The sequence below is a fragment of the Brassica napus genome, chromosome C9 (genome assembly GCF_020379485.1).
Source record: "Brassica napus cultivar Da-Ae chromosome C9, Da-Ae, whole genome shotgun sequence".
Lineage (NCBI taxonomy): Eukaryota > Viridiplantae > Streptophyta > Magnoliopsida > Brassicales > Brassicaceae > Brassica > Brassica napus.
In genome coordinates, this window is record NC_063452.1 from 19,904,349 (window position 1) to 20,017,770 (window position 113,422).

The following is a 113,422-nucleotide window of genomic DNA, read 5'->3' on the forward strand; positions in this document are numbered from 1 at the left end:
AATGAAGAGTTGTTCTGGATGGAGCAGAGCCGCCTGATTTGGCTAAGATCAGGGGATAAAAACACCAAGTTTTTTCACGCTGTTACCAAAAACAGGAGAGCCCAGAGCAGGATCAAAAGCCTCATAGATGAGGAAGGTAATGAGTGGTTCTCAGAGGAAGATCTTGGGAGAGTGGCTGAGAATTATTTTAAAAAGCTCTTTGCGTCGGAAAGTGTGGGGTTTGAATTAGAGGAGTGGTCAGAGATTCCAACCATGCTGTCCCCTAGCCAAAATCTGATGGCCCCAATAACGAAGGAAGAAGTTAGGAAAGCGGTGTTTGAGATAAATCCAACTAAATGTCCAGGACCAGATGGGATGAATGGATTCTTCTTCCAGCAGTTTTGGGAAACCAACGGCGACGATATTACAGCCACGATACAGAGATTCTTTGAGTCTGGTGATCTGGAGGAGGGGCTGAATAACACGAACATCTGTCTGATCCCAAAGTCCTTGACGGCCAAGAGTATGAGTGAATACAGACCAATCAGCCTCTGCAATGTGGCGTATAAGATAGTCTCCAAGCTTTTGGCAAAGAGAATGAAGAAAGTCCTACCAAGTGTGATCTCTGAAACACAGGCAGCTTTCGTGGAGGGGAGGCTGATCTCAGATAATATTCTGGTTGCACATGAGCTGCTGCACGCCCTTAGTTCAGACAATAAGTGCTCGTCGGAATTCATCGCCATCAAAACAGATATATCCAAAGCATATGACCGAGTAGAATGGTCATTCCTGGACAAGGCGATGCAAGGACTGGGCTTCTCAGATGCATGGAGGAAACTCATTATGAGCTGTGTCTCATCAGTTAGGTACCAAGTTCTGATCAACGGGGAGGCCTACGGAAGGATCATACCAACGAGGGGGTTAAGGCAGGGGGACCCTTTGTCTCCTTACCTATTTGTCATCTGTACAGAAATCCTTGTTCAGATGTTAAAGCTAGCAGAGAAAAAGAAAAGCCTGTCTGGTCTCAGGGTAGCAAGAAGAGCCCTTCCTGTTTCATACTTATTGTTTGCCGATGATAGTATGCTATACTGCAAAGGTACAGATGAGAATGAGCTGAATACGGTAGTGAATATCCTCCATCAGTATAGCTTGGCGTCAGGGCAAAGGATCAACTACGACAAATCGAGTGTGAGCTTTGGAAAAAACATACCAGCAAGTAAAAGGGAGGAGATCAAAAGGCGGCTTGGTATTGAGAAAACAGGAGGGAGCGGGCTTTATCTGGGCTTGCCGGAATCATTTGGAGGCTCTAAAGTATCCATACTTAGCTACTTGAAGGAGAATTTGAATAAGAAGGTTCATGGTTGGCAAACAAAGTTCCTTTCTCCAGCCGGTAAAGAAGTCCTCCTTAAAGCAGTTGCGATGGCTCTCCCTACATACACTATGGCTTGTTTCCTGCTTCCTAAATCAATATGCCAGCAGATAATGTCCATTCTATCAGATTTTTGGTGGAGGAATAGTCATGAATCGAGAGGTATGCATTGGAAAAGTTGGGAGAGTCTATGTAAACCAAAGAGTGGTGGCGGTTTGGGATTTAAAGACTTGGAGGCTTTTAATATAGCCCTTCTCGGGAAGCAGTTATGGAGGTTGTTAACCAACAAGAACTCTCTGGTGTCAAGAATCTTTAGAAGTAGATACTTCAAAAATTCTGATCCCCTGAGTGCCCCACTCGGTTCTAGACCCTCTTATGCTTGGAGGAGTATACACGCAGCACAAGGTCTGGTTAAACAAGGAGCAAGAATGATGATAGGTAACGGGAGAGATACCAAGGTTTGGCAGGACAGGTGGCTTGGGAGCAAACCAGCCTCACCGGCCCTATCTATGCGTATGTGCAGTGAAGGTGATAAACTGCGAGTCTCGGAGGAACTAATGGTAAGCGACCTAAGGTGTGATAGTGGTCGAGATTGGAATCATGTCTTGTTGGATAAGATGTTTGCACCAGAGACTCGAGAACAGATCAAGAAAATTCACCCAGCAGGAAGAAGTGGCACCGATACTTATTCTTGGGAGTATAGCAAGTCAGGTCACTACACGGTGAAATCAGCTTATTGGGTTCAGGTTAATGTGCTGGATGCCAAGGAGAAGGACTCTATAGTGCTACAACCCAGTCTGGATGGCATTTACCAACAAGTATGGAGTATCGAAACAAGCCCCAAAATTCGTCATTTCCTGTGGAGGTGTCTCAGTAACGCATTACCAGTTGCTGATAATATGGTGCATCGCCATATAGCGAAAGACAAGAGATGTAGTAGGTGTGGAGAGGAAGCAGAAACAGTGAACCACCTACTCTTTTTGTGTCCGTATGCACGTCTAGTTTGGGCTATGGCAAATGTACACATCCCACCAGCAGGAAGATGGTCTGACTCCTTCTTCTCTAACCTTTATTGGGTCTTAAATCTGAAAAAAGAGTACCCAAAGGAGGAGATAGAGGAGGACCTCATCCCCTGGCTGCTATGGAGATTGTGGAAAAACCGGAATGAGTTCCTCTTTAGGAGTCGAGAGTATACAGCGCCTGCTACTGTGGTGAAAGCACGTGAGGACGCGACAGCGTGGAGGAGCAGAGAAGAGGTTAAACCAGTGGAGGCCAAAACACCCACTTTGGAAGCACCAACCAAGAGATGGACTCCACCTCAGGCTACAAGGCTCAAGTGTAATACTGACGGCTCATGGAAGCAAGAGACTGGGGAGGGAGGAGTTGGTTGGGTACTGAGAGATAGTATGGGGAATCTGATGTGGGCGGGGGCTAAGAGAATCACTGGAATGGGGTCTGAACTAGAAGTAGAGGCGGAAGCTCTGCGTTGGGCCGCTCAGGTTCTGACTGGATTTGGCTATCGGAATGTCACCTTTGAAACTGATTCTCAGGTTCTCTCGAAGATGTTGAGTGGAGAGGAAGCAACCTGGCCGAGAGTGAGACCGTTCATTCAAGAGATAGGTGCATCCGTTTCAGGAATGAATGAGGCGGAGGTGGTTTACTACCCAAGAAGTGGTAACAAAGTTGCAGATAGAATAGCGAAGGAGACTGCTACGTTTACGTCCTTTGTCCCTAAGCTGTATTCTATTGTGCCTAGTTGGTTGTTTGCTTGTATGGAGGTTGATAAGTCAGTTGTAGAACATTGAATTGGCTAATGAGAAGTAGTTGTTGAGTAAAAAAAAAAATTAAAAAAATTGTAATAAAAAGACAAATCTACAGTTATTCTTTTTTTTTTTTAATATTCAAACTTAATAAACTACACCAATCCAGCAAAGATAATAAACTTTTCCGGAGCCAACATCCAGCATAGTACACATTAGTATCTTGATTCAAGGAATAGAAACATAAAGAGAAATAAGAAACCTAAGGCAAGAAATAAACACATACCACAAAAAACTTCGAGAGCTGAGAAATATTATCACAAAAGTGAAGCAAAAATGTAAGGGAAGCCGGGTTGAACGAGAAGGTGGTGAAGTTTAGATTATTAGGTGATAGAAAAGCTCCAAGAGAAGTTCCTCAAAAGGAACAATGAGTACCAGTAACTCAAGAACAAGCTTCAACTAGGGGAAGCCATGAGAACAAGGATTTACACCCGAGCAGTCGACGAAGAATTCGGTTGACAATCAAACTATTCAAAGACTGAACGCGATTACCAAAAAATCCGGAAAAACCTGTCGGTTAAAAACTAAGGAACAACACAACTTCACAACACAGATGCTTCACACTGAATAATAGACAAGAACAACAAAGGTCAAGCGAACCCTCATCAGTCATCAGAGACTAAACCTGACGAGCGAGAATACGCCACAATGGACATATGACAGAACCAAAGACCACAGCAGGGAGACCCTAACCAAAGTACTAATTAAGTCACCACCCAAAACTGCCTCAAGACCATCATACTCCATAAAGCTAACGAGATCTTGTTGACAATCCAAAGACCACAGCAGGGAGATCATTCTTACTAAATTTGACATTTTATAAAATACTTTCACATATCGAACATATTTTTTTAGTTAAAAAAATCAAAATTCAAATTTCTTTGTTTTAGGTGATATTCTAGAGTAATAAAAAAAATCGCTTTAAACTCTGCAATTCACTAAAATAATCTAAAACCCCGTTAAAATCAAATCATTTCGAATTTTAGATTGAATATACCCAAGTTACATTCAGATATATTATAGAAGTTTCTGTTTTAGTTTGGGTTTATTCAAATTATTAAATTATGTGAAAAAAAAAACTGAAAACCTTTTGCATCCATAAAACATTTATGTAGTTTTAAATCGGGTTTAAGTAACCTGATACATTCATTTATTTTGTAAATATACTCATTTAACGTAAAATGTTGGATTTGTAATTGTCAGTGACCGAGATCATTGACCAAGAACAAAGATTTGGTTATAAAAGCCTCTTACAAACCAATCACAACTCTTAACGATAACACATTAGGGTAGGCGTTCACATACCCATTTGAGGTTCGGTTCGGGTCAATTTTGGTTTTTGGGTTCAAAGATTTCAGTTCTATTAGGTATTTTTAAATTTCGGTTCAGGTTCGGTTCAGATATTTGCGGATTCGGTTCGGGTACGGATAACCCATTTAAATTATTTTAAAATTTTTAAAATTCATATATACTTTAAATTTCTCAAAATCTATAAACAAAATAATATATCTCCTAAACTATATTTGAGAAGTGATTTGTATATGTGTCATCACTATATTAACTTTCACAAAAAAATGATGACATAGCTTAAAAGAAATATGACATGGCATAAATCTAATTGTGACGTGTAAAATTTACTATATTTAGATTTATGTTTTTGGTAAGATTTCTTAAATATAATAATGATGATTTTCTATATACAGATTTGTATTTTTGGAAAAGTTTCATAATATAGTAATAAATAATAAATTTTGTATCAAAAATATTTTTTCTCAGTAAATATTCATTTGGGTAAGATTTTATGATACCTAATAACTTTTCTATATCTATTAAAATAATATGTTTTTATATATAAATAATAATTACGAATATTAAAATTTTACATCAATTTATGAATCATATTTTTATTATTAAAATAAGTGTAGTTTAAAATATATTTTATCAAAGTATATAAGTTATTTTTATTTAATGTATATATTATTAGAAATAATTTATATATTTAAAAATAGACATATTTAAAAATGGTAATTAAATAAAGAATAATATATTGAAATAACTTTATAAATTTCAATTATTTTTATCAAAATTTAAATAATGCAAAATTAAAAGGTCAAAGTAAACTTGAATAAATCAAACTAAAAACAATTACATTATGGTTTTATTTTTAAACTAAGAAAAGTAAAATAGAAAAATAGAAAATTTCATTTATATATAATATTTTTAAATATTTTATATTTGCGCATGACGCAGGAAAACTCCTAGTTACATATAAATTTGAATAACATATGTCAAATTGCCTAAAATTAACGTATAAATTGGTTTGGTTTGAATATTGGAATTGAGAATCAATATATATTTTAAGTATTGTTAGTGTTTTGAGTATACTTTAGCTATTTTAGACATGTACTTTTGACTATTTGTGTATATTTATAAGTATTTTGGATAACTTAAAAATATTTTATATATTTTGTTGTTCTTAATATATATTAAATCTAAAAATAATTAAGATATATAGGTATATAAATCAATTTCGGATATAATCAGGTATCAAAAATACTTCGGTTCGGATTAGATTCAGTTTCGGTTTTCTAAATACCAAAATTTTGAACCCATTCGGATATTTAAAAAATTTCGATTCGGGTTCGATACTACTTTTTCGGATCAGGTTCGGTTTGGTTTTTCGGATCCGAATTTTTTGCACAGCCCTAACTCATTAAACAAAACAAAACCTATACTAATAAAAGAGACTTTTTGAGGCTCCATGGAGCGTCCACATCAGCGAAAAAAACTTCTTCCGAAAAATGACACGTGACATTATTACTAAAAATAAAAAAATATATACAACATAAGAAAAAATAAATCTATACTAATAAAATAGACATTTTGAGGCTCTATGAGACGTCCACATCAGCGAAATTTTTTTATCACAGAAGATGACACGTGGCAATATTATAAAAAAATAATAATTAAAAGTAAATATACATATAAGGAAAAATAAATAAAAAGTAAATCTACAATATAAAAATATTAAAACTACATTAAACATCTCTCTGAAAAATATATAATAAAATAAATAATAAGTAAATATACAATATGAAAAACATATATATTACATTAAATATCTATCGTAATATTACAATTTTGACATAAAATCAAAACAATTAGAATAAGTAATTATAAAACATAATAATAAATAAATAATAAGTGAATATAAATATGAGATGGGAAATTGCCACAAATATAAGTAGTTAAATCATATCACCGAAAATATTGACATAATGTATAGTTTTACATTTTAGTATCTCATAAATATATGACCTGATAAATATATTGGCCTAATGGCCTGAGAATATTACTCTCAAAAACCAAAGTTCACGTCACAATCCAACTTCTATTCCTCGCTGAGTAAATATTATTTGTAAAATATTTGGTCAAAATATTTTTAACCAGTCCGATTAAAAGAAATCAACTTTTAACTTCTCCATAATGTAATATTACAAATTTAGAAAAACCAAATATGTATACAATAAATAATAACTAAAAATACAATATAAAAAAGATAATATTATATTAAACATATATCTGAAATAATAAATAGTTATGCATTTTAATTATTTTGTAAATATATAATATAAAAAATAGAAATATTACATTAAAAATATATCTGAAATAATATATAGTCCTACATTTTAATTATTTCAAATATTTTTAAGAAATGGTAACATTACAATATTAGTAATTATTACTTAAATATATATCTGAAATAATGTATAGTTTTATATTTTAATAATATTGTATTAAACATATATCTGAAATAATGAATAGTTATACATTTTAATTATTTCTTAAATATATAATATAAAAATAGAAATATTACATTAAACATATATCTGAAATAATGTATAGTTTTACATTTTAATTATTTCAAATATTTTTTAAGAAATGGTAACATTGCAATATTAGTAAATATTACATTAAACATATATCTGAAATAATGTAGGGTTTTATATTTTAATTATTTCCAAATATTACATCTATCTGAAAAAACAAAAAAATTAGAATAAGTAAATATAAAATTTAAGAAAATAATACTAAGTAAAAATACAATATAAGAAATGGAAATATTACATCAAACATCTATTTGAAAAATGTGTAGTTTTACATTTTTATTATATCCAAATATTTATCTCGCTCTCAGACACATCGATATAAAACCCATTATCCTACCAACATCAACCTCACACCCATAAAAAAAAGACTCCAAAGAAGACTCCAGCAGAAAAAAAACAATGGTTCCACTATCGACCCTTGCCGTCCCAAAAATGTTCGACGACATATGTCGATGTGTGCTATTACTTCTATGAACTAAATCAGATCAACAAGGCAATATTTGGAGAAGACCAACAGATCTCACGAGGAAATTCCTAAATTCATATATGATGAGTACAAAGCTTTGTAGGTGATTTGAAAATAAGCACTATATGATCACTTATGCATTTCCCTCTTTGTTGATATACTTAATAACAATGATTTGTACAATAAATAAAGAAAACTTGGAAGGTACTGGCTTTGCTCACCCAGCTCAACTCTTCTACGGGGGATGCACCCTCTCAGCTAAAAACAGCAGATACCTCCAATGGTGCAACTTTAAGGACCGAAAAAGATGAGGTACAACCTAAATAACATTAATAAATATATTTGCACACATTGTTTAAAATGAGTTTTCCATTTAGCAAACTCTAATAATCTAATAATCATTAGTCACACTTGAATGATTCATGGTTCCAATGGGTCTTATATGTGAATATAATTGCAATAACATTTGCATTGTCTTGAAGATTCTGTTGTAATTGAGTCTGATCTAATGTACATTTGAACTGATAAAAGAACTTGATTGTTGCAGCTACTTCTCAATCTTCAGTCTGATGATTCTTCTCAGCTATCACAAGTAAAAACAAGAAACAAAAATGTAGGAGATAATATGTTTAAAAAAAGTTGAAATCCTAAATGCTTTTTTTTTTGTCATCTTCTCTAGATTGAAACATAAAGAAAGGAAAAGGTCTGCAGGGTTAATGCAGGAGATGACGAGTCCCGCATAAAATGACGCTTTAGAAGTTATAGAAACCAACAAAAGTGAAAATGCCAAAGTTTCAGGATGAGTATAATGAAAGTTGTTGTAGAATGGTGGAGAAGTGGTGGTACGGTCATGGTGAGCGATGATGGCAGAGTTGAGTCGCGAGTGGGGGGAGGGGGGGGGGGGGGGGTCACGACTTGGCTGTGATGGTTGTATGATTTAAAGAAAACACAGATCAGAGCAGTGGAGAGAACGAAACATAGTAAATAAGAGAAGGAAGAAATTATTTTCGAGATGAGTTTTTGCCATTTTGGTATTTGCCAAGCAGCAAAGGTCATATCGAAGGTGTATATTTACGGAGGACATGTCAAAAAGGCAGAATAAATGTCGTAGGTATTATCAGAGATAAGACGAAGCCATAATCATCATTGCTTCCTAGACCTGCTAACATGAACACAAAAAATATGTGTGTGAAGGCAAATTTGGAAGAGTACGCAAGTAAGGAAAATCAGGTTATGATAAGAGCACAATGCATAGAATCTACATCAGTTGATATTTTATAATTCTATTGTACGTAAACTCCATCCGAAAATATGTTTTAAACAAGTATTAAACGGACAAGCTAAAAGGTCAAAATTTACAAGAAAAAGATTAATGTTTTCATTAAATTGAGTGAATCTCAGTAGATGGAAGCATACAACATATGGATTTGTGGGACTCATTGTCGTCCCAAGATCAAACAATCTCTAATAACTCAACCTTAAATAAATTACCCCGGACCATTAGCATAACGGGCACCAATCTTTCGTCTAGAAAATAAAATACTAATTCAATTAAATTAGGTGCTTTAAGAGATTGTACGAACTTGAGGAGAACCTACAGTTGTGGCTAATGAGATTAATTTAAACATGTTTTTTTTACTTCACATACAACTAGAATTAAAAATTTCTAGCAAACAGAAGATTACACTATTTCTCTTCAACTTCGACATTTCCCCCGAAAATGCCAGTAGCAAACATGACACTTCTCATTCTTCAACGACACTTGGTTATAGTGATGGGCATGAGGTACAAACCTAAGAAAACGGAACCGACCAAACCAAAATTATCGGTTCTCTGTTTTCATTAATCGGTTTGTGGTTCGGTTGGCAAGCAAAGACCAATTGGTTAGAACATATCAACCAACTAAACTGAATACACATAAATACACCAAAAAAATAAAATAAAAACTGAATAAACAAAAGTTTACTCACCTGGTTTTTTCCGAATAAACAGATATATAGATCAATTTCAGTTTAAATATATATTTTCAAAGGAAAAAGAAATGAAAAAAAATATCAAAATTAATTTTATTTTTAGTTAAGAATAAATTAAATATTTAAAATATATTATTTTTTATTTATTTGCATATCTCTGTCGGTAGGGCGGGTTGATCACTAGTCTATGCTAATAAAAGAGACATTTTGAGGCTCCATAGAGCGTCCACATCAGCGAAAAAAACTTCTTCCGAAAGATGACACGTGGCATTATTCCTAAAAAACAAAAAATATATATATATACAACATAAGGAAAAATAAATATTAAGTAAATATACAATATAAGAAAAAGAAATATTACATTAAACAATAATATGTAAATATACAATATAAGAAAAAAATAATTAATAAGTAAATATACAACATAAGAAATAGAAGTATTACATTAAACATCTATCTGAAAAATATATAGTAAATTAAATAATAACTAAATACACAATATAATAAATAGAAATATTATATTAAACATTTATCGTAACATTAGAATAATTAAATTAAAAAATAATAATAAGTAAATATAGTATATAAGAAATAAAAATATTAAATTAAATATTTATTGTAATATTATCATTTATATAAAAACAAGAAATTTAGAATAAATAAATATACAAAATAAGAAAAGATAAAAAAGTAAGTAAATATAAAATAGAAAAACTAAATTAAACATATATCTGAAAATTTATAGTTAAATAAATAATAAGTAAATATATAATATAAAAAATAGAAGTATTACATTAAACATCTATCATAATATAACAATTTGATATAAAAGCGAAAAAAATAGATAAGTAAATATAAAATTAAAAAAAAGTAAATATAAAATATAAAAAATGGAAAACCTACATTAAACATCTATCTGAAAAATGTATAGTTTTACATTTTTGTTATTTCCAAATATTTTAATAAGTAAATATACAATATAAGAAAAACAAGCATACAATATAAGAAATAGAAACATTACATTAAATATCTACCATAATATTATCATTTGATATAAAAGCAAGAAAATTAGAATAAATAAATATACAATATAATAAAAAAAATAAACAATAGGTAAAATACAATTAAGAAACAAAAAAAACTAAATTAAACATCTTTCTGAAAAAGGTATAGTAAAATAAATAATAAGTATATATACAATATAAGAAATATAAATATTATATTAACCATCTATCGTAATATTAGAATAACTAAATATACAATATAAGAAAATATACACAATAAGTAAATATACAATATAAGAACTGAAAAAACTAAATTTGACATCTATCTGAAAAATATACAATAAAAATATTACCTTAAAATATATCATAATATTAGAATAAAAATATATAATAAGTAGTATGCAATATAAGAGATATAAAAACTACATAAACTTCTGAAAAACGTAGAGTAAAATAAATAATAAGTAAATATGCAATATAAGAAATATAAATATTACATTAAAAATCTATAAATAATATTTACCATTTGATATAAGGGAGAACAAAAAAATAGAATAAGTAAATATACAATATAAGAAATGAAAAAACTATATTAACATCTATATGAAAAATGTATTGTTTTACATTTTTATTATTTACAAATATTATATACATTATAGGAAGAAATAAATATTAAATAAATCTAAAATATAGGAAAATATAAAAAATAAATAAATATAATATATAAGAAATAAAAATATTACACTAAATATAAATCATAATATTATCATACATATATATACAATATCATCTATACTATACTAAAAGGGGAATATAAGCTCTTCTTAGAATGTCCACGTAGGCACAAAAAATCGTCCAATCAGAGAGTCCGAAGTTGCCACGTCATCTCATTTATTTTTTCGTAAAAAATGAAAAAACTATACAAAGGAAAAGATCGAACTCGGGTTAGTACGACATAAATATAGGACAGATACCACTAAGCCATTGAAACTTTCTTGGACACATATACAAGAATCACTAAATATGTAATCACAAACTCTTATGTAAATTTACAATAATATGGATTCAACTTTCAAGACTCCAATACTTTGTTTTATAAAAAAAAAATAAGTAAGTGACTAAGCTAATATATTCTTTGAAAGTTTGAGAGCATTGACAAATATGAAAAAGCATAGATTTTTGTTTTCGTGACAAAGTTAAGAATTTTGTAAAAATAAGTTTAACATATAAATTTTCGTGAAAAATATGAAAAAGCATAGATTTTTGTACAATTTTTACAAAACAACTCAAAAAATAGTTCTCAAATGTCTTAATAAAATATTATTTAAGGGTGCAATAATTAAATATATCAATTCAATAAATTTTGTAATTTATAGAAAAAACAATAACACAACAAATTTTGAAACATTTGTTTAACCTATCGATTTTTTTTCATGAGAATCCAACTAAACAAGATAAAAAAACAATTAGATTTATTTAATTACCATTTTATTCAATTTTGAATAATTTCAAATTGTAATAATGTACCTTTTTGAAGTTACAAAAAAATAATGTTCTTTAGTATGACATAAATATAGACCAGATACCATTAAGCTATTGAAACTTTCTTGCACATATATACGAGAATCACTAAATATGTAATCACAAATTCTTATGTACATTTACAGTAATATGGATTCAACTTTCAAAAGACTCCAATACTTTGTTTTGTAAAAAAAATAAAGTAAGTGACTAAGCTAATATATTCTTTGAAAGTGTGAGAACATTGACAAATATGAAAAATCATAGATTTTTGTTTTCGTGACAAAGTTAAGAATTTTGTAAAAGTAAGTTTAACATATAAATTTCCGTGACAAATATGAAAAAGCATAGATTTTTGTACAATTTTGACAAAACAACTCAAAACATAGTTCTCTAATGTCTTAATAAAATATTATTTAAGGGTGCAATAATTAAATATATCAATTCAATAATTTTTTTAATTTATAGACAAAACAATAACACAACAAATTTTGAAACATTTGTTTAACCTATCAATTTGTTTTCATGAGAATCCAACTAAACAAGATAAAAAAATTAGATTTATTTAATTACCATTTTATTCAATTTTGAATAATTTCAAATTGTAGTAATGTATCTTTGTGAAGTTACAAAAAAATAATGTTCTTTCTTTATTACACTAGCATTATATATAGATTCTATATACACAAATAAAAATAATATAACAACATAAGCTTGCTTTCCCCGATTCATATGAAAACTTTTTAAGTTATCCACCAAAGTAAATTAATTAAATCAATCAAATTGTTAGAATACAACAAATTAATACATAATTTTATTTTAAATTAAATTATTTAAAAAGTGTATTTTCAATTTTCATTAAAAACAAAATAATAAATAAGTAAAACTGATTTGATGGTAATTTTTATAACACACATATATATATATTATGTGAAAGAAATATAAGCTTAATATGAAAAAAAAAATCTTAAATACAAAAAACTCTAAAATTAACAAAAAAAAACTATTAAAAATTAAACTATGATATCAATTGAAAGCTTTTTAGAAAATATTAATAAAATATTTAAGCGATAAATAGATAAATTTGATTTTTTTTTCCAGCCAAAAATTTATTATTAATTAGCATCAGTTATTTCAAGATGTTTAAGAAATGATGGACTTAAATGATATATGAACTATGAGTAGTATTACTTTGTAAAGGTGACTTAGATAACACATCTGCACATCATTTTCAGTCATTTTTGATGCATAATTCAATTTCTTCAGAGCAATTATTCTACAAAGAGATCGTATGAGATATTGTTTTGATATTTTGATTTGTTTCTTGACTGTTAAGAAGATTGATAACTGTAAAAATGTATCCTTCGAATATTATATGTCTATAACCGAATCCCCAACATGAGAAAACTTTGTTTAAAAAAAAAAAAATTTCAATTTTCTTATATTATATAATAAATATATATTATTTACTGATAATAAAAATATATTTATTCATCTATCACAAATATGTGAATCAAGTACAACAATCATACAACATAATGATTTTCACAAAGAAATTTTAAAAAATATATTTATGTTAGGTAGTCTTATTTTATAGTCTTTAAATAATGTAATACAATATTATACATTATTTTTTTAGAATTGAGAAATACATATATATCAGTTAGACAAATTAAGCGATAATTAGACAAATTTGATTTTTTTTTGCCAGCCAAAAGTTTATTATTAAGTAGCATCAGTTATTTCAAGATGTTTAAGAAATGATGAACTTAAATGATATATGAACTATGAATAGTAGTACTTTGTAAAGCTGACTTAGATAACACATCTTCACATCATTTTCAGTCCTTTTTGATGCATAATTCAATTTCTTCAGAGCAGTTATTCCACAAAGAGATCGTATGAGATATTGTTTTGATATTTTGATTTGTTTCTTGACTGTTAAGAAGATTGATAACTGTAAAAATGTCTCATTCGAATATAATATGTCTATAACCGAGTCCCCAACATGAGACAAGTTTGTTTTAAAAGTAAATACTTTTATTTTTTTTATATTATATAATAAATATATATTATTTGCTGATAATAAAAATATAGTTATTCATCCATCACAAATAACTATGCAAATATGTGAATCAAGTACAACAATCAAACAACATAATGATTTCCACAGAGAAAATTTAAAAAATATATTTATGTTATATAGTCTTATTTTGTATTCTTTAAATAATGTAATACAATATTATACTTTATTTTTTTAGAATTGAGAACTACATATAATATCTTATCAGCGCGTAGCGCGGTTAAAAAATCTAGTAAATATAATAATTACATTAAACATCTATAACTAATATTATCATTTGATATAAAAGCTCAAAAATTGAATAAGTAAATACACAATATAAGAAATAAAAAAACTACATTAAATATATATCTGTAAAATGTATTGTTTACATTTTTATTATTTAAAAATATTTTCATAAGTAAATATATATACAATATAGGAAGAAATAAATAATAAGTAAATATACAATTTAAGAAATAGAAATGTTACATATTATAAAAAGTAAATATAAAATATAAGAAAATTAAATAATAAGTGAATATAATATATAAGAAATAAAAATATTACATTAAATATATATCATAATATTATCATTGATATAAAAGCAAGAAATTTAGAATAAGTAAATATACAAAATAATAAAAGATAAGCAAAAAGTAAATATACAATATAAAAATGGAAAAACTAAATTAAACATAATCTTAAAAATATATAGTTAAATTAAAAAATGTATAGTTAAATAAATAATAAGAAAATATATAATATAAGAAATATAAATATTATATTAAATATTTATCGTAATATTGTCATTTGATATAAAAGCCAGAAAATTAGAATAAATAAATATACAATATAGAAAAATTCTCTAGGATAACCTTTTTTAATTTTTGTCACAAAAATAGCTCTCAATGTGGAAAATGACGAAAAGGTATTATTAAAGAGTAAAAATACATTTATACCCTATGGTTAACTAATATAGACTTAGAGTTTAGAGTTAAGGGGTGAGGTTTTGAGGATAGGATTTCAAATTTAAAAATATAAAAAAATTAAAAATTAAAATTTTCAAATAAAAAGGCTATTTTGGTCATTTTTTTCTTATTGAATGCTATTTTTTTGACAAAACTTAAAAAATCTATTTGAGAGAATTGTCCTACAATATAAAAATAATAATTAATAAGTAAATATACAATATAAGAATTAGGAAAATATATCAAATATTTATTTAAAAAATATATAGTTTTCTGGTTTTTTCTAAGAAAATATGTATTCACACAAAGTATAAAAAAATTATAAAGTAAAAGTATACATTTACAATTGTATATTTAATTGTAAATATACATATATTTGTATGAAGTGAGAGCAAAGCGTATTTTCGACTCAAAAGAGTTTAGTGTTTATGATTTGCTTCATTTTCAACCCAATATTTTCAAATATTCGAATTTTTCGGATTGAATAAAGAATCAGATAAAAATTAATGGATAGATGCCCAACCCTAGATAAAGTAAGGTTTTGGGTCCACTTATCATGTTTTGGTTGGCACATATATAAGTCAACGGATCTAAGTCAAAAAAGATATTTGTAAAGACAGAAAAACAATAACGTATGAAAACAGTTAAGGAGACGATAAATTGAAAGCTTAAGTTCTTAGTTTAGTAAGATAGACGATAGTTGTTTTGAACCAAACAGAAAAAAAGAGAGTAAAACCTCGGTAGACGACGATGCCCACGTGTCTGCTCCTCACCGTCTGGTTCCTTTTGTGTATCCCCGGTTCACTTCACATGGTTGCAGCTCAAAATAAAATCGGAGCCACTACTCATCCCGACGACAGTTTTTCCCTGTCGTTGAACACATTTAAATAATTAATAACAAGTTATTTGGTTTGAATAAACTGATAGTTAATTGTAACAACAGAGAAAGCTTTGAACTCCATCTTCACGGCTTGGAAGATCCGGGCGTCAAGGGAATGGAACACGAGCGGTGAATTGTGCTCTGGGGTAGCCATCGATGACAACATCTTCATCGACGACAAAGCCTACAACCCTTTTATTAAATGCGACTGCACATTCAACAACTCCACAATCTGCCGCATCACGGCCCTGTACAGTACATTAACCCACTGAATCTTTACCATGCTGTTGTTTTTACTTCCACAGCAAGGTTTATGCGTTAGATGTTGTAGGACCTATACCTCCACAGCTCTGGACTTTGATATACCTCACCAATCTGTATAGACTATACTTCTTTGTTTTTATTTTCTTATCATCATCAAAAAGAGTCTGTAAATGCATTCACTGTACCTCAAAATCACACGCCTCTTTCTTTCAGGAACCTAGCTCAAAATTATCTAACGGGCTCCATTTCTCCTGCAATTGGAAATTTGACTCGAATGGAATGGCTGTAAGGCTGTTGACTGAATGAAACGTTCCTCTTCCTTTCCAAACGTTCCTCTTCCTTTCCCAAGGAAATTGGTTTGCTTACAAACTTGAAATTGCTGTAAGCTGCTTCTCCCTCATTTAAAAAAAAATAAAATGTCATAAATAATGTCAGATTTTGATGTTTCCTTATTATTATTATACATGTCTTGTATATTTTTTCTGCATGCAGCGGTATTGGTCTAAATAACTTTTCCGGTCCTATACCAGCTGAGATTGGGACTTGTACAAAACTACTGAAGATGTGAGAATGTAAAAGTACTTTGTGTTCAGTTATGCTGTCTTTTTTTAGTTCAGATATGAAAACTTGATTACAAATCATTTAGTGTTGTACTTATTTCTTACATTTTTATTGCAGATACTTATCCAATTCAGGACTTAGAGGGGAAATACCTTCAACATTTGCTAATCTTGTAGAACTGGAAGACGTGTAAGAATTTGATTTCATCGAATTCACATATAAAAAATGTTTTTAAACCCGGCCCGGATATTGAACTGGACAACTTTATGAATCACCGGTTTATTGGGTCTGCAGGCGAACCGTAGGTTAAATTGATTTTTTGTCATATAATAGCTATTGAAAAATATAATAGATATTTTATGATTTTTTGTAAAATGTAGAAAATACTTAATTATAGTTTCTTCCTAATTTGATACAAAATTATTAAATATTCTATTTTTTTAATATTTTGTGTGTCAAATGAAAATGAAATATTATGACATCTAATAAAAAAATGTCAAGACTTAAAATCCATAAGTATTTACATTTCTAGTGTAAATAATAAAATTAAACTTTAAATTCAAACTAAACCAAAAGTAAAACATCAAATGGTAATAGATTATGGATAAAAAAAATAAACTGATAACAAATAACATCAATTAATTTTGGTTATCTGTATCATCGTTCACTTCATTTTCTTCAGATGGCATAGTGATATCTTTTTCAAAATCTAAAAATCACAAATAGAATAGTTTAACTGGTATTATATAATATACCATCAAGATTGTGTGGGTTTTTCACTTCATCATCTTTGAGATATTTTCAGCAAAAGCATTCCTAATTCATTATAATCAAGCTCGCTAGGTTATAAAACAAAACAAATTCTAATAACATCACTAAAAGAATCTAAAAAAAAAGTAAAAGTTACATACAGTTTAACCAGTGATTCAACCGATAGTCGGGTTCCAAGTTTTAATGGTGTTTTACGGATTTTATTGGATTTTTTAAATAATGATCTTTTCATATAATCTAAATCGAATTATACATCAGGTCACTGGATTTACTGGTTCGACTGCAAGTCCTGTCAGATTTCAAAACACTGCATATAATTAAGTTTAACGCTATTTTTACATTTTTGTAATCTATTTATATTATTTTACATTATTTATTTCGTTTTACTGTGGCTTAGTTTTCCCTTAATGTTTGTACCAGATCAATGAATGATCTGGACGTTACTGGTCAGATACCAGAACTTATAGGAAATTGGACCAAGCTAACTATCTTGTAAGAGTGAATTCATTTCTACAGAGATTATCTTATATTCTTATATACTTGTTACGTTGCTCTTATTTTTAATCTTCGTGGAAAATTATTCATGGCAATTGGGCTACCATGTTTGCTGCAGGAAAATTCAAGGAACTGGTTGGAGGGGTCCGATACCGTCGTCATTTTCCAACTTAACTTCTTTAACAGAATTCTGTATGTGTTGCCTTTGTGTCAGAAATCATTCTTGTTTACTATATCTCTTTCTTTCCCTATCTCCACATAATCTTACTCTAAATGTAGAGTGCTTGGCGACATATCCAACGGAGGCTCTTCTCTCGAAATCATCAAAGACATGAAATCTCTAAGTATATTGTAAGGCAGCAATTCTAATCCAATTCATGAATTGTTTCATTCTCGTTAAGTGTATATTTAACATTGATGATATGTTTCCTAGAGTATTGAGGAACAACAATCTCACTGGGACAATACCCTCTAATTTCGGGGAATACTCAAATCTGCTAGAACTGTAAGTAGAACATACGCCCCCGTGTGTCGGAGTCTCTTTTGCTAAACGAGTTAGATATGATTTGTGAAAGTCACCTTGAGAACACTAAAATGATTTTTTTTGGTAAAAAAATGTTAATTATACCAAATTGATCTTAACATTGCTATAATATTATTTCTCAGTTTTCACCATTCATTGAACTTAATGTGTCCCCGTGCAATTCGTGTCTGTTTGCCAGTGATTTAAGCTTCAACAAATTACATGGACCAATTCCAGCTTCACTTTTCAGCCTAGATCTACTTAGTCACTTGTAATTTTTTTACTTCTTTCGAGTCTTTGTTGTCTACATGGACCAGTTCGTTAGTACCAGTGATAACTGCGCAATCTGTGTTGTCTTCATACTAGGTTTTTGGGAAACAACACGTTGAATGGTTCTTTGCCCACTCAAAAGAGCCATAATTTGAGAAATATGTGGGTAACAAAGTCCTTTACAGTCGATCATCTTTAAAATCAATAAAGTCATGATTAATGAACTATTTCCCTCTTAGAAGAGCTTCCACAGGGTAGACTCAAGTTTTGTAGATAATCAGGAAACTGTTTTGGAATATATATAAATATAACTTATTCTGTAATCATTCTCCTTTTATTTTTTCAGAGATGTTTCCTACAATGATTTATCTGGTAGTCTTCCTTCATGGGTCAGCTTACCAAACTTAGACCTGTAAGTAATCAAAATACACTATATCTCTATTTATATTCACGTGTTTTTCAATCTTAAAAATATTTCATGTTCATGTTCATGTTCCTTTTCTTTTTGACTTAATTAAAAGAAACCAAAATTTACAATTGATAGATGAAATTTAACAATTGAAAACATATATCTGAAAAATATAGCAACTGTTTTATTAAAAATAAAATATTTTTTAATTGTAATTCCGCATAATTGCGATTAGAACCTAAGATGCTTTTGAAAAAAACTTTGGAGTTTATACTCAGAATTGCTATCACATATCCAAGCAATGAATATATTTGATATCCCAAAATAAAACCTAATTTTTTATTCACAAATTTAAGTTCCAAAATTAAATCTTAGCGAATATAATAAAACTCAAATTAAAATAACACTTTAACACACTATTTCTCATCTAAATTTAAAGTACCTGAACTAAAAGTAAAAAATAATTCGGGTACGGCATGAGTGAGAGTCTAATATAATTATTTTTATATTTAAACAGAACTTAGATTTCTAAATTGACTAACAATAAATCTCAGAAATTTTTAAAAGAAACTTGTTGAACTTTCCAATTGGTGACACTTCGATGAATTAAAAAAATAGAAAAATAAATGACCAAATTTTCATTTAAGGAAATAAATAACTATTAAAAAAAGAATGGCCGTGAATAATTTTTCAGAAAGAATTCAATTTGTTCCTCATTAAAATTTAAAAGAAATAATTTTTTTCATTAACTCATTTAAACATAATGAGGAAATGATGAGGAAAAGAGAAGAATTCAGTGGAACCTACGTGTAATAAAATTGACCAAAAAATTAGCAAGATTGGTATAAAATTAGAGTAACAAATAATTTATAACAAGATTGTCACCAGTTGGAGCCTTTGTTCCAAGTCTGTGTCTCTAACTCTCTCATATTTGTTCCTCTGGTTCTCTCTCTTTATCTCTCTTTTATTGGACACAATTTCCTTTCTCACTTTGTTTAGTTCATTTGTCTAGAGAGAAAACAAAGAACATATTGACTTTAATTGTCTAATTAAATCGATAAGTTAGATCACTCGGATAGTTTACACAACACTACTTGCATGAACTTATAGTAAATTTCTCTACCAACTCCACTCACACACTCACACACTCACACTTATATATTTAGCTACTCCCACTTGGGGAATCTCCAACCCTAGTCCATTTTTAACTCTAAATTTTATTTTAAAGTAAAATCTTTTCCAAATCCACTTCATATTTAACTCTATAAAATGGAGTAATGGCTAAGGTTACTTCATTTATGGACTAATCTTACTCATTATTTCATTTTGGAATTGAACTTTTTTATTTATGAAATGATCATTTTAATCTTGAATATTTTTATTTCATACTTATATAATATTTAAAATAATAAAATAACATGAAAATAAATATAATACTCCACAAAATATTATTTAATAGTCTTACACAAAAAATTCATAAACTAATAAAAATCAAAACTAAACATAAATAATTTTAATATAATATAATATAATATAATACAAATAAGTGATTTAATAATTCTGTAAACTTTTTTTGAGAACGGTAAAGTATATTTTGTTCACACAAAATAGATGAGTTTGTTTATCTTGTGAGTCAACATTTTGATTGATAAAATTGTACTTGTTAAGCTTAATATATGCACAAACATTTGGATCAAGTACGTAATTTAAATTTAAATTTCAAAACAAAACTTTGTTTTCTTCTTTATGTTCCTTTAATGCATAATTTTGTTGTTGAATTAAGAAAATTGCATATGATGAAAATTGCACCAATTAAAGTTGGAAGAAAAACTCTAACTGTATTTTAATTGTTAAATTTTTATAAGTTAAGGGTACTACTAACAATTATTAAATAAATAAAAATAGAATTATTTATGAATATTTTTTAGAGTAAAAAATAGAATAATACATTAGAGTAAAACTCAACTCCATTTTAGAGTTACACCATTTTGAAGTCAAAATTAGAGTAATACATTGGAGATGCTCTTAGACCTTACTCTTAGATGGATGACTTAAAAGCCAGGGTAAACAACGAGCTTCAACCACTAAAAACTCATAATAATTGGTTTACCCTTCTCATTGTTTTGTTTCAAATGTAACACATCAAATTTTAGGTTTCCATTTTATCCAGCTACAAAATTGACTAAAATAATATTTAGTTTTCATAAAAAAAAAACAGAACACTAGAACTTGATTATAACATAACAATATAAATGCAAACAAAATCTAAAATCTGGTCCACGAGCACAGGGTGATTATACTAGTAATTATATAAAAGAGAAGCAACTGAGTTTAGATAATAAACTCCCGCTCACCGCAACTCTAAAACCTAAAATCTGCTGCAAAATAATTTATGTTTTGACCAAAAAAGAAAATAAATAAATAAATTTATGTCTCTAATTTTCTGTTTTAAAGGGTATTTATAGACAAATACTCTCTCCGTTTCATTATAAGTGTCGTTTTGGGTTTATGCACACGGATTAAGAAAACAATTAATTTTATACATTTCCAATGGAAAAACACAATTACATATACACCTAATTATATTTCAACAATAGAATAATAAATTGATGCATAAAATTAATAAATTTTGCATTGAAAATTGAAAACGACACTTATTTTGTAACGAAAAATTTTCTCTAAAACGACACTCAATATGAAACGGAGGAAGTAGTCACTTTTGGGAAAATGGCAAACCAAACAGGAAAAAGAAAAAGAAAACTTCAGCATTTGTCGTGTTCATCGAATCGATCGATCCATTCTTGCGCGACAGAATTCTTTTTCTTCAGCTCTCAGGATTGATCGATCGATCAGACGATCACAATGTTCTTATGGACTGGATCGATTGTTCTGTTTATGTGTTTGATAGGGTCCCAAAGACTTGAGAGAACAAGAACACAAGTTTACTGCAATTTTCTTTTCATATCATCCAAATAAAACTACATCAATATATAATAGCAAACACCTAAAGTAACTACCCAATCTCCCAACTATTTCACACGTTAGACAATTCCACTAAACAAGAGCACTTCCACTAATACACGTGTATTCTTAAACCAAATTATTGGTTTACTTTGGTTAAGATCTTATCAGTGTTGGTTTCAGATTGATCGATCCATGCTTCATGGTTGACCACTCACTTCTTTGTACCAGATCGATCGATCAATCTCCTCATGTTCTGCACTTCTTCTTATTCTTCAAACCATTACTAAAATCTCCTGAAATCCCTGTAAAACTTCACCAGTCTTCTGTTAGGAAATACGCGGTCAAATTTTGCGGAAAAACCAGAATTTGCGGGCGCAGGAAAAGAGCACACACACAAAATTGTTAACGGAGTTCGGCCAATGTTGCCTACTTCTCCGGACCTGCTACAGATATTTTATTATCAACCAGAGAAATTTTACAAGCTCACAACTCACACCCCGATCCCAAATACACTCAGAAATTACTCATAATTTCTGAAAGAAGAAGAATTTTTTTTTCTTCTTCTTCTTCTTCTTCTCTTCTCTCGTTCTCTCTCTGTTTTCTTGTTTTGGGATGCATTTCCTCTTCACTTTGCATTGAGTATTTTTAGAAGAGGCTTGGACATGTGAAAGCCATAATTGTTGACAAAATCACCTCCTTCACCGTCCAACTTCACCGTCATTGCCGTCATCACCGGCCAACACAAAAAAAACGTGTTCTTTGACTAACAAGCTCCCACTTGAAGACTGATTTCAATCTGTATTCACACCTTGATCAATGTAGTAGGTCTCCCCAGCTTGTTACTCCAACAAGCCAACTGAGGTTGCACACAACCTCAACTTATCATACGGCACGACCTTCGTCAACATGTCTGCCGGATTCTTACTTCCTGGGATCTTCTCAAGCACCAACATTTCATATTCTAACGCTGATCTGATGAAATGATATCGACGATGTATGTGCTTCGTCCAAGCATGGTAAACCGGATTCTTTGCCAAATCAATGGCACTTTTACTGTCACAGTACAACACACCTTTCCCTTGGTCATGGCCTAGCTCTTCTAGAAAAGACTGTAGCCATATCATCTCTTTTGTTGCCTCCGTTACCGCAACATACTCAGCTTCACAGCTTGATAGAGATACAATTTTCTGCAACTTTGAAACCCAACAAATTGCAGTACCGCCAAAGGTGTAGACATACCCGGTTATGCTCTTTGTTCTGTCAACGTCACCTCCATTGTCAGCATCAACATATCCCTGCAATCCCGTCTTAGACTTCATGAAACATAGCGATAAGCTTGGATTTCCTTTCAGGTATATGAAAATCCACTTAACGGCTTCCCAATGTTCCTTTCCTGGATTGCTCATAAATCTGCTGACGACTCCCACTGCATGTGCAATGTCTGGCCTTGTACATATCATCGCGTACATTAGGCTGCCAATAGCAGAAGCATATGGAACTTTATCCATATATGCCATATCTTCTTCCGTCTTTGGAGAATGTTCTCTGGATAACCGAAAATGACTTGCCATGGGAGTACTAACTGGCTTCGCGTCATCCATGTTAAACCTCTTGAGGACTTTCTTCACATACTCCTCTTGTGATAGCTTAAGACCTTCCTTGCTTCTACCGATTCTCATCCCTAGAATCTGTCTTGCTTCTCCAAGGTCTTTCATCGCAAACTCTTCTGAGAGTTTCTTCTTCAAGCTATTGATCTCGTGCAAGTCTGCTCCTACTATCAGCATGTCATCGACATATAGGAGCAATATCAAGTAGGACTCTTCAAGCGTCTTGAAGTAACAACAGTGGTCAGCATCACACCTCAAGAAACCGACACCTTTAATAAAGCTATCGAACCGTTTATACCACTGTCTTGGAGCTTGTTTTAAGCCGTACAAACTCCTTTTCAGCTTGCAAACAATGCTTTCCTTCCCTTTGATATCAAAGCCTTCGGGTTGCTTCATATAAATTTCCTCATCCAAATCACCGTGAAGAAATGCCGTCTTTACATCCATTTGTTGAAGATGCAGATCTTCTTGTGCTACCAGCCCAAGAACCGTTCTGATGGTCACCATCTTGACTACAGGAGAGAAGATTTCAGTGTAGTCAACGCCTTCTTTTTGTTGGAATCCCTTCACAACAAGTCTCGCTTTATAGCGCTTACTCCCATCAGGTTCTTCTTTTATTCGGTAGACCCACTTGTTATGCAATGCCTTTTTCTCCTTAGGCAAATCTGCTAACTCCCACGTGTGATTGGATAACAACGAGTCCATCTTGTCGTTCATTGCAAGCTCCCACTTGATCGACTCATCAACTTGCATAGCTTCCTCATAACATTCAGGCTCGCCTCTATCTGTGAGCAGAATGTAGTTGAGTGATGGAGAAAATCTTACTGGCTTTCTGATGATTCTGCTTGACCGCCGTAACTCCGTGACTGGTGTATATGGGACCACTTCAGAATCATCACTTTCTTCAGACTCACCACTCTCATCTTGAGAGATTTCTTCTTCTGCTGTTGCAGTATCCTGTGGCAACTCCAGTGTCAGGATATCTTCTAAGTCAACAGCTCCAGGCTCTTTCCTCTCCGAGCCTTCTCTTAGCTTATCCTTGTACAATGCTTCTTCGTTGAACACAACATTCTTGCTGCGGATGATCTTCCGATTTTCATCATCCCAAAACCGGTAACCAAACTCCGTGTTACCATAACCAATGAAATAACACTTCTTAGACTTCGAGTCAAGTTTACTTCTTGCAACATCATCAATATTAACATAAGTTAAGCATCTAAACACCTTTAGATAAGAAATGTTTACTTTCTTTCCGCTCCAAACTTCTTCAGGGATCTTAAATCCCAACGGTACAGACATTTCTCTGTTTATTAAGAAGGCTGCGGTATTGATTGCATCTGCCCAAAACGTCTTTGACAATCCACATTGCAAACTCATGCTCCTTGCACGCTCATTCAAGGTTCGGTTCATCCTTTCCGCTATTCCATTTTGTTGAGGCGTTCCAGGAATAGTCTTCTCCATCTTGATCCCATTATCAGCGCAATATCTCTTGAACTCGACGCTAATGTACTCACCACCATTATCAGACCTTAGACACTTCAGCTTGAGATTCGTCTCAATCTCAACCATGGCTTTCCATATTTTGAAAACCGAAAACACTTCATGCTTGTTCTTCATGAAGTAAACCCACACTTTTCTTGTGGAGTCGTCGATAAAGGTCACATAGTAGTATGAACCTCCCAGCGATGCAACAGGAGCGGGTCCCTACACGTCAGTGTGAACCAGCTCTAACTTCTCAGATTTTGGCTCTCTTCCTCCTTTAGAGAAACTAACCCGTTTCTGTTTTCCAAGGATGCAGCTTTCACACATCTGATGATCCACCGTCTTCAGATCCGGAAGAGCGCCATTTTCCACCATGAGTTTCATCCCTTTCTCACTCATGTGCCCCAACCTACAATGCCACAACTTGGTCTGTTTGGCATTCTCGACAACAGCAACAGTGTCTTGATAACTCGTCGTCATATAAAGAGTGCCTCTTTTATGACCTCTAGCCACCACCATGGAACCTTTCTTGACTCTCCAGGCTCCACCACCAAAATTAACATCGTGCCCCATATCATCAAGTTGACCTACTGAAATCAGATTTCGCATCAACTTTGGCACATGTTTGACCTTCGTAATCTTCCACACACGTCTGTCTGACATCTTCAGGTTGATATCTCCAATACCAACTATGTCCAAAGGTAATCCATCCGCAAGATATACCTTTTCGTAATTTTCCGCAACATAATTTTCCATGATGTTATGGTGCGGTGTTGTGTGGAACGACGCTCCTGAGTCAAGCACCCATGAATCAACTGGGCTATCGGCATAGGAGATTAACGCTTTGGTGGTATTTGCAGTTGCATCACGAGCTTCAATTTTCCTCGGGGAATCAACAGACACTACCAATGCATCAACGATTTCACGTGTCACTACATTGGCTCCGCCTCTAGTGTTGTCTTCTTTCTTCGGTGGTTCTCGGAGATTCTTCTTAATGTGACCTGTCTTTCCACAATTCCAGCACTCTGCAGGCTGTCTGAATTTGGACTAACCCCGTCCATTCCTTGACTTCGATCTGCCATTACTCCGGTTATTTCTATCTAGGTTTCTCCCTCTGTTTTCCACATTGAAAGCAGAGCTCGTTGATGCCTCCCCAGAGTCTATCCTTCGAACTTCCTCAACAAGGATATGATCTCTAACATCATTGAATTTGAGCTTTTGAGTACCCACAGAATTACTAACTGCTGCCCTCATTGTCTCCCAACTATTTGGCAGAGATGCCAACAGAATCAGTGCTCGCACTTCATCGTCAAACTCGATTTCAACTGATGACAATTGGTTGACAATCGTGTTGAACTCGTTCACATGTGCGGCAACCAGGCCACCTTTTTCCATCTTCAAATGAAAGAGTTTCTTCATGAGAAACACCTTATTGTTTGCCGAAGGTTTCTCATACACATCAGAGAGAACTTTCATGAGCCCTTCTGTGGTCTTCTCCTTCGCAACATTGTGAGCAACGTTTTTTCACAGTGTTAACCTTATAACACCCAGAACTTGTCTGTCAAGGAGCTCCCACTCATCCTGATCCATCTTCTCAGGCTTCTTGCTCAGCGGTTGATGAAGCTTCTTTCCGTATAGATAATCTTCAATTTGCATTCTCCAAAATGCATAATCTGTACCGTCAAATTTCTCGATACTGTGCGCCGAACCGTCTTCGCCTCCCATCGTTTCTGGAACCACCGTGTATTAGAACACCTTCGTCGACAAACCGATGTTACCGACAAAATTCACTATTCACGAATTACTGTTTACGTGAATAGTAACCCCGCAAAAAAATTTGACCGATCACTGTAACTCAGACTCTGATACCAGTTGTTAGGAAATACGCGGTCAAATTTTGCGGAAAAACCAGAATTTGCGGGAGCAGGAATGGAGCACACACACAAAATTGTTAACGGAGTTCGGCCAATGTTGCCTACGTCTCCGGACCTGCTACAGATCTTTTATTATCAACCAGGGAAATTTTACAAGCTCACAACTCACACCCCGATCCCAAATACACTCAGAAATTATAAGAAAATTGTTTGTGAATTTTCTTTTTTCTTCTTCTCTTCTCTTCTCTCGTTCTCTCTTTGTTTTCTTGTTTTGGGATGCATTTCCTCTTCACCTTGCATTGAGTATTTATAGAAGAGGCTTGGACATGTGAAAGCCATAATTGTTGACAAAATCACCTCCTTCACCGTCCAACTTCACCGTCATTGTCGTCATCACCGGCCAACACAAAAAAAACGTGTTCTTTGACTAACATCTTCCAAATCGTCCAAACACCTATAGTCCCTGGAAACATAGATAGAAGACTCTGAAAGCCTAAAACAATTAAAAACCATATAAATACGTAGTAACAACCAAGATATATCAGTAGATATCAATTGCATTTTTTTTCTCTCTCTTAGATCGAACGGTCCCTAGATCGAATAAAAGGGGACAAAGAAAGTGAACAGAGAGCAATGCTTGTGTTAACAACTTAACATGAAACACAAGAAAAAGGAGAAAACAGAGAGTGAAAGAGACAAAGAAGAGCTGGACGTGAGAGAGTCCAAATCGAGAAGTTTAACAAAAGTTTTTATAACTTGTTCCATTTAGTTCTAATTTTGACATAGTATTTGTGCAGCAATCTTGTTGCTAACAACTTCACCTTGAATGGTCTTGACAAGAGGTGACTTTATTAAATTTGTTCATGTTGATCTTAAATTCAAATTTCAGTCTTACATTTTAGATCTGTTTTCAATTTGTTAAAAGGGTTTTAGCAAGACTGAAGTGTCTGCAGAAGAATTTTCCCTGCAACCGAGGCAAAGGAATCTGTAAGTGTGACAAAGAGATATCGTTATTTTCGGCTATGCTTGTATTTACTGTTGGAAAACAAAATATTTGCTTAAGGTTTTCTCTATTTTCTGGTGTCTAGATTCTGAATTTTTGATCAACTGCGGAGGACCACAAAAACGGTCCTTCAGCGGAGCAGTATTTGAGAGGGACGACGTGGATCATGGATCAACTTCATTTTACGTGAGTGATGTTGAGAGATGGGCAGTCAGTAGCGTAGGAATTTATAACGGGGGTAGCAATATTGTACGGATTAACAACACTTTGGATTCAGAGCTTTTTCAGTCAGCAAGACATTCTTCATCTTCCCTTAGGTATTATGGGTTGGGGCTCGAAAATGGAGGCTACACCGTAACACTTCAGTTTGCTGAAATAGTCAACAATGGCTTTTACTCTTGGAAAGGTTTAGGAACAAGACGTTTTGACATTTATGTTCAGGTCTGCACTACAGCTCTGGAAATTAACTTGTTGGTGTAATAATCCTCTTCCTGAATTCTGAGACGTAGCTCCGTTTTTATAGGGAAGACTTGTTGAAAAGGATTTTGATATACGCAGAACATCTGGTGACACTACTCTCCGATCAGTTTACAGGGAATATAAAACAAATGTATCAGAAAATTATCTTTAAATTCATCTTTTCTGGGCTGGGAAAGGATCACTTTATTTTCCTATTATAGGTAATTATGGACCACTTATATCGGCCGTCAGTGCAAAACCAGGTATCACAACAACTGACATGTTCTTTTTTCTATCTCCTCCCTGGTGCAGTGGTGCCTAAGTGTTACATGTTGTCATTGTTCAGATTTTACACCAACTGTGGACAACAAGCCACCGTCAAAGCAGAACACTAGAACTGGTACTGTTTCGGGTGTTATTGTTGGCCTAGGATACTGGCAAGCTCTTTTTTTTTCTATCTCCTCCCTGGTGCCTAAGTGTTACATGTTGTCTTTGTTCAGACTTTACACCAACTGTGGACAACAGGCCACCATCAAAGCAAAATAATAGGACTGGTACTGTTACGGGTGTTATTGTTGGCCTCGGACTTTTAGGCCTCTTTGCTGGTGCGGTTATCTTTATCATCCGAAAAAGAAGTAAGGGTTACACAGATGATGAAGGTAGTGATAACAACACAAGAAAGCCTTTGAGCTTGAATATCATCTTTCAAATGGGTTCATATTTTTATTGTTGCAGAGCTTCTAAATATGGACGTAAAGCCTTACACTTTTACGTACTCTGAGCTTAAAAGCGCCACTCAAGATTTTGATCCTGCAAACAAGCTTGGAGAGGGAGGCTTTGGGTCTATTTATAAGGTCAGACTCAAACCAACAAAATGGATAACATATACATACAGGGGCGATCCTACATTATGGGGTCCATAAATTAACAATTTAGTAATGCTTTTTGTAATTATTTTTTTACAAATATGAAAACTTTTTCTATGTAATTTTTTTTTTTAAATTTGGGGTCATATGTCAATGCTTCATTTGGCTATACCCAGAACCATGGTCGGCTCTGGATCATGCTAAGTGAAACAATCACAACAGGTTTCCAAAGTTTTTGAAAAAAATTACATACAATAAGCTTCCAAAAAAAAATTTTAGACCCCCAGATTTGTAAAAACAAAAATTTTACATAAATACAGCCACAGGTCTCGAAAGCATGCCCTGCCCAGAACCACCTAGGTGTTTTGGTGATGGTTTTAACACATGCAACAGGGAACCCTGAATGATGGAAGAGAAATCGCGGTGAAAGTGTTGTCTGTTGGATCCCGACAAGGGAAGGGACAATTTGTTGCAGAAATCATAGCAATTTCTGCCGTTATGCACCGCAACCTAGTAAAACTTTACGGGTGCTGCTTTGAAAAACATCATCGTTTGCTGGTATATGAGTATCTACCAAATGGAAGCCTCGATTACGCACTATTTGGTAATGAACATAAACATAAATATGAATTTATTTATTTATTTTAATCTTTGTTTCTACAAGGCTCAGTTATTCATTATTTGGATGCTGCAGGAGGTGATAAGACTTTACATCTTGATTGGTCAACACGTTTTGAGATATGCATGGGAGTAGCCAGAGGTTTAGCCTATCTCCACGAGGAGGCGAGTGTTCGCATAGTACACAGGGATGTGAAGGCCGGCAACATTTTGCTTGACTCTAATTTGCTCCCAAAAGTTTCTGATTTTGGGCTTGCAAATCTATACGATGACAAGAAAACCCACATAAGTACCCGAGTGGCAGGGACCATGTAAGCATTCCAAAACCCTCAACTTTTTCTTCCTTGCAAGTTGCAACATTATTATATACATTATGGAATTATTTTTAGCGAACATGTCGTTTTGTACGAATGCAAGTGGATATCTTGCGCCAGAGTATGCCATGCGTGGGCACCTAACAGAGAAAACAGATGTGTATGCCTTTGGTATTGTGGCTCTTGAGCTGGTGAGTGGAAGGAAAAACTCTGATGTGAACCTAGGGAATGAGAAAAAATATCTTCTTGAATGGGTACGTCCTTGCTTGTTAGTCAAAAGTATATTGGAAATGTTATTATACAAAAGACAACGCGAATCAACTTAAAGAAATAAAAAACTCAAGAGCAAAAAACAAACTGAGACGAATATCAGTTTAGGGTTTGCATTATGTGAATTAATAAATTTACAATACCTAAAAACCCCACCGGCCCAACAAATGCTGGTTTTTTTTACTGGTACACAGACATTTAAGACACTTTTAGGATTAACACTATCAATTATGGTGTATACAGACATGGAATCTACACGAGAATAGCCGTGAAGTTGAACTAGTTGATCATAAGCTGAGTGAATTCAATACGGAAGAAGTGAAACGCATAATAGGCATTGCTCTGCTGTGTACATATTCATCTCATTCCTTGAGACCATCGATGTCAAGAGTGGTGGCTATGCTTACAGGAGATGTTGAGGTCAGTGATGTAACCTCCAAGCTAGGTTACCTAACCGACATGAGATTTGATGAGACCTCAAACTCCTCTTTCAGCGCCTTTCAAACTATAGACACGGGCGCTTCTACGTCCTACTCCACAGGCTTTGTGGCACCCAAAGACAGCGACCATAAACCAATGCTTGGAGTCAAGATCAATGCGGGAAGATGACACTATATATATCCTCTATATATCATAGCTATATTATATATACCTCTGTGTATGTGACTATATAAGGATCACTGTTTTCTGCTATGGTTGAAGAAACATACTTCAGTTTGATTCAATAACGTTTAAAGCACTTTATAATGACTTTGTCCACTGGAGAAACTGAATAATGTAAGTAATTATATCTATAGATCAAATAACTGAGTTTGTCCACCGGTGAAACTTAATAATGTAAGTTTATATCTATAGATCGAATAACTGATCTCTTTTAAGTTACTTCCAATTTCCAAAGATCATGTACATCATCATGCGGCAGTCATGGGCATATTATCCGAAACCCGAAAACCGAACCGGAACAGAACCAAAAAAACCGGAACCGAAACCGGACCGAAAATTACAAAAACCGAACAGTTCCTATATTTCTAAATCCGAAAAACCAAAACCGAACCGGAACCGAACCGAGAACCGAACGGGTACCCGAATATTTTGAATATATTGAATTTTTTATTATTTTAAATTTTAATACATATAAAATATAATTTATAAATAAAAAATATCTAAAAGAAAATCCGATCTACCCGAATAACCTGGATATATTTTCGGTTTTTTTTCGGGTTTGGCTCGGGTTTTTGGGGTTTTTTCGGTTTTTGGGTTTTAAACCCGAACCAAACCCGAATTATTTGTAAAACGGTTTCATTTCGAGTTTTATAAAAAAATAGAAACTCGACCCGAACCCGACATTATCCGAACCGAACCGATCCGAAAAATATCCGGTTCCTAAACGGTTCCTAAACATCTCAATCCGAATAACCCGAAAACCGAATAAACCGAATCGACCCGAACCGAAAACCCGAATGCCCAGCACTATTCATGCGTTTGATCAATTTTGTAGTTTGCTACACTATCAGTACAAAATATGAAAATTCTAATGTATAATAACACGACAAGATGATTTATAAGACAAATTGTCACAGCTCTCTCAATCCCCCAAAAAATAAATGGAGAAAATAAAGAAGAGAGGATTTGGTGTCTCAGCAAGTTTCACAGCTCCTATATTAACGTTAACACTATGCCTGCCATGATCCTTACATAACATCTTAACAGGATTTCAACGCAATACATATTCAGTTATAAAACTGGTTCAAGCTGAAGTAGTTCTCATTAAACTGGCCTACCGCGTTTCTACGTAGATCGGTTGGGCCTTCAACCGCTGGTGGGTCCGGCTGCCAATAGTCGGACACCGTACTGAGTTGAGTCACGGACCGGGGAGCCATGGGTTGGAGGTTGGTTGTGGGGTGGTGATCAAGGGAAAACCGTGTTGGCTGGTCAGAGGGAACCCATGATGTTGAATTTGACAGAAGAGAGAGAGCACCATCAAGATCTTGAGAAGCACCCATGCTTGAAGAGATTGTCACCTTTTCTAAAATATCCAACATAAAACAAACATCATCAAAATCATGAACAAATATACTTGAGCCAAAGATCAATATAGAAACGAAGAGAAAGAAATGAACAAACCTTTACTGAGCAACTCAGCTCTAGTCTTTGCAGATTGCTGTATTAACCCTCTAGATGGTATAGGTTTTGGATTTGGCCATAGAAATTTTTCCTCACTCCTTGTATGGATAAGAGCAAATCTGTTCCATACAAAATCCATTTGTTGTTTCCCTTCTGCATGCACAAAATTATTATTATTATTATTTTATTTTTACTTTCATGCACAAAATTATTGTGAACTTCAAACTACTAAATGCTACCAAATTCAGATTTCATCTAAGAATTAAAGAGAAATGATTGTTGTATAATACCATATGTCCTCTCAGGATTTGGCTTGCGACGTCTTGCATTGTGATCTGAGAGACGCCTGCGACAGCTACGTTTCTTCTCATCAAACTCAGAGAGACAGTGGAACCTTTCGAAACAAAAAAACAACATAAAAGGTCATATGTTGTCTTTAATGCTTTAGCTAACTGATTAAAACCCCACTTTACCTGCTACATTGTTGGCAGAACCGACGTTCTACGCCACTCACAACGACTTTAGGGAACTTTGAATGGTTCTCACAGATCCTGTGTTTGCGATGATAGTCTTTAGCTGACGAGAGATCGAGGTTACATCCTTCAACTTGGCAACGAGGAATTTGTACCTTCTGAGTAACAGATTTCGTTCTCTTCACCGGAGAAGCAGAAGATGACACAAGACTCGCAGGAAGTGCCGAGCCTCTGGCGCCGTTCTCCACTTCCCAAAAGTCTTCAAAGTATGTTCTCTTACCAAGCTTTAAACCAAGAACTGGATCACCAGAGCCAAAGGAAAGTTCAAGACTCGGAGATGTATTGATTCCTTTCGCAAACTCTTCACTGCTCCCCAACTCTTCTGATGTGAAGTTGAGTGTTCTCGCTTCAGGTGATGAGGAGCTAATGGAAGTTGACTTTGAGCTTTTAGAGAAAGCATGAGCTAGACCTGAACTACTACCATAAGCAGCTGTAGGAAAGCTACAATCAAACTCATCGGTTTCCCAATCCATTGGTCGTAGCTTTCTTGGAATTTCAGCTGATGATGTACCAAAAGATATTAAATTTTCCCATTCACACTCCATTCAGACACTGGCCACCAAGATCTGAAAGAATTACAAATTCTCATTAGAAACTAACTAGCAAATGCACGAAAAGTCGTTTACAAATAGCATATATAGTAATAATTAGCATTTCAAAACTTGGAACTTTTGGTTACAAGAATAGTCAACCTTAACTCTTGCTTGTCAAAGCTAGTTTATCAAAGAGCATAATATTTGGTCTACTTTATTTAACTCTGTTACAAACTAAACCATGACAACTCGAGCCCAGCCTAAAAGCAGAGCAAGAAGAAAAAAAATAAAAAAGGATAAAATAGATTTTCCTAAGAATGATTTTCCCATTAAAATGTGAATTATGAGCTGTCTTATGTAAGGTTTCCAAGGTTCTTTATTACAAAAGTCTCGGATGTTTTTAGCTTATGTTCTCTGAATTGCTCAATATCTTTCATCCTCTCCTCGAGAAATAAATGAGAGATTTGTCGTCTGATCAATAAGTAAACGAAAAATACTAAACACAGATCTTTAAGAAGCTTTCCCACTCTCTAGCTCTTCCACGACATAACCATAGTCTTCTAACAGCAAATCAACTTGTAAAGTCAAAGAGAAATAAAACACACATAAAACTTCAACCTGCAAAAAAGTACTCTTTACCTAGGAGAAATTCAACAGATCACATAAACACTAACATACCTTGAACACGCACACTTATGGATCTCTTTGGAAGCAGAATTATTATTTTCTGTATTTTTTATTTTGGGTGCGTAAGAGTTTTTCTATCACAAGGTCATCCACATCTATAACAACAACAACAACAAAAGATACCCTCATCACAAAAACTTTTTGCTCACCAATAATTCACATTCATTGAGTTTGTGGGGGCACAATCCTTCACGATGTAGGACCCTCCTTTACCATTTCATTATCAAATGCCTTTCACAGATGCGGATTAACTACTCAAAAGCTGTCAAAATCACCCTTTTAAAATTACATTCCTTAACATTTGTCTACTACTTAGAGCATCCACAATGGGAACTCTTAAGGGAATACTTAGAGGGTGTGGAGTCCATTTCCTTAGAGTTTGTGAAAAAAGAATCTTTAAAATCCTTTGATAAGAATTGATCCTTACCCTGTTTACGGGTCCTATTGACTAAGTGCCGGCCCGTGAATGATCTTTTTTTTTTTTTTTAAATCTAAAAAATCCAAGATTAATCCAAAATGTCTTTGTGCTAAGGATTCCAATGAGTCTCACCGTTGCGGATGGTCTTACAACCTTAACAAGGTTTTTTGATTCTTAAGATCTATACGGCTAATTGAAAAGAGTAAAAATTCTTGTTTAACCTTGCAGAGAAAGTGAGTTTTGAGGTTTTTATATTCAACAATAGATGCAAAACAATGGTAATCTTTTTTACTCAACCATCCCTCTCTTTTATGATGCTATAAGTAGAAAAAAAAATAATGGAAAATAAAAAATGAAGAGTGAGATAAAGTTGATGTCTCACCATTTATAGTAAAGAAGTTTTTCTCCAATATCATCACAACTTTTTGTTTTAATATTTGTTTTAAGCTAAGTAAATAACAAATCTCTACTTTAAGCTATGAGAACAAGAAATTAATCTAACTAAAAGATGGGTTACCTGCTGATTAGAGAATTAGGGAAGGATCTCGTCGTCAATAGAGTAAAACTTCCATTTTTTGCTTGACAAAACAACGAGCATAGAGGGAAGAAGCAGAGAAAGAGAGAGAAAGAGTGAGAGAGAGATAAAAAGAGAGAGAGAGAGAGAGAGAGAGAGAGAGAGCATGTGGTGTGTGCCAAGTTGGGAGATGGGAAGGAGTCGAACTGCTTTCATCACCTTCAACTTTTTTGGACGATTCCTTCATTGTCGAGGAAAAAGCAAAATTTTATTAATAAAAAAACCTTTATGTTATATATTAAAAAGCAATTTGATAGTTAAATAAGCATGTGGACTTTGTAGACATCAAAGAGCGTCGAAATCAAGAACAGCCCATGATTCCCCTCCTCAAAACTGATTTTCTTAATCTTATATTAAAATGCAAATGATTCGATACACCCTTTTAAGGCTAAGTTCTTGGGTTAGTAAATTGATATATACTAATTTTATCATAGGAAAGGAAAAGTTGGTTAGAGTTATCATTGTACTGGAAGACAAGCCACTCATCAGGTATGGCTCAATTATATTATAATCCCGTTGTATTTTTTGTTTATTTAAAATTGTCTCATTTAGTTGGTTAAATAAATCTGTTTAAAAAAAGTTGGTTAAATATTTAAATTAACAGATTTGCTTCCAACCATAGCATCGTAAATTAAGAAGGTCTATTCAATCTAGAGTTTGAAGCTATTTATTTTTATTGAGTTTTTAGATGAATTAGAGATTTTAATATAATTTTTGTTAAACCACTTTGAAATTTCATCTAGCATCATGAAATAAAAATTTTTATTTTAACTAAGAAAATTCATCCAAATATTCTAGAATTGCTAAAAATTTCTAAAACTCACAAATTAACATACTATCAAAATAACATTAATTTTTAGAGTATCGTATAAAATATTAAACTTAATAACACTGAATTTTAAATGAGTTAAAAAATCATATTTAAATAACTGTGGATTTATCATTTTATACAGGTTAATCTCTTAGTTGAATATACCTTCTAAATTGATATTGATTTTGCAAATTTAACCATAAAAAAAAACTATATTTAGAAGTTGGATGGTTAATCTGAAAATTTGCTTGATCATTTCAAAGTATAATATACTAGGGTCAGGATTTGTTGTTTAAATTTATTTTCAAAAACAATTTGTAACTGTGAAATTGTAAAAAAATTATTTTATACTATAGTAACATTTTTGTAAACTAATAATGTTGAAACTGTGATAATATATTGATTTTTAAAATAATTAATTTGTAATAATTATTTTAATTATTTTTTATTTAAAAGGAAGAAAAAATTATGTACGGTACTATATATTAGTTTAACTTTATATATTTAATTAAATTATTTGATATCTAAAATGTGTGTTGGATTTGATGATTGAATGTAATTGTCTTTTATCTGTAATTAAATGAAAATGTCTTATTGAAATAAAAAAAAACAAATTAAAGATGAATTTATTTTTCTTTTTAAATGAATTGTTTATGTTTATTTAAAAGGTATATATATAGTAGTTATTTTTTCATTAAGATCATATATTTATTTAAAAATTCTAAATTTTATTATTATTATTTTATCGAATTAAGTTATATTTCACATATGTTCAATTCAAGACGAGCATAATTTATTAATTTTCGTGTTTATTCATTTACCAAATATTAATTTATAGATTTTACTATATATATATATATATATATTATTTACTGTTTATTATTTGTGTCGATATAATGAATCTCCACGTTATCAGTTAAATATTTTTATTACCAAACATTATCGGCTAAAGCAAAAACTTCACTGATTGTACCATCTAGGTTGTTAAGAAAATACATTTCAAACCGAAGCAAACATATAATCGAGTACGAAACCAAAACATATTGTTTCATTTTAACTGGTTCGGTTTGGGTATTGGTATTGATGTCAAGGCTATGTGTGAAAGAAATTCTGTTAAAAGAATTAAACCAAAAATGTATTTATTCATTTCAAATAAAAACAAATCGAACAAACTGATTCAACCACAAACTCCCAAATACTTTAAAGAAAATAAAATCTGAATTCCTTTTAGCGTATGAGCATCCGCATTACTATTGTTCAAGAAGTTGCTGAGCATAATATTCATACTCAAGAAGTTCTCTCACACGTAAAACCAGTTTGTTGTTTGTGATGTTTTTACCTTTTTGTCTCAGAAAGTATGATATGTGCACGGCTGAATGCTCCATAGACTTGTTCCTTGGTGCGTACTCATAAAGTTTAATCAGTCTGATATCCACTAAGCTACGTACACTTTTCTTTCTTTCTCACTACTTGTTTCCTAAAACCTTGGCCTTTATTTCTTACAGATTCATTATCTATCCTTCACTTTTGGTGATGCATCTTCTCAAAATGCATGTAAAAGAATCCTTCAGATATTTCCCAGCATATTGATCATGCTCTGCAGAGTTCTGTTTGTGAGATGGACAAAACAACCTTGGGTTCCAGACGGAAGCTTTCTAGTCTTTTATGAAGTTCGATGGCAAGCCCATCAAACACACAAAGGCTAGCATCTGCATCACTGTGAAGAGGAGTTGACGTTAGGTGGACAGTTATGCAGAGTTACTTTTGCAAACTCTTCTTCAAGTTTTCAGTTATACATAGGACGGTACGGTGTATTTGGGATTTGTGGAAAGGGATCTAAGCGGAGTCTCTGGTTTCAGCATATCTCTCGTGAGGGTATATAACAATTCTATTATCTTTGAGACTGATTATCCACTTGCGTCACGTTGAATTAGGGACATATAGATAGAAAGTAGAAACACACCTGTTTAAAAACAGAAGTGAACTCGTAAACAAAGCTTATTCGAAATAAATTGTTTTTGAGAAAATAAGTTTAATGTGAAGCAATTGACACAGCACTGAAGTCTTTAAAAATGGTGAAATCCCTCCATAGACACTCACCAGTCACTGTGTTATAAGAAATAGAAGAAGAACTCTACCAAGATTATGCACGCTATGCATATCTAACAAAACACATCCAATAAAAAACAAAAAAAACATCCAAAATCCTCGCATAGACACTCACCAATATCTGAACCGTCGGCCACCGCTTGAAAAGCCAACGACGGTGAATCACTGAAATAGAGAAGCTCCACAGCTTATGCAGGTGGAAGCTTAATCAACGCCTTGAAACCACCGACATTCTCGGGAATTGGCTTTGTTAGTTGCTTAGTTATTAGTTGCTGAAACTCGTCGTTACCGCCGCCGAGCTGAAGCGACTCAAGCCATTTTTCTTCCCGGAATGGCCTAACCCCACCGGATCTAAATCTGAATGCTCCGGTAAGATCCATCAACATAACAATTCCAAACAACACCACTGAAAATTTAAAATCTCAGAAAAACTCTCGAATGAGAGAGAGAGAAATTTACAAAAACTTTTGGAAGCCTAAGAATTATTCTCAAGAGATAGGTCTGATTCTTTTATAGGTGGAGTTTGGAAGAGGGATAAGACTATCCGATGGAACTCTTAATGCATGTTAGGAGATGAATCGAGAACGAAACGTCACCGGAGTAACCGACATAGACGCAACCATCGGTCATGAAGACGATGCCTAACGGGCCAACCTTCTAACATATGAAGCTCAAATAGAAATATCTCTTGCTTGTGAGCCCACCTGAAACAACAACGAAAGCGTAAAAAAAAAATAGGGAGAGGGCAAGTGTCGGTTTGTCAGTCATCGACTTTCCACGTGGCAAAGCAGGAATGTTTAATGCACCAAAAAAATATAGGTTATGTCAGAAATTTATTAGAGTGTAGGTTATTTAATGCACCAAAAAATGAATGTTTAAACTCTTGAAATAAATCTAGTTGAGCAAATATTTATAACCGACGGAAATTGTTGTTAGGGAACTTGTGAACTAATCAAACTTGATAGATTGCGTGATTAGGATTCTAAATTCAATGGAAGTTAGTATTTAGAATTCTATATCATAGGGTTTCGTACTGCGGAAGTAGACTAAACTATTTGTGTTGTTTGAGTTCAAAAACGGCTTTAAATCATATTCCTTGTCTAATGTTCATTTCTTGATTGATGTTTTACCGAGAATTCCCAATGCCTAGCGTTTTAATGTATAAATTTAATTAAATTCGTTTACTTTCTGTCTTTTACATTTGTCTCAATTGAAACCATAAAACAAACTCTTTCCGTTCTAGCTTGATTCTTCTCTCATAGATTTATAGTGTAACATTGGTCTTTGAGGAATTTGATCTCTAAAGCCTTAAAAATTATTAGCAACACTTACTCTTATTTAAAAAAAAAAAAATCAAATTTAGGGTATGACGGGTTTTCCCGCTACCACCCGCAAACGCAGCTTTTGCGGTTGGTAGCGTTTTGCAACAATCGCTCAAACCGCTCCAAATCGCTTTAAACCTCATAAATTCAAAAGCTGGTTCCAACTAGCGTTTGCGGTTGCAGACGATTGCGGGAGGATAAAATTTTTTTTTCTAAAACAATATAAATACAAAAATAAAAATATTCAATAAAAAATTTAAATTTGAATTATAAAAATACTAAAATATATCTATTATATTTTAATTAATATTATAAAAATTTAAAATGAAAATATTTTCTATAATTTTTAAAAAATTTAAACTATAACTTTCTAAATATAACTTTCATATTTATTATAATATTATTATTTTTGATAATTTTATAGTGATATAAATTGTAAATATTGTTAATTTATTATTTAACCGCTGTTACGTTTGGTAGTTAACCAGTTATAAGTATTCCACAAACGCACCAATTTTTAACAGCAGAACCAGTCGTACAAATCTTTTAAAACCGCTAGAAATCGCAACCACCCGCATCCACGAACTTCCGCAGCCACAACCGCTGCGGTTGAACCAGTCAGAACCTAACTCCACCACGCCGGTCAAGGCATGTTGCAAAGTTGATTTCATCGGCTTATCTAACTGATAACCGAGGAAAACGGTTCACGTTAACCGTCTCCAATCAAACCAAAAAGGTCATCATCGTTCCCGACAAAATACACATTTGCAACCTCAAATGATCTCTTTGAACCCCTCCCATCATATCACCACCATTCGAAGCTAATGGATTCCTACAAAACCCTAGAAATCGTTCGCAAGAACACCGACTCCTCCGTCTTCCACCTCGTCCTCAATAGGCCGTCGCAGCTCAACGCCTTATCTCTCGACTTCTTCGACGAATTCCCCAAAGCCCTATCGTCCCTCGACCAAAACCCACACGTCTCCGTCATCATCCTCTCCGGCGCCGGAAAACACTTCTGCTCCGGGATCGACCTCGCTTCCCTCTCCTCGATCGCCGACCAATCGTCCTCAGGCCGCGACAGAGGGCGCTCGAGCGAGGGTCTACGCCGCAGGATCAAATCGATGCAGGCGGCGATAACCGCCGTGGAAGAGTGCCGGAAGCCTGTGATAGCAGCTGTGCACGGCGCGTGTATCGGAGGGGGAGTTGATCTCGTCACGGCGTGTGACGTTAGATACTGCTCCGAGGACGCTTTCTTCTCGATCAAGGAGGTTGATCTAGCGATCGTCGCGGATCTCGGGACTCTCCAGCGGTTGCCGAGGATCGTCGGGCACGCGAAGGCTATGGAGTTGGCGTTGACGGCGAGACGATTCTCGGGATGTGAAGCGAAGGAACTTGGTCTCGTTTCTCAGGTTTTTGGATCTAAGTCGGAGCTTGATAAAGGCGTCACGATGATCGCTGAAAGTAATCTCACGTTTTTTTTATATTTTTGATTTTAGAATGAGAATTATTTAAGTTATAATTTTTTTTTTTTGTTCAGGAATAGCAGCGAAGTCTCCTTTAGCTGTGACAGGGACAAAGGCTGTGCTGTTGAGAAGCAGAGAGATGAGTGTAGAACAAGGTCTTGACTACGTAGCAACTTGGAACTCGGGTATGCTTATATCAGACGATCTCAACGAAGCTGTCTCTGCTCAGATGATGAAAAGACAACCTCGTTTCTCTAAACTGTGACGAGAGTCTCTGTTGCTTTCTTCTTGCTGCCTGGTAACAAAGCAATAAGGTCCTTTATTGGAAGAAGTTTTTTTTTTTAAACTATTTGTTATATAGTTTCTACAGCAGCTTGAATAATTTGATGACTTTAGTTTGGGCTTTGATTTGAGTCACTTGTCTCGATCGTTCAAATTTCCTGTAAGCTAAGATCCTTTGTATCAATGATTATGCCTACTGAACAGTTTGATTCACATTGAGTGAGGTTGATCTTTGATTAGATTTTGATCCAAGCTATATCTTACATTATGTTATGTCATTTAAGTAGATCTCATATCATTTAAGTAGAAATATTTATTATCTTACATGCTTTTTTTTTTTTTGGGTAAAACCTTCCATGCTATTTTGTATAAAATAAGCATCTGTATGTAACCAAACTCCGTATGCAAAGCCCGCCACGAGAGTCTTCGTTTGTTCCGATTAGAGGTGTCAACCGGACGGGCTGACTAGCCCATTCCAATTCATTTTGGGCGGGCTATGGACGTGTCCAATTAATAAATGGTCCAACTGGACAAAAGACCAATTGGTATATGGTCTAATTGGGCGAAAACCAAATGGACAATGTGTCCATGGGCTTCCTAAAACATGTTTTTATGAGTTTAACAAAAAAAAACATAACTTTACAATTTAACCCAAAACAATAGTTTTATCGTTAAAATAAAAAATTCACGATTTTGACGGAAAACATAATTTCACAATTTTGATGGAAAAATGTATTTCATTAATTTGGCGGGAAAATGCAATTTCTCGGTTTTGGCGGGAAAACGCAATTTTTCGGTTTTCGCATGAAAACGCAATTTCTCGGTTTTAGCGGGAAAACACAATTTCTTGATTTTGGCGGGAAAACACAATTTTTCGGTTTTGGCGGGAAAACGCAATTTTTCGGTTTTGGCGGAAAAACAAAATTTTTCGGTTTCGGCGGGAAAACACAATTTCTCGGTTTCGACGGAAAAACGTAATTTCTCGGTTTTGGCGGAAAAAAACAATTTCTCGGTTTCAGCGGGAAAACACAATTTCTCGGTTTTGGCGGGAAAACGCAATTTGTCGGTTTTGGCGGGAAAACACAATTTTTCGGTTTTGGCGGGAAAACGCAATTTCTCGATTTTGGCGGGAAAACAAAATTTCTCGGTTTCGGCGGAAAAACGTAATTTCTCGGTTTCGACGGAAAAACGTAATTTTCGGTTTTGGCGGGAAAACGCAATTTCTCGGTTTTGGCGGGAAAACACAATTTTTCGGTTTCGGTGGGAAAACGCAATTTCTCGGTTTAGGCGGAAAAACGCAATTTCTCGGTGTTGACGGGAAAACGCAATTTCTCGGTTTTGGCGGGAAAACACAATTTCTCGATTTCGGCGGGAAAACGTAATTTTTCGGTTTTGGCGGAAAAACGCAATTTCTCGGTTTTGGCGGGAAAAAGCAATTTTCGGTGTTGGCGGGAAAATACAATTTCTCGGTTTCGGCGGGACAGCGTAATTTTTCGGTTTAGGCGGGAAAGCGCAATTTCTCGGTTTTGGCGGGAAAACACAATTTCTCGGTTTCGGTGGGAAAGCGTAATTTCTCGGTTTTGGCGGGAAAACGCAATTTCTCGGTTTTGGCGTGAAAACGCAATTTCTGGTTTTGGCGGGAAAACGCAATTTCTCGGTTTCGACGGAAAAATGAAATTTCTCGATTTTGAAAGGAAAACATAGTTTTAGAGTTTTGACAAGAAAAAAATACTTTTATAATTTTGGAAAGTAAACATAATTTCAAAATTTTAGAAATAAGATCTAAACTAATAATTAAAAAATAATTATAAATTTTATTGGGTGTCCATGGGCATGCTCATTTGGACATGGTCTCTATTGGTCTTGGACATTTGTTTGGACCATTGTCCAATATGGACCACCCATTAGTACTCAAAACTGAAATGGTCCAACTAGTCATGCCCATTTGGACCATGGACGGACCATTTGACAGCTATAGTTCCGATGCCAACGGATAACACCTTTGGTATGATGAGTTTCCATCAGAAAAAAAACTAGTTTGCCAACTGTCCCAAAGAACATCTTATTTTGATCCGGAAAGACTAAAGCAAAAAACAACAGTTTACCGATACATACAAACATATATTTAATACAAATATCATAAATGCTTGAAGTTTACAAGATCCGATTGAACTATTTCACCACTAAATCCGATGTTAAGAAACTGGGAGTCCAACTTAAAGAAAGATGGATAAAGGGGTGGTGAATCGGTCCGAGAAAAAGAGCATGTTGAGGAAGTGTAAGACGGTAATGAAGACCGAGAAGCTGCCAAAACACCATCATTGGTCGGAATGTTTTTTATTGCCGGAGCCACCACATCTTCAAGAAGCCCTTGTTGCTGCTGGCCCTGAATAAGTGGGGGAAAAAATCCATCTTCCAGGTTTGCGGGTGTGCTTCCATCGGCTGCATAGGGCATACAATTTTGGTAGTCTGGTTTGACTAGTTTGGTTTGTTTGTTTTTTTCTTGGGTTTGAGATTTTGGATTGATTTCAAAATGGGCTCTATATTGAGCATCAATATGTATTTTGGGTTTTTTATTGGATCTATGTGTGCTATTGGATAAGAAGAAAGGATAGGTGAAGTGCAAATGGAAACCCTCGTAGGTGATGATATATGTGTTAGGGTCATCAATTGATCTCTCCACTTGTTTCTTTGCATTGCATATTGAGTTTGTGCACTTGAAATAACTCCTACACATAAATCAGACATAGTAGTAACATTAGGCTTGTGACCAAAAGCTTAAGTATATGCTATAGTATATACAAATACAATATGCTTTGGCTGAACCATAGAAGTTTGAAATATATAGGATTCTGAAGCAGATCATGTATATATTATATGTACCTTGGATTGGGACTATTTTTGATGGATTTCTGACCATACTTTCTCCATTTGTACCCATCATCACTCATTCCATTAGAGTTGTTCTTCACCTTTAATGTATACCTATCCACCTTGCTCAAAGTACTCCTTCCCAATATTGGGACCCTTAATATTGATAAACAAGAGTCGTGAGTAAATTTTATTGAAGGCTGATATTTCAAAAAAAGAAAAGTAATAGGAGTTCTTGAAGTTGAAAAAGTTCTATATCTATTTACGTTGATTCGGAGATCTGTCGGACTGAGTGGGTTAGGGGTTCAACCATGGCTAGAGCGTTGGTAATATCTTGGAGTCTTGGACTGGAGTCATACTTTGATGAGACTAACTTGTTGATGATGGAATTTTCCTTTGGCATGAGCCTAAGATGTTCTTGAGGCAGAAATAAGAGATGCGGCTCATTAACAATAAACTCGTCAAGGGCGTGGCTTCCATACATTGTCTTCCACTCAGAGACTTCTTCTTCTGCCATATGAGTGTGGGACAAGAAAACACATACAAGCAGCGGAGCAGGTGTAGGGGATAAAGAGGAAGAAAAGGAGAGATTCTTGTTATTTAAAGATAAAGGTGTGCTGAATTTATATTCAAACTTTATTAACATTTGACGGGTCTACTTAGGCCTGAGACTTATTATCCGAAATCTGGATTCCATCCGACATCCGCTCCGGAAAAAAAGATATCTGGGATGCTCGGATTCAAATCCGTATAGTAAAATCTTGGATCCGTCCAAACCGAATCCGGATATCTTAATTTTTAGGTCCGGATATCTAGACCCGTATTTTTAAAACACATTAAATTTTTAAATTGATATTAATATTTGATATATTAATATTCATACATGAATTAATCTTATAATATTATATTTTAGTTTTACAATATTATAGACATATATAAATGTATTTATAAATCTTGTATAAATATTTAATTTTGGTATTATATTAAAAAAATATTATTTTTACGGATCCGGATCCGGATATCCGCGGATAATAGAATATCGAGACGGATATCTAAAATTCAGATATCCAAAAACCACGAATCCGAATCCGAATCCGGATATTAAATCTACGGATCCAGATCTAGGTGCCCTAAATTTTTCGTATATCCGGATCCGTCTTAGACTCGTAGGCCTAGGTCTACTTGATACTAATTTTACATATATAATACTAAAATGAATCGTCTATATGATCTGTGTTTAGTAATTTATTTGTAATAAAATTTTGAGTTAAAATGTTAAATGATCAATTTAATTGGGGTTTCTCTTATACTAACTAATAAATAAGATTTGGATCCATGCTGTGTGGGTTTAAATAAAATAAAAGTTTAGATGATGAAATAATTAAAGCCACCATGATCATAACTGGTTTAAAAGGAAACAGAGCGAAGCCTGAAAAATAGAGCTGTATTTGCTACGGAACAATTGATCCAAAATCTCTAATCATAAGAACCACAATAGCAAGAATGCTGTAAGTCTGTACACCATATTTAGATAAATATGTTTATATGCAATATATTTTAACTGCGGACGTAAATTGTCTGTCGTTTAAGTGTAAGAATGAAGTTGTTTTCAGATGACATACATGATAAATTGTCTTAATGATGTAATTGTGTCACCCTTTGACAAAAAAAACTTTACAAAAAAAAAAAGATGTAGTTGTGTCACCAGAGTTGAAATCAATGTTGTGTTAATATTTATTTTGAACAACAATAAGATTTAAACTAGGGTAGGTGACAGGATATTATGGGTGTTATATATATATATGTATATATTTGGTAGTAACATGAATTATAGAGTTTATATTTGGTTTATTACAGAAAAAAACATTAACATAAACTACAAGATAAATATTACTCTTTCAGTTTCATAAAAAAATATCTGAAACTTTTCACACAGATAAAAAATGATAAAAATATATTTATGTTTTTATTAATTATATCTATATAGCCAATAATATTTGAAATAAATAAATTTATTTATAAGCTCAATGCAGTTTGCAGTTAATACCAAGTTGAAAGTAACCGTAAAACGCATTGAAATTCTAATATAACATTCTTTATAATTAAAACTAGACTTTGATCCGCGCAATCGCGCGGATATTTGTTTTCATTTTTACATACGTAAAAAAATTATATATTGTTAATGATAAATATTTTTAACATTAACCATATTTTCAAATGTTTATAGAAATCTATTTTGGTTAAGATTTGATTAAAGAAATCTATAATTTAAATTAGACAAAGACAAATATACTTAAATATATGTTCAATAAATATTTCAATGACATTTTATTGTAAATAAATGGTAAAACTAAGAGGTAATCTAATTTTGTACTCCTCTTTTAATAAATTAGATACTTAAATATATGTTCAATAAAGATTTCAATGGCATGTAATTGTAAATAAATAGTAAAACTAAGGAATAATCTAATTTTGTACTTGTTATTGTAAATAAGTAGTAAAACTAAGGGGTAATCTAATTTTGTATTTTATTTTTAATAGATTAGATGTTAAAATAATTAAGACTCTGAAACAAGAAGAATATATTTTATTTTAAAATTTATTTTGAAAGATGAGGCAATAATGCGTTTTTGTCATTTTTAATTTTGCGACGACCTATACACTACCATTAAATGGGTCATCTTATCACTAGTTTTTTTTTTTAGTAGTTGTCCACACATTTTATGAATAAACCGTCATGGCTAAATTCGTAACCTTGTATCTTAGGTCCCATACATTAATAAATCGAGTTTTTTTTTGTCGCTGTGTGGCTTTGACTTTGCGATGTAAATACAAAAAAACTTTGTGTGACTATAGGTAGCCGACACAGACAGGTTCGGTTGACTTAGTGGTTTAGGTTTTGTCGTCTCTGCTATTTGATGAATTGGTTTTGGATTTATGCTTCTCAAATCATTCAACAAAGTCAACCATGTATGTTAACGTGTATATGTACAGAGCCTATATTATTTTGTAGTCCTAAATTAATTTGGGAGCCCATTTATATCACAGACGCGTAATAAGAGAGGTTTTAAATTCCATAAAAAAGTTCTGAGGCATTTTTCCAAGTTTATAACTAAATTAAAATTTGTAACTAAATCACGGTTATATAAGAGAAGGTTAGTCAAAACATTATAAAAATCAATCCGCACCGTAAGCAGAGTGAAGTAGTTGATTAGAATATTTATTTTACGATGTACTAAGAAATTTGTCGTATAGCTGTTTCTAAAGATATGCAGTCAAATATCTATTTGGATTCAATTGATATATTCAGATTTCGGATTTTTAAAGTTAGAAGTTTAAATATGATTCATATATTTGGTTTGAATTTGGTTTGCATTTGGTTGGAATCATTACGGATTCGGTTTGGATTCAAGTTCAAGTACCTATTTTAATTATGTAATTTTTTTTAATAAAAATCTAAATATATTTAAGTACTAAAAATCCAAAAATAAAATAATAAAAAACATCAAATTTTGAATAATGTAAGATTAAATAATTAAATTTAAATAAAAAATTAGTTCAATTTAAATATTTTGATGGAGAAAAAAATAGACATTTTAAGTATTTTGAATTTGTTTTTGGTATTTTAGATATTTATTTGTGGCTACTTTGATATTTTTAGATATTTTTAGATATTTTTATATTTTTGAATATATAATAGATATACAATTAAATACTTAATATATAATTGTGATTTAGATATTTTCTGCATCCAAAAAAATTCAGTTTGGAACAGTTTCGTTTTCGTTTGGATATTCAGATATTAAAAATTTAGATTCATATGAGTATTTAATCCGTTTTAGTTTTTATTTAGATTACTTTCAAATCAAGTTCAGTTCAGTTATTCAGATTCATATATTTTACCTAGACTTACTTTCTTCTACTAATATAAAGCAAATAAAATAAATGTAAAATAAATAATTTGGGCTAAATTTACATATATAATTATTGGACCATACTTTTAAGAATACCAGTAACAATGGTTGGGTGTCGTGTCATTATTGGCCATGTTGCAAAATTGACTTAGTCTATAACCAATAACGTGTACTTTCTTATTAAAAATCTTGGTAAATATAATAAAAACACGATACAATTGAGTGAAAGGGGTTAGAGTTGCGTCGAAAGTAATGTGATCCATCACTCGGCACTTGAATTCTATTTTTCAATCAATTTCGTGAATTTTATTTTTCTTTTAAAGCTTTTCTGACTTCTGATTTTTTCTAACTATTTGATTATGTTTTTAATTCTTGGTATGACATGAAACCTCTCTAAAGAAAATTAATAATTGGCCAAACTAAAATCCGACTTTGTGTGTGGTGTTTTTCACCTCAGTTTTCTTAGCTCATAACCAATCACAATTATTTGTTACCTTCGTGTATAGAAGCCTTAACCATGGCAACTTTGGCAAGGTACGGAAGTTTTAATTTCTGAAAACATTCTTATTCTAATATTTTAGTTGATGCAAATTTTAATGATTTTATAATTTATTTCTTTCAACAATGATATTATTCAGTAGTTGCACGGAGAGAACTTCAAATTACTAATAAAAAGGTTAATAATACAAGAACTAAAAATGAACGGATTAAAAATTTAGGATGAGCAAAATAAAAGTCCAAGCTACTTCATTTCATAAGTCATGACTACAATTGACGATTCTAAGAACATTTATAAATTTTAATTAGAGAGATTTTTGCTCATGTAGATCATGTTCTAATTTGGATTCTCAATTCGTCTTAGTTTGTAACAAAAATGACAATTGTTAGAGATGAGTTTCACCCCATTCCAAATTTGGTCCGAAAGTTCAAATGCATGATAAGAGGATGATCAGCCCAAGAAGAATGAAAAGAGCATTCCGAACGAAAAAAAAAGAGAAACTAAAAGTTGGCCCTTTAAGTACTAATGGCACAGATCACAGATGAATGTGTCTGAACATTATGTCCACGTTAAATTAAACTTTATTAATCAGTGTGAACACATTAAATTATGCACTGGAATTAAGAAAATTAATGTATGAATACATTAATTTTTAAATGATTGCAAAAATATCACATCAGTATTCTAATTTTAAATGATTGTGAAATTGTCTTGAGTCAATTAATGTGTGAACACAACTATAACAAATATTTTTTTTACAAATATTTATCTTTTAATATATAGAAGATAAGCAAAATAAAAAAAATCCAAACCACCGCATTTCATGAGTACAATTGACAATTCTTGGAACATATATAAATTTTAATTGATGACAAAAAAAAAAAATATAAATTTTAATTAGACAGATTTTTGCTCATGTAGATCATGTTCTAATTTGGATACTCAATTCGTCTTTTAGTTTGTAAGGAAAATGACAATTGTTAGAGATGAGTTTCACACCATTCCAAATTCGGTCCAAAAGTTCAAATGCATGATAAGAGGATGATCGGCCAAAGAATGAACGAAAAGAGCATTCAGAACGAAAAGAGCATTCCGATCTAGTACATGATCTAAATCACCCAAAGAAAAGTCTTTTAGTATTATTTTTCAACCACTGATAAAGAGTTTTGAGATAAGTTGGCAAACGGCCTTCAAGTAAATTTTAGATTTATATGGACGATAAGCCATTTCCCTTGATATTTGGAATGCATTAACGAGTTTTATTCTTTTCACTACCGTTTTTCTTAGGCTGATATCTAGAGAGATAGCCTCATGTGCACCTTATTAGCAATCGAATATACACACTATACACCAACTACGCTACAAACTTTTAATTAAAACCGCCTAATTAACTAGTCTATTCACATCCAATAACATTAGAACTATACAGAAAATATTAGGATGGTCCTTTCGCAAGAATGACACGCACACATTGAAAAATATAGTAAAAAATAGTCTACGTACAAGTGGAATAAATAAATTAAAAACTTTATTGTTGAACAAATTAAGTAGTCTTTGGTACGAGATTTGTTAAGAAAGCGATCCCACCATTAGAAGAAATACTCACCTTTTTACTCTCCTCTCCGAACATAATTTGACACTTTCTTCCATTGTCTTCTTCATCATCTTCCTCATTCCTAACCTCGATATTGGCGATGGCTTCAGAGATCTCCAGGACCATATCAACGATCACTCCCTCCACGCCCAGGAGATTTTGTAAGTATACCACTTCTACGACATTGCTGAAATTATTAATGATAATTCCTTTCAGAATAAAACAGAGGAGTCAAGAGATATAAGACCCATAATATGAAAACGAAAAAGATGTTTATATCTCTGTACTTAAGCTGGCCGTAGGATATAAGTGAAAGTTTTGAGTCCTTGACTCGAGTGATTGCGCTTGGGGTTCTTAATATGGCCTTAGCCTCAGAAACAATCCCTTGCAAGCCGCCTTCTTTGCAAATCTTGATGGCTTCGTCCAGTGAGTTCTTTCTAACATCCGCATAGATTTCACATCCTCCATTTGTTAAGAAGAATACCTAAACATATATATGCATTAGCTACATAACAAAACCAAGTACACCCATTAGTATCTCATTTTATGTTATTTTGTTAGGTAAAAATAAATGAAAGAAAATTATCAGAAATTATTTTATTTACACCCATTTAACTGATTGATGGCATGATGGTATGGATAGAGAAATGAAAATTAAAGAACCAATCTTACTGGATAGCTCATTTGCATATTCCTAATTAGTCGAGCGGCATCAGGATGGAAGCTCGAGAAGATTATGGGCCGGTTCTCTGCATGCTCATCCACAACCTGTTCAATAACAGATTTATCACAGGAAATTAAAACAGTTGGCATTACTGAAGCAACACACTAAGACAAATATCAGATGAGTAAAAGAATATGTTAGTTTTTTACCTTCAAGATGTTTTCAAGAGTTTGACATAGCTCTTCTTCTCCATACACAATATTATCATCGAATTTGAGCTCGATATTGAATCCTTGAGAACGTTTAACTTTTACAAAAGCATCTTTAAGGGTGCACAAAGGATCATCCTTATAGCCACTTTCCACTGAAAGATTCTTCCATCTTTTGTCTTTCTGAACATAGGATTTACATTTGCACCATCCTTTTGTGGTCCATAAGAGATAAATTCATGTAAGGCCATTTCCGTTACTCTTTTCTCAATGATGACTCCCTGAAAATTTTGATGCCAACATTGCTGATTTATCTTTGCTTATCAGAACAAAAACATTTTTTTACCAGCAACAAGATTATTTGTATGAAAAAAGAGAGTAAAACCTAACCTGTTCTTGCGTGAAAATGAAGTTATCATGGAAAATTACAGGACAGCCATCTCTTGTCACCTACAAAATAGTTACATTCCCTATATAGGATGTCATGGTTTCAAACGCAGGTTCATGCAATTTGCATTTATTCTTTAGAAACGTTCTTTACAAAATTTAAAATATTATTGCAAATACTACTTATTGCAAATGGAGTTTCTTCTTTCATTTGTGTATGGCGTTTGTGCTTAGCGTTTTTTTTTTGAAAATAAATGAAAATTTGTGCTTAGCGTTTACATTTACGATTTTAAAAAGCAATGTATTTTAACACTAAAACTTGTGGTTTGAATTTACCTGTGATTTGTTGTTATTTTCTTGAAAAAAAACAAATTATGAAGATATTCTAGGCAAAAACCCAAACCTGGACATCAAACTCAACGAACTCAATGGGAAAATCTGCAGCAACATTGAAAGAAAGAATAGAATTTTCTTTGATTGATTTCATTTTCTCGTCTGGAGATTGAAGCATGTTCATCCCAAATCCTCTATGACCCATTACGACAAATTTAGGGAAAACAAATGCCTCATGCTTCTTATCATCTTCAACACCTAAAACCAAATATAAGAAATTTGAAATAAAAAAATTGAATTTCCAAGAATTCTTTTTATTATTACCTGTTGACAACTTGGCAGAAGATACCCGACAATGCCATAGTCTCTAGAGCAATGTTTAATTTCTTTAAAGTCTCAAAACTTAAAGTTTATAAATGGAAGAAGCAGAAGGAATCTCCATACTGACAAGATAAGAATATTCCATTCGATACAAAAGAAGGGTCTAAAGATCGAATGGAATAGTCCATTCGCAGAATGTTCAAGCTTTTCTTGCGTCCAGAAGAAGTTTTGTTGATTTACGAGGTGAATTCTGTTCTCTCTGATTATTTTGATATCTTTTGTTGAGTCCTTTTCTGGACGATTCTATCTGGTTCGCGGTTTATAGGACAAGATGGAGACGGTTTAATTTAGACAAGTGGATAGATAGATTATAGATACATGTTAATTTTAGGTAGATTCTTTTTCTTTTTTGGTGTAATGACTTTAAATTAAACAGTTTTTTCTTCTTCTAATCTACCCAATAAAGATAGAAGTGCAAAAGCGAGAATTTCTGCATCCGTACATTATTCTGAAGGAATTTGATCTAAGAAAAGAAATTAAATTATTTAACCCTCCCTTCGTATTTTAAATGACGTTTTGAATAAAGATTCAAATTTTAAAAAATAAAAAATAAATATTAAAAATTTCAAAATAAAAAAAAATGTTATTTTGATTAATTTTATTTTTTTAAAACTATTTTTGTAACAAAAACTTAAAAATAGTTATTTAAAAAAATTGCTCAATAAAACATCACTTTATCTTTATGTACCAGTATCCCTTATTGTTGCAAGTTTTTGTCTTTGTTTCTATATAACTATAATGATAAATTATAAATATTATCATAACTAAAACCATATATTTATCAAATACATTTTTTAGTCAAATGACGTTCGTTTTATTCCTTGAATTAGGAAACCACGCAATAAAAACAAAGTGGCCAAGAGAAATGTCACAGTTTGACCCACTCATTCATCATCGTAAAGTAGGCCAGGCCATAGAAATGTCAGAGCTTCTCACTTCCTCTTCCCATTCCCTAAGGTGAGTAGCTCAAAGTTCTGGAGCGCGGTGTCACGAGCAGTCCTCGATGGCACAGCTCGAGAAAATGAAGAAGACGATGGTCTAGTGGTCGGGTCAGGAACATGCTGAGTCCTTTGAGCGGTTGAGGAACGCCCATTGTTTGGAACAACTCTGCTCGAGCGGTTCTCTGTGAAGTCAGCTGAAGAAGTAGCTCGAACGACGCTGGAGACAATGGCGGCTTTTCTTGAAGAACTTGCGTGTCTTGTTGAAGAGATTGGTCTTTCAACAACTCTCTCGTAGTTTTGCTAACCAAGAACGAAGTTTATTTGTTTTAAAGTATATTTCAAGAGTATTGATAAGAAGATTTTGATAAATTTTTAAAGATGACTCACTGGTGTTATTGTGTCCTTTGATGATGCTAATGCATTCTCTGAGGTTCTCGGTCTAGATCTATCAGCTTGAACCGCACCGCTTCCTGAGCCGTTTCTTCTAGCATATGCCTCTAAAGCACCCGAGAACCTCTCACGGCTGTCTTGTCCAGCTGTAATACATTAAAACAAAAATTTGGTTTCTTCAATATTCCAATCAAAACTGGAATTGAATCAATAGACTCTTCTCATATGATCTAACAACAAAGCTTAAGGGATTACCTGAAGGTTTTTCTGGTCTCTCGGCAGATGGCACTGGGGGATTCAGAGCTGGTCTAAGGCTTGACTGTTTAAACACAGAGACAATCGTGAGGGTTTGTTTGATAATATGCTCTAGAGGAATTGAAAATGATGGAATAACTCCAAATATGTATGTTACTTACTCTTGGTTTGGAGCTGGAGCTAGAGCTTGAACCGAACTGTGGATACTTCAAGATTGTCCAATCAAATACATAGTCAAACTGATAACCTGCAAATATATAACATTTTTAATAAAATCTTTTGTTTTGTGTTTTATGTGAAAATATTCAAGCATAAGTTTTCCCAAACCTTCTCGGATGAACAGATCTCTGAAAAGCCTCTTTAGGTATGGATAATCTGGTTTGTCTTCAAACCGTAATGATCGTACATAGAGAAAGTATGATGTGAACTCAGATGGAAATGATTTACAGAGAACCTGTCAGTGGTATATAAATTGTTATCTATTAATAAATAAATGACACTTCAGCTAACTTCAATGGTAAACGGAGTAGAAACTAGTTACCTCTACGGGTGTAAGCCTTTTCTTTTCGCTGATCTTGTCATACTTCTGCTTTTTTGTACCCGCGCGAAGGCCTTGCCAAGGCAGACTACCAAGAGAAAACTGAGGGTAAGGTGAAATGGAACCAAATAAAAAGCAAATGGGAAGCAGATTTATTTATATACCTTCCACGAAGAAAATACATAAGAACATAGCCAAGGGATTCCAAATCATCCCTCCTACTTTGCTCTGCGGCAAGACATCTCAGTTTTAGATTGACAAATATGATGGAAGCATAGAAGAGTAAAAGAGCAAAACAACACTCACCAATACCAAGATGAGTGTTAACACTTGCATATCGAGCTGTTCCAGTAAGATTCTTGTTTTCTCTACCAAAATAAAAGTATCTCTCAATATTCCTTCTATTCGAACATTTCTAAATGTAAACTCTTTCAACAAGATAAAGGTTAATATGAACCTGTAGGGAATGTGCCTATGAGTTTGGAGATCTCTGTACTTTTTTGCAAGCCCGTAGTCAATGATGTACACCTACACAAGACGAAAGAGTAACATATCAGAGAATGGATACAAACATATAAGATTGTATACAATAACTGCTCTCAGTCTCACCTGGTTTGCTTTGCGTCCAAGACCCATCAGAAAGTTATCTGGCTTAATATCACGATGAAGAAATCCCCGGACATGCATATACTCAACTCGGTTCAACTAAACAAATTATACAAATAAGTAAAGCAGTGTAATAGCTCCCACAAAAATGAATAAGAGGATATTTATTCATACCATCTGATCTGCGAGCATAAGAACTGTCTTTAGATTAAACCTCCGACTGCAATAATTAAACAAATCCTCCAGGCTAGGGCCCAGAAGATCAATCACCATGCAGTTGTATTCACCCTCGACCCCGTACCATTTCAAATGAGGAATACCAGCTTCAGCGAAAACAAGTGTAAATATAATGAAAGAGTGAATATCAAGTAAAGAAAGAAAGAAACTCACTTCCTCCTTGAAGAAGCATATAGAGCTTTGACTCATAATGAAGTTGAGGATGCCTGGCACGCGCAGGTTCCTGCACAAACACACAAATCCTTAATCATGCGAACAAAGTAAAGGAAGATAGTCAAACGTTGTTGTGACTTACAAGCTTCACGGCAACTTCGTCTCCAGTTTGCACATTCTTACCTGATTAATAAAAAGAAAACTTTGAGATTGAGATTACCACAAAGAAGAATATTCTCAATATACCTATAAAAATTTCACCGAATGATCCACTTCCGAGTTTACGTCCCAACTTATACTTGCCACCAACCACACGATCCATAGTTTCAAATCAAAAAGCCGCCTTCTTTATTCGATCTATCCCACCCTAATTCGCCTCTAATCAGACCCGATAAGCTAATCCAGAGAAAACCCAAGTTGACCCAGATCTTCAATCGTGTTCCCTCCCTAGCTCGACAGAATCTATAACCACCACTCAGATCGAATCAAGTAGCCCTAATCGCTGAATTGATCAAAGTAATCCATTTGCTTGCGAATTATCACAAAGTAATCTAATTGATTGAGCTACGTTTCTGCTGACTAAAATTTTTACCAATTGACCACAATCGTAATCGAGAAAACTCTGTTTCTGACAAAAGTTTCAGATCAGGTAGAGGAGGAGAAAAGGATAATGGAAGGGAAGAGAACTGAAAAAGGGGTCTTCGGATTCGATTGAGTATCTTTTTTGAAAAAAATGGGACGGTAACGAATTAGAGACGAAATCAAACTTTAGAAGAAAAACGAGAGACGGCCTTGAGAGAGAGAGAGAGAGAGATTGTCTTTCCTTATCCCTAATTTGTTTGCTTGTTTTCTTTCACTGAAAACTTGCTTTTATTCTTCTTTTGTGGGTTAATTGTTATTTAATTAGAATGTGGCGTCACCATTTAAAATTAAAACCATTTACATTACCGTATGAGATCTTTATATATTTATATTAAACATTAGTGGTTGGTTTTGAATGTTCTGTATTCTATAAATGTGCCCGGTACAATCACAATCACTATTATTATGAATGTTTTATTTTCAACTTAAGGAAAATATATTTTCCATATAGTTCTCTATTATTTGCCTTCTTTTTCACAATCACTAAGTCATAAAATGTATATAAATAATAATAATAATCATATATTACTTCATTGTGTTTCTTGAATTCTCCACGAATTGAAACTTGAAAGCCCTTGTCTAGAAAAAAAAATTCCAATAATTATTTATAAAAATATACAGTTGTGCACCTGAACAGTGTCAAACATGTAATGACATGCATTTTCTACAAAGACAGCTACGATTTCGGTTTAAATATTAAGACTTAAAAAATCTAATCTAAAGGTTCAAAAAAAAAAAAAAAATCTAATCTACATTAAAGAGACTATATTCTAAAATATCATTTGGAAAATATATATCACTAGTATTATCGCGTATGCACGCCTTCATTGTTTATGTCTACGCTAAATTTTATTTTAAAGTTAAAAGTTTGATATTTATATTTTATAAGAATGTAATATGACCACATATGAATGTAAAATATTGATGTTTTTCTAAGAGAAAAAAACAATATATATATATATATAATTATAAAAACAAATTGAAAGAAAACGTATATTTTGATTAACTACAATTAAATATCAACCTTGATTTTGTAGATAGTTGACATTAGTATTTTTGTAGTCTTTCTCTTCTGTTTCTATCTACACTTTTACTTTTGTTTTCTTTTGCAGTACAGTATCTCTTACATTTTTCATCTTAATTTTAATGCTATATTCACTCCGACATATTCATTTAAAAAAGAATCTACAAATTTGGTAGAAAATTGCATCAAATAACTTCTAAGAAACTTTAAACCACTCTATGCATATAGGCTATGCGCCAATGCGCCATAGCAAGACAAGTGATCTGTTATATTATATATTATTGAATTTTGAATAAAAACACTTGTGTATATTTTGGTAACAACGAACATCTTGTTGAATCTCTCCCCTTTCTATTTTCGTTTGTTAATATAATGTTAATAAAATTATTCACCCCACGTCAAATCATTTACTCTCATCTTGTTCGAAGAGAAATTCTATAGGACACAATTTTAGTTTATCTTTGTAAAAATAGCTTTTAATAAAGAAAATAACCAAAATAAATTTTATTAAAAAGTAAAAAAATTATTTTTATCCTAAAGTTAATTAATCTAAACTTAAAGTTTAGAATTAAGGGGTGGAGTTTTGGAGATATAGTTTCAAATTATAAAAAAAAATAAAAAAAAAATATTAAAAATTTCAAAAAATAAAAAAACTATTTTGGTCATTTTTTTCATCGATGACTATTTTGCGACAAAAACTTAATTGAGAGAATTGCCGTTGAATGATATTTACATTTTTAGGAATTTTTTTTTGGGCAAATCTCCAAAATAGGACATTTCTAAGTTTATATCACAAAAATAGCACTCAAAAACTAAAATGACCAAAATAGCACATTTCTAAGTTTATCTTTTGAAAATTTTATTTTTTTTATTTTTCAAAATTTGAAATCTTATCCCCAAAACCTCATTTCTCAACTCTAAACCCTAAACCCTAAACTCTAAACCCTAAACCCTAAACTCCAAACCCTAAACCCTAAACTCTAAACCTTAAACCCTAAACTCTAAACCTTAAACCCTAAACCCTAAACCCTAAACCCTAAACCCTAAAATCTAAACCCTAAACCCTAAACCCTAAATCCTAAACCCCACCTTTTAACTCTAAACCCTAAGTTTGTGACTTTTGATAAAACATTAAGTGCTATTTTTGTGACTTTTGACTTTGAGTGCTAGTTTGTAAACATAAACTTGATTTTGTGCTATTTTTGTCTTTTTCTCTTTTTTTTTACCATAATTTTTATATAAATGATTTTTTTAAAGTGAATATTAAGCATGGATTAAGGCCTCTCAGCCCGACGCATACAAAAATTGCCTAAAAGCTAAGACTCTGGTTAAAGTATGGGCTTGGTCATGTAAACGTTGGCCCATTAAAGAAGTTTATACGATAAACGTAATCTCCACGTTCAAGATATTCGATTTCATAAGCTGACGTGGCTAACACACCATGGATCTGAAGCTTCATCATGACTAATAAATAAACCTCAGCCCATCTTCACGCCTTCAAGCTCTTCTCTCTGCTAGACTGAGAAAATCAACGAGTTCTTTCTCCAGCGATATTTTTCCCAATCGATCAGATGGCGAAGGATCCAGTTCGTGTTCTCGTCACCGGAGCTGCAGGTAACTTCACATTTCTCCGATCTAGTATCAGATCTTTGGTTAGCGAACGCAAAAGTTATTGTTTCGTATCGTCCGATCGATGAATCATAGTGTAGTTCTAGGTCTTGAGATCTATTGGATCTAAGTATGTATTTGTTAGATCTAAAAAGGATCGTATTCAAGTGTGTGTTTGAACAAATCTGCAGGACAAATCGGATACGCTCTAGTCCCTATGATTGCGAGAGGAATCATGCTTGGTGCAGACCAGCCTGTGATCCTCCACATGCTTGATATACCTCCCGCCGCTGAAGCTTTGAACGGTGTCAAAATGGAGTTGATCGACGCTGCTTTCCCTCTTCTCAAAGGTGTGGTGGCTACGACTGACGCTGTTGAAGGCTGTACTGGCGTAAACGTTGCAGTTATGGTTGGTGGTTTCCCGAGGAAAGAAGGAATGGAGAGGAAGGATGTCATGTCCAAGAACGTTTCCATTTACAAGTCTCAAGCCGCTGCCTTGGAGAAGCACGCCGCACCAAACTGCAAGGTGATGATTGATATTTGATGATGAGTCTTTTTTCGAATCAGCCATCACATCATGAGATTGTTACTGTGAATGATAATATAGTTTATGTTTTTTTTTTTTTGTAGGTCTTGGTTGTTGCAAACCCTGCAAACACCAACGCGTTGATCCTTAAGGAGTTTGCACCGTCCATCCCTGAGAAGAACATCACTTGCTTGACGAGGCTTGACCACAACAGGGCGTTGGGACAGGTCTCTGAAAGGCTAAGCGTGCCGGTGTCTGATGTCAAGAACGTGATTATCTGGGGAAACCACTCGTCGAGCCAGTACCCAGATGTCAACCACGCTAGCGTCAAGACTTCTTCTGGGGAGAAGCCAGTGCGCGAGCTTGTCAAGGACGACGAGTGGTAAAAAAAATCTTTAAATCCCCTTTTAGTGTCTCAATCTAATTGTTTATATATACGATCCTTGAAATTGTTTAATGTATGTAGGTTGAATGGAGAGTTCATCACTACCGTTCAACAACGTGGAGCTGCTATTATCAAGGCCAGGAAGCTGTCTAGTGCACTCTCTGCAGCTAGCTCAGCTTGTGACCATATCCGTGATTGGGTCCTTGGAACCCCCGAGGTTCTTTTCAATTTCGAACCAGTTGATTGTTTGTGTTCTAAAAAAACTATAATAACTAAATATATTGTTTGTTTAATTTGTCAGGGCACATTTGTTTCAATGGGAGTATACTCAGACGGATCATACAACGTTCCAGCTGGACTTATCTACTCTTTCCCCGTAACCTGCCGTAATGGAGAGTGGTCTATTGTCCAAGGTATACATATTTTTTCTCTTACCAAAGTAAAAACAAAATGTTTTAAAAGAGTTAGTGATTGCTGATGTGTGTTGTTTGATGTTGTTCAAAGGTTTACCGATCGATGAAGCATCGAGGAAGAAGATGGATTTGACAGCAGAGGAGTTGAAGGAAGAGAAGGACCTTGCTTACTCTTGCCTCTCTTAGACCGGCTTTTATCTGTGAAAAGATGATAAAGGAGCTTTGTTTCGAATAAGGATGCTTGTTGTTAAACCTCATGAGATTAAGAGGGGTACTTGTTTTTCCATTGTTGTGTTTCGCTGATTTACTGACCTTATAAACCAGCAATTTGAATCTTTGATCTCTTTCAGTCTCGTCTTTAGTTTTCCACTTTTTCCTTGCGTAATGGGAAAGAACTCCAAAACTGTGAACATATGGGCCAAAGTGTGCGGTCAAACTGTCCAAACTACACCACACGGTTTAATTTTTCTCCAATTTTTATCAAATAATTTAAAGAAATACTAGATTACAAAAACGCAGATTTGTTTTTGCAATTGAATAAACTATTTTGAATGAATTTTTATACGAGATATTGTATAGGTTTGGACAAATATATTACCTGGAAAAAACGAAACTAAAATTGAACAGAATTTATAAATAACTGAGAACCAAATAGATACCTAAATATGTAAAATATAAATTATACACTTATAGATATTAATTATATTTAATTTTTAAATAACCGAATATCTTAAAAATACTATTTATAAAATGAATTACTCGAAAACGTGAATTATCCGGAAAACTGAATTACTTAAATATTTTTTTATTCAAATTATTAAAAATCATCTAAACTATCAAATATTTTTATCCGAACAATCCGAATTACCCGATATTTAAACTGAAAACCTCAAATTATCTGATATTTTTATCTATAAGAAGGCCAAAACTTCATAATTGTACAAAATGTATATTCTAATATTTTATAGTATAAAACACATGATCCACTTTATATATACGTAAATTATAAAGAGCATTTCTCATATTTTTCATGTACTATAAAGTTTTACTAAATAAAGTATAGAAGTGGTATAAAGTATATAATATTAACGCATACAAAAAGAGGTGGACCTATTAAATAAAAGTTGACCAAATTATTATTGTTCGAAAAATATATAGTAACATATTGTTAGTCTAAATTTATGGTAAGAACAAAGTATTATAATATAATGAAAGAGTGCAACAATTTTGTATAAGTAGATTTTTCAGAATGTTTCTTTTTTAATAGTAAAGATGTGCTTAATCATTTGATAAAACATTAGTATGTTAAATTATTTGATCTGGAAAATTATTGGTTTGTTTTGTCAAAAAATTATAGGTGAAAAATTTATTGATCTAATGTTTGTTTTTAGTTAAACAATATCTCTAGAATTTTTATTGGTTTATATATAGGGCTTTTTGTTGATAAAAAAATAGGTTCTTTCAAAAATGACTTAAAATTTGTGATCAAACTCAACATTGAGATTTTATGAATTCTTGCTTGAGAAATTGCCTAAAGTGAATTGCAAAAATTATTGCATTCATAATACAATTTTTCATATTTACTTTAACCACTTTTACCTTCATTTTTAAAAAAGAAAAAACATTTATAACCCTATGATTAACTAATCAAGACTTGAGATTTAAAGTTGAGAGCTGAGGTATGATTTTTGGAATGAAGAATTTATGATTCTAATAAATATATAAATAAATATTTTTTTAACATTGGTTAATTTTGCTATTACAAATTATGAGAAACATTACATAGGCGATACTACAACCGACAATTTTACCTGCCTTGTAAGGATTTCCGTATGACTGCATCACCCTGAGCCACCCTATGAGATCCATTCCTGACGGTACTCCTTGCGCCATGCCGAAAATCAAGATTTTTCTCTAATACTCCGCATAATTCGCCTTTTCCAGGAACTGAAACTCAAACTTCCTGGTGTATAACTCTTAATGAACCCTTTGATCAAACCACTGGACCAATGGGCTTCCACATAAATACATACTTTAAAAAAAATATTTTTTTAAAAAAATAGATTCAAAAATAATTTCGAATTTCAAAAAGAAAAATTCAAAAATAAAATTACAAAAAAATTTGAATTTGAAAAATTATAATTCGAAAACTTAAAAAAAATTATTTATTTATATAATTATATATATATATATATATATATATGTAGCAAGGGTATAAGAGTTTTTTGACTCTTAATGAAGAAGATATTTTTGAAAATTTCTTTTTAGTGGTAGTAAACATGAATAATGGTACCAATAATTTGGTAAACATGAAAATTACCACATTCCTAATACTACTTTTCATTTTTATCTGAACCATTTTTATCTTCACTTTTAAAGAGGTAAAAATGCACTTATAACCCTATGGTTAACTAATTTAGACTTAGGTTTAGAGTTGACGGTTGGAGTAGCGTTTTAGAACGTGGAGTTTAGGATTCTAATAAATATATAAATAAATACTTAAATTTTTGAATTTCAAAAAGAAAATTTGAAAATTAAAATTTTTTTAAAAAAATTTTGCAAAAAGTTCGGATTTGAAAATGTATTATTCGAAAACTATATATAAAACAAGGGTATAAGAGTTTTTAGTTCTTAATTCAAAATTTTTATTTTTATTTATTTTTATTTATTTAATAATTATTTATTATATATATATATATAAAATAAGAATATAAGAGTCGTTTGCTTCTTAACGAAGAAGATATTTGTGAAAAATACTTTTATTGATGGTAATCATGAAAGTACATGAATAATGGTACCAACAATATGGTAATCATGAATTTTTTTGTTCCTACTTTCCCTTATTCACCTTAAAAGTTTAACCAATTAAAAAAATACTATTTTTTTCTAATTATGTTAATTTTATTCAAACATTTTCATTTTGATTATTTATTCATGACAATGTTAGTATCTTCAATATCACCAACAGCCATTAAAACCAAAACCAAGCATTAAATCTACTAAAACTCAGTTTATATATTTTCTTATATCATTTCTTACGTGCAAAAATTATTTATCTTGAATATCCTCTTTTATTACTAAAAAAATTAGAAAAATATTTATCAGAGTATCTTAACAGATTTGTAAACTAACATAATAGTGTAAGCAGAAAAATGTTTTTTGGAATGTTTATTAAGATGTGTATTTATAAGAATTATTAATTATGTAATATTGCAAGAATCAAAATTTTAAAATGTATTTTGTTTATGAATCATGTACTAATACATGGAATAATTTTTTGAACCTTCAAATTTTTTATATATGGACCACACAAAATATACTCCCTCCGTTCGGATATAAGTGACGTTCTACAACATTGCACACCAATTAAGAAAGCTAATGTAATATATATTTTAACCTTATTCATTAGTGTTTAATGTTTAATTTATTTCATATCATTATTACTAGAGACCATTATTCAGTCAAAATGATGTTGATTCCAATTTTTCTTAGTCGTGACATAACAGTTTCACATACAAAAGCCTTAAATGCTTAATTAATTTTTTTAGTCAAATACGTATATGTGGCGTTGAACTGAAAATGAAGAAATGCAAGAACAAAGAAGATTTCAGTGCTAAAATTCTCCAAAAAAATTTAAGCATGGAGCCAAAACTAAAATTTTTAAACTGATAATGGAGCCAAACCAAAAAAATTGCTTATGCTATATATTTACAGAAACAATCGACTGAATCACAATCACTCATCACTACAAGAAAACAGCGGTATTCTGACGGACATTCCGACGGAAAATGAAATCCTCGGAATATACCGAGGAATTTCCGAGGAAATTCCGAGGAAACACAAAATTGGGGTTCCTCGGAATTTCCTCGGAATATACCGACGGAATTCCGAGGAAACCTCAGTCCGTCGGAATATTCCGAGGAAATTCCGAGGAACAATGTGTACCTCGGAAAAAACCGATGAATTCCGAGGAAATATTATAGCCGTTGGAGAGCCGTTGGGGGATTTTACAAAATTCCGAGGAAATTCCGACGAACTAGCCTTTTCCGTCGGAATTCCGTCGGAATTTCCTCGGTATGTCGGCAGGATTTAATCTATATAAACAAACACTCCTCTTCCTCTTCATTCACTCCATATCTTCATCCTCCCTCTTACTCTATTTACACACGAATTTGATTCATAAAAAATATGTCTTCTTCAAATTATTTTCGTTCTTGGATCGATCGACCTCATTTGGATCCGAACACGAGATTGCTTACGGAAGAATACCAACGAGGTATAACCGAATTCATGGGGTTAGTTCACCGACAACCGGAAGCAAAAACAGGTAAGTTAAGATGTCCTTGCTCTAATTGTAAAAATAGAAAGGTTATTAAAGAGTGGGATGTTTGGACTCATCTATATTTGAGTGGGTTTACACGAAGTTACAAAATTTGGTATCATCATGGGGAAACTGATTATGAACATGGTAGTACTAGCGAACCTCAGCCAGCGGTTAGATTAGAAGAACCAATTAGAACGGATGTAGATTATGGTGTAGGTACTGAGCAGATGGTAAATGATCATTTTAGAGGGGAAGATTTACCCAATGCAGAAGCTAGGAGATTTTATGATATGTTGGATGCTGGAAAGCAACCATTGTACGAAGGTTGCAGAGATGGTCATTCAGCTTTATCATCTGCTACAAGATTGATGGGCATTAAAACAGATTATAATTTGGCTGAAGACTGTGTGGATGCGATTGCTGATTTTGTAAAAAGTATTCTACCCGAGGATAATGTAGCTCCTGGTTCATACTACGAGGTTCAGAAACTCGTAGCTGGTCTTGGTTTATCGTATCAGGTAATAGATGTATGCAGCGACAACTGCATGATTTATTGGAGGGCGGATGAACAGCGGGTTACATGCAAATTTTGTGGAAAGCCTCGTTATAAAGATACGAGTGGAAGAGTTCCAGTGCCATATAAAAGGATGTGGTATTTACCTTTGACGGAAAGGTTGCAGAGGTTGTATCTGTCTGAACGCACAGCGCAACCAATGAGATGGCATGCGGAGCACTCAACAGATGGTGAGATCAGACATCCTTCAGATGCAAAAGCGTGGAAGCATTTCCAATCAAAGTATCCCGACTTTGCGTATGAGAGAAGAAATGTCTACCTTGGATTATGTACTGATGGTTTTAGTCCGTTTGGCAAGAGTGGAAGACAATATTCTCTATGGCCCGTCATTCTTACACCATACAACCTCCCCCAAACTTGTGCTTGCGACGAGAGTTTTTGTTTCTCTCGATTCTCGTTCCCGGACCAGAGCATCCTAAGAGATCACTTGATGTGTTTCTTCAGCCACTAATATATGAGTTGCAACAACTATGGGCTCAAGGTGCTGAAACATACGATGTTTCGTGTAAAGAAAACTTTCAAATGCGGGCAGTACTAATGTGGACAATAAGTGATTTTCCAGCATATGGTATGTTGTCTGGATGGACAACGCATGGAAGGCTATCATGTCCATATTGTCAAGATAACACTGATGCTTTCCAACTAAAACACGGAAGGAAAACGTGTTGGTTTGACTGTCACAGGAGATTCCTACCACCTGATCATCCATATCGTAGGAGTAGGAATTTGTTTACGAAGAACAAGAGGGTGTTTGACAGTCCACCTCCGGAAATTTGTGGGAAAGATTTGAAGATACAACTAAGAGATTTTGGTGCAGAAAGGACGCCAGAAGTCGGTGGACATGAGCGTTTTCCGGTAGATGCTGTTGGAGAACTACATAACTGGCACAAAAAAAGTATTTTCTGGGATCTGCCATACTGGGAGGATCATCTGCTAAGGCATAATTTAGATGTCATGCATATTGAGAAGAACTTTTTTGACAATCTCATGAACACGATCCTTAATGTTCAAGGTAAAACAAAGGATAATTTGAAGTCAAGACTGGATTTAGTCGATATATGTGCTCGTTCAGAACTTCATGTTGATGAAAATGGTAGGGCTCCTTTTCCCATATACCGACTTGATGCAGGGGGAAAAGATGCGTTCTTTGATTGGATTTCAAACGATGTGGAATTTCCAGACGGTTACGCATCAAATTTGCGTAACTGTATCGACAGAAAGGAAGGAAAGTTTACTGGCTTGAAAAGCCACGATTGCCATGTAATGATGCAGCGCCTCCTTCCGTTCGCCTTCAAGGAACTATTACCACGAAATGTTCATGAAGCAATTGCAGGGATAAGTGGTTTCTTCCGCGATTTATGCACGAGATCAGTGACTCTTGAAGGTATTGAAAATTTGAAGACTAACATAGCCGTGATTCAGTGCAACCTTGAGAAGATATTTCCTCCCTCATTTTTTGATGTTATGGAGCATCTTGTTATTCACCTGGCAAGAGAATTGGAACTTGGTGGTCCTGTGCAGTATAGATGGATGTATCTGTATGAGCGGTATATGTTCCATTTGAAGAAGATGGTGAAAAATTTAAGTAGGGTGGAAGGTTCTATAGTCGCACAGATGATCAATGAAGAAACTTCAAACTTTGCCGAGTACTACTTTCCAGCAGAAGTTCAGACCAAAAACAGAAGACCTGCTCGGCATGATGATAGAGGCGAACGGGCAGCATATCATGTTACGGTTCCAGACATTTTCACAGATGTTGGACGACTTAGCGGAAAACCAAAGGACCGTCGACTTACTGAGCAGGAGCGCAGTCATTTGCAAACATATTTGCTCACCAACTGCGAAGACGTTCTTCAATATGAGAGGTAAATAAATGAGCTTACAAATTTTTATTTTAACAAGTTGAAATTTAAATCTTAATTAATTACATTATTGTCATCATATACAGGATTTTCATGGCAGAAAAGCGGTTCGAGTATAGATACGCCACAGAGGACGAACTAGAAGAAATGAAGCAGAGAGAATTTAGTGGATGGATGTTTACTTATGTGAGTGCTTTAAACAAATTAAAATATATTTTATCACATATTTATACTAATTCACATTTATTGATATAATATATATATATGTGCTATTAATAGGTGTCTGCTGGTTTGGCCAGAGGTGAAACATTTGACGATTGGATACGTGAGATGGTCGTTGGACCAAACTTTGTTGTGAAGTCATATCCGAGATTTTGTACTCGAGGATATGCATTCACAACTCAGAAGAGGAGACGTTCGAGTACGACTTATGATGCTGGCGTTTGTTCTGCATCAGGAGATGATGTATACTACGGACACATACATGAGATTTTGGAAATTAAGTATTTGGGCATGGTTGGATTGCGTTGTACTGTTTTCTATTGTGATTGGCACGACAACACCCCAGATCGAGGTGTGAGAACAGATGCATTTGGTGTTACATCAGTAAATTCGAGGCGAAAGCTGCAATATTATGATCCTTTCATTCTTGCTTCTCAGGCCGATCAGGTAATTAAATGTTAATTATTCAGAATGATTCATCATCATGTATTAATTTATAATTTTTCTAAATGTTACAGGTTTGTTATATCAAGTACCCCCGGGTAAGGAACAGAGATGATCCATGGGTTACTGTTACAAGACTCAACCCGAGAGGCCGAGTTCAGGGAAGTTCTGAGCTGGAAGACCCACTACAACCAAGCACATCCGGCAACTTAAGTGCAGCAGAAGATTTAGCTGGAGTTGGCCTTGTAGTCGATTTAACCGACTTTGGAGAGGAAGCCGTCGTTCACCTAGAGGATGAACCAGTGATTGGAGAGTTTCACGAAGATCCAGATTCAGATTCATCTGGTGATGATGACTCGGAAACAGACTACCATTGAACTTATTTATTTTTATTTTTAAAGAAATACCGAGGAAATTCCGAGGAACACTTGATATAACCTCTTTCCTCGGATAATAGTTATTTGGTTTATCTAGCAAGGCAAAGCTGAATACGAATTAAAAACTACTCAGAACACAACCAAATAAAACGAAGAAACCATGTAAAAGAAATACGAACTCATAATTAAGAAACCCAAAAAAAAACTCAGTTCAAAATTAACAGAAAATAAGACCATAAAACGTTAGAATAGAAAAGAAAATAAAATAGCCGGTGATAGCTCCTACTCCTCGTCTCCTGCTCCAGATGTTCCTGCATCGTTGGGTCTCTTGGACCTCTTTCTTACCCTGTGTGTACCACTCGAACCCGAACCAGAGGTGGATGGAGAGTTGTCCCGATGAACTACATCATCCTTTTGGCAACGACACGGCCTGATACGTGAAATGGCAGCCCAGATCTTGTGTAGCATGTCGTTGTTTGTCTTTATGCTCTGATCTCTCCAATGTTGTTGCTGGCGCGAAGTGGCGTTCGGTGGAAGCTCTTGCAGCTTGTACTGGCTGGAGTCTGATGGGAGTAGCTGATGGGGTTGTGAATCATCTGGAATGGCTTGTGCAGCCTCATCTTCTCCTTCTTCATCAACCACGCCCTTGCCTTTGGTCTGATATTTTGGCGTGAAGAAGGATGGCTTGTCTACTAGTGCGGTAGCAGGGGGTAGGAACTCAACTGCAGCCTCTGAAAGTAGAGAAGTGAGACCGATCTGAGGTAGGTGGCAGTAGAGTGTTTTCTTCGCTCGGTCCTGGAATACGTAGACGTAAGGACCATCCCGATGGATCCTCGAGTGGGGACCAGCTATGAACTCCTTACTTACTAGAGAAATGACATCCAGGTAGTTCCAAGCAATGTTGTTCGATCTGTCCAGTGCTACCTCCTGGTTCTTGCAGTCTACACCCACATGTCTAAGGATCCGAGTAATCACTGCACCAAATCCACATGCATTGCTCTTTTTTTTGGTTACTTTCCCCTTGTATCCTGCTAAGTTTGCGGCCAGCACCGCTCCCATGTTGAAGGCAGTAGCAGGTGGGAATGTAGAGTTTCCAAATGCCGGTAGCAAATGCCTCACACCTTGGTACAGGAGGCACAACTCCCATTGCGTGACTGATGCGGCTGTGGTTGTCCCGTATAGCAATGAGCCAATGAGGCGTGTGGCATATCTCAGTACTGGGCTCCGGATAAGTGACTCCTTTGCCTGAGAAGATCTATAAACCCCTGTGCCAATCGTTTCCCAGAAGTTCAACAGCTCTGAAGTCCAATAAAGACCAGATGTCCTCTCCCCTGCACTCAATCCAAATAGTCTGCAGAGGTCTGTGAAAGATACCTCATAGTATACTTTCTGCACTACGAATGCCAGAAAACCTTCCTGATGGCTATCATCGGGACGGGTGACGTATGCGGATGCTATGAACTGGCGTACCAACTCCGGATAAGTGGGTTCGTTGAGGTTGCATAGTTGGCCTAGACCCATGTTCTGGAACAGTCCTTCAATGTCTGCTTGGATTCCCAATATTGTCATCGTCTCAGGACATGCTAGTTGTGTAGCCGGAACGGCTACCTTCTTCATGTTGTTGTAGTGGGTGGTATCAGACTTATCCCACTTCTTTGGCCTTTGCTTCTCTCGCTGAGACGAACCCTCTTCTTGTGTGTTCTTCTTTGCTGACATTTTCGTGCGCTTCATTCTCTACAAAATAGAATCATTGCTCTCAACATGGTTATAATCAATTAAGAACTCAAAGCAACATGAAAATGAAAAGCGAAATCGAGTTGTGATAAAAAAAAAACCAAATTGAAAAAAATTCTCAATCCCTAAATCATCTCAAATCCTGTTCCAAACTCGTTGATCACAGACAATTGTGTTCTATTCCATGTTTAAACATCTGTTTCATGCATATTTGATCAAGGAATCAACACGGAAATAAGAAATTCACAAAACCCAAAAAATTGCTCAAGAACACGATTTCAGAATGTGGAGATTCGCGGAGTATACCTGTCTTAGGGTGAAGACGAGTGTAGGAATCAGGTAGAGCTCGAAAAATCAAGTGGAATGGAGCCCAAAATTGTTCAAATCGGATGATTATAGAGAGAGAAAGGGGGGGGGGGCGAATTATAGGGGAAATCGGAGGGGATGAGAGTTCTAAGGTTTAGATCCAGAAAAGGTCGGGTTTTGCCTTATAATTCTGTTTTCCGAACACACATCGATCGATGCGTTTTTGTTCTATAACGCATCGATCGATCACAATCTTACGGCCCGGTCCATCTTTGTAATCGATCGATTTGTTTTTGTTCAGAAACGCATCGATCGATGCGTTTTTAAAAAAACATACAAGATTTTCCGAGGACATTCCGAGGAAAAATTGAGATTCTCGATCGATCGATGGGATACTCTCATCGATCGATCACAATCTTACGGCCCGGTCCATCTTTGTAATCGATCGATTTGTTTTTGTTCAGAAACGCATCGATCGATGCGTTTTTAAAAAAACATACAAGATTTTCCGAGGACATTCCGAGGAACAATTGAGATTCTCGATCGATCGATGGGATACTCTCATCGATCGATCACAATCTTACGGCCCGGTCCATCTTTGTAATCGATCGATTTGTTTTTGTTCAAAAACGCATCGATCGATGCGTTTTTAAAAAAACATACAAGATTTTCCGAGGAAATTCCGAGGAACAATTGAGATTCTCGATCGATCGATGGGATACTCTCATCGATCGATCACAATCTTACGGCCCGGTCCATCTTTGTAATCGATCGATTTGTTTTTGTTCAAAAACGCATCGATCGATGCGTTTATTTAAAAAAAATTACGTTTTGAAACCCCAAACACTAGTTCCTCGGAATTTCCTCGGAATATTCCGAGGATATTCCGAGGAAGAAGAGGGTTTCCTCGGAGTTCCCTCGGAATAATCCGAGGAAATTCCGAGGAAATAGGGTTTTTAAACTGAAAACAACGTTTTGCCGTTTGAATAACACCTATATAACCCTTATTAAGTGTCTTACGTTCATTATGAAGACAAAAATTTGTTCCTTACCGTATAATTAACACTTTTCCGATTGTATGAACGAAATCTCGCAACATAAGACAAACACTTATACCTTTTAATGAACGGTAAAGGGAATACTTTCAATTAGTTTTGAAATTTTTTATTTCATGGTTTATGCTCATCTATACAAAGAATCCTCAATGGTATGCATTACAATTGTATAAGAAATGAAATACGGCAAAAAAAATTGATGTTTTGAAACCCCAAACACTAGTTCCTCGGTATTTCCTCGGAATATTCCGAGGAAATTCCGACGGATATTTTACTATCCGTCGAAATTTCCTCGGAATATTTTCATTTTACCGGGCAAATATTTCGCGAAAATTGAAATTAGAATTCCGACGGAATTCCGACGGATAATATCCGTCGGACCCTAGGTTTTATAACCCCGAGTCACTTCTTCTTCCCCATTTCTTTCTTCTTCCTCTGCGCAAATCCTCTCTTCTCTCCGGCGATTTCCCCCTGAAATCCGACGATATCTCCGGCGATCTCCCTCTTCTCTTACACAAATCATGTAAGGACCCTATCCCACTCTCTTAGGTTCTATTTGTTAGGTTTTTGTGTGGTTTTGATAGATTTTTTTTAGGGTGATTGGTTAGGATTGTGATTTGGTTGTATAATAGGTTTAGAATTGTGATTTGGTTGAATGATTTGTTTTGTTGAATTGATTTAGAATTTTTGTATAATTTTTTTTTTCTATTTATAAAATCGATTTTTGTATATAAAATCGATTTTTGTATTTTACAAAACGATTTTTCTATATAAATTCGATTTTTTGGACTTTACAAAAAAAAATTTCTATATAAATTCAATTTTTTGGATTTTACAAAACATTTTAAATATCTATAAAACTTTTTTTGTGATTAAAAACTATTATTTGGGATTTAAAAATATTTTTAATATATATATATTATTAAAACTATTTTTTTGTAATTATTAAACTATTTTTATTTATTGCAACTATTTTTTGTTTATTAGAACTATTTTTATATATTTATTAATAATTTTAAATATATATATAAATCTTTTTTTGTGATTAAATTATTTGGGAATTTTTTTAAAAAAAAATTAATTTATATATTTCTGTATTTATTAAATATATTTTTTAAATTTACAGGTCTCATGATGATCAGACCCGGCCTCGACAGCGTCGTGGTCGTGGTGGTACGGGGAGCCAGTCTCGGGATTCCAGCCATTTTCAGGATTCCCCTTCGCCCCACAGCTCCAACCATACATCTCCCTCTGCTGCACCCGCTCCTGCTCCTCTCGCTCCCGCTGCTGCATCCGCTCCTGTTCATCCGGGTCCTCCGGGAGTGATGCGTGTTGCGGAGTTGGTTCAACAGCCCGGTCGTGACCATCTTCCGTATCTCACTCCGTATCCACATGGACGGGGTCAAACATGGTAATTAAACATTTTTTTTTCTTTAAATTTGGATTCATTATTAACCGTTTGTTCTTTTACTAAGGTTCAACCGATCCGGGAACGGGATCAGCGCATGGATCAACCGTATGATGTACTCGGCCCTCGACAGTGGACATCCGACTTTCACTCACTTCCCAACCGACAAGCAGGTTCTGTGGTTTCGTCAGTTTGCGGTAAGTATTCTAATTTTTTATTTATATTTTTAATCTTTAATATAAATTTTCTACTAATTGTGTTTTTTTCCAGCAAGAGTTCAACTGGAATTCCGATGAGACGCTCTTTATCTATCACCACTTCGTCCATAAAGTAATGGACAACTATGGGAAGCAGATCCACGAGTGGAAGAAGAAGTGGGAAATCAATAAGGTTCGATTTAATTTATTAAACCATTTTTTAATTTATTAAACTATTTTTTAATTTATTAAATTTTTCTTTTTTTTTTATTAAAAGGTCCCAAAGTCGATGAACGACACGGTCTGGAAGGAGTTGTGTGCGCATTGGGATAAGGAAGAGACGAAAGAAACTTCTTCCACCAACTCCATCAACCGCAAGAGCGACCGTAAAGGGAAGGGCATCTACAAGCATAACTTGGGTGCTCAATCTATTGCCACTCTCGGAGATCGCATGGTAAGTTCAACCGCTTTTTCTTCAATTATTTGAGTTTCAGAATTTAAATTTATTGTGCATTTCTTCTAATTTCTAATGTTTCTTTAATTTATGTTTTTTTTCAAGGCGGAAGAAAATGATGGCGAGCCGGTTGATGATCTCGCCCTAATGAGGAGGGCGTATACCAACAAGAAGACCGGCCAGATTGATGACGGTCTTGTGAGGGACGTGGTCGACCTGGTCCAAACTCAGGTGGTAGACGAAGTGTCTCAGCTTCAAACCGAGGATGACGCTTCGACGGCTTCGACCAACTTGTCCCGGTTTCGAATCAACGAAATCGTTGAATCCGTAAGTTCTTTGTTTTTAAAAGTTCAATTCATTTATTTCTTGGTTTAAATTTCTAAATTTGGTTTTTTCTATTCAGTCGGTTCCAAAGAAGAAGGGACGTTTGGTCGGTTTGGGTCGTCGCACCCGGTCGGTTCTCCCTTCTTCTGCACCACCGCCCTTCGTTGAACCAGAAGTACTTACGGCCCAGTTGAAGGACAAAGATGATCGTATATCTTTGTTAGAGACCCAGATGGCGGCTCAACAGGCGGGCTATGAGGCACAGAGGAGGCTGAACCAGCAAATGATGGAGATGATGCAGAGGATGTACCCGAACGAGGTGTTCCCGGACGTGCCAGACCCGTAGTTTTTTTTTTTTCCACAAACTCGGAATGTTTTATTTTTATTTGTGAAACTTTGAATATTAATTAATATGATTTCAATTTTACTTTTAATTTCATATTTTCGAATTTAAATTTCAGAAATTTTATCTTTTTAAAAAAATTAATATTTTTTACATTCCGAGGAAATTAATTATAATTTTCACTTGATCGATCGATGCGTTTTTTAAAAAACGTTCGGGCTATACCGAGGGGTAGGTTCCTCGGAATATACCGAGGGAGATATTCCTCGGAATATACCGAGGGAGATGTTCCTCGGAATATACCGAGGGACATGTTCCTCGGAATATTCCGAGGAAAGGTGTCCCTCGGTATATTCCGAACGTGTTTTTATAAACGGATCGATCGATGGGTATATGTCCAAAAACACATCGATCGATGTATATCCCGACGAAGTACTCCTTCGGTATATTCCGAGGAGATTTCCGACAAACTGGTGCTCCTCGGAATTTCCTCGGAAATGTGTTTCCTTGGAATTCCGTCGGATATTTCCGACGGAATTCCGAGGAAAGAAGAAATTCCGAGGAATTATTTCCGACGACTTGTTTCGTCGGTATGTCGTCGGAATAACGTTATTCCGACGAAATTCCGACGATTTTTTCCCTCAGTATCCATGTTGTTTTCTTGTAGTGCATGGATTCTAACTTTGATTTGAATCTTCCCTATATAGCCAATGAAAATGAGTTTTTATTTGATCTAAATCAAACACCAACAGTTGAAGAAATAGATACACTCGATAACGAAGAAGAAGAAGAAGAAGATGATGATGATGATAATGATGCACTCGTTAACAGTCACGTCTATGCAAGCGATCTTTTTACTGAAACAGATCAAGGTATGAGTTTATGTTGATTTGTTCTAAAAATTACGTATAGTCATGTTTACGACAATTACAAGTATACAAGTCAACAAAAGTTGCTGGTTTTGTTTGTTTCTGTAATATAGATGCGTTTTCTAAAATAGATTATGTTTGCTTTTTTAAATAAAAACTGTATACAATCAAATTATCGAATTGTGGTTTGTTTCTAATAGAATTTCCACGAATAAACTTATGTGTATATGTGTTGTTAGTATATTTCAGATTTTCAGTTTTAATAAATTATTTTAATTGTCAATATGCAGAGATATATAATGACATAGAGATTTCAAGTGGCAACAAGAAAAATCTCTCGAACACAGAAAGATGGGCAATCTATAATGCTTTGTTGGAGAGAAGCCATGATGGGAATCTGAAAAAAATACTACTCGAGAAGTGTCTGAATTGTTTCTGGTATCTATCCGAACCGTGCAACGGATTTGGCAACAAGCAAAAGAAACTTCAAGTGGTGAAGCAGTTAACGTCTGCCACAAAAAATCAGGAAATTGTGGTCGCAAGAAAATTCCTCTCAACTTGAATCAAGTTAAGAGTATTCCATTTCACAAGAGAACATCACTTCGATCGCTCTCAAAGAGTTTGGGTATTGCTACTTCAACGTTGCATAAACGTGTCAAGGAAGGTATGCTTCGTCATCACACTAATGCTATCAAACCAAGTTTAAAGGATGGGAATATAAGAGATAGGTTGAAGTTTTGTTTCTCCATGCTAGAAAAAGACTCTTTGATTCATGAACCAAAATTCGTCAATATGTACAACATCGTACATATTGACGAAAAATGGTTCTACATGACAAAGAAAATGGAGAAGTATTATTTAGTTCCTGATGAAGAGGTACCGCATCGTACATGTCAAAGTAAGAACTACATTGAGAAGGTGATGTTCTTGGCGGCGATGGCTCGACCGAGATTTGACGAGGAAGGAAATGAGACATTTTCTGGCAAAATAGGAGTGTTTCCTTTTGTTTCCATGCAACCAGCTAAGAGGCGAAGCAAAAACCGAGACGCTGGAACCCTAGAGCTAAAAGCATCAACTTCTGTGAAACGAGAAGACATAAGAGCATGTTTGATTGAAAAGGTCATTCCAGTAATTCATGAAAGATGGCCAGTTGAAGATCGGGGGAAGACTATTTTCATCCAACAAGACAACGCAAGGACACATGTCCAGTGTGGTGATAAAGAGTTTAAAGAGGCTGCCTGAAAAAATGGGTTTGATATACGTTTGATGTGTCAACAAGCAAATTCACCGGATTTAAACATTTTAGATCTCGGATATATCAGTGCAATCTAATCATTACAGCACGAGACATGTCCCAGAACCGTAGCAGATCTTGTTCATGTCGTGGAAGAATCATTCGAAGAATACGCTGCTGAAAAGGTTAATTATATTTTTTTGACCCTTCAATCGTGCATGAAAGAGATCATGAAAACTGGAGGAGACAACAAATATAAAATCCCGCACATGAAGAAAGCTACACTTGATAGAGAGAATCGTCTTCCTCTTCAAATAAGTTGTGATGTCTCCTTGGTTCAAAGCGTAATGGCTACATTAGCATCTTCATAATTTTAGTTTTAAGATTGTTGAACTCATCGTTAGAACTTATTTATTTTTCAGATTTCTTATTTCTCATTTTGTTTTGTTTTTATGAGTTTACTATCTTGAAGTAATTTTTATTTTAAAATTATTGAGTGTTATATTGTGTCTATATGATCAAATAGATCTTAAGGTCATGTGATCTAAACAATTTTAAAAAAATTGAATGAAACAAAGAAAATAAGAAAAATAGAAACGTGAAACTATATTTCACATCTTTATTATGATAAAATAACTTGCAATACAAGAAGACATTATTTGATCTTAAAAAGAATGTGGAAGATAAATCTTCAACATTTCAAGTAAGGCTTCTTCAATTGCTTTGTCAGCGTGAAGCTCTCCTTCATCATAAAAGAACAATTTATTCAAATCAAAATCACGATTGACACGAAAACAAACTCTATCAACTGGTAAATCATTTTTTTCTTTGCTCTCCTCGTTCTCCATTTTAAATTGATAAGTTATACAGATTGAAAGAGACAAAGGAGAAGATGTTGTAATATATAGTGGGTGGTATAGTTAATTTTAGTCTATCACTATTACTTTTTCATTGCTTGGAAATATAAGTATATTTCTCGTAATACACTACAAAAAAATCAGCAGTTTGAACTTTTGACTAGAATTTGATATTAATAATTGTAAGGGTAGAAATAGTCTTTTGTTGTCAGTTTATGCATAGAAATTCGTAAGCGTCGTATATTCTGACACAAAAAAAAAGTTGTAGAACGTCACTTATATCCGAACGGAGAGAGTATTAGATTATTCTTAATCTGTAATTCTGTTAATATGAATAATGTATATAATTTTAAAAAATAATATAATCTTTTTATAAAAGAATATTTATTTTATACATGAAATCATAATTTCTATTTTAATATACAGTATAAGATAATAAGAAAAAAAACAATCAAGCATTCATATGATATATCTCGATAATATCCTCTGTTCTATTGTTTTTTTTAGTTTTTTCATAAGACTAATGATTACTATTAATAGCCGTATTTACTATTGCCATTATAGAAATCTGATTGACCTAGAAAACATAATGGAATATAACGAGACTTATTCTTGGGTTCACCCCCTAGGGTCAACCAGTAGGATTGTGTTATTTAATATTTGATATTTTTTTTAAAAAAAAACAAAATATTGTCAAATTATATTATCTTTCTAAATTAAAAAGTAAAAAGAAATAAATAAAAAATAATAGTAATTACAAAAAAAAATATTTTTAACGTTGTCAGCAAAACATTAAACCCTAAATCCTAATCCCTAAACCCTAAACCCTTGGGTAAACCCTAAACTCTTGGGTAAACCCTAAACTCTAGGATAAATTTTAAACTCTAGGATAAATCTTAAACTCTAAATCAAAATCACTAAACACTAAAACACTCAAGGGTTTAGGGTTTAGAGTTTAGTGTTTTTATTTAGAGTTTATGATTTATCCAAGGGTTTAGGGTTTACCCAAAGGTTTAGAGTTTACCCAAGGGTTTAGGTTTACCCAAGAGTTTAGGGTTTAGGATTTAGGGTTTAGGGATTAGGATTTAGGGTTTAGTGTTTTGCTGACGACGTTAAAAAGATTTTTTTAATTCTTTTTTCTGTAGCTGCTATTTTTTTTTTACTTTTTTATTTAAAAAACATAATATAAATTGATAATATTTTATTTCTTTTTTTAAAAAATATCGAATTTGAAATAATGAAATCTTATTGGCTGGTGAACCTTTAGATTCACCCTACGGGGTGAACCCAAGAATAAGTCATATGAGTTTATTCTTGGGTTCACCCCCTAGGGTGAACCTCTAGGTTCACCAACCAATAGGATTGTGTTATTTAATATTTGATATCTTTTAAAAAAAGAAACAAAATATTGTCAAATTATATTATCTTTTTTAAATTAAAAAGTAAAAAAAAATAAATAAAAAATAGTAGTAATTAGAAAAAAAAATATTTTTAACGTCGTCAGCAAAACATTAAACCCTAAATCCTAATCCCTAAACCCTAAATCCTAAACCCTAAACCCTAAATCCTAAACCTTAAACCCTTGGGTAAACCCTAAACTCTTGGGTAAACCCTAAACTCTAGGATAAATCTTAAACACTAAATCAAAATCACTAAACACTAAAACGCTCAAGGATTTAGGGTTTAGGATTTAGGGTTTAGAGTTTAGTGTTTTTATTTAGAGTTTAGGATTTATCCAAGGGTTTAGGGTTTACCCAAAGGTTTAGAGTTTACTCAAGGGTTTAGGTTTACCAAAGAGTTTAGGGTTTACGATTTAGGGTTTACGGATTAAGATTTAGGGTTTAGTGTTTTGCTGACGACGTTAAAAAGATTTTTTTAATTCTTTTTTCTGTAGCTGCTATTTTTTTTTTACTTTTTTATTTTTAAAACATAATATAAATTGTTGATATATTTTTTTTTTTTTTTAAAAATATCGTATTTGAAATAATGAAATCCTATTGGATTGTGAACCTTTAGATTCACCTTATGGGGTGAACCCAAGAATAAACTCATATAACGAAAACATAATAGCTGAGACTGAGAGAGTAATAAAAAGTGTCATCTTTTAAATAATATAAATCTGATAATAAAAGTAGGATAATTCGGAAACAAACGAAAAAAATATTTAAATCTAATAAAAACAAAAAGAAATATCAATCAAGTAAAAAAACCAAAAGAAATCTAAACAATAATCTTCTCCTAAATTTTCTCCGGTTCAGCTTCGCCGGAAAGCTCCTCAAGCGATTTTCCATTAGGCTCCGGAACAAGAAACGAGAACAACAAGCCAACAAAACTGATTCCTGCCATGATCAGTAAGGTTGTCTTCATCCCCACAGCCTTCACCAAAGCAGCAAAACCAAAAGAACCAACCATCGCACCGGCTTTACCCGAAGCCGCAGAGATACCATGACAAGTCGCCCTTAGCCTCGCTGGAAAAATCTCAGCCGGGACAATGAAAGTAGTTGCGTTAGGTCCAAAATTGCAGAAGAAAAACGTGAGAGAGTAGAGAACAACGAAACCGATTCGGTTATGTGGTAAGGTCCAATGGTGGTACGGTATGGCTAGACCAATCAAGCTAGCCGTCATAAAAGAGAATCCAAGGACCTGAATCTTGAACCGTCCCATCCAGTCGATTAAAGCTACGGTGAACCAGTAACCAGGAACGGTGCCGCAAAGAGCAATTAGGGTTTGTGCCTTAGCGATCTGGTACAGCTCTTGGATTGCGTTCATGGTTTTCGCCGAGGGTAACCAACCAATGGTGGTGAAGATGTCTTTCTGGAAGAGGTTTTGGCTGTAGAAAGCAATGTCAAGGAGGAACCATGTGGTGGCTGTTCCGAGCAGGTGGAGCCCGTGGCGGCGGAGGAATTTCTTGGAGAACAAGCCAAACTCGTCTGAAGAAACCCTAGCTTGGTCATTCTTCGCAAAACCGGCTTCAATGTCTACATCGAGAACCTTAGACATATCTGAAGTCGCTTTCTCCGGGTCCTTAGCGACTAGAGAAGTGTAGCGAGCTGTTTCAGGCATCTTCGCACGCCAGTAGTAAGTTAATAGAGCCGGTACAGCGCCTAACATGAGAATGATCCTCCACACGTAATCTGCCTGCGGGACGGTTGAGGCAGCCGGGTCGACCATATAGGCTGGAGACGGAAACTGATGGTCGAAGATAGCAGAGACGAGTAACGACACACATCCCGCGGCCAAGATCCCAAATCCTTGCATAGCGAAAACAGCTGCTATGAACGCGCCACGTGTACTTTTGTTGGCGTATTCGGACATGATCGTAGCCGAGAGAGGATAGTCACCACCGATGCCAAACCCGAGCCAGAAGCGGAAGAAGCAGAGCGTTACCATGACGGTTTTTGGTTCGCTGCCAAGGGAAAAACCAGAGCAAATAGAGCATACGGTCATGATCACAAGAGTCAAGCCGTAGACTCTCTTACGGCCGAGCTTGTCACCGAGACACCCGAAGAAAATCTGTCCGATAAATGTTCCGGCAAAGGCCACACCGCTCACGGCAGCAGAGATGCCATCAGGGAGGCTTCCCGGAGAGGAGGAGCCAGGGTTATGATAGTAGATACGGCCAAGGAGCTTCGTAACGAGAGATATCACAAAGAGATCGTATGAGTCCGTAAAGAAACCCATACCGGAGATTATAACCGTCGTGACGTGGTACCATGTAACCTTTTTAACGTCAAGTGCTTCCAAGATGCTATGTTCTTGCTTCGCCATGTCGATTTTTTTTTAATCTTTTCTCCGCAATCTGAAAACAACACAAGTGAAGAAAAAATTGTTACAAATATAGGATTTTGACCAGTAGGAACTGATTTTTTAGTAAACAAACAATCTATCAACGAACTATACCCAAAAAAAAATAGCGATCTGAAATATTGCGACAAAAGAGATTAAAACACAGAAAGATCATGACATGACTTCTACGTGTTGAAACATCTGATAATAGTTGCAAACAAATATTATTTGGAAATAATAGTATAAATAGGGACGGAGTGATTACCAACGAGGAATTGAGAAGCTGAAGAGTCTTGATTAATGTTTGTTAGGTTTAGGGCGTTATATATATATATATATATTGAGATGAGAATACAATAGCATATTCTATTTGTATACGAATAGAATTAGTCACAAGCATAATAAAGGTTTTATTTTATTTTTGTTACAAAATATATATATATGATAAATATGGAAAGATATTTGTTGATATCCGATGGTAAAATTGTAACTGAGAATTATTCCTTTCAATGTCCCTCCATACGGAATAAACTCCAGTTTAACTACATATAAAAACCAAAGATATAGATCAATCTTCTTTTTTTTATAACAACTATTTTATTAATATATAAAGTAACATTACACATAAAATAATAAAAATACAACCAAATACAAATTTAAAATAAAATAATTGCGATATATAGAATTAAAATCTGAAGAAGCTTTGTTCCAGATCCGAACCTTCTTAATGCAATCTTCATGTCTGAATATCGACCATGCGATGAAACTCCAAACTTTAATTCTTTGTTGTATAATATTAGCCAAATTCTACCTTGGATCTATAGATGTCAATCGATATTGAATCCAATATAATGATTCTATCGAAAGAAATAAAAGTTGGAACGACCAATTTTCAACGATTCTAAGAAGTTTTATTTTTACAAATCAAAAATCATTATAAATAAGTTATTATCTAATTAGTTTTTTTTGTCGACATTATCTAATTAGTTATAATTAATATAATAAAAAATAGGTTACAAAGAAAATAAAAACGTGTTTAGAACAGAAATTTGTGTTCATCAATGTAGATTGTTCTAAGAATATGTTATCCTCCTTTGTAAAACAATATTACCAAAAAAACATGTGGTTCATATTCAATATGTGTATCTGTTGTTCTAATCTCTTTATTTTAGAATATTTATGACAGTTTTGATTTACTGGTGATGTTATTTCATATTCGGATGATGCTTTGCAATGTTATTTCAAAACTCTAAAAAGAGCAATAATAAAAGGTTGGTGGTGATTGGGTGATGTCAATCACGATGCTTAGTGTTAACAAGAGGATGCATAAGGATAGTTATTTGTTTTGTTTGGCATTCGTTTTAAACATTATAATTGGTTTTGTTTTACTTTTATTTTTACTTTCTTTAAAGTAGTTCTAAAAGTAGTGTTGGATTTCTTCGAGTATTATAAATCTCTGAATATATTTGGTAAATTGCCTAAAATATCACATTTCTATAAACATCTCCAAAAAGACAATATATTTTGAAATTTCTAAAATTCCATATTTGAAATTTAAAGATGTTGTTCTCCAAAAACAAAACTTCAAACTTAACTTCAAAACTATTTATATGTATACTATTATCCGTATATTTGTCACAATTAATTTAAATTCATAAAACATTTACAAGCAAATATATCAAAATATTAAAACAATATTAATTAGCAAAATGTTATACTGAAATATAAAATTTTAGTAAGAAATAACATAATTAATATTAACATTTATGTGAAATACCACAATATTCCATAAATTATTTCCGAGATGCATATATGATCATCTAGTGCATTTCGAAATAAAAAATAACTCTCTTTATTTTTAATTTGTAGATTACGAGCTAAAGGTTATTGAAATCGGCTAATATTAATACTTGTAAATATATTAGATCTGAAAAAGAAAATAAAAAGAAAAATAAAATATTGCTAAAAGACTTAATTTATACTGATGATATTAATAATCATGAATACAGTCGATCTGAACAAAAAATAATCGTACGAAAAGACTAAAAAAAAACAACAACAACCATTTTCGGTTACACTAAATTTGTTTGGACAATATTTTAGAGATTTTGGAGGTTCCGGATCAAGTTTAACAGACTGTTAGTGTGGTTGTAAAATGTAAATTTGTGTAATAGTTATATATTCATGTAGTTTTTTAAAGAAAAATTGCCACAAATACTACATTTATAGTACTATTTTTCATGTTTACACTAACCACCTTTACCCTCACTTTTAATGAAAGGTAAAAGACATTTATACCCCTAGAGTTAACTAATCTAGACTTAAGGTTAAAAGTTGAGGCGTGGGGTATAGTTTTTGGAATGTGAAATTTATCATTATAATAAATATATAAATAAATACTTAAAAATACAAAAAAAAAATTAGAAAAATAGTTCCAAACATAAGTTTCGATTTTCAAAAAGATTTTTTGAAAAAACAAATTCTACCAAAATAAAAAAAGTTTGAATTTGAAAAAGTATTATTCGAAAACCTAAAAAAATATTATTTTATTATTATTATTTTATTTATTTTTTAAATAATTATTTATTTTATATATAGAGAGAACAAGAGTATAAAGTGGCTTTTGAAAATGCTCTAATACAACTTTTCATGTTTACTTTAACCACTTTTACCCTTATTTTTAAAGAGGGAAAAAATACACTTATAATCTTAGGGTTAACTAATATAAAGTTAGGGTTTACAGTTGAGGGGTGGGGGATATGGTTTTGAAATGTGGAGTTTAGAATTCTAAAAAATATATAAATAAATACTTAAAATGTTTCTAAAAAACTTTTAAAAATTGTTTTAAAAAGAAATTTTGAAAAACAATTCAAATTTTTTATATAAAAAGTTCAAATTTGAAAATGTATAACTAAAAAACTATAAAAACAAATTATTTTTAATTTTTTTAAATAATTATTTATTTTATATATATAGAGCAAGAGTATACAAGTTTTTTTTTGCCTCTTAATGAATAATTGCGCCAACAATGTAGTAAACATAAAAATTCTCCAATATATTTTTCGAGAAAAAAATAAAAAATGAACTCTAAATAAAAAAAATGCTCAGTGGTTTTGATAATTATAAATATCAAAACTAAACTAAATTTAAAATAAAATAAAAGTACTAATTTAATATTTTCCATATTTATTTACAAAATGTAAAGTTTAAATAAAGATGTTCAGTTTAAACTGTTTATAAACATAAACAATTAGTTATCATGATAATTTTTAAACTAATAATTTATGTATCAATATATAGATGTAAGATGATTATGCATGCATTACGGAGCGAAAAACCTAGTGATATATATTATACTCCCTGCGTTCCTAAACGATCCATGTTTTAGAATTTTCACACTTTTTAATAAAATATATTAAATTTAGCTATAAATGCATAGTTTTTTGCAATTTTATATTTTATATATTTTTAATCCAATAAGATTTTAAGAAATGCAATTAATGTTCTTGAACTTCACAATTTCTCATTATTAGTTGACAAAAATTGCATTGAAAATATAAAATATGTATCTTTTTGAAACAAAAGTTTTCTTTAGAATATAGATTTTTTAGGAATAGAGAGAGTACTAGAGTTTATTGAAAAGTGAACTAAAAATAAGAAATGATTCAAAAGATCCACTAATCAAATATGGAATAAGGCCGAGTAAATCCTACGTTGCATGGAAACTTCATCGTACGTCCGCTTCTCGCTTCGGAACCGTAATCGGAATCGGAACCTTGTGGATGCTTAAGGAATCTCACTTCTAAAACGCTTTTAAAATATTCTCTTTAAAAACACGTTGGAAGCTTACGATTCTGTTTTGGAATCATGCTTCCATACTTTAAAAAAAAAACACAATGTCTTCTATCAATAAAAATATAAAATTATATTTTTTAATTTATATAAAATCCAAATGTTTATAGTATTGAATAGAGAGAATATAAATCTACAAATATTAAAATTAATACTATAAATTATCTTTATACATTGAGGTTTTTATTAAAGATAGATCATATATTCAAATATATCATGTTAATTAATTATAAAGTATTAAACATAATTGATATAATAATTTATTTTAAATTTAATATATGTATATTTTTACAGTTTTAATATGAAATCATTTCAAAATTATTATAAATTAATAAATGCTTTGTTTTTTTTTGACAGCAAAGCATTTACAGACTTATATTGACTCTATAAACCAATAAATGCTTTGTTTTAAATTTAAATCATATAATTTTTAGTTCTAGATTTTTTTAAATTTTTTTAATATGTGTATATATATGGATACGCTTCCAACACATACCCGCTTTCTAATGTTTTAAAAAATCTCACTTATGCACTTCCGTAAGGTTCCACTTCCATACGTTTCCGTTTCTATGTAGCCGCTTCCGTTTGCACGTGACAGAGGTAAATTTAATATAGCCCTTGCCTTTGGAGACTAGAAGCTCGGGATCAATTATAAAAAAAAATCTAAAAAAAACTCAATTAAATCGAAGATATGCATAACCCCACTTATTCTACACCTCTCAAGTCATGTAATGGATAACATTATACATTCTTCTTATAAAATCATTAAATGTTAGGATTGGCAAACAAATATAATAAGAAACAATACAAAAGCAAACATCACACTTCAGACAAAATATGAAAAATAGAAATACAATATAGTTTCATGGTGATCATTTCTCTGCCTCAGTCTCACCGGAGAGTTCTTCGAGGGATTTTCCTTTGGGCTCAGGGACAAGGAAGGTGAAGAGCATACCGACAAAGTTGATGACACCAAGCATGATCAGTGAGTTCTTGACTCCAATGCCCGGTGGATATCCTGCGTCCGTCTTGGTCTTGTCTTGTGGCTGAGCTGCGTATAGGAACCCAAAAGCTCCCACGATGGCTCCAGCCTTACCTGTTGCAGCTGATATTCCATGGCACGTTGACCTTAGCCTAGCCGGGAAGATCTCAGCCGGCACAATGAAGGTGGTTGCATTTGGTCCAAAATTGGCGAAGAAGAACGTTAGAGAGTACATAACCACGAATCCGATACGGTTGTCTGGTTTGATCCAATGGTCGTAAGGGAAGGCGATGGCAAACATAAAGACGGTCATCATGAAGAATCCCATCAGTTGGATAGCAAATCTTCCCATGATATCAATAAACGCAACCGTGAACCAGTAACCAGGGACAGTACTGCAGAGCGCGATGAGAGTTTGAGCCCTTGCAATCTTGAAAACCTCATGGATGGCGTTCATGGTGGATGCCTTTGGGATCCATCCAATAGCTGAGAAGATATCCTTTTGGAATAAGTTTTGGCTGTAAAAGGCAATGTCAAGCAAAAACCAAGTGGAGGTACATCCTAGGAGGGGAAGACCATGGCGTTTAAGGAATTCCTTGGAGAACAAGCCATAGTTAAGTCTAGGGTCCTTAAGGATATCTTCCTCCCTCTCCTCCATTTCAAGCTCCACTTGTAAGACCTTGGACATATCTTGTGTGGCCTGTTTGAGGTTTTTGGCCACCAAAGCGGTGTAACGAGCAGTTTCGGGCATCTTCATACGCCAGTAGTAAGTCAAGGCTGCGGGTAGAGCACCAAACATGACAATGATTCGCCAAATGTAATCAGCTTGTGGAGGCGTTGAGAGAGCCCTGTTAACTGCATAGGTCGGTGATGGAAACTTTTTGTCGAATATGGAAGATACTGCTAAACCCACAAAACCTCCGGCCAAGATACCGATGCCTTGCATAGCAAACACAGCAGCTATGAAAGCACCACGGGTCTTCTTGTTTGCGTATTCAGACATGATGGTGGCAGAAAGAGGGTAGTCACCTCCGATACCAAATCCTAGCCAAAACCTTAACAAAATTGTTTATATGTTAATATGTATATATTTTTTGAAAAAATATAGAGATGTAAGGTTTAATCTAAATATAATCATAAAAAGGAATTTCTTCTATGAAAGTATAGTAAATCATCCGTACATATATGATGAGAATTGTACCTGAAGAAGCAGAGGGTGGTCATGACACCCTTGGCTTTGTTTCCGAAGGAGAGACCCGAAGCGACAGAGCACAAAATCATCATTATTAAAGTGACACCGTACACTTTTTTCCTTCCGAGCTTGTCACCAAGCCATCCGAAGAAGAGCTGACCAGCAAGGGTTCCACAAAGAGCCACACCATTGACAGCGGCCGCGACATGAGGAGGAAGTGAGCCAGGCTTCTCTGACAACGGATTGAAGTAGTAGATGCGGCCAAGGAGCTTGGTCACCAAGGAAACGCAGAACAGATCGTATGCATCGGTAAAGAAGCCCATCCCAGCGATGACAATTGCCGTGAAATGGTAAAGTTGCGTCTTCGCAACATCGAGCGCCTTGAGCACTCCTAGTTGTTCTTCAGCCATTGCCTTGAGTTCTATGACCAAACAAGGTAAATAATCCAATATTTCATTTAATCATTTTCTATACGAGGAAAAAAACTAAAAGTCATTTAATTTTTTTAAAGAATATGGTACGTTCTACTTTATACGAAAAAAACATTTGAAGAAAAAGGCTAACATACTAACTTGATAAGGTATAAAATAAATTTGACCGAGGCAAGTAATATTCACCTTAATCAGCTTTGAATGAGATTAAGAACTTATGTGGAGAGTTAGAGGGAAGAATGGGAGAGAAGATATGTGATGATAAGAAATGAACAATTATTGTGGCAATTTATAGAGAAGATGAGAAAGAAATGCAAGCAACGTGATCGCCTGCATCTTCTTGTTTATTTAATTTGCATGTCATCCATTTGAGTTTTAGAAAGCATATTGGTTAGCCGCAAAACAATAGCTGTTGTGTATAACTCATGATTCTATAAACAAGACCCGTTTAATATCAGTATATCTTTTAATAATCAATTATCAACATTAGTTTATTATAAAATCATGATAATTTTTTTATATAAAAATCTTGTATAAACTTTACTGTGTGTTTCCTTGTAAGAATATTATTCATATTTGTTATTTAAACTAGTTTAGCTTAAAATCTCAAACAATAAATATTTGAAGCAAACTTTTACTTTGATTTCGTTATTGCGGAACGGCCCCAACTCCTTTTGAAAAACGCAAAATGATAAAATCGCAGGTACATTGATGATCCAAGTGAATTTAAGATGAAAATTAGTATTTGGGAAAGCTTATAAATAGTATTTAGAAAAAAAGCTTATAAATAGTTTTCTGTATAGTGGGACATGAGAGAACATTATTACTATTTATGCAAAATATATATAGCTACAATTATTTTCATATCGCTATAATAAATAAAACTGCATGCAAATGCTGTTTTAAAAACTACATATATAAAAAGCTAGTTTCTACTACTACTTTGGAAATAGTTAGATCTGCATATTAAACTCAGAAAAGAGGTCCGCAGCACAATTCCTCTTTTCTTTATGTCTTCTCAATTAAAATGTACTTCCTCCGTTTTAATTTAAATATCGTTCTAGAGGAAAATTTTCGTTTCAAAACAAGTGTCGTTTTATGATTTTAATGCAACATTTATTAATAAAGTTCTTTTGTTTATTTTTTCATTGGTTGAAATATGGTTAGGTGTATGAGTAATGATGTTTTTATTTTGAAAATGTACAAAATGAAATGTTTTCTTAATCTGTGCAGAAGTCTAAACGACAAATAAAGTGAAACGGAGGGAGTATGTAATTTGTAAATATCGGTTGGTTAAATGATATACGGATTCACAAGTTATGTTCATATAAAATGCTATTTTGAGCTGAACAAACATATCAAATTTGTGTGACTTTAACATTAATTAAAATTAACATAAACTTCAAATTTCGATAAACTTGTCAACTTTTATTAATTACTCTTACACATATATTGAAAGATTGAGCTTAACATTTTACCAAAAAAAAAATATATATATATTGAAAGATTGTGAATCTATTCACCTGATCCTCCCTAGTAAGTGTAACAAATTTTAACAGCTGTTAAAAGAATTTGTCTTAGTTCAAAGTCTAGATAAAAAATGATAATATCGCAGCATATATCTATTTAAGTGACCAATTTTGCAAGAGTATAACTGTATTTTTGAACATTAACTAGGAATTATACTTAGAAGTTAGAACCGTCTTAGTTATTATCTGGAGACAGAATGATTTGGAGTCACAGGAGAATAACAAGATATGCATCCCATTTAAGTTGCCAAAATTATAAGTAATTTAGACACGATTTTAGTTTGTAGTTTGTCCCGTTGGAAATTACATACATAAATTTAAATGGCACTATTTGTAACCAGTAGTGACCAGTTACTATATATATATATATATATATATATATATATATATTTTTGATTCCCACTTTGAAATTCTTGCGTTATGTAATATATAATGAATTTTAATTCAAATAAGGAGTGGTAAAAGTTATTAATTATCGTTTTGTTTGAAATTTGGATTATTAGCTATTCTAATGCCAATATAAGTCGAGTAGTTACAAATTTCTTCATCTTTTTTTTGGATGGAATCGTTCAACTCTAACAGTTGACATTTGAGGAGTGACAATCTGGATACATATAGACATGAAGATTAATTATCATTTAGCAAAAGTCAAAACCATTATTAAAACAAAGCATATTCGAAAACATAGGATATTCGGAAGAAGAGATGTATTTTCAATTTAATGTATAAAGTTCATGTCTTTGTGAACTTAGTTGCTATCATATATCCATAGTAAATATTTGAATATCAATCGATCCAACTCAGACCAGTTATATATCTGTGTGTGTATGATATCGTTTACTTTATTAGTTTCTCTTTGTAAACTTATTTTGGAGACTTTTATGTGGAGACTTTGTTCAGTTCTATTACAAATGGTTTTATATGTTAAGTTGTTATGCAAGAGGTAGACATGTATCAACGAAATATAAACATATCGTGTTGCAAAAGTAAGCAATCAACTCCATAAAAATGCCAACCAAGTATTGATTGATCTTTCACAAAAAACAAACGCAGAGGTGAACAATTACAAAATACAAACATCACATCACCCATCGGAAAAAACAGTAAATTGCACAAGAAGATTTAAATAAGCGGAAACAACAAAAATAATTGACAATATGACAGCTTAATCATTTCTCAACTTCAGCCTCACCGGAGAGCTCTTCAAGGGACTTTCCCTTGGGTTCAGGGACAAGGAAGGTGAAGAGCATACCGACAAAGTTAATGACACCAAGCATGATCAGAGAGTTCTTGACTCCGATGCCCGGTGGATATCCTGCATCTGTCTTGGTCTTGTCTTGTGGTTGAGCTGCGTATAGGAAACCAAAAGCTCCCACGATGGCTCCGGCCTTGCCTGTTGCGGCTGATATTCCGTGGCATGTGGACCTTAGCCTGGCTGGGAAGATTTCAGCCGGTACGATGAAGGTGGTTGCGTTTGGACCAAAGTTAGCAAAGAAAAAGGTAAGTGAGTACATAACCACGAAACCGATACGATTGTCCGGTTTGATCCAGTGGTTGTAAGGGAAGGCAATCGCAAACATAAAGACGGTCATCATGAAGAAACCCATTAGCTGAATCGCAAACCTTCCCATAATATCAATAAATGCAACCGTGAACCAATAGCCGGGGACGGTACTGCAAAGTGCAATGAGTGTTTGTGCCCTAGCAATCATGAAAACCTCGTGGATTCCGTTCATGGTTGCTGCCTTTGGGATCCATCCAATAGCTGAAAAGATATCTTTTTGAAACAAGTTTTGGCTGTAAAATGCAATGTCAAGCAAGAACCATGTGGAGGTACATCCAAGGAGGGGAAGACCATGACGTTTGGCAAACTCTTTGGAGAACAAGCCATAGTTAAGTCTAGGGTCTTTAACGATATCCTCTGCTCTTTCCTCCATCTCAAGCTCCACTTGTAAGACCTTGGACATGTCTTGTGTGGCCTGTTTGATGTTCTTTGCAACCAAAGCGGTGTAACGAGCAGTTTCAGGCATCTTCATACGCCAGTAGTAAGTCAAAGCTGCAGGTAGAGCGCCAAACATGACGATGATTCTCCAAATATAGTCAGCTTGTGGAGGCGTTGAGAGAGCCCTGTTGACTGCATAGGTCGGAGCTGGAAACTTTTTGTCGAAAATGGAAGAGACAGCAAGTGCCACGAAACCTCCGGCTAAGATACCAACACCTTGCATAGCAAACACGGCAGCGATGAAAGCACCACGAGTCTTCTTGTTAGCGTATTCAGACATAATGGTAGCAGAAAGAGGGTAATCACCTCCAATACCGAATCCCAGCCAAAACCTAAATTAATAAAAGAATTTAAATATGTTAATATATATATTCTGACTAGACACATCTAGTCCAAACCAGTAATTTTTAAAACATGCGTATTCACTATGAGATTATTATTAAAACATGTTTAAGTATATAATTATAATGATAATTGTACCTGAAGAAGCAAAGGGTGGTCATGACACCCTTGGCTTTGTTACCAAAAGATAGACCAGAAGCCACGGAGCACACGATCATCATGATCAAAGTAATACCATACACTTTTTTCCTTCCGAGCTTGTCACCCAGCCATCCAAAGAAAAGCTGACCAGCAAGGGTTCCACAAAGGGCCACACCGTTGACCGCCGCCGCAACATGAGGGGGCAGTGAACCAGGCTTTTCTGACAACGGATTGAAGTAGTAGAGGCGGCCAAGAAGCTTGGTCACCAAGGAGACGCAAAACAGATCATAAGCATCTGTAAAGAAACCCATTCCGGCGATGACAATCGCCGTGAAATGGTAAAGTTGCGTTTTCGCAACATCGAGTGCCTTCAGCACTCCTAGTTGTTGTTCAGCCATCTCAGCTTTGCTCGTCTCTCCTGCTTTCACGTACTAAACGTTAATACTTTTGTGTTGATATATTTTCTAACAAATATGATTACTGTAATGTGGAGACATTCAGATCATCCTGTCGGAAAGGAGTGGGAAAAACTAGTTTGACTCTTTATTAGAGGTTTCACGTCTAAAAGAAAGGCATTAAAGAAACGCATGTGTTTATTAGACAACATGTTAAGTACCTTTTTTTTTCTTTTGAACAAACATAAGTACCTAGACATTACTAGATTACAACAACAGATTTTTGTAAAGCAAAGAGATTTTCCATACAATATTATATATGCTCACCTTGTCGCCGAATTAGAGTAGCTTGGGTGAGAGATAGAAGAGATGGTTTAAGTGCAGAAATGTTAGGGAATTTATAGAATGTGACGCTCGGCATCTTTATTAGGTATATGCTTGCTTATGTATTTTTTGACAACAAGTTACGGATATACTCTCTTGTTATTTCTTTATAAGCCTATATATTTTATTGATTAATAAAAATAAATTTGGTAATATCAACATCCGATGTCATTATAGAATCCATTCTTTAAGAGAAAAATAATGGAGCTACGCTTACTTGGTAGTACCACAATTGAGGAATAAATATGCATATACAATATTTGAGTATTAAATATGTTAAATACACTTGAAGAATAAAATCTCATTTTCTCCGTTATGATTCATATTCTCTCCACTTCATATTAATGTCATTTTGACTTTTAAATTTTATTTCATTATAAGTGTCGTTTTATATTTTCAAAGCAATTACTAAATATTTTTTCTAGTTTTTATCCTTACATTTACCTGATTAATTCAAAAAAATCAAACAAAATAATGTATTAAATAGGTGTAAAACAAAAATATTAATCATTTTTTTTAATTCGTATGCAAAAACCTTAAACGACACAAATAATAAAACAGAAGGAGTATAAGTTTTCAAGTCAAGATCAATAATCCATGTCCTACAATTCTGAGTTAAGAAGAATGCTGAACTTGGACATAACTAGAGTACCAAATGTCAAACATAGTTTTTATGATTCCTATTTGGATGTGTTTTTGTAATGCTAAATCTAATCCAAGAACTTTAAGTTTTTTTGTATGAACACATAAAATATTACAAGACAATACAATGCATCGCCTTACTGATGCGTACATCATATGATTGTATAAAGCATTGATCCAAAGTTATCTAGGGGTCATGCAATATACATGCATGTACCACAGGTTTGTTAGATCACCTATAAATGGCATTGATCTCTGCTTTAGACAACCATATGTTGTGAATCAACAATACGAGTAATACGATCCATTTGTATCTGTCTTGTAATGTTTTACACGTACATGCCAATATTAAAAAAACTCATTAATGTGTTATTGGATTCAGTTTTCTTAAGTATTTAGTATAGAAAACATTATATATAAAGACACATCCATAAAGTATTTGTAGAAGAACTCCAGTTAAGGGTAAACATTTGGTATATTGGTTACGTAAAATACTTTGAACTCGATTTTTAAGAAACAGACATGCTGTTCTTGAGTCCTTGGCTTGAAAATTTATATGGATCTTAACATAAACATGAGCTTTTTATTTCCCAAATATTTACAGTCTGTATATTTAATATTATATATGTACGCATATTTATTTTCTAACTAATCATTAGCTTCATAACATAAGGAAAATGGACAAAAATTGTTAGTACTAAATGTAAAAGTCAACTATTAGTTTTTGGTTTATTCGCTAACGGTTAATTATTTCATTCAAAATTTTGAGTTGTTAACAGTTTCTTGGAGAAATAATTATGCGCAATGAAAAATTAAAGGTTGATTGCTGATACTTTGAAAATAAAGGCCCATTTCCCATTTAAAATGATTAACTATGTATACAGTTGCTTATTTGATGCTCGGTGTTTTATTTCTTTCGTCCTTTCCTTGGTACGTTCTTCCTTGGAGATTTGTAAGTCTTTGTTCTCTTGAAAGACAAAATATAAGTCAAGGTAATGTGTTTCTTTTAAAATTAAGAATCAAGTTGTTGATAAGGATTTCTCGGTTTAGAGCAGCCTAGTTGCTAAATCGTTATGCATTTTTCAAAGTTTTTATTAGGCATGAGTTTTTAGATACCCATTTGGGTTTGTGTCGGAACTTTATGAATTTGCGGGTTTGCGGGTTTTCGGATTCATACTCCTAGATCCCATTGTAATATTTACGTTAGGTCTAGGCATAAAACTCAAACCGAAAACCAAACCGAAAAAACCAAATCCGAAACCGAACTGAAATTTAAAAATAACTAAACCGAAGTTTAAAAATAGCTGAACGGTTTCTATATTTTTATAACTGAAAACTGAAACCAAACCGGAACTGAACCAAGAAGGTACCCGAATATCCAAAATATAATATATACCTAAAAATGTTAATTATATTTAATATTAAAAATACCTAATATTCTAAACATATTACTTAGACACGGACCTGGAAAAAAAATTGAAATACCCGGATATTTTTTATGTAAAGTATTTAAAATTATCCAAATTATCCAAAAGAACTGAATTACCCGAATAGTTTTTATCCAAAATATTAAAATTCATCTGGATTACCCGATTTATCATCCGAAAACCTAAAAATCTGTTTTTCCCCAAATTATCCAAAATTAACCGGAAAACTTGGTACCGAACTGTCACCAGATTGGAACTAAAAATTAATCGGATATTAGTCGGTTCTTATAATTGTTACCTGAACTGACCCGAAAATTGAAAGAACCGAACTGGACCCAAACCAAATTTTATAGATAACGAACGGTTCCTATATCTCTAAAACCAAAAGAACCAAAACGGGAACCGAAATAACCGAACCGGAACTGGACCAAAAATTGAATGCCCATGCCTAATTTATGTGTTCGATTAATAACATTTGGGTTAATATACTTTTAATTATTTTAAAACTATATATCATCCGGATTCGGAGAATTATATCGGTTCGATTTGGATATTTTAAGTAATATAGCAAAATATACATTGAATTGAGCATTTAAAATACTTATTTAAGTTGTAGATATTTATTTTAGTATCATATCAAAATAGCATAAAATTAAGTATTTGAAATACTTGTTTACGTTTTAAATGTTTATATTTGTGGAAACCTCTTAGACTAGTGGTTTGATTAAGAGTTCATTAATACTTTTACACCATATGTATATGTTCAAACTTTAGAAAATGAAAATTGTGCAGATTATGAAGAAACATATTACAAGAAATCTTTAGCATGGTGTATGGTGTACTATCGATTATGAATCTTATAGGGCGGCTCAGATTGGTGTAGTCAGATGTGTATTCCTATAAGGTGGTAGAATTGTCGGTTGTAGAATCGTCTATGTAATACTCACTCTGTTTCATAATAAGTGTCATTTTAGTTTTTTTTTTGTTACACAAAAAATATCACTTTACAATTTCAATACAAATTATATTTACTTTCAGCTGAAAATTAATTGCAAACTGCATTGGTTTTATAAATAATTTTATTTATCTCAAATACTATTGGTCAGAAAGATGTAATTAATATCAACTTATATATATTTCCGCTATTTTCTTAGTTTGTGTGAAAAGTGTCAAAGTGACACTTATTCAGAAACATATGGAGTATTTCTCATAGACTTTAAACATAATTTTGATATATAAATACTTTACTATATTGGGAAATTGCCAACAAATACCACATTCATAGTACATGTTTACACTAATCACTTTACCCTCACTTTTAATGAAGGGTAAAAGACACTTATACCCTTAATTAGGGTTAACTAATCTAGACTTATGGATTAGAGTTGAGGGGTGTGTTAGGGTTTTTAGAATGTGAAATTTAGGATTTTAATAAATATATAAATAAATACTTAAAAAATATAAAAAATTTAAAAATAGTTTCAAACAAAATTTTCGATTTTCAAAAAGAAATTTTGAAAAAAAAATTCAAAAAGAAAAAAAAATTATAAAAAGTTCAAATTTGAAAAAGTATAATTCGAAAACATAACGTTTTTTATTTATTATATATATAGATAACAAATGACATAAGAATCTTTTGCCACTTAACGAAGAATGTATTTTTGAAAATTTCCATTTAGTGGTGGTAAAGAAGAAAATAGTAACATGAAAGTGGTAAACATAAAATTTCTCATACTATATTTTGCTCGTATATTTATCTTAAATTTTTATATTCCTTCCATTTTGTAAAAAAAATATTACTTTGGGATATTTCAAGAAAATTCAAAAATTGTAATATACTAATATATTTTTATTTAATATAAAATTAATTAAATGAAAATGATTTAAATAAAAATTTTATTGGTTGTTTAAAAAGGGAAAATAGAACTAATATATAAACTGTATTGAAAACGTAAAATGATACTTTTTTGAAATAAAAATAAAATAGAATTAATATGTCACTCTTATATCTGCTTTGCATACTTCTTATTTTGGATCAAACTTGTGAAAATTTATCTAAAAGATCATTCGATTTTCTTTGTATCTCTAGAAATTCTTCTTCAAAGTTATTATTTTTTATTAAATTTAACAGTTATAGTTATTATTATGTAATGATATTAGGACAATGGTTTTACAACAAATGAACTGCCAAATTTTAGCAAAAAAAAAAGAACTGAAACTATTTGCATTTGGCAACAAAAAAAAAACTGAAACTATTTGGTTAACTTGGCCATTTCAAATTGTGAATACAAATTTTTTTTAAGAAAATATTTTTATTTTCTGGCAAAATATTAGAATGTCAACGTTGATATTTACTGTAATAATATATGCTTCTAATTAATACTTTCAAGTTGATGCTTTTAAGAACTGAAAGTGATCTCCCTTCATGACTTTATCTAGAAATATGTTGTAGGGTTGCTTCAATCCATAGAACATTAGCATTGACTTTTGCAACAGCTATCAAATGTTTTGATAATAATGCTGTGGGTGATGTGATCATTATATTAAAATAAATCCATACATGGGGCGCATGACATTGAAGATATTCTGTATCCGAAAGGATAAAATGTAAACTAAGCTTTTTCCCAGGAAATAAACAAGAAATACACTTTAAATTTACAAGGCATCTCCTCATATAGTGGGAGCCTTGTCACATGGATAGTTTGACCTAAAGGTTCATAAATATTAACACAATTTGATTTGAGAATATATAGATTTATAAATACCATTAGACTTTCTGGCTCCATCTTTTTTGTTTATTGGAAGAGATTGATGATTTAGTTAGTGTTATAACAAAAATCTTGCAAGAAATTTATCGTGGAAGTCCTAATTAGTCTAACGGTCAAACCGAAAATTCATTAATAATTTTACACCAAAACATATTTTTTCCGTCTAATTTTTTTATTCAATATTATCTATCAAAAACAATAACATAAAAGTTGATATGATACATCGCATCAAAAAAACTAAAACAAGCCATTGAAAAACAATCTAATCAGTTAAAAAATATGATCTTACAAATATAACTAAAAAAAATCAATGATGAAGTCTAAATCAAAATTTGGTTGGATGTTGCCAATACATTGATATCAGAATTTTCTTGTTCTGTGTTTTTTTAACAAACGAAGTGCTTTTATGCATCACAACGGGCTGCAATCACCTTCATCGGATACACAAAAATTTTTTCCCAAATAAAGATAGTTTTTTGGGTTAAAACTGTTCTGTAAGATATTTCTTTCGAAAAGTTTGCTCTAGAACCCGGTTAACAATTTGTGATAACAATTACAACGAGAATCGGAGCAAAGCAAATATACTTCTGATTATAAAAGCCGGTTGAAAACAAAAATATCTTTGAAAACTTAGAAAATATATAACAACAAGGATGAAAGCATAATACTAAAAAATAATTATTATTATTAGAAGAGAAATCCGGGTGCCTGTGCTACAAAAGCCGCCGCGCAGACACCCAAAATATGTGAATTTTGAGTTTTAAAGAAACTGATTTACGAACAATGATGATATAATGTATAAGCTTTTCAAAGAGATTTTCAGTTATAGTGCAAATAAATCTGTGAAATGTGAATCATCATAATAAAATAGATAGAATTAGGGTTGTTGAATCATCTATAAAGGTATGTTGTTATCACTTGTAATAAAATAATATATTAGTGTAAAAACTAGAATTTATCAAAAACAAAAGAAAAAGAAAGTTGACTTTAGTACGGAGAGACGTGATAAGTGATAAGTGATAAGTGAAATATTTTTAAAAAATTTATACGGTAACTTATTCGAGGGATTTTGAATACACAATAAAGATTCGTATAAAGTCAACTTGGTCTATAACAAAGAACAAGATTAGAACATGCACGCTATTGTTAAAGTATTTTATAATCTGTTACAGAAAAAAATAAATTGCAAAAAAAAAAAAATAATCAATCGTTCATAGAAGAAAAAATTAAATAAAATACCAATGCAAAAATATGAAAACCAAACATAACAGCTATTATTTATTTTGATCTTTATATTTTTATTATTTTGTTATCAAATTATTGTCAACGTTATTTGAACTATTTGGATTTTCTGATTTATGTTGGAATTATGTTTAAGTTTTGTTTTGTTTTTTTGGTAAAATATATATACATATATTTTTCAAAAATTTGACGAATTTACTATCATATAGTTATTTGAACTAGATTTATGTTTTATCATATTTGTTTTATAATTAAAAAATAAACATTATCGAAATAAGAAAGAATGAGTAATATGTATATCTAATCTAACTATGTAATTTGGTTTGGAGATCATGACTGTGGTTCAGATGTGGCATATATTGATTCAGATTAATTATGCATATGATCTAGATAACGTAAGGTCTAGTACATGCTATGTATTACTCTTTCAAGAGAACCTATGCATGTATTGATGATCTGTAAGTAATTTTTTTTGCAATGTCTACTGAATATATGATGAACCTATGCACTGTAGGTCCAACGACTTGTAGCAAAATTGGATATTGATAGAGGTTTTCAATTACACTTTGATAACCATGGTACATTATTTCTTAACTAAAACTAGTGTGTAATCTAGTGACGAAACATATTGATATGAGATCTCATAGTCGGAGAATTATACGCTTCAGGTGAAATCCAGCTGCATACATTGAAAATGCAACTATTTAATCCAAATTCGGTACGTACCCGAAATAGACATGAATTTGGTGGTAAGTTATTTGAAAGACGTTTATTGAGAGATAAAATAATTGATTACAGTTGTAGAGACTAATAACTCGTAAAAGCTATGAACTCGACAAGAACTATAAACCTGAATAAACATTAGTTCAATTTCTCCCTCTGTTACTAGGTATCCAAGAAATTCACCAAAGAGAACCCTGAAGGTGCACTTCACTGGATTTATTTTCATTTTGTATTTATTGAGGATTATAAAACATTCCCGTAACTGATTGAGGTGGTCAGTCATTTTTTAGACATGACCAATATGTTGTTTATGTAGACTTCCATAGTTTTGAGCTGATTTGCGAACATTTTATTCACCAGCTTCTGGTAAGTTGCTCTGGGGTTCTTTAGGCCGAAGTGAATCACTTTGTAACAGTAGGTACCGCGGTCGGTGTGAATATTATTTTCTCTTGATCCTTGGGGTTCATCTTGATTTGTTATAGCCCAAGAATAAATCCATGAAAGATAACTGTTGGTGACCAGCCATAGCCTCTACGAGCTGATCAATATGAGAAAGTGGAAAAATGTCATTTGGGCAATCCATGCTGAGGTATGTGAAGTCGATGCACACTCTCTATTTTTCATTCTTCTTTTTGGATGACTACGGGGTTGGCGAGCCAATTGGGGTATGTAACTTCACGAATGGAGCCAACCTTTAATAGCCAATCTACTTCGTCATTTATTGCCTTGGCGCATCCAAACCTAGTTTATGACATTTTTGTTTGATATGTTTATACATAGGTAGAGCTGTCAATTCGGACTTATGTCCGTGGATTGTACTCTGGTCCGCAATATAAATAAGCGGTCTAGCGGATTGAGACCACCGTGGTTTGTGGTTCGTGATGGATTGGTACTGTTGCAACCGAAATTCACACCGTCGATTTTCATAATCGGAGGAAAATCAAGAAACCCTAACTTTTCTTGAGGTCCTGGATTCTCTGCGAGAGCCAACGACAAGTGACCAAATAAATGCGGAAAATATGAAAAGATAACAAAACAAATTTATAGAAAAGGTAGATCTTATTTCGAATCCGCGTAAGAGCGTTGCGATCATTACAAGAGAGTATAAAAGCTTCAGCCGCAAGAGCTTTTAGCAAATTACCTAGTTCTAGCAAGCTAAAACCTTAAACCTAGTTGAGTCGTAGCTCGATAACAGAAGACGAAAAAAGATACAAAAAAACGTTTTGATTGATTTCGGACTGAACCTTATGAAAGGCTGCCTACGTACCCCTTTCGAGGATTAAGCCGAACGTAGTTCAATTGAAAGAGTAGAACAAGAGATCAAACCGCCTTTGCGAGTTCGTTTAGTAATCGAGTGCAAGTCATAGAAACAGAACATGTCGAGAATAATGCCTAAAGTTTCTAAGTGTAGAGAGTTCTAAGAGTAAAAAGAATTGTCCCTTTTCCTCTTCAACCTCAACGTCTTTATATACTCCTCCTAGAGGCGGTTTGCTGTTTTCCTTTCTGTCCTTGATCGAGTTTATCGCTTGGCAGAAATATTTCATTTTTCTTCGATCTACGTGTTTATCTTTGGAAACTTCAAATTTATCCTCCGAACTTGACATTTATCTTCTCCTGTAGAATAAAAGATAAACCGTCATAACGATTGGGCTTGATTTCGTATAAAATTGTGAGTGGGCTTTTAGCCGCGTTCTGGACCCTTTCGGACCGTTTTCCGACTTAAGCGTTTTTACGATTTATCGAAAGACCACTTCCGAAACGACGTCGATTCTGAAGAAAGTTCAAATTTCTCGTATAGTGGAGGAAGTTCAAGGTGTTTAGTTAATCGTTACCGTTTTACACGATCAATTTGGATTCCATACGAGACAACGAGTTCTTGCATGTTTTAAATCGTAAAGTTCCAATGGTGACTAAGATCGAGATGAAACAAGAGCAAGTTCGATCCGATCTCGAATGAGGGAGCTACGAGGACGGGATGAAGATAGGTTAGTTGATCCAACTCGCCAAAGGGACAGTGCGTTCGGTCCAACTCGCCCGTTCGGCAAGTTGAACGGTGCATTCGGTCCAACTCGCCCGTTCGGCGAGTTGGACGGTGCGTTCGGTCCAACTCGCCGGGCGAGTTGGACGATAGAGCCTTATAGATGTTTCGTTGTTTCGATACTCAGGATCCGTTTGTCCGAGGATTCGAGTAACCTTTGTCGATGGCTTATCGTATGAATTCTGAGATTCATACGAAACTCAATTTCGGTTTTCCCGTTATTATTATTTTTAACTATTATCTCTTTTTTAAAGAAAGACATTTTTTTGAGAACTTTCCGACATTGATTTCGCAGTGACCGATTTTGACCCCAACAGGTACATGCAGTTTATGGACTTAACCACGGTTTTATGAATTGAATGATTTTTTTTTAATTTTATGGTTTTGACTAATATGATTCAATTCACGTTACGACTCCAATTTTATATTTTCCCAACACTTCGTCTCTTTTGTATTATCTGAATTTACATTCAACAATACCTTTCTTTTTTAATGTTGATTCGTGTTTGTTATATTTTTGTATCTTCTTTAAAGTTTACTTTATTCACATGTAGGGAATCATATATTTTCGTCTGCATATGCTTATCAGTAGTTATTGACAAGCATGTTTATGTTTTCGAATTGTTATTTTTTATTTATTTATGGTTATTAACATTAAATTTTAGCTCTGTCTAATGGCTCATAAGATAAGTCAAACATGAAAAGTGTTTGTTATGATTAAAATATAGTCCGCAGATTGATCCCCATGTCCGCAAACTTTAGATGGTTTGGATTAGAATTCTAGTTTTGAGTAGCGCAGTCCACCGCGGACTAAACTGCCATAATCAGGGAAAAAAACAAAAACTGTCTCGGTGCGGATTAATAATCTGCTGATTACTCTGAATTGACAATACAATAAGTAGGATCAACGATTAGATTGTGAGCTATTATGTGGGGGTCTATCCTAGGGAAATCATTTGTTTACCACCTGAATGTGCTGATGTTTTCTTTTAAGAAAGCGATTAACTCGCTCCGGATGGGATCTTGCAAGTCGACTCCTAGTGCAGCGCGTTTATCTGGGTTGGAATCGTCAGTGCTAACCTGAATCTTTAATCCTTTGGTGGACAACATATACATGAGTTTTAAGAGTTGAGCTACGAGCTCTTTGCTTTTCTGTAATTGTTATGGGGGGATCCCTCCGTTAGTTTGTAACATCCCATATAACATTTCTGAGATGTCTTTTGGCTCTTGTAGATGGTTTGGACGCTTTTCGGGCTTGTGAATTTCACGCACTATGATATACAGATCGAATCGATTTCATTGTATAGATCCATGGCCTTCCAAGTATGGCGTTAAAGGGAGCAAGTTTATCTACTACGATGAAGTCAACCAATTTTTGTACATATTTTGTGAGGACTGGCAACTGAATGTTTCCAAGCGGTAAGGTTCTCCTATGAACCAGTTAGCCCTTTAGTCCGGTTATGTTGAAACCCGTTTGCCTAAAGGCATCACAGAATATCACGTCTATCGAGCTTCCAATGTTAATCATCACGCGAGATAGTTCGAAATATGAAAATACTAGTTTTATGACTAATGCGTTGTCGTGAGGTTTGTCAATGTGAAGCGTTTCACTTTCGTGAAATATGATTTTGCGGTTGGGGCCTTCTATCAGAGTAATTTCCTTGGATTTATTTTCATCCTCTCCTTGATAAGCAATTGAGTTAAATGAATCTAGACATAATTTTGAACTACTAGACCAATATGAAGAAATTTTTTAAGCCCAACAAATCTCACAATCAACACCAGAAACCTATTCAAGGGAATTCCCCAAGAGAAAAGATTTTGATGGTTAAAGGGAGGCTGCCACATGTCGTCGGGAGGAACACCATTTGAAACTGAATCCCTGAAAAGAAAGAAAAGTTGGTTTGATTAGTATATATATTTATACAAGGTGATTTTTCGGTACTATTGCACGTATATAAATATTTGCAAAATAAGTTAAATATTATTAGTTAATGTGTCGTTTCTACTTGTTGATAAATATAAAATATTTTTATAACCTCTAAAAATAAACAGAATATTTTGTTAAATTAAATTAAGTTTTTTATCTCAATTATATATGAGATTTTAAGTATAACTATTCATAATTTCATATAGGTTTAGTTTTTCTTTTTAGGTATATGGAGTTGTATATATTTTTCAACTGAATTATAATTTATCTTGGTATTATTTTTTTAATTTATTTTTATTATATTTAGTTTGATTCATCCATTAAGTTTGTAAATAAATTTTATAATAATCCTTATCATTTAATATTTGTTGTTTTATGAAGAATTAAAAATAAAAACTAAGAGTTAATATAATTAGAGTTGTATTAGCCAATTTATTTAGTGATAATCTAAAATAATATATGTTCAAAGATTTATGAAATAACTAAATCATACTAACTGGTTAGTCTTAAATTATTATTATTTTTTAAATTGTATTGTTGTTTTAATCTTACATATAATTTTAGGTATAAGAATTCAAAAAATTTGATTGTCTATTTTTTAAAATATTGAATTGCTATGATGTTTCTAAACTGAACTAACTGTTTTTTTAGTTCTACTTAGACTTAGATATGAAAAATATTGTTATTTTCATTTAGTTTGGTTCTTTTATTTATATTTATATATTAAATTACATAATAATAAATATAAGTTTTTTGAGATTAACAATATCCGAAAAACAATTAAGAAGAAATTAAAACTATTGATCCTCCCACTTTAAAATAAATGATTAATAATTGTATTTTTTTTAAAAAAATAGTAAATGTTTTTGAAAGGTATATAGAAACACATAATTGTTAATAAAATAAATAAAAAATAATATTTTATTTTATTTATAATTAATTATATATTTATAAAAACTACAATGTTTTTCAAAAGTAATTATTTGTTAAAATTATTCTTAGTAATCAAGTATACATATCTTATTGACTTTTGAAAAGCTTAATATAAGTATGATTTAAAAAGAAATTCCAAATAGCTTTAGAAATATTTATAGAGAAATTGTAGTCCCTATACAAACAGAACTGCATAATTTGCAACGATGGACTTTTATTTTTTCTGCTTGTGTGTTTTTTTAGTGGCCCTTATACCCCTATTTTCGAATACTAAATGCTAAAGTCTAACTTCTTTCTGTCTCATTTCTCCTCTCTCCTTTGCCCTCTTTTTCTTCTATGTCAACATACCTCACCTCTCTCATCTTATCTCTTTCTTCAAAGTTTCTTAAATCTTTTATGTCTCTTTATCTATCATTTCTTATTCTCTTCAGATTTATCAAGTTATCTTCTTTGCTATCGCTATCGCCGTCACACCGTCACACCATCGCACCGTCACATCGTCACATCGTCACGCCATCACACCATTACCTCTGCTCAAGCTCGCCGTCACACAATTACTTAACCTCTGCTCAATCTCACCGTCACGTCGTCACCTCAAGTTTGCTACAGCTCACCGTCCCTTTGCTGCAGCTTGCCTTCATTTCAGTCAATGGAGAGGAAGAAGATTCTAGAAGAAGAAGAAAGAGAGGAGAGAAGGAATAAAAAAATAAGAGAAGATGACGAAGAAAAAAAGAAGAACGGCGGCTCTCGGAGACAGCGACGGAGACTCGCCGTAGAAGATGATGGAAGAGTGGTCCGTCTGTTTACTGATGGCATCATGGATTACTAATTGTATGAGTCTCAACCGTCACAGGCGCATAGTTGGTGAGTCTCAACATGAGTTTGCTTGATTATGGACATCAACTCCGCCTAAAACATAATGTGTAGAGTATTAATTGATTCCATCAAGTTACCCCTTCGTTTTTTGTTGTTGGTGATGAATCTGTTAGGCTAAGAGTCACTCTCTAACTCTCTACCATATACTATTTCAGTTTTGCGATGATTTTTTTGTGACATAGCGAATTGTTTTTTAATGATGAAATTTTTGACATAACCGGATACTAGATTTGACATGACTTTTTTGTTACAGTTAGCCAGTTAAGAAAATAAACACATACAATACAATTAAGTTACAATATTTGTAAAACATAAGTAAATTGTTATGAATTGTTCCAAACCAACTAACAATAGGCATAACCATCATTTGATCCAATAGCCAGTAATTTTAAATCTAAATATCAGCTAACATGTACGGTATCCAGATAATTCGTATTATAACCATGTTGATTTATGGGAGATCTGAAAATTTATAATATAACCATGCTAACTTACATATCAACTCTATGAGTTCTACATATATGAGTTAAGCTAACATTACCCAAAATAGAATCAAGGAAGATGAATACAAAACAAATAATTATTAGCCGGATAATTATAATCGAGAAAAACATGCATAGTCGGATAACTATAGTGTTAACCGACCATTTATTAAAAATACTAACTAGGAATAATGATATCTAGATAATTAATATATATTACCGACTAACTATAACAAAAAAAATTTAAGTGAAATCTTAACCGGTTATTTCATAAATTACATCATAAAGAAAAGTTAAAGATATTTCCAAGAACCATGGTAAGTCGATACTTCACCCTTAAGTCTTCTGAGCTGATCTGCTGGAGGTGGTTCTTGACGACAGCAATGCGACGGTAACGCGGTAGAGGTGGCAGTGTATGATGATGGTCATAAAGAAAGCATTTGTTGAAGCGTGAAGAGTGAATGAGCTTTTTGTTAAACAAGGCTCATGCTTTCCAGCTTCTGCGAGTTTACGCACCGTCGTGTAACCACATCCAAAACTTCATTGTTAGAGCGAGAGAGATTTGAAACTGAGTGGGTGAATTTGTGGCAATGAATCTAAGGATGATAAACAAAATTTAATAGAAAAGATCCAGATCAAAAAAATGATGATTTAGTGTTTGATAATTTATCTCTGTGTGAAAAAGAGATGTTCTAGTGGTTTGCAGGAAACGAGAGAGAGAGATGCATGTGAACCCATGTGTTTTTGGTTTTTAATACTTCATTACTGGTCTGATTTTACATGCTATATTTTGATATGCATAAGCTACCCCATCTCCCCTCTCTCCTCTCTTTACTCTGCATACGTAAAAGAAAGGAGTAGGATTATCGCGGTCATTTCGCGTCGTCTGGAGTTGGGCTAATGGTTTTTCCATCCCCGCAAATTTCTGAATATTTGTGTAATATGTATGCAAATCGCTCATATTTATAAATATTTTCCTTTTCTGTTTTTTTTTAGAAAAATAAAATAAAACATTAATGAACATGTAAAATATAGATATTAATAATGGCAATTACATAATAATTTTAGTTCAATTAAGGTCTTCAAACTAATTGACATCTCAAAAATCAATGTGAACATGACACGTAAAAATCTTCTCAAATAATATAAAAAATACTATAGTAGCACAACACTTAGCTTTAGTCTATTGTGTGATATTATTAAATTATCAGTAAATTTAGAATATTATATTTATTATGCATTTTAATATGTCACATAAAATAATTATTCACCTGATTCAACTAAATATTTAAAAAAATTTAAAATAAAATAACTAAAAAATATTCGTATATATTTTTCTAGGAGTAATAATCTAATAAAATCTTACCAAATATTTTGAAGGGAGAAATTTAGTTCTACCACAAATTTGATACAACTTTTTAAATTTACATTTAAAAGATAACAATTTTTATAAATACCTTAATTTTGTAATAAAAATAAACTAGCCCTCATAAATCATGCGAAAATTCTAATATAACACAAATGATACCATTTTTTAAACTTATCTTTAAATAACAATTATTTTTAATAATTATCTTAAGTTATCAAGAAAAAGATAAAATTGACCCTCTTAAATCATTTATAAATGTTTAATTATTTATAAAACTTATCATACCCCTAGATAATAAACTCTAAAAAATAATCACTAAACCATAAATTCAAGGGTTTTCTGCAATAAAACCCTCAATGTGGTTTTGTTTTGCAAATTAATCCGCGAACTCAAAAACCTACGGGTCAACCCACCAAGTGTCAGTCAAACCGCAATATAACCCTCAGCCGTATATATGTGTATTTGACTGTGTATAATTTTAACATTTTTCAATACTACGTCGTTTTGGCGCTAATTTTTAAATGCAAAAAAAATTGTTGAACTCGGGGTTTGAAACTTGAACCTTAAACACTATGTGCATGCTATATAACCATCTCGGCCAACACATATATTTGTTTACTTAACAAACGCAATTATATAGATTTCTAAAAATTCATTCCGAAATGACCTTGTTTCTTCTTCTTCTTCTCTTGGACATAGAAGCTTGCGTAAATGCGCAATGAAGGTGGGGTGATCCTTTGATTGTTACTCAAGCATTTATTTTTTTGATTTTCTTTACATATAGTTATTATCTCACATGTTTTGAACAACAGTCGGGATGAGATTCACGTTTCCGGCTCATCTCCGCATTCTTCTTCGAGTGTTATCGTGGCCAGAGGAAAGAAGAAAGATATGATGCGCTCCCATGGTGATAGAAAAAAAGAAATATATGCTGCGCTTTTATGGATCACCCCACCTTCGTTATGTATTTACGCAAGCTCCCATGTCCAAGGGAAGAAGAAGAAGAAACAAGGACATTTCGGAATGAATTTGGAAATATATATAATTGTGTTTGTTAAGTAAACAAATATATATGATGGCGGAGATGGTTATGTAGCATGCACATAGTATTTAAAGTTCAAGGTTCAAACCGTGTGTTCAACAATTTTTTTTCATTAAAAATTTAGTGTCAAAACGACGTAGTATTGAATAATGTTAAATTATACACAGTCAAATACACATATATACGGCCGAGGGTTATATTGCGGTTTGACTGGCACTTGGTGGGTTGACCCGTGGGTTTTTGAGTTCGCAGATTAATTTGCAAAAAAAAACCACATTAAGGGTTTTTTTTGCAGAAAACCCTAAATTCAAACGTCAAGATATTTTTGATTTAGTGCATATTTGAAAAGTGGCATCTAATTTGGCATTTCAAACAATTTCTCTATTATTATTATTATTATTATTATTATTATTATTATTATTATTATTATTATTATTATTATTATTATTATATTTTAGATTTATGGATATTTTCATTTCTGTGTTTTTTTATCGTCTGAAACAGTGGTCCAAGATTACAAAGATAATAGGGTGAACCCTATTGCTGCAACAAAACAGGAAAAGGACAAAGACACAATCTTAAAGGAAAGATGAATTTGTCTTGTCTTGAAGCTTCTGCGGCGATACGTTGATGAAGCCATGCTGGTCCTCCTAAAGCGAGGTAGGACTGAAACCGCCCATCCTTCAGCACACTCTTAGCAATATCACGAACTACTGTATTGGCATGTGCTCCCTCAACTTCAAAAGCAACAGAGGAAAAGAGACTACACAATGCTCCAATTTTCTCTAACAAGCAGTGGAACCGTGGCCAAGAACCCGGTGTTGATATCGCCTCTATCGTTTCCGAATGGTCTGAAGCTATGCTTACTGTATGAAGGTGCAGGTCGTTTGCACTCTGCAAGACCCAGATGATGCCTCGAAGTTCTGTAGCCAATCGGGAAGTCGAGGGAGTGAAGGCATCACGTCCATGAAATAAGACATTACCAGTATGATCCCTCGTCATCCACGCTTCTCCACATTGCAGTGACTTATTTCTCCAATTCACATGAACATTACACTTCACAGTACCTTGCGTCGGAGGACACTATCTTTCTTTATCCCGTGGACTACTATTCTACCTCTCTGTGAGTTTAGCTTGTTCTTTTACTTCAAGCCAGAGAGAATGATTAATAAGGGAGGCGAGTTCACGAACCCTAGATAAATACATATCGCCGAAGAGGATTTTTTGGAAAAAATGATATTTGCCAAAGATTTTCGGAAAACACCAAAAAGATTTTGGAAGTTTTCGATGTAAATCCAGAACTCAGCAGGGATATACTCCCTCTGGAAAGATACTCCACGAGGATTGGCTTGAAAGCCCTTGCCATGGGAGAAGATTAGAATCGCCTTTGTGTCGCCGCCGAGTCGTCCTAGAAACGCCGATCTCCCGAAATTCTTCATTTATGTGTTTAGGAAAAAAATATAGTGGAAAAGGATAATAAAATTTAAATTTAAATTTAAAATATTATAAATAAAAACATAAAAATGAAATAGAAAATCTTATAAATATATTATATGTAATATTTTTGGTTCACTATATTAGAATTCTAAATTTTAACATGAATGGGAAAGTGTTTTTTCAAATATAGATTATGTCCTAATGCATAAGGAACAAAGAACATAGTTAAATGAGATAAAATTTATCATTTCCAGAGTATGGATTTTGATCGTTTTACAAATTTTTAGACTGGGCCTGATGAACTGCGTTGAACTGTACCGGGCCGGTCCATTACAGATTTACAGATACTCAATGGCACTAGGTTTCTGCTATCCTTTAACTTCGCCGTCGCTGAAAAACGCAGAGAGGAAGAAAAGTGAGGAGAGGATGAAGACGATCCTTTCTTCTGAGACGATGGACATTCCAGGCGCCGTTAACATCAAGGTTAGCGCCAAGGTGATCGAAGTAGAAGGACCAAGAGGCAAGCTTGTTCGCGATTTCAAGCATCAAGGAAGCGGAGACTGGGAAAAGGAAGCTCAAGATCGATTCGTGGTTCGGTTCTCGCAAATCAAGCGCCTCCAACAGAACCGCACTTAGCCACGTCGATAACCTCATAACCGGTGTTACAAGAGGTTTCCGGTACAAGATGAGGTTCGTGTATGCTCATTTTCCCATTAACGCTTCCATCGGCGGTGATAGCAAGTCCATCGAGATCCGTAACTTCCTTGGCGAGAAGAAGGTTTGTTTTCTCAATCTGATTATCGTCGGAGTGTTCCTGATAACACTCAATCTTACTCTAACAACAGGTGAGGAAGGTAGAGATGTTGGATGGTGTAACCATTGTTCGGTCTGAGAAAGTTAAGGATGAGATTGTTCTTGATGGTAACGACATCGAGCTTGTTTCAAGGTCATGCGCTCTTATCAACCAGGTATACTCTCAATTTTTGTGAAATATTTTTTTGTGTTTTTCAGCTTTTTTTTTCTCTTTTTTTTTTGTTTTTTCTGGTTGCTGGATAATTAAATGTATAACATTTCGTATTTTAAGAGTTTTCTTGATTTATATGTGTGCTCTGATCGACCATATGTTCAGCGCTCTGAACCTTGAGTGAACATCTCACGTAGGCTTGTACAGTATCAACTACGAGAGCTAAACTTGGCCAGTTCTCATTTTGTTGTGTCTTTCTTGATTGAATTTGGTTTGGTAACAGTGATATAATTAAAATATGACATAATTTAAATCTTCTGACGGGTAAACGTTTTATTGGCTATTCTGCAAGTTTTTTTTTTGAAAAAAAAAATATTCTCCCTTTTAAATGCAATTCGCAGGGGATGTTTTGATTTTGGATAACATTTTGCATAGTGAACCATATTTGAGTAACAATTATTGATTTTACGCATACGTATGATGAGCCTTTTTTAGAATCGCAATGGATTTGTTTGTAATTTGCAGAAATGTCACGTGAAGAAGAAGGATATCAGGAAGTTCCTTGATGGCATCTATGTTAGCGAGAAGAGCAAGATCGTTGAAGAGGAATAAGACATAGTCTCGCTTTTTATATCTTTTATATGTTTCGTATTGTTTTAAATACAAAAAGTTCACCTTTTGTCCAAGATATTATTTACGTCGACACAATTTTTAGTCTTTGCCCCTCCCACTCTTTTTAGATTACATGACTAAACCCTTAAGTTGACTTTAAATTCCGAATATTGTTTCAAGCTTTATGAGAGCGCGAAACAATAATCATTTTAATTTTATCAATTTAAATTTACATAGCATTCACTTGTTTACTTTATATAGCTAGATTTATGTTTATTGTTTATTTTTCTACTTCTTCCGTATCACTTTAATTGGCGTTTAAAATTTTTTTATTTTGTTTTATAATAACTGATGTTCTCACTATTCTAGATAAAATTTAACGTCATTTGATATTTGTGATCGGTTACAAAATACTGTAGAGGGCTTATTGTATTAGGGATTTCAGAAAATTTTAGGTTTTCTCTAAATCCCCTCTTATTGAATATGGTATTTATAAAACTTCTTACAAATACCAGTTTATTGGATATAACATTTGTAGAAATCCCATTAAATCAACCCTTATTGGAAAACAGAGATTTCATCAAAGGTATTCATCAAAAGTATTCATCAAAAGTTATTTTGGATTATTAGAAGAACATATTTACACGTCAAATCCAATAGAAAGAATACCACCTAAAGAGATGGAATTTTAAAGAAAAAAACAAAACAATTAATTCATCTTCATCGATCTGAGACTAATATAGTTCTTGCAATAGATTCCCTTGATGGATGGAAATCCATCAATTATCGTTATACTGCCAAATATTGTGTTCATAAAAAGCTGGTTTGGGTTATGCACACATATGGATACAAACCAAATACTGTTTCATACACGGCTCTGTTAAATGGAACATGCTGGATAGGGAAATCGTTAAGAGGCAAGAGAGATGAGAACATGAGTGAAGAGCAGTGGTGGAGTCCAAATTATATAGTGGGTTTCGTTTCGTAGGGAAGGGGAACTGTCTCAAGCTTCTGCTGTGGTACGAGAGCTGGTATAAAAGGTTTCTTCCAAGGCTCAGTTGAAATTAACTTAAAGGCATGACCAAACCCACTACTGAATGAGCAGATTGTATGTATGTATGAGTAATAAGAAGGTCCGAGAAAACATTTGCCACAAAAAAATGTATTTGAAATGTGACCTTGCGACTGTGATGTACTCCTCTTTCTTCTTTATCATCAGTTGTGGCAGTCGAATCAATAGCTAAAAGATTTAATTCTTGGATCCTCTGGAATCTCTTGCTAAGGGCTAACGACTCGGTCTCAGTACATGTGTTGTACCTTGCTATCTCATTTTCAGCATTCATTGGTACTTGTTCGTCAGAAGAAACCATTTGATTATCACATCCATCATTTCATTCCTCAAATAATTGGCCAACTCAATTGCTATTATGTTTTTATTATGTTTTGAAACATTTGACAGAGTTGCGTCAAGTTTTTATTATGTTTTGAAACATTTGAAAAAGATCTTAACAAATCTATTTTTTATTATGTTTTTATTAATAATATCTTAACAAATCTTTTTTGGTGACAGAGTTGCGTCAAGTTTTTATTATGTTTTGAAACATTTGAAAAAGATCTTAACAAATCTATTTTCTTTAAAGCCTACCAAATTCCCCATAAAAATCTCCACCAAAACCCCAAAATTCAACTAAAATCTCTCTAAATTACACCAAACCTAAAATCCTCAAAACCTTCTCAAACCCCCAGTCCAATAAGCCCCACCGTATTTTTTTATTGATTGACTAATTTTATTTAATGTTATTTTATGTAACCAAGATAAATTATATAAAATTTTGCATTTTCTTAATTTTTGTGCAAAAGCCTTAAACACCACCTAAAATGATATAGAAGGAGTAATTAATAAAAAAGAATATAAATCGTATCATATGTAAATCTATTTTTCAAGATCCATACAGTGTAAATATATGATTATATATATTTTTTTTTTGAAACAGAAAACCCGGTTCTATTGGTTGAACCGGTCTAACCGGTCAACTAGTATATGAGTCATATATAAACGACATTGCGAGCTCTGAAATTTTAAATTATGTAAAATATGAAGAAAAGGAAAAAAACTACGTATGGGTATTTTATAGGGTCATTTTGGTGTATATTCATACGGGATCAATCAATTAAGAATATAGCCATGGCTTGGGAATCGTGTCTTTTTACCTCGTAAATAGACATTGAAGTCCTCTGTAGTGCGTGAACATTTGTATGCCACACGCAACATCATATACTATTCTATTTATATTATATATATAGAATAGATATCTCAAACAAAAATTTAACAATAGAGAAGAATTTAATTTTCTTTATATTATTTATTTGTAGATGTTTAATGGAATAAACATAATGTTTAATATAAATGAGTATAGTTGTTCATAGTACAGATGGTTTAGCATGATATAGTATATGAAAAAGCAAATTTGGTTGATATAGTACAAATTAAAACAATTTGCTATTCTATATGTGATGGCCATATAGTATAGTACGTAGAAGTATATGGGAGGGAATGAGGGAGAGAGGGAAGGGGAAGGAGGGAGGAAAAGAAAGAAAAAAAAATGTATAATTACAATTTTATTCTATATTTCGTAAATAAAATATAATACAGCAATATATTATTTGAACATTATATATTGGAGAAAGAAAAAATGAGAGAGCAAAAAAGAAAAAAAGAAACATAGAAAGAAGGAAAAGAATAGAGATGGAGATTGAAAAAAATAAATAGCTGGAAAAATATAACAAATGCATATTGTATAATTTTAATTCTATTCTATGTCTCGTAAATAGAATAGACAAACATTTTATTATAAGTATATTTACAATTTATAAATATATGTTAGTTTTACAAAATTCAAAATATTTTATATACAGAAAAAATCTATGGTTTTTATAGTTATTTAAGAAACTCAAATAAGTAATTTTTAAACTTATAAAGTTAATTAAAAAAAAGAGGTGAAAGTAGGAAAGGGCAATATAGAAATTATTTCATAAATATCGTAGTCTTGTTAATGCTATGGTTATATTCTTGGTTTTTTGGTTTGTTATGTACATGTTGCCAAATTTCTCAATTTTATATGAATAGATGATTAAGACAGGGTTTAGTTATGTCTATTTTACCCTATTTGGTTTTGGATTGTCAAATAAAGAGCTTACTGGAG

The 113,422-nt window shown here is 33.2% G+C and overlaps 10 protein-coding genes, 1 non-coding gene and 3 pseudogenes across 14 annotated transcripts; 6 read left to right on the top strand and 8 right to left on the bottom strand.

Annotated features, from left to right (window-relative positions):
* The first annotated feature begins 15,362 nt into the window (after positions 1-15,362).
* LOC106366622 lies at positions 15,363-31,504 on the top strand (annotated as a pseudogene).
* A 702-nt stretch (positions 31,505-32,206) lies between these two features.
* Positions 32,207-35,743, bottom strand: LOC106366623 (squamosa promoter-binding-like protein 2). Of its 3 annotated transcripts, none has more exons than XM_013806278.3 (5): positions 35,498-35,743; positions 33,283-33,908; positions 33,100-33,203; positions 32,810-32,962; positions 32,207-32,711 (listed from the first exon to the last, which is right to left on the bottom strand). In XM_013806278.3, exons 2-5 carry the CDS (start codon positions 33,885-33,887, stop codon positions 32,416-32,418), a joined length of 1,158 nt encoding a protein of 385 aa, XP_013661732.2. In that variant the 5' UTR covers positions 33,888-33,908; positions 35,498-35,743; the 3' UTR covers positions 32,207-32,415. The 3 variants fall into 3 exon arrangements, with proteins under 3 accessions (XP_013661732.2, XP_022564884.2, XP_048623493.1); XM_022709163.2 differs by lacking the exon at positions 35,498-35,743 and adding an exon at positions 34,554-34,708; XM_048767536.1 differs by lacking the exon at positions 35,498-35,743 and adding an exon at positions 34,554-34,702 and having other exon boundaries at positions 33,283-34,450.
* A 4,778-nt stretch (positions 35,744-40,521) lies between these two features.
* On the top strand, positions 40,522-41,783 carry LOC106437370 (delta(3,5)-Delta(2,4)-dienoyl-CoA isomerase, peroxisomal). The gene is made up of 2 exons (XM_013878266.3): positions 40,522-41,260; positions 41,337-41,783. The coding sequence occupies exons 1-2, from the start codon at positions 40,621-40,623 to the stop codon at positions 41,525-41,527; spliced, it is 831 nt and encodes a 276-aa protein (XP_013733720.1). The 5' UTR covers positions 40,522-40,620; the 3' UTR covers positions 41,528-41,783.
* A 1,795-nt stretch (positions 41,784-43,578) lies between these two features.
* Positions 43,579-45,133, bottom strand: LOC106364315 (probable WRKY transcription factor 49). Its single transcript, XM_013803922.3, has 3 exons — positions 44,682-45,133; positions 44,428-44,571; positions 43,579-44,273 (listed from the first exon to the last, which is right to left on the bottom strand). The coding sequence occupies exons 1-3, from the start codon at positions 45,059-45,061 to the stop codon at positions 43,682-43,684; spliced, it is 1,116 nt and encodes a 371-aa protein (XP_013659376.3). The 5' UTR covers positions 45,062-45,133; the 3' UTR covers positions 43,579-43,681.
* A 5,089-nt stretch (positions 45,134-50,222) lies between these two features.
* Positions 50,223-50,321, top strand: LOC125593788. Its single transcript, XR_007329679.1, has one exon. It is a non-coding gene; the product is annotated as a U6 spliceosomal RNA (small nuclear RNA).
* LOC106362895 lies at positions 50,280-52,481 on the bottom strand (annotated as a pseudogene).
* Positions 52,482-53,132: 651 nt separating this feature from the next.
* Positions 53,133-56,365, bottom strand: LOC106366625 (casein kinase 1-like protein 8). Of its 2 annotated transcripts, XM_048767538.1 has the most exons (14): positions 55,763-56,364; positions 55,659-55,699; positions 55,517-55,586; positions 55,301-55,449; positions 55,130-55,225; positions 54,978-55,048; positions 54,827-54,888; positions 54,685-54,748; positions 54,524-54,608; positions 54,310-54,436; positions 54,144-54,229; positions 53,983-54,046; positions 53,725-53,873; positions 53,133-53,637 (listed from the first exon to the last, which is right to left on the bottom strand). In XM_048767538.1, the coding sequence occupies exons 1-14, from the start codon at positions 55,836-55,838 to the stop codon at positions 53,329-53,331; spliced, it is 1,449 nt and encodes a 482-aa protein (XP_048623495.1). In that variant the 5' UTR covers positions 55,839-56,364; the 3' UTR covers positions 53,133-53,328. The 2 variants fall into 2 exon arrangements, with proteins under 2 accessions (XP_048623495.1, XP_048623494.1); XM_048767537.1 differs by having other exon boundaries at positions 54,685-54,888; positions 55,763-56,365.
* Positions 56,366-58,553: 2,188 nt separating this feature from the next.
* LOC106366626 (malate dehydrogenase 1, cytoplasmic-like) lies at positions 58,554-60,463 on the top strand. The gene is made up of 6 exons (XM_048767539.1): positions 58,554-58,796; positions 58,982-59,316; positions 59,421-59,698; positions 59,783-59,918; positions 60,003-60,114; positions 60,206-60,463. The coding sequence occupies exons 1-6, from the start codon at positions 58,754-58,756 to the stop codon at positions 60,298-60,300; spliced, it is 999 nt and encodes a 332-aa protein (XP_048623496.1). The 5' UTR covers positions 58,554-58,753; the 3' UTR covers positions 60,301-60,463.
* Positions 60,464-74,408: 13,945 nt separating this feature from the next.
* On the top strand, positions 74,409-75,849 carry LOC106362896. Its single transcript, XM_013802725.1, has 2 exons — positions 74,409-74,610; positions 75,134-75,849. Exons 1-2 carry the CDS (start codon positions 74,409-74,411, stop codon positions 75,847-75,849), a joined length of 918 nt encoding a protein of 305 aa, XP_013658179.1.
* A 2,934-nt stretch (positions 75,850-78,783) lies between these two features.
* LOC106364316 (probable inorganic phosphate transporter 1-6) lies at positions 78,784-80,632 on the bottom strand. The gene has a single exon (XM_013803923.3). It carries the CDS (start codon positions 80,464-80,466, stop codon positions 78,937-78,939), a length of 1,530 nt encoding a protein of 509 aa, XP_013659377.1. The 5' UTR covers positions 80,467-80,632; the 3' UTR covers positions 78,784-78,936.
* A 4,394-nt stretch (positions 80,633-85,026) lies between these two features.
* Positions 85,027-87,286, bottom strand: LOC106364324 (probable inorganic phosphate transporter 1-3). Its single transcript, XM_048767540.1, has 3 exons — positions 87,128-87,286; positions 86,520-86,931; positions 85,027-86,373 (listed from the first exon to the last, which is right to left on the bottom strand). Exons 2-3 carry the CDS (start codon positions 86,918-86,920, stop codon positions 85,209-85,211), a joined length of 1,566 nt encoding a protein of 521 aa, XP_048623497.1. The 5' UTR covers positions 86,921-86,931; positions 87,128-87,286; the 3' UTR covers positions 85,027-85,208.
* A 2,157-nt stretch (positions 87,287-89,443) lies between these two features.
* On the bottom strand, positions 89,444-91,758 carry LOC106364328 (probable inorganic phosphate transporter 1-3). The gene is made up of 3 exons (XM_022710390.2): positions 91,678-91,758; positions 90,953-91,373; positions 89,444-90,804 (listed from the first exon to the last, which is right to left on the bottom strand). Exons 2-3 carry the CDS (start codon positions 91,351-91,353, stop codon positions 89,640-89,642), a joined length of 1,566 nt encoding a protein of 521 aa, XP_022566111.2. The 5' UTR covers positions 91,354-91,373; positions 91,678-91,758; the 3' UTR covers positions 89,444-89,639.
* Positions 91,759-107,743: 15,985 nt separating this feature from the next.
* LOC111209425 lies at positions 107,744-108,208 on the bottom strand. The gene has a single exon (XM_022709316.1). The coding sequence runs from the start codon at positions 108,206-108,208 to the stop codon at positions 107,744-107,746; it is 465 nt and encodes a 154-aa protein (XP_022565037.1).
* A 771-nt stretch (positions 108,209-108,979) lies between these two features.
* Positions 108,980-110,451, top strand: LOC106364325 (annotated as a pseudogene).
* The last annotated feature ends 2,971 nt before the right edge of the window (positions 110,452-113,422 follow it).

What these genes read in the sequence shown, in the direction of transcription:
- LOC106366623 (XM_013806278.3), bottom strand. Translation starts at nt 33,887, where the DNA reads ATGGAGTGTGAATGGGAAAATTTAATATCTTTTGGTACATCATCAGCT. An exon ending in TTCTGCCAACAATGTAGCAG is followed by an intron (nt 33,204 to 33,282) that starts GTAAAGTGGGGT and finishes TTGTTTCGAAAG; the next exon opens with GTTCCACTGTCTCTCTGAGT. An exon ending in AGCTGAGTTGCTCAGTAAAG is followed by an intron (nt 32,712 to 32,809) that starts GTTTGTTCATTT and finishes TGGATATTTTAG; the next exon opens with AAAAGGTGACAATCTCTTCA.
- LOC106362896 (XM_013802725.1), top strand. Translation starts at nt 74,409, where the DNA reads ATGGATTCTAACTTTGATTTGAATCTTCCCTATATAGCCAATGAAAAT. An exon ending in TTTTACTGAAACAGATCAAG is followed by an intron (nt 74,611 to 75,133) that starts GTATGAGTTTAT and finishes ACAAAAAATCAG; the next exon opens with GAAATTGTGGTCGCAAGAAA.
- LOC106364328 (XM_022710390.2), bottom strand. Translation starts at nt 91,353, where the DNA reads ATGGCTGAACAACAACTAGGAGTGCTGAAGGCACTCGATGTTGCGAAA. An exon ending in ACCACCCTTTGCTTCTTCAG is followed by an intron (nt 90,805 to 90,952) that starts GTACAATTATCA and finishes TTATTAATTTAG; the next exon opens with GTTTTGGCTGGGATTCGGTA.
- LOC106366626 (XM_048767539.1), top strand. Translation starts at nt 58,754, where the DNA reads ATGGCGAAGGATCCAGTTCGTGTTCTCGTCACCGGAGCTGCAG. An exon ending in CTTGTCAAGGACGACGAGTG is followed by an intron (nt 59,699 to 59,782) that starts GTAAAAAAAATC and finishes TAATGTATGTAG; the next exon opens with GTTGAATGGAGAGTTCATCA. An exon ending in AGAGTGGTCTATTGTCCAAG is followed by an intron (nt 60,115 to 60,205) that starts GTATACATATTT and finishes TGTTGTTCAAAG; the next exon opens with GTTTACCGATCGATGAAGCA.
- LOC106364324 (XM_048767540.1), bottom strand. Translation starts at nt 86,920, where the DNA reads ATGGCTGAAGAACAACTAGGAGTGCTCAAGGCGCTCGATGTTGCGAAG. An exon ending in ACCACCCTCTGCTTCTTCAG is followed by an intron (nt 86,374 to 86,519) that starts GTACAATTCTCA and finishes AATTTTGTTAAG; the next exon opens with GTTTTGGCTAGGATTTGGTA.
- LOC106364315 (XM_013803922.3), bottom strand. Translation starts at nt 45,061, where the DNA reads ATGTTAATAAAGTTTGAATATAAATTCAGCACACCTTTATCTTTAAAT. An exon ending in CGACAGATCTCCGAATCAAC is followed by an intron (nt 44,572 to 44,681) that starts GTAAATAGATAT and finishes ATCAATATTAAG; the next exon opens with GGTCCCAATATTGGGAAGGA. An exon ending in AAAAATAGTCCCAATCCAAG is followed by an intron (nt 44,274 to 44,427) that starts GTACATATAATA and finishes ATTTATGTGTAG; the next exon opens with GAGTTATTTCAAGTGCACAA.
- LOC106366625 (XM_048767537.1), bottom strand. Translation starts at nt 55,838, where the DNA reads ATGGATCGTGTGGTTGGTGGCAAGTATAAGTTGGGACGTAAACTCGGA. An exon ending in TTATGCTCGCAGATCAGATG is followed by an intron (nt 55,226 to 55,300) that starts GTATGAATAAAT and finishes TAATTTGTTTAG; the next exon opens with TTGAACCGAGTTGAGTATAT. An exon ending in CAAAGGACACAATAACACCA is followed by an intron (nt 53,638 to 53,724) that starts GTGAGTCATCTT and finishes GTTCTTGGTTAG; the next exon opens with CAAAACTACGAGAGAGTTGT.
- LOC111209425 (XM_022709316.1), bottom strand. Translation starts at nt 108,208, where the DNA reads ATGACGAGGGATCATACTGGTAATGTCTTATTTCATGGACGTGATGCC.
- LOC106437370 (XM_013878266.3), top strand. Translation starts at nt 40,621, where the DNA reads ATGGATTCCTACAAAACCCTAGAAATCGTTCGCAAGAACACCGACTCC. An exon ending in CGTCACGATGATCGCTGAAA is followed by an intron (nt 41,261 to 41,336) that starts GTAATCTCACGT and finishes TTTTTTGTTCAG; the next exon opens with GAATAGCAGCGAAGTCTCCT.
- LOC106364316 (XM_013803923.3), bottom strand. Translation starts at nt 80,466, where the DNA reads ATGGCGAAGCAAGAACATAGCATCTTGGAAGCACTTGACGTTAAAAAG.